General features: G+C 38.1%; 3 protein-coding genes and 1 long non-coding RNA gene across 7 annotated transcripts in view; 2 read left to right on the plus strand and 2 right to left on the minus strand.

Moving 5' to 3' along the window:
- The window catches only part of LOC120528075 (NACHT, LRR and PYD domains-containing protein 3-like), a 47,149-nt gene extending 32,833 nt beyond the window's left edge, over window positions 1-14,316 (minus strand). Inside the window, exons 1-3 of one of the 3 annotated variants that reach the window (XM_039752072.1) lie at window positions 14,034-14,309; window positions 8,604-8,864; window positions 2,124-2,159 (exon numbers count right to left, since the gene is read on the minus strand). The gene's annotated coding sequence lies outside the window, so the exon portion shown is untranslated. Of the gene's footprint in view, window positions 1-2,123; window positions 2,160-8,603; window positions 8,865-13,951 lie in introns of all 3 variants that reach the window. The other 2 variants (XM_039752071.1, XM_039752073.1) reach the window with 2 other exon arrangements.
- Window positions 14,317-36,588: 22,272 nt separating this feature from the next.
- Window positions 36,589-47,061, plus strand: LOC120528693. Its single transcript, XR_005633592.1, has 3 exons — window positions 36,589-36,675; window positions 45,644-45,793; window positions 46,989-47,061. It is a non-coding gene; the product is annotated as an uncharacterized LOC120528693 (long non-coding RNA).
- A 6,055-nt stretch (window positions 47,062-53,116) lies between these two features.
- LOC120528862 lies at window positions 53,117-63,418 on the plus strand. Its single transcript, XM_039752939.1, has 7 exons — window positions 53,117-53,128; window positions 54,368-54,390; window positions 54,783-54,950; window positions 57,585-57,734; window positions 61,080-61,241; window positions 61,438-61,590; window positions 63,195-63,418. Exons 1-7 carry the CDS (start codon window positions 53,117-53,119, stop codon window positions 63,232-63,234), a joined length of 708 nt encoding a protein of 235 aa, XP_039608873.1. The 3' UTR covers window positions 63,235-63,418.
- An 8,903-nt stretch (window positions 63,419-72,321) lies between these two features.
- Window positions 72,322-115,597, minus strand: LOC120528077 (NACHT, LRR and PYD domains-containing protein 3-like). Of its 2 annotated transcripts, XM_039752075.1 has the most exons (10): window positions 115,220-115,597; window positions 108,142-108,405; window positions 102,130-102,165; window positions 98,906-100,571; window positions 86,978-87,133; window positions 84,051-84,218; window positions 81,310-81,459; window positions 78,732-78,887; window positions 78,423-78,563; window positions 72,322-72,983 (listed from the first exon to the last, which is right to left on the minus strand). In XM_039752075.1, the coding sequence occupies exons 2-10, from the start codon at window positions 108,401-108,403 to the stop codon at window positions 72,905-72,907; spliced, it is 2,814 nt and encodes a 937-aa protein (XP_039608009.1). In that variant the 5' UTR covers window positions 108,404-108,405; window positions 115,220-115,597; the 3' UTR covers window positions 72,322-72,904. The 2 variants fall into 2 exon arrangements, with proteins under 2 accessions (XP_039608009.1, XP_039608010.1); XM_039752076.1 differs by lacking the exon at window positions 78,732-78,887.
- Between the last annotated feature and the right edge of the window lie 28,582 nt (window positions 115,598-144,179).

The following is a 144,179-nucleotide window of genomic DNA, read 5'->3' on the forward strand; positions in this document are numbered from 1 at the left end:
GATGACTGGCAAAAGAAACATTATTTGTAGCACATTAAGAAAATGCTGAAGTATTACACACATAACTTTATTTAGATGAAAATAAAAGCACAATAATATGCATTATTGGACTTTATACATTGTGCAGTACACAATCTAAAGCAGGATTTTCACAACACTCAATTTCATAAAGGTTGCTCTTCATTGTTGAGTATCTATGCCAAAAAATGTCAATCTGCTCAAAGGAGGACAAGCCCATGTAAGGAAAGATTAAAAGACCTAAACCTTTTTAGTTTAAGCAAACAGAGATTAACAGATGACATGACTGTAGTTTTTAAAATTATAAAAGGCATTAGTACAGTAGATCCAGGCCCTTATTTTAAAATGAGTTCAACAGGAACATGGTGGCACATTTATTCACATTTAAAGCGTAAAGTGTGTACAAATGCTAAAACTTTTTTCTTCACACATAGAACCTTAGACACATGGAATGAATTTCCAAATAATGTGGTAGAGAGTAGGACTTTAGGGACATTCTAAAAATGACTTGATGTTACTTTGGAGAAATTAGACACACAGGATTAGTGAGCTATGTTGGGCTGTAAGTATAACTACCCAAAGTGTTTCTTTAACTGTTGCTTACAATAAAAATAACAATCAAGAATAATTTGGATTTCTTCCAAACATTCCATTTTGAAGTGATCCAAAAAGTCTTAAAAATCAAAATGCTATTACATACATGATATTCTATGCCAATATCACAGTTCCACCACCACCTTCTATCCAACACCACTTTTATCCTTGTTTTTGAAATACCAGAATTCTTAAAATTTTGATAGCTCAATTTAATAAGATCTTGTTAAATAAACTTCTTTGAAGCTAAAATGTCATAGAACAAAGCAGATACAGTAACTACAATGCCACCCACCAGGTTGATCATATCCACTGTGGATGCTAGAGGGCACTGTTGCTCCACAAACCCAACAGATAGTCACTGAGGACACAAGTCAAATGCACCAAGACTCTTTTATTAAATTCTTCACAGTGCTCTCCATCACCACAGCCACAGGTAAACAGGCAATAAAGCACACAAATGATTTTTTTTCTCTCCCCCTCTCTCTCTGTCTGTCTTTCTTTCTTTTCTCCTGAGCACCTTCCAGCAAGCCTTGACCACCTTCCACCCGAATCTGGTTCGCTGTCTAAGTTCAAAGTGGTCCTTTTAATATTGGCTAACATGGATGTACTTCTACTCTTACGCTCACATGGCCTGCCAGCACTTCCGGGTCAGGCGGATAACTCATGTCTCCTGGTTCATTCACAGCACCCCCTGGCAGCGCCCACCAGTGCTGAGATACCAAACTACAAGTCCCATGGTGCCCTGTGGGAATCTGAGGCACCGTTGTAAAGCAGGGAAGCTGCCATCTAGAGTCTTGGGGGAGGCAGTGCCCTAAAAAAGCTGCCTTCCTCCATCCTTCCCCTGCCAGGCCATCCCAGCCGTCAGTTACACTACATTAGGCATGAGTTCAACAGACAATAACAAACAAGACATTGCTCAAAGAATCATTGATCACTGATGGCAGACATGCCCTGCTAGTTTACAACATTTGTTCTGGTACTCTCTCCCTCTTTCAGTTTCTCCAAAGTACTGCTGTATTGAAAATGATTGGAAGCTGCACCCTCACCTGCAGAGTTGCCTGCAATGAATTTGCAGAGAAAGGTTTCAAATAGCGGCACGGTGGCGCAGTGGTAGCGCTGCTGCCTCGCAGTTAGGGGACTTGGGTTCGCTTCGCGGGTCCTCCCTGCGTGGAGTTTGCATGTTCTCCCCGTGTCTGCGTGGGTTTCCTCCGGGAACTCCGGTTTCCTCCCACAATCCAAAAAGTTAGGTGGATTGGCGATTCTGAATTGGCCCTAGTGTGTGATTGGTGTGTGGGTGTGTTTGTGTGTGTCCTGCGGTAGGTTGGCACCCTGCCCAGGATTGGTTCCTGCCTTGTGCCCTGTGTTGGCTGGGATTGGCTCCGGCAGACCCCCGTGACCCTATTCGGATTCAGCGGGTTAGAAAATGGATGGATGGATGGTTTCAAATACTGCATGCAAACTTACAAAGCATTTCATATTTCTGAACATGGATGAAATGGACTACATACCAACTGTCGCTCTTCCTACAGACTTTGCACATGGCCCTAAAAGAAAAAGTAAACTTATCATATTGATAAATAATGAATAACTGACAAAGATAGACAAATTAGAAGAAATACTGAAAAAGGTTAGTAGTTTCTCTAAACAGCATCTAAAGCCGTTACAAGTTGATGTTCAATAGAAGCACACGTTGCAGAAACATATGCAACATGAGAATAATGTTTTGTCATAAATTAATACACGCAGTAACATAACACAACGTAGATTCTCCACCCCGTTTAATCCTTCACTGCATCTAAGTGGGGCCTACATCAGCAACATTTTTGCAAGGCAGTAACCAGCCCTAGATGGGATGCCAGTCCATCGTAGGCCCCACTTGTAGATGCTCCCCCATTCACACTTACAGTATACAAGGCCAGTTTGGAATTGTCAAGTCATCTAACCTGTATGCCTCTGTGGATGGAAAAATGGACAACCTGGTGAAAAACCTGGACCTGGTGTGTCATTTAAATTCAGGGTGCTGGATTCATGTGCCAACAAAAGTAACCGTGGGCCCACTATGCTGCACTAAAAATGCATACAATACCCTTCATAATTAGCAAGACAATTAGGCTTAAAATTACTGTTTTGTGAATTCTAAAGCAACTTGAAATTCAAGTTAAGTTCATTGCCATGTGTACATAGTGCATAATATATACAGTAGAATTAAATTCTTGCTTGTATATCTCCTCAAAACAGTTGACAGCAGGGTCACTCCAAGTGGAATTAACAGAAGCCTCCTCACTAACCATCTATGATTTGTTTAATACTTGCTGAAAATATTGTCATTGTACCCAATAACTAGTGTGTAAAATTTTAGACTTATATTTGTATTGGTTTCTGAGATTTAAAAAGGGTGTGAGGCCCTTATGTTAATAAAAAAAATGAGTGCTACTAAAAAAGGCAATGTTCCATAACTCATAACTTTTAAACTGTTACTGTTGGATGCATGAAATTACCAGGGTTTGTTGTTTATATTAGATGTCTTTAACAGTTGGACTACAGTGGCCTATTTGCCAATTTATGCCTTACTGAAAATTATTTTGTGCTATCGAGCAACTTTGGACCTCTATATCTCCAAATAAAATCACATCAGATCCTTCATATTCTGATAATTCTTACTCATGTTATTACTTGATTTTTAAGCAACTAAGTGTCTGTCCTCAAAGAAATCAAGCCTTCTAAAGTAAAGAGGCATTCAAAATCGAAAAAAAAAACATTTTATGCCTATATCTGTGCTACATTTTTGACTATATGATATTGTACAATACTGTCAAAAGCATGTATTTAATGTAGTCCATTAACGCATGGAATTGCATTCCATCACAGCTGGGACACTTGGAAGGACCGGGAGAGGGACAATACCTCCCCTGGACCACGAGAGGGCAGTTGCCCTGGTCTGCATGGGGGCCACGGGATCAGAGGTGTTGCCTGAATTGTGGAGCCCTGGGGCCTCATGTATAACGCCGTGTGTAGAATTTGCACTATAACATGGCGTAAGCACAAAAGCCGAAATGTGTTTACGCACAGAAAAATCCAGATGCAGGAATCTGTGCGTACTCCAATTTATGCGTTCTTCCGCTACATAAATCCAGATCAGCGTGAAAACTAACGCTCGTGCACGCGCATTATGTAACACCCCAAATCCTCCCAGAATTACGCCTATTTGAATATGCAAATCAATATAAATCGCCCTTAAGCTCAGCCTTCTGTGAAAAGACAATGGGAAAAGCACGGGGGAAAATATAACAATTTCAGCGAATACCAAGTGGAGGCAAAGGAAAAATATACTATTTGTTTAATTAAACCGTGGTATAATCAACAAAAGGAAGTTGATCGAGTGCCATAGTGTGTTGGAGAAACTTGAAAGCTCAGATATCAGTCACCGTGAAAAGGCGAGTCGTAGCCTACCGTCTGAGTGTCATATGAAAGCTTTTTAGGGTACAGAGAAAAAAAAGGCACACAGTGGGGAAAAAAGCACGAAATGTCAACTTCAATCTCGAAATTTCCACTTTAATCACATAGTTTATTTTGTCATTAAAGTAGAACATCATAAACGTCATCTTAAAATCATTTAATTAACCAGTTTCTCAAATCACATTGTAATTAAAGTAGCACGTTAAATGCTTTGTTTTGTATTTGATCTTCTATGTGCTCTATGTGTGTGAATCACTACTTGCTTCTTAAACCGGCTCTCTTCCTCCGACTGTACACAGAATCCATTACATTCGTGATATTACAGCTCTCTGAATAACTAAAATACTGAGATGTATACGTGATATTATTTTCATAATGATAAGAGTTAAAGCACGTTATTAAACATGGGTTTTACAGCGCAGCGATTGTGCACGATCATTGATGAAATTATTTATTGCAGCAGTACTCAGGGGCGGCTCTAGGCTTGTGGTGGCACTGGGCAGAAAAAGAATCGGTGGCTCCTTCGCCTGCCAATGTCCGTGAGGTAGCTTATGCACGGTGGATGGCCAGGTCAGTTGCGGACACTGCATAGCCGCCTCGTGCTTATGACACAAGCATTTAACTTTTGTCGAAATTTGCCGCTGCGTTTTTATTTTCTCTTTCTGTTTTATATTCAACTAGCAAAATACCCGCGCTTCGCAGCGGAGAAATAGTGTGTTAAAGATGTAATGAAAAAGAAAAGGAAACATTTTGAAAATAACGTAACATGATTGTCAATGTAATTGTTTTGTCACTGTTGTGAGTGATGAGTGTTGCTGTCATATATATATATATATATATATATATATATATATATATATATATATATATATACACACACACATATAAACATATATATATAGATATCCATACATATATACATATATCTGTACATATACATATAAAAACATACATACATACATACAGGTATATACGTATATATATATATATATCTACATATACACACATATATAAACATACATATCTACATATATACATATACACACACACACACACAAAATTCTTTTTTTGTTCTTCAAAGTCACCAAAGCGCCGTGCGAACTCAGTGCGCAGTGCGCTCAGTTTATCAGCAAAGTGCGATTTGGGAACACCGTTGTGCCGATTTGGTTCAACATTACTTGGCAACAGGGAAAGTGGGGCAAGTTGCACTGGTGCATTTGTGTCTCCCATAAAAGCAGCTTCACTTGAAATCACTTTGTGATTTTGCACGGGTAAAAACGTCTGCTGAAGTGTCAGATTCTTCTTTAACTCTTCTGCTTTCTGTATCTTCTGCATTGCATTCAGGTCTTTCAGGTTATCCTGATGTTTTGTCTCATAGTGCCGTCTTAGATTAAATTCTGTAATTACAGCCACATTAGCTCCACAAATGAGACACACGGGTTTACCGGCAATGTCAGTAAACATATACTCAGCCTCCCATCGGTTTTTAAAGGCTCTATTTTCAGAATCAACTTTTCTCTTCAGCATCGTGTGAGCTAGCTTCGCAATAACTTGCAGCATCATAAGCTAGACTTGTTTAACGCGTAAGTGTTCGGCAAGGCAGCTGAAGCGCTGCATTATGGGATCTGTAGTTTATTGTGTTACTAGCGCTTCTATTGCGCCACGGCGTGTGGTTTGTCTATTTGAGCGTATGTAGATCGGGGTAAATATATACATATATATATATACTCGCGCTTCGCAGCGGAGAAGTAGTGTGTTGAAGAAGTTATGAAAAAGAAAGGGGGAACATTTTAAAAATAACGTAACATGATTGTCAATATACAGTAACAGAGTGTTATGAGTGTTGCTGTCATCAAGGATTTGATTATCATTATTTCTTTCAATCAGGTTCATATTTGTAGGATGTGTTGTGTTCAAGTTACATTCCGTGTTTGTCAATCGTTGTAAAGATAACAGGTTTCATTCATCGATTCGTTTCTTACTGCATCAATAAACAGCTCGTCTTCTTCTTTATCTGAGACCTGACACACTGCATGCACGGGTTTTTTTTACACTGTCTTCCTTTACTGGTACATTGACTTTTTCCACCATGTGCTTTGTTTCCGCAGTAGCTGCACTTATGAATATGCTTGTATGTATCAGACGCTTCATATTTTTTTGCTGCCTTCTCAATTGTGTAATTCGGTTTTTGTTCAGCACTCTTTGGAACTGTTACTTTTTGACTGCGCACTGCGTCAGTTCACGTGAGCCACTGAATATGGTTGTATATGTCACTCGCTCGCTTCTAATTGTATAATGCATGTTTTCATCAGCGGTTTTTGGAGCTCTTCCTGGTTTTCTACGTACTGCGTGATTACGTGGGAGGCGTGATGATGTCACACGAAACTCCGCCCCCACGGCTTTCAAGCTCAACTCCATTACAGTAAATGTAGAAAAATAGCTTCCAGTTATGACCATTATGCGCAGAATTTCGAAATGAAACATGCCCAACTTTTGTAAGGAAGCTGTAAGGAATGTACCTGCCAAATTTCAGCCTTCTACCTACACGGCAAGTTGGATAATTAGTGATGAGTGAGTGAGTGAGTGAGTGAGTGAGTGAGTGAGTGAGTGAGTGAGTGAGTTTGTGAGGGCTTTGCCTTTTATTAGTATAGATATATATTGGCGTGGCCGCCCATGCAGTTCTTGCTTTTCTTTCTCCAAGTAACCGATTGTCACACAATCAGCTCTGTAATAGATGTTAAGCATTCTGTAAACTTAGAGCGCTGATTCTTTAACAAGTTTAAGGAACATTGAACTATCTTTGTAATATATGTTTAATTATTCTATCCTTCATGTCACTCCCAGTGAAGAATATAGATTATTTAAATGAAGTTAAAGTTTTACCTGTATAATATAATAAAGATATTTTGCTGCATTTCATCTTAAAAATGATATTGTCATCATATGTAAATACGCTTTATAAAGTGACTCAGGTTGTGCAATATTATAACTGTAGTGCAAGTTTACAGTGAGGTGATTGTACTTATAAGTACACACAGTTCTACAAGGAGCAATGATTGAGTGTGTTTATAGTTCTTGGGATGAAACGGTTTCTGAACCGCGAGGTCCATACAGGAAAGGCTTTAAAATGTTTTGCCGTGGCTGAGACAGCGTGTGCCTGATGCTGTATACCGATAATTCTCTTTCCGATCAGCTGCTGCTGTGATTCACACTCAGATACAGTGATATAAATACTCCGAGTGCTGCAGTGAGAGTAATATGGAAAAAGATGATCCGCTGTGGCAACTCCTAATGGGAGCAGCTGAAAGAAGAAGAAGGTGCAGTGAGAGTAACAACGCTAAAGCAGTTATGGTATTTGGAATACTTTGGCTATTCCCTGGACCATTATATTGTTACAAGTTAATTACAATCAGATGCATTACACTAATAAACAATATGCGGTTAGTTTCAGTGTACTGTATTTATAAAGTCGCGTCAGGAAAATAAGAAGTAACCACACAGGAACAGTAGCATTGTTTTGACGCTGGGTGCCGCCAGTCTGCAAAACCGAACGGAGAACTTGCGTACGACAAGGTATGAGGTACCGTGGAAAAGTGTGTGGCTTTACGCCAAGGGTAGGTTTTATACATCGCGATTTGAACGTGGAAAAGTTCTTACGCAACATTTCTGTGCTTACGCACCGTTTATACATGAGGCCCCTGGACTGCAGCACATCCGCCACACTCTGAAGTGCTGCCAGTAGGAAGGAGAGCTTCTGGGGGCTCATGTGGCACTTCCACCACATCAGGAAGTGCCGCTGGACTCCATTAGAGGAGCCGGAGTTGGGTGGAAGAGGACAGAGCTTGTGTGTGGAGGAGTGAGGGTGGCAGAAACACAAGAAGAGAGGGACAAAGAAGGAAAGGACTGAGGGCAATAGTGCTGGTGGGTTGTGCACTGTGTGAGGTGCAAAGGACTGCATAGTGATAGAAGCAGGATTAAATCTGTGTGTTTGAAAACATAGGGTGTCGTGTCTGACTTTGTCCAGGCATCTTTCACATACTCTTGTTACAAAAATAATAAATTTTAAAAAATCTGACAAATGACTCTCCAGTGAAGTACCTAAAAATGTATAATATTCCAGCTTTCAAATCAATTACCTAAGCCTCCTAAAGCATCTGATGACTTCATGAATTCATGCATATATTTGCTAACTTGATAAATAGTATGTGTCACATAATTTGACTTGCATTTTTATGAAATTGTATTATGCTAACCTACAAACCAGGTAGAAGGATGGCATTATCTCACAGCTCTAAGGATTTTGATATACTGTAACTTCTGACCCAAATACCCTGTGTGGATGTGATTCTTAATCCTGGTTTCTTACACATTCCAAAGATATGAATTTTAGGTTAAGAAGACTGAGTTAGACTGAGTTTACTCTTTAATGGCATTTATTTCATGGATGGCTCTTATTTTGTTCCTGAAGATGCTAGTAATGGCTACAATATCTCTCACTTGTACTCCACCTTTCCCCTAGAATTGATGCTTACCTTCAAAGGGTATGAGATCCTTCCTACCAATTTGGTTGAAGATATCCACAGTCATATCTTTAGCTTGTCCCCCATAATGACCAATCATGAGTCTGGCAATCTCCCAAGCTTCATTTTGAGCATTCTCCAGTAGGCCTAATGGGATTTTATTACATTTATATTTCTTCGCTGCTGACTCCAGGTTAAATACAAAACGCTTCAAATCATCTGATGTCAGATTTTCCAATAATCGCTTAAGGTCAGCTTTCTCTTCTTCCATTTCTACAACAGAATAAATCAAGTAGCATTAATTAATAAGCTTGATATGTCAACAATCTACAATACAGCACTGTTCTCTATGTTTCTTCTAAAGGATTCTTCTCAGTTTAAGTTGGTGCCCACACAGTAAAGTCAATTCACTCCTATACTGTTAGCTTTTCTACCCTGCATTGGGCCCATGAGCAAGGCCCCTAACCTGCAATTTCTCCATACTGGGTATGAGGTTAATCTGCAAGCAGGTCCTCCAACTTGCAGGGAAAACTGGGGGTTGGTGGCAGGATTGACATTCCAGACAATGTAAAAAAAACCACACACTGTGGTGTGGTGTTGAGGTGTCACCCGCTGCACGGCTGCACTTGGATTTCAATCTGTGTGGTGGATCGGCAACACGTAATCAGCGCATGCTCCCAGCCTCCTCCTCCTTCTGCTTTGACTAGTCTTTTAGTCCCAGCTTCCTTGGAAAGTAAGACTACGCTGTTTGTGCTATCACTCAGATTAACATTCCACCTAATAAAGTTTACTAAATAATCACAGGCACCTGGTCTATTTTTTACTAATTATATTTCTTAATAACATATGTTTTTATCCTTTTTAGTTGAAGGGTTTGTGTTTTGTTTGTAAAATAATATTTTGTACTGCTTGCATTTACCTGTTGAAATATTTCATATACCCAACAGTGCAACCAGTCAAATCAATCGATGTGACAAAATAACACTCCAATCAACGTGCCACTCACCACTGGCCAAATCCCCATGGGTCCTTGTTTATAGCTGGCACCGTGAGGAGGTGGTGATGGGATTTTCGCCATCCAAATAAAGAAGCAAATAAGAATAGTTATCCCGTTGGCCCATCTGACCTTTGGAAATGAGGATCCAACATTTTAGATCTGGGTCCTCTAAGGCAGAAACAAGCAGTCTCAATCGGACCCCCCGTAATAATGAAAAGCTAGCAGACATGCAATAGTAAAGTTACGACTTCCTAATGAGTTAAAAAAGTACAGCTAGAATACAAGAATATAATAATATTCCAATATTCTAATATTATGAACACTCTTAGCATACTGTGTCCAGCCAACGGTGGTACTTATGCATTAATGTAAAATATTGCTAAAAATAATAACATATGAACTATGTAATAATACTACTGACCAAAGAGTTAGATTAAAACTTAATGAGTAATATATAGTGGTAATATTGAGAGCAGGTAAATGTATTAAATTTAAAATGGATTTCTTTATTTGAATTAAAAATTATATTAACTCTTTGAGGGCTGAAAATATTTCCAAAAAACTCAGTTTTCTGAAAAGCACACGATGCACAGGTTTCACATATAAATCAACATAAAACATCTGTTGCTACGTGCTGTGGCTGCTGTTGGCGCCTGTTCGGCATCTCTGGTGGCAGTGGCTGTGCGGGGGTGGCTTGAAGGCCAGCAGGAATGCACGGTGGGCTTGCTACCTCGCTGTCTTCGCACAGCAGGTATTTGACACAATATGGTTTGTACCTCTTGTCATTGTAAGTGGTGGTCCGCCTAGGCGAACGCTGCTGGAAGTGTATCATCTACAAGAATGTGTTCAGCACCACAATCAGCTGGGGACCAATAGGCTGATGCTGGTACCTCACTTTCGTTTTCGATATCCATTTTAGAGGCTGTCTGCTCTTCGCTACTCATGCACGCGCAGGGAATTGTGGTCAAATCAACAAAGCTACAAAACCTTCCTCCAAGCAAAGACAGTCAAACTAAAAAGTAAGGGCGGGTTTTGTCATAGTTTACAGCCGACTGCCATCATCTACCCCTCAATTTCTACAAAAGTCAACATCCGCCTTGAAAGAGTTAAGTAAGTTGCATTTTATGGTGCAGTGATGTTAGTTTCTTTATTTTTACAGAATTCAGCATTAAATTGTATTCTCCATGAACTAATGCTCTATCTAGAAATGGCAGAGTGATGTTTTTGCATTAGAAGGTATTGCACAAGCAATGCACATCAAGTTCATTTCTGATTTTAAATTGACCTCAGGTAAATAAATGTGGCCTGTGCTTCAGGGTTGATTCCTGCTTTGTTTTCAGTTCTACCAGGAATGCCCCCAGAAAAACATGACATCGATTTTGATTATGTTTATTTAAATATAAGTGCATAATAATTACATATGTTAGACAGTGGCTGCAATAGAAATAACCAAATTAGGTAGTTATGGTTTTAATGTAAAGGATGGATATGTTTATATAAATGAATCAAAATATACTTCAAATAAGTATACAAAGTATACATTTGCTTCTACATGTCAAGAAATTTGTGGGATTAGCAGATTAACTGTCTTTCTTGAAATCTTACACTGATTATTAAGATTCATTTTCATGTTTGCTGGTCTTCAAGTCAGGAATGTGTCATGAAAAAGATCTTCTTATGAAAATAAATAAGTAAACTGCATGGTAGCTGTCCTGCTGCCTCGACATAAGTAGACCACAATTTCTGTACAGGGTGCTCTCTGTATGGAGTTTGCATGTTCTCCCCATGTCCGCCTGGGTCTCCTCACACAGCCAAAGACAGGCAGATTAGGTGGACTGGAGTTGATAAATTGAAGCTAATGTTTGTGTGTGTGTGTGTGTGCGTGTGGGTTTGCCCTGTGATGGACAGGCGACCTGTCCAAGTGGTATTCCTATCCCAAAACTAACAATTACTAGGATGGGCTCCAGCTACCCCGTGACCCTACCCTTGATAACCACATGAACAGATGCATGGTAACTATTCTGACTGATGACAAGGTTACACAAAGCACATAAAGGAATTTAGAGCAATGGAAGGTAATAAATGCCAAATGAACAGTGAAGTGCTTGACTAACGAGCACCTCCGTAGCTACAGTATGACAGTGAAGTAGCTGCACTCTTTTAACATTTGTTTATCCTGCAGTCACTAACACTTCAGTTCAGGTACTCCAGAAATTTATCTAGTAATCATCTATTGTACTGTAACAAGACCTTAACAAAGGCTTCTTTTGGTGTTAATAACACCTGAAATTAATCAGTAAAGTGGTCATTCATCCCAATGCAATGTGGCACATTAGGAGTCTTTGATTTGCTGGTAAAATTATTTGTCAATATGGAGGATTCACAGGTCTTACACTGAAGTATGCAACACCAAAAGTAATCTGTCTCACTTGAGCAACTTCTAATCATTCCAGAGTGAAGTTACATTAGCAGGCCACATTGCACATATGAAAAAACAGTTTATTTATCAAAAGAAGAATTTGTTAAGGGCTTGTTATTTGTTAAGGGCTTGTTATGTAATAGGATAAGAGTCAGAAATTTGATTTTACAGTATCTAATCTAAAGTGTTACCCTGGTGTCATCTCCACTCTTCTTTAGTTGTCATTGGCTGGATGCAATTAAGGAACAAAATTCCATAGAAAATTGTACATTAGCAGGAAAATGACAAAATACAGTTATGCATTTAAAGCTAAGGAAAGAATATGGATATTTCTAGATTTCTCACAAATGTCAATCTCACATGACTACCTTTTTTAATGCAAAGTAGTAGAAGAATAGAAAGACAAAACAGTCAATTAGAAGTAAAGCTGTTTGTAACAAATAAATTACAGCCACAGGAGGTGCTCCAGGAATGAACTTGAAAAGCACTTTATTTAAATGTTATTACAAGAAGTAGTAGTAGTTTATTTATATAGCGCCCTTCACAGACAAAAGGTCACAGAGCGCTGAACAGCAAATACAGTACAAATACAACAGTTAAAACAAAACATAAAAAACAATAAAATTAAACAAAACTGGAACTATTCAACACTGATTAAAACATTGTTTAAAAATAAATGTTTTCGGTTGTTTTTTAAAAGAAGCAACAGACTCGTCCCGCTTGATCGATATTTGATCTCCCACATGCTAAAGACATTCGCGTTATACTAAGGGCTCCTCTAAAACCGAGTCTGTATGTTTGGCAAAGCTTGGAAGGGTACGAACCCTGACTGCTCATATAATTCAATTAATAGATGTGCTGCAATCCCATCGAGACAATGTTTCTGAAGAGTTTTCATTGATTTTCAAAAAAGCACAATCGATTTGTGAAGAATTAGACATTGAATTAAAACAGCCACGGTTAAATAAAAGGCAAGTTCACAGATCGAATTTACTTTCTGAAAACGCAGAAGAATATTTTAGGAGGTCCATTTTCATCCCTTATTTGGATTCTATAATATCTTCTCTACAAATTCGGTATTCTTTTACACAAGAGAAAGCATTTTCACTTTTACAACTTCACCCAAAAGAAATGAGTAAATTGGATAAATCATCGTTTTTAATAGTTCTGGAAGACATTAACAGTCTGTATGGTGATATTCTTCCAAACTTTATATCTGATGCTACCACATGGTATGAGATGTGGAAAAATAAAAACATTGCAAACGAAATTACCGATTGCATGAGTTTAATTGAAGAGGCTACGAAGTTTTATCCGGCTGTTTCCGAGGCACTCAAGATTGGCATGACACTGCAACAACCTGCAGTATTGAAAGATCTTTTAGCACATTACGGCGCGTCAAAACTTGGAACCGATCTACAATGAGTGACGATAGATTAAGTGGATTATGTATGCTTAGTGTACACAAAAAAAGAATAAATAATTGTCCAAAATTTATCGACAAAGTTGTAGACAAGTTTGGACAACAAAAAAGAAGGCTTGAGATGCTCTTTTAGAAACAAAGTGAATGATTGTTTATGTATAGTTGTAAAATGTAAACGTCTAATTGTAATTTAAAAATTTAAAATAAAAACTATTTTTTCGCGTTTTTCCTTATTATTGAAAGATTTTTTTTTTCTCCATTTCCTTTTTCAAAAGCTAGGGGTGCACGTGCACCAACTTGCACCCTGCCGGCGCCCATGACCCTGATCGATCGTGCAAGTTGTTAAAGGTGGACGGATATTACTTCAAAACTTCCATATATACTTAAATAACACATTTGTCGATCTAGAATGGTTAAAAACCAGTCTGAATGCCCGTTTGCAGGTAAACTCGCGCTACGATTTCGACTGCTCTATACCTGATAGGTATAAATACGGAAATGGCGAAACTGTCAAACCGTACCTCCGAGGTATAGCCACCAAGAAGTGCACAGCAACAAAACAGCAGTTCATTGAAGGGACCGGCAGAAATCTGTGGGGCTTACCTAGAGCCGCAGTTGAAAATCACCATTTATTAAGATGGAAAACAACAAAACATGTCGGCGCCGAGGATAACACGGAAGTCTGGCTGCAGAAACTTTTCCGTCAGTATTCACTCACTTTGAAATTGTCACTCGGTACACAACAGTTTCCCCCATGCTTTCTTTTTCATGGCCACATTAGAACAGACCCTTAAACAATCATATGCATAATATGACGAATTATATATGGTTTTAATAATAAATTATGCAACGTGTTCATTTTAGACACGTTAAACCCAGACTACAAAATTTTACGGACTTGGAACAAGGGTGGTGGCTATGGAGGAATATTTCGGACAAAATTAAATAAATAAATGCGTAAATAAATAAAAGTACTGTGAAATGTGAGCATAAATAAATAAATGTGTCATGAAATGAGAGCATAAATAAATGTGTCACGAAATATGTTTTTGTTGCTTATTTATTTCATTTTGTCCGTAACATTCCTCCAAACCGTCATGAAATACGACTTGAAATAAAACTGTCACTTTCACTCGTCAAAGTTGAGAGGGTGGGCTCTAACACGCCCTCTAGTTACTGATTGGTGAATCGACAGCACAGGAGTTAATTAGAAAAATGCTTACTACTGCCAATGAAATATATTCTGCCAAAGATATTACGTATTGCAGAGAGAGAATTGACGATTTATCGGAAGAAATTACAATGTTGGCGGCCCTTTTAGACTCCGATATAGATTAAACTATTTTTGAAATTATCGAAGAACCGGTGGAAGGGACTCGACTGCCAGTTTGATATACGGTAAGCTGCAACGAAGTAGCTGCGAGAACAAGGGTCAAATACTCAGTTCAAAATATTAGTTGGCGCTGCTTTGGGCATTCCATGTCAAAGTACCTAAACTAATACAGCCGTTGCAGCTTACCGTATATCAAACTGGCTCATTCGCCTTGTGATCGTCTTCTCCGATACACCATATAGATCTGCAATCTGTCGTACTTTTAAACCGCATAACAGAAGGTGTTCTATTGACTCAGCTGGAATGTCAAAGGATGGACGTCCAGAGCAGGGAACTGCGTCACCTGAACTGGAGTGTAGTAGAGTCCGTTTCACCTGTTCTTTGCTAATTTCAAAAATAGTTTAATCTATATCAGAGTCTAAAAGGGCCGCCAACATTGTAATTTCTTCCGATAAATCTTCAATTCTCTCTCTGAAATACGTAATATCTTCGGCAGAATCCATTTCATCGGCAGTAGTAAGCATTATTCCAATTAATTCTTGTGCTAGCGATTCACCAATCAGTAACTAGAGGGCGTGTTAGAGCCCACCCTCTCAACTTTGATGAGTAGTACTAGAGTGTTGTACCGTGTTAACCATTATGAATGTAGAGTGTTAGCAGAAACTAATGCCAGAGCAGTTCTGGCGTGTAAAGTAATAATACTAGACCGAATATATATATATATAATTCTGGAGGAATGAAACACACACGGGAAGCGTTCAGTCTCAGGCATACAAAAACAATCTTTATTAACAATCTTGGCTCACGACTGCCACCCTTTGGTCACCACCAAAAAGTCATTTACATATATTTATACAAAGTCTATAAATGAGAGCATATTTACATTCATGTCAACATAGAGGCCAAAGACACCTTTTATTGGCTAACTAAAAAAGAGTTGCCTCGAAAGCTTGCATGTTGTAATCTTTTTAGTTAGCCAATAAAAGGTCTCATTTTGCTTGGCTTTCCTCTACAACTTTGACGAGTGAAAGTGACAGTTTTATTTCAAGTCGTATTTCATGACGGTTTGCAGGAATGTTACGAACAAAATGAAATAAATAAATAAGCAACAAAAACATATTTCGTGACACATGTATTTATTTATGCTCTCATTTCATGACATTTATTTATTTAGGCACTCATTTCATGACACATTTAGTTATTTATGCTCACATTTCACAGTACTTTTATTTATTTACGCATTTATTTATTTATTTATTTTTTATTTATTTCATTTTGTCCCTAAAAATCCCTCCATAGGTAGCCTTTTACTTTTCCTTCTTCTTAAAAGTTGTATTGCAGGACTCGGCTCTCTTGGTGCGGCGCAGTTTTTGAGTCCGTGTGTGCTGCGCGAGTCCGGCGGCCCGACCAGAGTTGGCTCTTGTGCTGTCCCGGTGTTCTGACATTTCGGAATACTTTGTCAGAATAGCATACCGGTTGTGCAAACTGATAGCTACATCTATCAGTTCAAAATACCTTATCAGAATAACATACCTACCTGTTGTTTTATAAGCGGTATGCTGTGTTGATGGCTACATTTATACTGTCAGAATAGCATACCTGTCCTGTTATAAGTGGTATGATGTTCCTACATTTACTCCTACAGCCCAAATTTGTCTTAGGTAAATTTATATTTTATGTAGAACTACCTAACAGCAGTGTTAGATACTGTCAGTCAGTATATTTTCAAAAACTATAACAAAATATAAAAAAACTTAGTTATGAACAAAAAAATCCAAGTTTTAATAAATGTAAATTTCAAATGGGAAGTATGGTACAATATGTACAAGTAAAAACATCAAATACAAATTACAAATTAATTAAATTAATGAAATATTTATCTTGCACTTTTTACAACAAAAAATGTCAAATGTGAACTGTGTTGCAGAGTTACACTCCATGTGGGTCCACCTCAAGCTGAAGTCACACTGTACCTTGAAAGTAAGAAAAACAACACATTAATAAAGCAGATATATGAATATGCATAATGTCATCTCCATGTTTTAAGATATTATCTAGAACTGCTCTCAACCTGTAGCTATATAACAAATGGACAGTAAAAATGGTACTTATAATGCGTAGTTACTTACCTTTAGTCGGTGGTATCCTGAAATGATAGACAAGAGCAAAACAAAGTTTAGCGTATGCGCAAATAGCGTGTTAAAGTTCTGCGCATGTGCATTAGCCCACAGTATGCCATTCTAATAGGTATGCTGAAATGTCAGAACACTGGCTCCACTCCAACTCTCCCGATCTTTGACTAAAGTGAATTTAACGTATGGATGGATGTTAAACTCAATAAATACTGAAAACAATTAAAAAAAATCTTGAAATAACGGAAATATGTAAGTGTGCTGTACATATTAAAATAATTACACGCCTCTGCAAAATGACACAAATTAGCACATTGAGCATGGGAAAGGCGCTATATACATAACTTGTATTATTATTATTAATAATAATAATCAATATAATTGTGAGTAGTTTTATTTCCATTCATGAACACAATAAAATTATAATTTGAATATTTCCATCGCGTCACAATTAATCACTAAATTGAAAAGAAATGCATTTAAAATTTAACAAATTGCACAATTTATTCATGCTTGCAATACTGTTCTAAATCAATTTACCATGAAAATATTAAATTCGTCTAATGTTTGAAACACATATGTAAAGAAGAGGTGGCACAGTGGCACAATGCTAGTGCTGCTGCTTCACACTGAGGAAGCCAAGGTTCGCACCTCAGGCTTTCCCGGGTGGAGTTCGCATGCTATCCCCATGTCTGTGTGTCCCCCAGTCCGTAGACATGCAGGTAAGATGGATTGGTGACACTAATTTGGCCTGAGTGTGTGTGTATGAGTGAATGTGTTCACTCTGTAGTGGACTGGCACCCTATGCTTTCTGGAATAGGCTACAGTCCCCCATGGCTTTTCTCAGGATTGAGTTGGCTTAGAAAATGGTATGATGTTTGCAAGGAAAACCATTCATGTTCATTGACTAATGTAGAACTTCTGTAGTTTTTATCCCTTTTTAATTTTGTCGTTTGTTGGGCCATCATTTGTCCACTTTTTCTGGCATGTCCCAATGAAACAACCATCAGCAGTGCACCATCATACTGACATCCCAATGTCCCTGGCACCTTCTTTCCATGTCCTTGATATCCTGTTTTCATCTTTCACACTTCTCTTCACTCACCACTCAAGATTCTCAGGGAATAATTCCAAATGCAAATCCAAAAATTGAACTAATGTCTATTAAACATGACAAATACTTTTTTCACAATTTTGTTTTATAATTTGGAGTTTTTTTTTTTTTTTTTTTGTTACATAAAATCTTAGAAATTAGTTCTTGGAATGATAACTAAGCTTCTTGTTACAGAATGTTCTTTACACCATCAAATTCTGCACCAGAAAACCAGTTTTCTAATATCAGGTCTGGCAAAAATGCCCTCTTTCAATTTAGCAACAGACACATATATAAAACCGGCTCCATCTTTTGACAGTACTTTTATAAACTGTCTCTATCACACTGAACTTTCACATCTTTGAGAATGTGGATAAAAATGCTTACAAGCACAGGGAGAACATTCAAAACCTGACAGTAAAGTCAGACCCAGTATCCTGGATCAATGAAACAGGAACGTTGAGTCTCAGAATTACTGCACATGCATTTATTGAGGTGTCGCACAGTGGCGCAGTGGGTAGCACTGCTGCCTGGCAGTTAGACCCGGGTTTGCTTCCCAGGTCCTCCCTGCATGCAGTTTGCATGTTCTCCCTGTGTCTTTTGGGTTTCCTTCGGGTGCTGCGGTTTTCTCCCACAGTCCAAAGACATGCAGGTTAGGTGCATTGGTGATTCTAAATTGTCCCTATTGTGTGCTTGGTGTGTGTGTTTGTGCACCCTGCAATGGGCTGGCGCCCTGCCCGGGGTTTGTGTCCTGCCTTGTGCCCTGCAGTGGCTGGGATTGGCTCCAGCAGTCCTCCGTGACCCTGTAGTTAGGATATAGTGGGACGGATAATGGATGGATGGATGGATGGATGGACATTTATTGAGGAGAAAAGTACACACCACCATAGTAATAAGCAGATTGGCTGAATGAAGGCCTTGATTAGCTGCTACAATTAGACTACAGTGTTTAAGACCAGAGTATTGGGTTTTGGCCTGAATTTAAATGCTGAGACTAATGGGGCACACTAGAAAGCTGTTCACTCCTCAGTTTGGACTTGTCATACCTAATGACTTGCTCTCCCCCAGTAAGTTTAATTGTGTCATTTTTAGAAAGTCTGCTTATTTGTAGCAAGCAGTGCATTTTCTGGAGTACACACAAAAATTAACTCCAGGTACCATGCTTCATCCAGGGTTCCTCCCTGGCTTATATCCAGATTCCTCGTTTATGTTTTTTTTGTTCATGTTTGATTCCTTTGTTTATCTAAGTCAGTCGGTTAGTCAATCATTGTCTAACCTGCTTAGTCCTGAACAGGGTTGCAGGGTGTGGGGTACTGGGGCATATCCCAGCTTGCATAGGGCTTTAGGTAGAAACAAACCCTGGACAGGGCGACAGTCCATCACAGGGTGAACGCACACACACACACACACACACACACACACACACACACATCAACCACACATTTAATCTGCATGTCTTTGGACTGTGAGAGAAAACTCACCCAGACATGAGGAAAACATGGAGGTAAACTCCACACAGAGAGGACCAGGAACACAAACTCTGGCCTCCTTGCTGCAAGACGACGGTGCTACCACTGCACCACTGTGCCATCCCTTTGTTTAAGTTAATATTGTTAATTATTTTAAAATTTTGTATTATTATGAATTTATTATTAGTGTTATGTATTTTTTACTTTCTGTGCATCCAGTGCTTGTTCTACCATTCTCTTTGTACATTTTGGATGGTTCCACAAAGGGCAGGCCACCTATCCATCTCCATCGATGGACTGCATCCTGGGCCTTATAACGGCTGAGTGAACACACGGTCCCTCACATTATGTTGTATCCACTAGGTGTTGGTAAGTTCTCTTTTATTATTGCTGTGCTTTTTGATTTACTGAATTTTTAAATCGTTGCTGTATTTTTGACCTCTGTGTCTTGGGACTTGTTTGCCTTTTCATTGCCTACTTTTTCAGGCAATTCATGTTGTGCCTTTTGTACTCTGTAACAATTTCTTGTTTGCTCTTTCTGTTATATAAGTTGCAGGTTAACAGTAACCCCCCATGTTTAAAGGGTTTTTTTCCAGATCATGACAAGATCGAAGAAAATATTACATTAAAACCATTTTGAAAGCCTACTCAGTCAACATTTGATGCAAGGTTCATCCTTGGACTGATTGCCAGTTTATTACAGCACCCACGCACACACACCTTCATGTTCATTTAAGGCCAGTTTGAAACCATCCATCAAGATGAGAAGCATGTCTTTTTGGATGTTTGAAATACTCAGGCATTGTACCGTGTTAACCACTTTGAATGTAGTGAGAAGTCAAGCAAAATGGCAACTTTTATTCAAGTCAAGTCAAGTTGGGGAGCATGCACTGGTACAGTGCGTTGCCGCACCCACTACATGGCAGAACAACTTGGTATCACGGTTTGCAACCCCCCAGGCAGATGCACGGTCCAGTCCCACCCTCTATCTATGACCCTCTATCTGCCAAAGCCAATTGTTACGTGGGCAACCCCTTGGCCTGGTCCTGCCTCCACTCTGCACAGCACTCACAGTACCAGTGTACAGGCCAGCCATGATATCCAGCAACCTCGAGGGGATCCCGTGACCCCTCAGGATACTCCACAGTGCAGTCCATGGGGATATTATGAGCCGGATCACCCTCGGGGAAACGCGCCACATGGCCGTAACTGACGCTCCCTCACAATGCAGGTAATGTGCCTCATTCGGGACTCCTTGAGCAACACAAAGTCAAACCAACGGTACCCAAGGATTTTCCGGAGAGACACAGTACCAAAGGAGTCTAGTCTTCGTCTCAGGTCACTAGATAGCTTCCACGTCTCGCAACCATATAGCAAGACAGGAAGCACCAGGACCATAAAGACTTGGTCCTTCGTCCTTTTGCATAGATATCGGGAGTACCACACACCCATTTCCAGCGACCTCATGACCCCCCATACTCTCCTAATCCGTCTACAGACTTCACAGGAAGAGTCACCAGAGACATGAATGTCACTGCCAAGGTAAGTAAACCTCTCAACAAGGTTAACACTCTCTTTGCAAACAGACACACTTCTGATGGATTTGCCCAAGTGGTTATTAAATGGTGCGTACGCACAGAAATGTTGCGTAAGAACTTTTCCACGTTCAAATCGCGATGTATAAAACCTACACTTGGTGTAAAGCCACGCACTTTTCCACTGTACCTCATACCTTGTCGTACGCAAGTTTTCTGCTCGGTTTTGCAGACTGGCGGCACCCAGCGTCAAAGCAATGGTACTGTTCCTGTGTGGTTACACCTTATTTTCCTGACGCGGCTTTATAAATACACTGAAACTAACTGCATATTGTTTATTAGTGTAACGCATCTGATTGTAATTAACTTGTAACAATATAATGGTCCAGGGAACAGCCATAGTATTCCAAATACCATAACTGCTTTAACGTTGTTACTCTCACTTCTTCTTCTTCTTCTTTACTCTTCTTCTTCTTTCAGCTCCTCCCATTAGGAATTGCCATAGCGGATCATCTTTTTCCATATTACTCTCACTGCACCACTCGGAGTATTTATATCACTGTATCTGAGTGTGAATCACAGCAGCAGCTGATTAGAAAGAGAGTTATCGGTATACAGCTTCAAGGACACGCTGTCTCAGCCACTGCAAAACGTTTTAAAGTCTTTCCTGTACGGACCTCGCGGTTCAGAAACAGTTTTATCCCAAGAACTTTAAACGCACTCAATCAATTGCACCTTGTAGAACTGTTTGTACTTATAAGTACAATCACCTCACTGTAAACTTGCACTACAGTTATAATATCTCACAACCTGAGCCACTTTATAAAGCGAGTATTTACATATGATGACGATATCATTTTTAAGGTGAAATGCAGCAAAATATGTTTATTAAATTATACAGATAAAACTTTAACTTCATTTAAATAATCTATATTCTTCACTGGGAGTGTCGTGAAGGATAGAATAATTAAACATGTACTACGAAGATATTTCAATGTTCTTTAAGAATCGCTTAACTTCTATTACAGAGCTGATTGTGTGGCGATCGGTTACTTGGGAAAGAAAAGCACTGACTGCAGTGACGGCTACGCCAATATATATTGAATATAAAAAAGAAAGAGAAAATAACAACACAGCTAAAACGCAGCAACAAATTTCGACAAAAGTTAAATGCTTGTGTCATGAGCACAAGGCGGCTATGCAGTGTCTGCAACGGACGAGGGCATCCACCATGTATAAGCTACCTTACTGACGGGCGGGCGAAGATTCTTCCTCTGCCCAGTGCCACCACAAGCTTAGAGCCGCCCCTGAGTACTGCTGCAATAAATTATTTCATCGAAGTGAAACCCATGTTTAATAACGTGCTTTAACTCCTATCATCATAAAAATGATATCACGTATACATCTCAGTATTTTAGTTATTCAGAGAGCTGTAATATCATGAATGTAATGGATTCTGTGTCCAGTTGGAGGAAGAGAGCCGGTTTAAGAAGCAAGTAGTGATTCACACACATAGAGCACATAGAAGATCAAATACAAAACAAAGCATTTAACGTGCTACTTTAATTACGATGTGATTTGAGAAACTGGTTAATTAAACTATTTTAAAATGAAGTTTATGATGTTCTACTTTAATGACAAAATAAACTACGTGATTAAAGTGGAAATGTCGAGATTGAAGTTGACATTTCGTGCTTTTTCCCCACTGTGTGCCTTTTTTTCTCTGTACCCTAATAAGCTTTCATATGACACTCAGACAGTGGGCTACAACTTGACTTTTCACGGCGACTTTGATATGTGACTTCTTTTTTATTTCCGGCACTGTGCGATTTTGTGAACGTGATCTTTTAAGTTTCTCCAACACACTATGTCACTCGATCAACTTCCTTTTGTTGATTATACCACGGTTTATTTGAACAAATAGTATGTTTTCCCTTTGCCTCCACTTGCTATTCGCTGAAATTCTTATATTTCCCCCCGTGCTTTTCCCATTGTCTTTTCACAGAAGGCTGAGATTAAGGGTGATTTATATTGATTTGCATATTCAAAGAGGTGTAATTCTGGGAGGAATTGGGGTGTTACATAAAGCACGTGCACGAGCGTTACTTTTCACGCTGATCGGGATTTATGTAGCGGAAAACGTGGACGTTGGAGTACGCACAGATTCCTGCATCTGGATTTTTCTGTGCGTAAGCACATTTCGGCTTTTGTGCTGACGCCATGTTATAGTGCGAGTTCTACGCACGGCGTTATACATGCGGCCCCTGGATCTTGGTTTTTACCCAGGACACGCACAAGCCCAGACACTCAGACTCCTCACTCAGTCTCTCGAGCGTCTGGATCAGAGCCTCCATTGACTCCACGAAGATCACAGCATTGTCAGCAAAATCAAGATCTGTGAATCTTTCTTCACCAACAGATGCCCCACAGTCAATCGACCCCATGACCTCGCCCAACACCCAGTTCATACAAGCACTGAACAGAGTAGAAGCAAAAACACATCCATGACGAACCCCAGAATCAACTGGGAAAAACGCAGAGGTCCTGCCTCCATTCTGCACACCACTCACAGTACCAGTATATAGGCCAGCCATGATATCCAGCAGCCTCAAAGAGATCCTGCGAACCCTCAGGATGCTCCACAGGGCAACTCGATCAACTGAGTCAAACGCTTTGCGAAAATCAACAAAGGCTGCAAAGAAACTCTGCCAATATTTGCGTTTGTGCTCCATGAGACCCCTCAGTGCCAGGATACGGTTAATGGTAGTCTTCTTAGGCATAAAACCAGACTGTCCTGGTCACTGGTAGGTGAACAAGTGATCACGGATCCTATTGAGGGCGACCCTAGCAAGGCCCTTACCTGGTACCGAAAGCAGTGTTATTTCCCTGTAGTTGCTGCAATCCAGGTGATCACCCCTCCCTTTACAGATAGGGACGACAAGTCCCATTTTCCAGTCAGTTGGGATGAGGCCAGTCTCCCAAATGTAAGCAAAGATTGCTTGCAATGCCAAGAGGACCGCCTTACCACCAGCCTGGAGAAGTTCACTCTGGATACCACAGATCCCTACAGCCTTTCCCCTCCTTCAGCTGGTTCACCACCTGTGCAATCTCAGTGAGACTGGGAGGTTCACAACTAATTGGAGGATCAGCCTCAAGAACCGTGGACCCAGAGATATCCAACGTCTTAGCCAGAGGATCAGCTTTGAACAACTGCTTAAAGTAGCCAGCCCAGCGGGTCACAACTGAAATGTCATCCGTAAGGACTGTTCCATCAGCCGCCCTGACTGCGACTCTCTGAGGAAGAAATTCAGATGTGCGTAATGCTTTGATTCCTTTGTAAGCAGGATGTGTGGATGTGCTAGACCACAGATGGTGTGTCACTTGCTCACAGATTCCTCTAACAAACACCTCTTTTTCTGCCCTCAGAGCCCTCACAGCTGTCCTTCTCAGTTCCCAGTGCAGACCGACTCCTCTCGATGATATCCAGGGTGCCCTGCGAGATGAAACATCTCCTTCTGGGAACACGGGTAACACCAACACAACCCTCAGCAACCTTCCGGGTCTTGTCACAGAAGGTTTCCCATATCACATTAGGATCAGCAGTCGTACCCAAATCTGAAAGTTCCTCACACAAACTGCATGCAAACTCATTAAAGTTTTTATTGGCTAACTAAAAATATTACAATATGCAAAGACAACTCAGGCCTCTTCTTCAAGCGAGATGTTTGAAAAAAAAAAACAGGAAAGACCAGAGAAAAAACCTACACAGACACGGGGAAAACAAGAAACTCCATCCAAGCAATGACAGACCAAGGTTAATTCAGTTTCATTTTTTAAATAGTTTTTTTATTCCTATGCTACTTTCACTAATCATTTCAATTTTATTTTAGTTTCAGCCTGTGTTCACCTGACTGAATTGACCAAATATCAGTTTTTCACAGAGACAAAGTTAAAGTTTGTTGATTAACCTACCCTGATATTTTATGTTCAAACACACCTTGATCAGAACACAGGTACTCGCTATCGCCCACCCTCTCAACTTTAATAGATGAAAAAGGACTGTTTTCATTTCAAGGCATTTTTCATGCTGCGTGCAGTGTCGCTGAAATGAATAAATTAAGAAATATTTTGAGAAATATTGAAATATTGAAATTCTGCCCGGCCATGATGACGCAATTTCCTGTACTGGCTCCTTTGATGACGTCACTTCCCTTCCTGAACCTATGGACAAAGACCCTTCTGGCTCCAGCTCCTTTGATGACGTCATGTCCAGGTCCAAGTCTATGGATGAAGACCCTTCCGGTTCCGGCCCTTTGGGTGACGTCACTTCCTATACTGGCCTTTAAAGGCCACCATCTTTTCTCTATCAAGTCAGTTCTCTTTTGGACTCTGATCTGTACACATCTATTACGATTTTGCAGACAGGATATAATATACGGGTGGCTGCCCCAAACCTTTTTTGGTCTCTGTTGTAGTTCTTGTGACAATATATAAAGAAATAACAAAAACAAATTTCATGACACATTTTATTTTTGATGCTTACATATCATTATGTTTTTATTACATTTAGTTTCCTTATTTATTTGCATGTTCTATTTATTTATTTTATTTGATTTTGTCTGGAATATTACTCCATAGAGGTACCTGTCTCAGTCTTGGGCACATCCACCCTTACCCATACTGGGCCAGTTTATTGTGGCAATTTACCTAAACTGTAAATATTTGAGGTGTGAGAGGAAAAGTAGAGTAACCAGACAGAAACTTATAGATGCACATAGAGAATGTGGAAACATCACATAGACAGTGAGCAGGCCAAACGTTAAACCCAATTGACTTGGAGCTTTAACAAAACAGCAGTGACTTTCTGTGCCACTGTGTCAATGGAAAGAAAAACTATATATATGCAAAAAATAATTACACAGTGAAACAAATTGTAAACTCTGAATTTCCAAATATCTCCAAGAAACTGAACCATTCAGTTGCCTCAATGATGTAGAGCCTTAAGGAAAAATACAAAACGGATTCTAAAAAAGTTGGGACACTATACAAATCGTGAATAAAAACTGAATGCAATGATGTGGAGGTGCCAACTTCTAATATTTTATTCAGAATAGAACATAAATCACGGAACAAAAGTTTAAACTGAGAAAATGTATCATTTTAAGGGAAAAATATGTTGATTCAGAATTTCATGGTGTCAACAAATCCCAAAATAGTTGGGACAAGGCCATTTTCACCACTGTGTGGCATCTCCCCTTCTTCTTACAACACTCAACAGACGTCTGGGGACCGAGGAGACCAGTTTCTCAAGTTTAGAAATAGGAATGCTCTCCCATTCTTGTCTAATACAGGCCTCTAACTGTTCAATCGTCTTGGGCCTTCTTTGTCGCACCTTCCTCTTTATGATGCGCCAAATGTTCTCTATACGTGAAAGATCTGGACTGCAGACTGGCCATTTCAGTACCCGGATCCTTCTCCTACGCAGCCATGATGTTGTGATTGATGCAGAATGTGGTCTGGCATTATCTTGTTGAAAAATGCAGGGTCTTCCCTGAAAGAGATGACGTCTGGATGGGAGCATATGTTGTTCTAGAACCTGAATATATTTTTCTGCATTGATGGTGCCTTTCCAGACATGCAAGCTGCCCATGCCACACGCACTCATGCAACCCCATACCATCAGAGATGCAGGCTTCTGAACTGAGCGTTGATAACAACTTGGGTTGTCCTTGTCCTCTTTGGTCCGGATGACATGGCGTCCCAGATTTCCAAAAGAACTTGAATCGTGACTCGTCTGACCACAGAACAGTCTTCCATTTTGCCACACTCCATTTTAAATGATCCCTGGCCCAGTGACAACGCCTGAGCTTGTGGATCTTGCTTAGAAATGGCTTCTTCTTTGCACTGTAGAGTTTCAGCTGGCAACGGCGGATGGCACGGTGGATTGTGTTCACTGACAATGGTTTCTGGAAGTATTCCTGAGCCCATTCTGTGATTTCCTTTACAGTAGCATTCCTGTTTGTGGTGCAGTGTCGTTTAAGGGCCCGGAGATCACGGGCATCCAGTATGGTTTTACGGCCTTGACCCTTACGCACAGAGATTGTTCCAGATTCTCTGAATCTTCGGATGATGTTATGCACAGTTGATGATGATAGATGCAAAGTCTTTGCAATTTTTCGCTGGGTAACACCTTTCTGATATTGCTCCACTATCTTTCTGCAAACATTGTGGGAATTGGTGATCCTCTACCCATCTTGGCTTCTGAGAGACACTGCCACTCTGAGAAGCTCTTTTTATACCCAATCATGTTGCAAATTGACCTAATTAGTGTTTATTGGTCTTCCAGCTCTTCGTTATGCTCAAATTTACTTTTTCCAGCCTCTTATTGCTACTTGTCCCAACTTTTTTGGGATTTGTTGACACCGTGAAATTTTGAATCAACATATTTTTCCTTTAAAATGATACATTTACTCGGATTAAACGTTTGATCTGTCATCTACGTTCTATTACAAATAAAATATTGACATTTGCCATCTCCACATCATTACTTTCAGTTTTTATTCACAATTTGTTTAGTGTCCCAACTTTTTTGGAATCCGGTTTGTATATATATTAGCAGAAAAATAGATTAATTGGCTTCCAAATGAGGTATGATCTCAAGAAGTGAAAGGGGATGGTATGAATGGCCAATTACACTAATTTGTGTCAGACAATAATAAAAGTGAAGCAGTAGAAAGGAAACTTATACTGGGAGATAAGAGAATGCAAACCGACTATCCTGAAACACAAAACTTCATAGTGGAAAAAGCAGACAGTATCCTATCACTAAAGTCTTCTTGGCAGTGCTTTTAGCTTTGGCTTTATGCTCTATCAGGCTAAATCAAAATCTAATTAGCTTCAAAGGACTATATTTGGAACTCAGATATCACGTTTCATCAAAATCCATCAATAAATGTACGCATCAAACTTCACTACATATAGTTATATGTGTTGTGGAGTGGTGGGGGAAGGGCAAAAGCAAAATTGTTTATTAACATAAAAAAATGAACAATAATTTCAAAAAAAGGCAGAAACACACTGAGAGCATAGAGATACAAGTAGATATAGCATCATTATGAGAGCATAATGACTGGTTGTGCATCGCGGTTCTGGCAGTAAAGTTGTGCTTTTACGTAATAGTGGCATGGCAGTTTTCAAACAGTGCATCATTCTCATTGTTATTTTACTTAGAACTGCACTTTTATTTCAAATAATTTGGCTGTGATAGTAAAAGACAATATAAACACATTTCAATGTGTAAGTTGTTTGCAAAATCATAAAAAGTAAAGGGAAACATCTATAAAAGTTTTACTAATTTTTAGTGATATTAATGTTTTTACTAATTTTTTTTCTTCTTCTTAACCCAAAACAACCGCGTCATCAATCAGCACCCTTCAAAGATCACCACTGATAGTACTCCAGATGTTGATGGGGTCTCCCTTGGAGAATCGCCAACGATTGTCATATGGGGGGATTATTTTTCCCTTGTAAGCAAACGTTTGTGACCCCTTTCTCATTTGATACTGTTGCAATTCACGACTCAGTGTGACCGAAGTTCAGACATCACAGGATCATGACCCACAGTTTAAGAAACATGGCTCTAGATAATCTACAGTCTATTTAAGTGACTTGAGCATGGGAAAGGTGCTATATAAATAAAATGTATTATTATTATTATTATTATTATTATTATTACAAAGAAGTCTGTTTTGTTTTACTAAGAAAATACAAGCACCACATTCCTTTTAAGGACTGTGTTGATGTCATAAGTTAGCAATCAGCATTGTTGGCAAGTAACTTGAACAACAGCAATCCCAAGAAAGAAAATATTCTAAATACACATAAAATAGTATAAATAATAATATTATCCTCCATGAATCATTAAAGATTTTGGATGACAAGTCAATTCACCTGCTGGTCTTGAGGAGTGTCAGCCACCAGGTACAAAGTAACATAACTCTCAAGAGCCCACAGACCTCTGGAAGAGCACCTGAAGCAGTTCTGAACTGTGTGTTTTAGGAGAATTATAAAAACATGTTGTGCCTTTCACTTCATCAGTGGAAGTGAATGATGTTGAACTCTGAAGCGGCAGTGGGGCTATCTGCAAATACTCTTATCTAATTTTACTTATTCATAAATCTTCACCTGTACTGGTCATGGCCTGTTATTGCTGTAAAGTGTGCTGAAATTGCAGAAGTCCAAAGGTCACCCTTTCTGTTTGCCAACTGTGCACTTGCCTATCAGAAGAGTCTTCAGGACTGACTGATTGTACTGAACAATGCATTTCTGGCTGCAAAGAGACAGACTTTTTTATACAGTGGTAATTTTCCTTCCTAATAACACCAAGGATTTACTCTAAATAGAGTATGCAGCACTGTTCATGTTTATATGGAGTGAGGTGATATGGGCACAGCTTAAGGAGTTGATTCTGCATGTTCTGTTTTTTTCTGCATTGGAGTGTCTCTGCTGCATCAGCTGTATCAGATGGATTTACTTGTTTTTGAATTTTGGAAGAGAGATTGAAGACATCTGATAGGCTAATACTGTACTTTTTGATAATACATCTCTAAAAATGGAGAGGCTTAGAGAGGACCTTTCAAGTGTGTTAGAGGAGCTGAGGACACAAGAGCTGAAGCGCTTTGTGTTTAGAGTAGAGTCAGCAGAGTGGAGACACCAGTGTGCACACATCCCAAAAGGCCTATTTGAGAAAGCAGGGAATGAGATTTGGGAAATTGTACACCTCATGATTGGTTATTATGGAGAAAAAACTAAAGATGTGGCTTTGGATGCGTTAGAGGCAATTGGAAGGAGGGATCTGGTGAAGAGCTTTGAAGGTAAGTCACAATTTCAGCAGAGTGGAAATGTGAACATTTACACAAAACAGCAGACATAGCTTAATTAACTTTTGAAACATGTAGCAAATCAAAAAAAGAAAAGTTTTCTTTATTATAATTTTTGAAAAAAAAAAGGGTTATTGTCCATTTGAAACATTGTGTGTCACAGGGTACCCATGTGTTAAAGGGGGTGATACCGCTTTTCCACCAGCTGAGCCTAGATGGAACCTTCCTGAACTGCCATGGTCTCATACTACAAAACATCCTACTTCAAAGATTTGCACTTTGGTGAACTGCTAGGGGTTAGCCACAAGCCCACAAGATCTGACTCGGAGACAATCTCTAAGTAGCATGAGCTATACGTAAGTAACTCCATTAGTCAGCTGCACAAATAGTTTCTGAACACTGTAAGTGGACTGCTTCCAGGTGATGTCTCTCTCTCTGTGTCAGCCCCATCTTTTCTGCACAGCATCACCACTAAACTCCACCACAGTGCAAATTCTACCCTCATCACCAAGTTAATTCCTGTGGACTCTCACCATAAAACATAACAATTCAAAAATATTTCACTATGATGAACAGCTGGTGGTCATTTGCAAACAAGCAAGATCTGGCTCAGAAGTAATCTTCTTGTAGTATGAGAGGAGGACAACAGCTGATCTCTCTTTGTTTGTTCACTGTCACCATGATGTAGCCTTAAAGTAAACAACAAGCTGGAGTAAACCAGTCCCATCTAGGAGTATCAAAAGTACTAGTTAAAAAACAGACTGCAAAAATCCAAAACATTAGACACAAATACATTAAAACCAAACAGTTAGGCAATCACTAGACTAACGAGGCATAATGCTAAAACACAACTAATAATTAGTGCTGCTCCTCCAATCACAGGTCTGTTGCTTGATTCTTATATTAAGCCAATTATCATGAAAAAGAGTAAGAGAGATATTCATATTTGTGTTTGTGCATGATCACAAGACAAAGGTGACTTTTTCACTTTTCCATCCTCTTTAACATAATATAATCAAGACAGGGTTACTCAAGTGACCAGCAGCATTGTGTTCTGAGTCAGTAAAGTAGCAGCAAATGAAAAGATCACTTACTAAACTGAGACATTCACAGAATTACTGGAAGGTTTTTATAGAAATGTATTAATTCATTAAAGTAGGTTCAAATTGGATGACAGCTTAGACATATTCTGAATTATGTACAGCATCTCACTGTTTAAATGTAGTTATCTTTACTGTGTAGGACAAAGTGGCCATTGCCCATTCTGCTAGGCTTTAGTACCACTCCAGGCCTGTTAAGAAAGCAGATTTAATAGGGATGCTGGCCTGTCACTGGACTTCATCTTAAAACAATGGTGTAAAACAAAATTACACAGGTATCTCCTCAAAGGCCTCTCTAAAGACCTCTTGACCCAGAACACATGAGATGAACTCAACTAAGATCAAAGGGCTATAATTAAATGGATGACAACTAGGATGGGCAGAATAACTCACCTGTTAGAACAACAACAATATTTATTTCTATAGCACATTTTCATACAAGTGATGTAGCTCAAAGTGCTTTACAGGATGAAGAAAGAGAAAAAAGACAAAATATTAGAATAAAACCAGGCAATACTAATTAACATAAATCAAAGAAAGGTTCGATGGCCAGGGAGGACAGAAAAAAAGAAAAAAAAAATCTGCAGGCGTTCCGAGGCCAAGAGACCCCCCAGCCCCATCTAGGCATTCTACCTAACATACATGACCTCACAATCAGTCCTCATTGTATTCAGGGTTCACATGGAAGAACTTGATGATGATGGTCATGTGAACTTCTGGCCTTTAATCCATCAATGTACGGACTGCATGGTGCCCTGATTAGGTGATGGTGGCACAGATCACTACCACAGAAAACCAAAAGAGAAAGAGAACAGCAGAGAAAGTAGGGATTAGTATGGATTGTGGAGCCACGAAGAAAAAAAAAAGATAATTATACAGAGTATCAGGGTTAAACTATAATGAAGTTATGAGAAAGCCATGTTAAAATAATGGGTTTTTAGCAGTTTTTTAAAGTGCTTCACCATATTAGTCTGATGAATTTCTATTGGCAAGCTATTCCAGATTTTAGGTGCATAACAGCAGAAGGCCGCTTCATCACTTCTTTTAAGTTTAGCTCTTGGAAATATAAGCACATTTGGAGATCTAAGGTTACAATTTGGAGTGTAAGGTGAAAGACATTCTGAAATATAGGATGGAGCGAGATTGTTTAAGGCTTTGTAAACCATAAGCAAAATTTTAAGGTCGATTCTAAATGGCGCAGGTAACCAGTGTAGTGACATCAAAACTGAAGAGATGTGCTTGAATTTTCTTTTTATTAGTTAAGATTCTAGCAGCTGTATTCTGCAATCGATTGATGTCTTTTCTGGGAAGTCCTGAGAGGACTGCGTTACAGTAATCTAGTCAACTAAAAACAAAACCGTGAACTAATTTCTCAGCATCTTACAAAGTTATAAGAGATCTAACTTTTGCTATATTTCTTAAGTGAAAAAATGCTGTTAGAAGACACTGATTTTGTTATTGGAAGTGATTTTAATCTAATCATGAGAAGTTAGACATTCCCTTAAAACTCTTTGCACCATCCTGAAGAAGCTCTCTGGAATATTTGCTGAACTCTCTCGGGTTACCATCTCTGGGAATCTCTCAGGGAGGGGGAAATATGCAAAAATTACTTCCTGAAACCTGCTCTCTAAAACTAGACTTATGAACCACTCTCTTTGACAGCTGAATCTGATAAACTGTTCTCTTTGTGAACCTGAGAGTTGAGATCCAGTTTGCCAAGCTAAATAGTAAACCAGTCTGATGGCTGAGAAGCAGAAATCATTTCAAGAAGGAAACTTCAGCATCTAAAATGTTATACCAGAAAGAGTAATGCTTTTCCAGATGGAAAGCAAAGAGCCAAATACCAGAAAGCAAGCTGAGAAAGTAGCATCACACAACACCAAAAGTAAAGGATCATGCAGTAAAGAGAAGGAGTGCACTCCAATGAAAGAATCCTCCGGTTGAACCCGGAGAAACAACAAAGCAACAGCTCCACACAACATTGGACATCATCCATAAAGGCTTGGTATTGTAAAACTAGTTATCTGTTCCAAGATAAAGTAGAACTCTAAATACCAGTAAACATTTAGCCTGTGTTATATGTTTGTCTGTTTAGTCTGTCTGGGTACAGTCTTATATGTCAATATACTGTGTATATATCTATATATAGGGGGCAGTATCGCTCCCTTGAACCCTTGTCCATGATTCCAGACACCAGGTAAAAGTCCACAAGTTGACTTTATTAATCTTCCACAGTGCACAAAGCACCCTCTCCTCTACTACACTCATATACACAATAATAATCACTAATAAACCAATCCACCACTCCCAGACGTGTTGCCACCCTTCAACCCAGCTCAGCTCAACGCTCTGGTGTTTCACTGTCCTTTTTGTAGTCCTTGACCTGGAAGTGTTTAACCCTCTCTGTCCATGTGACCAGGAACACTTCCGGGTCAGATAAAAATCTTTCTTTTCTTCACTCAGGAAGCACATCGTTCCTTTTGTCCACATGACTCTGACGTACTTCCTGGGCGTAGGCAAATAACCATTGTTCCTCCCTGCAGTATCTCCTAGTGGTCCCCATGGCATCCAACAGGGCTGTGTATAAAAACTGCACTGTCCATGATGCCCTACTGGTCTTCGGGGAACCTCCATACTGCAGGGAGGGCTCTACCTGGTGGCTTGGGGGTATTGGCCTGGATTAACGGCCTGCCATACACCACAATATATATATATATATATATATATATATATATATATATATATATATATATATATATATATGTATTTATCATACTTCTATAATCGTTGTGCTTATTAATAAATTGTATTACTCTATTCCTTAAAACAACTGAGTCTCAGTTACCTTGAAATAATTAATTAATCAATATAAAATGCACTTGCTTCCCACATGTAAATAGACTGTCCTTGGGTGGGCAAGTCCAAATTTCTTTTTCAATTCCTACAATGTGTAACTTTGATGTTTTCATCTTTCTTTTAGATGCATGCACTACCACTAAAACTACGGAAAGGAGAGGTGGTACGTAATTCATTCAATTCTAATAAAGTAGTGTGAGGGTTATTGATCACTTTTAGCGAAGGCCAGAAGACATACTGGAATAAAATGAGAAAAAGCTGTATTTTGTTTATCAATACATTATGTGATTCCTGGATTTATGGTATTTCTATTTTGTTGAATTGTTTAATTATAAAATAATTTTCATTACAATCCAATTTTAATTTTCATAATATTCCTTAAATATGTGTTATTTATTTAGATAGCATGACAAATGTACACATGACAAAAATGTGCCAATAGAAGTGCAAGGTGACAAATACGAGGGAGGACCCAAAAATAACCAGAATTTTGTTGTTGTTAGGTTGGTACTTGTAGTACGTGGTTGGACTGCTAGGGTGATCTAGTTACACTCCTCACAAGTCAGTCTGCCAAGTGCCATCAGTCTGGAAGATTGTGCTTGTGTTCAGTGAATTTTGTAAAAGTAGTTTTGTGCAAGCGTTTTTTAACGATGGCCGATTATCGTGAGCAACGCGCAGCAGTGAAATTTTGTTTTCTTCTTGAAAAAAGTGTTGCAGAAACTATTGTTATTGAAATGGTATGACAACCCTGAACCACCCACCCTACTCACTGGATTTAGCTCCGTGTGATTTCTTTTTGTTCCCTCGGATGAAAAAAGACTTGAAAGGAAGGTGTTTTGCTGACATCGAAGAGGTAGAACAAGAAACGACCAGAGCATTAATGGGCATTACTTCAGACAAATTTAAAAAATGTTTCGAACAATGGAACAAATGCTTAGAGAAGTGTATTTCCGCCAATGGAGAGTACTTTGAAGGAGACTAATTGTAGTTTGTACAGAAAATTAAATTAAACACGTTTTAAAAATATTTCCGGTTATTTTTGGGTCCCCCCCTCGTATATGTAGCTAGTAACACCAATTCCACCAAATGAATTCAGTGCATTCTGAAACATTTAAGAGAATATAGCCCATGATGGTTATTGTGTGGACTAGTTCACTAACTGGTATCTGTACTTTAATTTTACAGATTACATAAAAGAGTATAGAGAAGAAATAAAAAGAAAATATGAACACATTCACAAGGATACTTTCCTACCAGAAGAAAGAGTCGCGTTTAACTCTCAATACACCAACCTAACTTTTATCAAAAAACGTCAAAAGTTAGATGAAAAGGAAGAGGAACTCAAAGCAAGAGGAGATGACTTGGTGAGTCTAATGAAAAAGCACAGAAAATACAATATTACTATTAATGAAATCTTTTCTATATTTGAAAATGATGATGATAAAAGGGAACCAAGAACTGTGGTCATTCAAGGACCAGCAGGTATCGGAAAGACGTTCACAGTTCATAAAATCATGCTCGACTGGGCCTCAGGTGAACTTTTCCAAGACAGATTTGATTTTGTGTTCCACCTCTGCTGCAGAGAATTGAGAATAAGTGATCATGAAAGTCTCCAAGAACTGATAATCAAGTGTTCTCCAATTTTGGAAGAAGCTTTGGAAGAAATATTGTTGAATCCAGAACGTATTTTATTCATTTTTGATGGACTTGATGAACTTGCTTTCAGTGAAGTTACTGCAAGAGATGAAAGTGCAGTGAAATTCTTATTAACAAGAAAAATCCTGCCCCAGGCTTCTGTGCTGATCACTACACGGCCTACTGCTTTATCAGTGCTTAAAGGCAAAATCGATCGCTATATCGAAATTGTTGGATTTCTAGAGGATGGAATAATGGATTACTTTTTAAAAAGTTTTAAAGACCAAGAGAAAGCTCTTACTGCATTTAACGTTATTAAAGGAAACACTGTAGTTCTCTCCATGTGCTTTGTGCCAATGGTCTGCTGGATTATCTGTTCAATGATGAAAGAAAATGAAGAAGACAGAGAAGATCTTCTGAAAAACGTGACAAATGCTTCACAGATTTTGCTTCATTTTATAAATACATTGCTGGAACATCACCTCAGTGTTTCGGGAAATTCAGACTTTCTTCAGAATGTCTGCAGACTGGCTTATCATGGGATCTGTGAGAAGAAAACTATGTTCAAAGAAGATGAGCTCAGTAAGTTTTTTATCACAACTACTGGTAGTGAATCCACATTTTTCAGCAAAACACTTTTTAAGAGACACTTGCATGTGAAAGCTATGTACCATTTCCTGCATTTAAGTATTCAGGAGCTGCTTGCTGCACTTTATTGTGCTTCCAAAGCATCCAACGAAGAGACTGAGAAACTGCTAAATGACTCTCTCAGCCTTGAGCAAGGGAATCTTATACACGTGGTGCGCTTTCTTTTTGGCCTGGCTAATGAAACATCACAGGAAATCATCGAAGACTTGGACATTATATCATTAAGCATTGAGAAAACAACTTTACAAAGCTGGTTCTCAAGAGCTATAACACAGTACAAAGAAAAGTACTCAAAGACTTCTGACCAAGCAAGCAATCATTTTTTACTGCAACTCTTGTACTGCTTATTTGAGATGCAGGATGCAGAATTCGCTACTCAAGCAATGAAGGAGATTCCTTGGATTGACCTTTCTGGATGTCTTTTGAATAGAGTTGACTGCACCGTGATTAAATACTGTATCGAATGCAGTGAACATATACAAAACCTTGATGTGTATCGATGCAATCTAGATGATGTGACAGTTAAGATTCTCTGCGAGATTCTTCCTAAATGTCTATCTATCAAGTAAGTTTTTTTCTTTTTAAACCTATTCCAGTGAATACCATTATCTTAAACATTACATTAATTCTGCATAGCCACTGTGGTTAACACCTTTCCTTCAAGGATCCTGCAGCTTGGGTTCAAACTCCATGCTCAGTTATTGTCAGTTATTGCTTAGTTTTTCCAAGAACTCCAGGATGTGGCTGTTATATTGATTAATCTTTTTAATTAAGAGAGCAAAATACAAACAGTAAACACAGGAAAAAATTATATAGTTAATAATGTCTTTTCAAATGTGTCATTTCCTATCGGTCTGTAGGTGGCTAATAAGTCCTATCTTAAAGCCACACAATAGGTGTACAGGAAGGGCGATATTGTGGTATAGCTACTACTGATGCTGCTTTCCTGCATTCTGTGGCAGTTTAAACATTTTTATCTCACTTGTTCTCAAAGATAGAGTAGACATTTTTGTCGAGGTGGAACAGCCAGTCTCGTCTTGTGCACAAGTCTCCAGTTCTCATCCCAGGGCATCCCAGTCTGCTTTAGGTAGTCTTTAGTCTGATCTTTTGAGGTCCGTACAAGTTCTACATATAAGATTTTACATGGCATGAGAGAGTTGTCCATCCTTATGATATGACCTGTTCACCTTATGGTCTCAATGCTGACTATGGCTGTTCTGTTCATGAATTTCAGGTTTGTTTCCCTGTCCTGCCATTTGATGCCCATGATCATAGCTAGTCCAAGGCATAAGTGAAAAAATAAAAATGCATAGGGCTCCTCAGCCAATGGAAGATATGGAAGTGAAAGTGGACAAATGATGATCAGGCTCTGCAGAAGGAAAGTGCACCCTGCTTCTTCTCTCTGCATACTTTAAGTAGGACTCTCCCCCCACCTTTTCGATCACAGTGGTTACTCCAAGGGACCACAGCCTTTGTGAAACATTTTAGTGTAACTTGTTAGTAAGGGCCGTCCAACCTTTATTTGGTTTAGGGCCTCAACAAGATAAAACAGGCACTGCACATGGTTGACCACTGGAACCTTATGTGAAAACATTCAAGCTGTTTCACATGCTTTTTCTAGTGTGTCCTGGTCTCACAGCTATAAAAAAACTAGTTAGTACAACTGCTTTGTACACTTTTATCTTTGTAATGAGTCTGATATTTTTGTTGTTCGTATTGTTTCTATCTTGCTTGTATTCCACGTTAAGTTGCATGCTATTTAAAATGCATACAGACTTCTTCATTTTGGGCACCATACACCATCAGCATGACACTGCCTGATCTAAATACTAGCGTGGTGAATTGCTCGCATACTGAAGTGACTTTAGCTGCAAGTGTAAGTCCCATTTTACTTTATGGTGCCAAGCAGAGTTGTGGTGCGGTGCAACAGTCTATTAGCCAGCGAAAGCGCAGTGAAGAATCTGTCTGTTGTTATGATCCTACTTTTGTCCAGTCTGATAGCAGTCATAGACATTGTATCTTTGATTGCTGGTACAACACATAGTTCTGAGCAGTCATCAACCACAGTACCAACTGTGGTCATCACTGTTGTGAAAAGAATGGAGTTAAACGCCATCAGAGAGGGAGAGGCAAGTTTGTTGTACCACGTGAAAGTCACTGAGAGAATATAACTGAATGATAAAATAAAAAAGCACTTTTACAAGTAGCCAAAATTTACATCGGGTGTTACAGACTCTAATCAAATGTGTTTTTATTATATTATAGTAATAATAATAATAGCAGCTAACTACTCAAAATGCAGAGCGCTGGGTTTCGAACCAGTAACCTTTTGGTTATAAGACAGCAGTTCTTACCTCTGCACCATCCAAGAATACATATCAACTTTCTGTCGAATGAGCTTGGGTTTATTCATTGACAGCAGCATGTAAATCGAATGTTTTTTTTTCTTTGTTTATACAGTATTCTTGAATAGAAATGCATGTGTTAATTTGATATTTGGACTAAAGTCATTATTAGTATAACATGGAAAAAGTTTCTGCTTCAGGTATGTACAGTATCCCCTCGCTATATCGCGCTTCGACTTTCGCGGCTTCACTCTATCGCGGATTTTAAATGTAAGCACATCTAAATATATATCACGGATTTTTCGCTGGTTTGCCGCTTTCTGCGGACAATGGGTCTTTTAATTTAGGTTACATGCTTCCTCAGTTTGATTGCCCAATTGATTTCATACAAGGGACGCTATTGGCGGATGGCTTAGAAGCTACCCAATCAGAGCATGTATTACATATTAACTAAAACTCCTCAATGCTATAAGATATGCTTCCCGCATGGCGCTTGTTTTGTTTGCTTCTCTCTGTCTCTCTCACTCCTTCTGCCTGACGGAGGGGGTGTGAGCAGAGGGGCTGTTTGCACAGTGGCTGTTTGCCTAGAAGATAGGACGCTCCTCTACAAAATGCCGCTTTATCGAGGTGCTTCTGTATACTTAAAAGCACGTATTGATTTTTTGATTGTTTGCTTTTCTTAGCGAGCGCTCTCTCTGACATTATCTGCTCTTCACGGTGGTCCTTTGAAGATAAGATATGTTTGCATTCTTTTAATTGTGAGAAAGAACTTCCATCTCTGTCTTGTAATGAAGCACAGTTTAAACGTTTGACTAAAGGGTGTTATTTCATGTCTAGAGGGCTCTAATAATGTTAACAGTGTGGGAGAGTTTATAAGGGCTTAAATATATAAAAATAACCATACAAACATATGGTTTCTACTTCGCGGATTTTCACCTATCGCGGGGGGTTCTGGAACGCAACCCCCGCGATCGAGGAGGGATTACTGTATTCAGCATTTCTTGCATTTTTCACATTTCCTTTCATCTTATACTTAACCAGATCTTTATAGACACGGAACACACATGAACATATGAATATGAATATGAACTGCATGTATTCCAAATAACAGAATACTGGATTATTTACCCTATACAAGTCCAGGCCCCTCACACGCAGATAAGGAGCCTTCAGCTGGGAGAACTTTTTGCCTGAGTTGAGCTTCATCAAGGTGGGGGATTGGATAGCAGGCTGCTTGCTGCTTGTGCTTATCGACACATCTACAAAACAAAATACGCTGGTGGAGAGGTGTGAAGGAAAAAGTGGGTCGGAATTACAAGTTTTTTCATAGGCTTTACGGATTCTAGTGTTAAAGTGTTTGCTTTGTACTTCAATTAAAAATTTCTCCACAAAAAAAAACCAATAAAAGCAGTAGGCAAGGATTTTTGTGGGATGAAGGACATACAAGTGCAGGCTGGAGAAGAGAGACAAGAATTTACATCTGGTGACCATTGTTCAATTGCATTGCTTGCAGCGGTAATGGAGGGTTCTTTTATACAAAACAAAAAAAATCCTCAATTTCATAGATACTTTATTTCTTTAAAAACTTTATAAGTTTTCAGTTGTACTTAAAAATTTATTGAATATAGTATGACTCCAGTAGGGACTAAATTAGATCAGTTATGAAACTATTTTTTTAAATAGTTACAATACAAATTAAATGGAATAGACCTGCTTTATAAGCCAGGTACATGCATACATACAAGGAATTTGACTTGGAGCTGGATAACATATCCATTCCAAGAAAATTTAAAAAGAAAATAAATACCAACATTGGGCTATTAGAAATGCAGCAGTGGTTAATATGATTCATTTGGGGAACACTTTTTTGTTATGATATTATATATGTTGTTAGAACAAAGGACAAAAAAGCCACAAAACGGTTTGGGGTATATTGTAGATTGGTCGCTGGAAAAGCAAAGAAAACGAATTTCAAAACTGAGTTCCAGTCAGAACTCAGTCAGGCAGAGGAAATGAGGTCATTGGGGCCAGAACCGGAAGTAAGGTCTTTCGGACCTGAGCCGGCTGAACCGGAAGTGACGTCAACAGGGTCGGAACTGGAAAGTGACATCATCGGGACAGTCAGAATTTCCCGTGACTGGTCTGCAGGAGAAAAAGAGAAAGAGTTAGTGCACTGTGCCACCCCTGGTCTGGCATGGAATTACCCTTATTCGAGCCCTTTGACTGCTTGCCTTGTGCACGTGGGTGGCAATGTTTATTTTTTCATGAACATTCCTGTTGGCCACCTAGTAACTTTTCCTGGGGTTTCAGAATATGTAGATGGCAGTTTCTTTTCATTTCACAGTTCTGTTTTGATTCTAAATTATTTGTTTTATCACTGTGAATTTATATTAGGTTCCCCAATTCTCTTGTTACTACACATTACTATGCTTGTTACAGGCTGTGACATCATCGTACTTTCTGGTGTAAATATATGGTGGCTATCAGCATGTTTAATATCCCTTGGTATATAAAACTGTTGTATTGTTGTGGAATTTTGCCTTAATATAGCTGCTTTATAGCATCCCACATGTGCAATCTTACCTGTATGTGGAAAAGCTGCATCAGCTAAAGAGACATGCTAGCTCTACACGAGCAGACCAAACGATTGTCTTCAGACCTGATCTGCACCTGTGCCAGTCACCAAAGCAGTTGCCCGCATACCGCGCTGCTTTCTTTTGAAGAAGTCTCTTGTTACCTGCTAACTCATGTGGGAATGTTGCAATCACCCACACCAGATGCTCTTAACAATAAACCTTGACCCAATCAAACACTATAAAATGAATTCTATTATAAAGTGACTAGTGCTGCGAATCAATTAATTACATCTAACATTAAAACATCATGAAGTAAATGCACACTGAATTTCAAAATTAATGTAGAATCAACATAAAGGACTTATAAACAATGACCTTGAACCTACTACTTGAGCAAGTATAGCCTGAGCCTGAATGCCTTCCAAAAAGGCAAGTTGAAAAGAAGGCAATAAGAAAATGAAGCCAATGTATTAATTCTCAAATTGGCATAGCATATCAGACACAGACATGTCAAAATAAAAAAAAGCAGTCTAAACAGCTGTTGACTTTGAATGCACTATTAAGGACTGATTTAATTGAAAGAATAAGAATCTCTTAAATGGGCATACTTTGAAACTCCACAAATTACTATCCTTAATTTATCACCAATGATTGAAAGTGCTGTGTCTGCGAACGCCAACCTCCAAGCTGCTTTTTTTTCTGCCTAATCCCTCCACAGTGCCCTCCCCATGGGCAGTTTAGCAAGTGTATAGATTAAATATATTTGTGGCTGGTAGAATCGTTTTGTGCCTTGGGAGTTTTTGGATTACAAAAATGTGCCACTGCAGAAAAATGGTTAGAAAACACTGCTCTACCAACACCTTTGCTCCTGGCACACAAAAAAAGATCCCACTAGCTACTATCTTGCTTAAAAACTAACAATATCTATTACTTGGATGGTTATGTTGAATTTTTTGCATAAATTAGTGAAGATACTGCAAACTTGAGTCATGGGTAGAGATAATCATCATACTTCTGTTTCATAGAATTATATGATCATATTTGGGCAGTCATCATCACTGTAAGCAACCTGGAAACTGGCGGTTTAAATACTGAGGTAATAGAGACTTATTGTGGTTTTAGTGCCACTCAAAGTTAGCACTTATGTGATATGACAATCTTCTTACAGAAACATGAAATGAATAAAAAAGAGAGAGGGCTTAATTTTTACTTTTGCAACTTTTCTCTTTCATTCCACCAGGTCTGCCATAAACCCGATCCCCACTCCTTTTCCTACCACTCCCCAGCATTTACATCAGTATGTATAAATGAAGAAAATAAACACCAGTGCTAAGTACTGACATGTGGAGTATTGCTGTAAACTGTGTAATATGAAATGTTAAACCAGTCAGTCAGTCATTTTCCAACCCACTATATCCTAACACAGGGTCATGGGGGTCAACACAGGGTGCCAGCCCACCTCAGGGTACACACACCCCCACCAAGCACACACTAGGGACAATTTAGGATCACCAATGCACCTAACCTGCATGTCTTTGGACTGTGGGAGGAAACTGGAGCACCCGGAGAAAACCCACGCAGACACGGGGAGAACGTGCAAACTCCACGCAGGGAGGACCCTGGAAGCGAACCCAAATCTCCTTACTGCGAGGCAGCAGCGCTACCATTGTGCCACAGTGCTGCCCATGTTAAACCATTAAATGAAAATTTTATTTCATAAAATTGTAAAGTAAGAATTTAAATAGAGTACAGGATGTGTATGTAATTGTTTAGGTACACACTTCACTTTTTTATATTATTGTCACTGCCTAACACGCTTACCCCCGTTGCCGGCCCTTGATGCGACAACATTTTTTAACTCATTACACAGGAGACATTAATCACAAAAGTTAATGAGTTAACTTCCCCAGGCCTAAAGGCAAAATTAATAAAAACAGTAAAACCAATGGTAGCAAAAGTAGGAAATATATTTGAAAAGAGTCTTAAAAGGATAGGAAATTGATTTGAAAAAGAATCCTACTAAAATATTTATCTAGAAAATAAAGGTGATGAAGGATGAGTCTTTTAAAGTCTGGGTGCTGATCTGCTTCAGATTGTTCTTCAGTCCTTGTCAGTTTCTTTAAGTTTTTATCCTTCTCTGTTCTCCATGCTTTTCCCTCTATCCTGCTCTTCTCTGCCTTCTGTTGTGCCCAGCATGCACCCAAACTTAAAGGCATAATTTAATGTTGAATTACAAGAGTAAACAATCAGTTTTCCTTTATCAGGCTGTTTTCCATTCCAATACTAATTACCCCAGATCTAATAAATTAACAATTTGTTTAAGAGTCTAAAATAATGATCTAAAAGATACAAAGTTCAAGTTAGTAAATATAGAATTTGAAATCAATCTATAGCAGTTGTTTAAAAAATATACACAGTGCGTTTAACAAAGGATTAAAGATTCCATAGTTAAAATATTTAAAGAGGCTCTGTTCAAAATAAAGTGAAGAGGTGCAGGTTTTCTTATTGTTGGCTGTCTACTTAGGTGTCCTTATTCCATCCATCTATTATTCAACCCGCTATATCCTAACTAAAGGGTCACAGGGGCCTGCTGGAGCCAATCCCAGCCAACACAGGGCACAAGGCAGGAAACAAACCCCGGGCAGGGTGCCAGCCTACTGCAGGGCACACACAAACACACACACCAAGCACAATTCAGGATTGCCAATGCACCTAACCTGCATGTCTTTGGATTGTGGGAGAAAACCCATGCAGACACGAGGACAACATGCAGGGAGGACCCGGGAAGCGAACCCAGGTCTCCTTACTGTGATGCAGCAGCGCTACAACTGCGCCACCATGCCACCTGGAGTCCTTATTGCTGGCAAGTTAATCAGTTCACACAGGGCGCATTTTAACTTGTATTTGAAATCCATTTTCTTATTTTATATATATATTGTTTAAAAGGCAGTTCAGTATTATGAGTTTTGAACGTTAAAATATTCATAGGGTTTATTTTTATACCAATACAACTCTGTTAATATATTCTAGCATTAGTTAGCAATTTAAGAGCTTTTCAAAGTTTAGAACGTGGTCTCAGCTTTTGACCTTTTCATCTTTCCATCTAAATGTATGCTTTGCCCCTTTGAATCACCTCATAGTCTTTTTTTATCATTTATAATCATTCTGGGATTCTCCTTAGTGTCTATAACATTTTATTCAGTGTTACTTTAAGTGTCAATGTCCTGTAACATTTCCGAGAAGAAAGAGCTTGAAAGATGTGATGGCCAGGATGAGAAGGGTCAGCAGTAATCCTCACATGAAATGGAGAATTGAGTTCTTTTAGTTTTTGGAGTTACTAGGTCTTTCCCGATGTTATGAGGTAGTGGTAATGGCCAAAAATAACAACAACAACAACAACATTTATTTATATAGCACATTTTCATACAAACAGTAGCTCAAAGTGCTTTACATAATAAAGAATAGAAAAATAAAAGATACAATAAGAAAACAAAATAAATCAACATTAATTAACATCGAATAAGAGTAAGGTCCAATGGCCAGGGTGGACAGAAAAAACGAAAAAAAACTCTAGATGGCTGGAGAAAAAAATAAAATCTGTAGGGATTCCAGACCATTAGACTGCCCAGTCCCCTCTGGGCAATCTACCTAACATAAATGAAACTGTCCTCTTTGGATTTAGGGTTCTCACGGAAGGACTTGAAGATGATGGTCACGTAGACGTCTGCCTTTTAATCCAGCCATCATTGTTGGAGCATCATGGTACTTTGAGTAGGTGGAGGTGGCACAGGCCATCACCACAAAGAAACCGGAAAAAGAAACAGAAGAGAGAGTAGGGGTCAGTACGGAAAATGTCTTCATTCCGGTCATAGTACAACGGACAAAGCTAGTATGTACACGGTATTTTACATACTATAAGAAAAAAATTGAGCAAATCCACTGACCAATGAGGAAAGACCACCACGTCAGATTACAATCACATGATTTAAATGCTGTGACTGCGTGATTTAAATTGCAGATGTTGTTGATTCATTGCAAAAGCAATATTGTGTACATGAAGCTCAGGAAAAATGAAATCTAGCGATCATTAATTATATGGGGGACATCATTTTCACAATTTGCTGAAAACTTCAAAGGTTCAACATACTAGGTTTTTCCATAGTTGATGAGCATCATGCTGGCTCTCTTCCTTCACCTGAAGTTATATAGATTTGGTATTGTGGACAACTCTCAGCCCAATATCATCTCTGTTGTCCAAATGTTTCCATGATATCTGGCCTTGCTATCAACAGTGGTTGTGCCAAACCAAAAACTTACAGAGGTTGTAAAGATGGAATGGTTATTGCAGTTTGGAATTGAACTAGCAATAGCTTTGGCAAATTAAAATTCAGCAGTGAGATAAGGTTATCACGATAATGGTATGTTTGCTGAAAGTTTACAGGTGTGTTGTTTACAGAATTTCACAATTCTAATCTAAAGTACTAATTTTGAAGTTTTTTTTTGGCATGCAGTTGTTTGGGGAAGTGGTTAATGGTTACATATTTAATAGTAAGGTGTGAGAGTAGTGTGTTTTACCCCTTAATGTTATAATTTTCATTTTTTTTTGTCCCAGGTTGCATTCAGAAAAGCTTACTGAGGAGACACTGGAATACCTTTGTGAAAATCTTACTTCACAGCATCAGGACATACAACTAAGCATATGGGAATTAAAAAACCTGTTCTTTGTTTCACTTGAATCGTCAGTAGAAGCTCCAGAGTCCAGGTGAATTCCAATTTATTTTCTCTAATATTTTCATGAATAGCAATCTGTACTTCTTAAATTTAAAGTTTTGTCAGTTTCAATCAAAAACACGTACTACCCATCTTTCATGTTTACATTGTGTACTGAAAGGCCTGGGTGTGGAGTGGCTGCCCACACAAAACAGCATGAGAGATAAAAGACAAAGAGAATTTTTTCAGCAAAAAGATGAATCCAAAGAAAAATTGTACCACTAAATGGTGATATACATCCTCATGAAAATGGTAAATATTCCACAGGGACTAACATTGATTGCTGGGTTATGGGGAACAGGCAGAATCCTAACTGGCTGTAAAACGTTTTCCATAACAGATGATGGAGGTTTGCTGCATATTGTGGAAAGTGAGCTTTCAATTCAAAAGATCGCTCTCATTTGAGCATGCTGCCTAGCTGTTCATGAGAGAATTTAAAAAATATTCTGGCAAAAATACACGTGTTTGACATGTGAACATGCGATAGAATATCTAATGTATGGTTAGTAAATTAAGATTTTTTTCATGGGATATTTGATATTTTTTTGCTGTTTGTTCAACATTGGCCCCCACAGAAGCCTTCATTATTTCCATTTTCTAGAAAAACATGACATCAGCTATCACTACAAACAACATGGAGTAAATAGTAGATAAAAAAAGTAAATAAACATTTTTGGGTTGAGTATTCATTTAAGTAGTTTTTTTATGTTTTACTTTGTTATTTTTAAAAACAGATATTACAATTACAGTTTGCATCTATCTCAGTGATTCCCTATATAATTAAAAAAATAAGCATTACTTTCTTGTAACTAAATTAATTTTATTTAATTTTATTTAAGACCTTACTTTTTATATTAAACATAACTAGCCATATATCTGCCTAAATCACAATTTTGTTTATGTCCTACTGTAATGCTTCAATACATTTTTTAATATATCGCATAGAAATACTTTATGTCTTCGTTTACCATAATGTCAGAAGGCTCCACAAAAAGTGAGGACTTTGAGTGGTTAATACCATGCAGCAAAAAAAAAAAAACACAACCTTATTCTTCTAAGATTTTTTTAACATTCTGCCAGTACTTAGTTAACCTTCTATTATTTCTTAACCCTTTCTACATTCTGTATTAATTATCATCCTTACTTTACTCATACACTTAATTTTAACAATTGTTTTCACTTCCCAGGGTACTTTATGAGAGTCTTTCTGAAGAATCGATTGAATGTTTCAGTGAAAGCCTTACTCCACATGAGAAGAACTATGGACAACCAGGCATGACAGAATGTACTGAAGAATCGATTGAGTATTTCAGTGAAAATCTTACTCCACAGGAGTGCAACTATGGACAGCTGGATGTGAAGGAATTTACTGAAGAATCAATTGAATATCTCAGTGAAAGCCTTATTTCACAGGAATACTGCTATGGAGAACAGGATGTGAAGAAAAGAGAAAATGAGTCTGACTTTTCTGTTGATGATGAATTGAATGACACTGAAACAAGGTTGGATTTTACAATTTATATGATTTATTATGAGGAAATGTAAATCCAATGTGTAGTAAACAATTAAGGGAAAAAATAACACAGATTAAGAGTTATATTTTTTACATACCTTGTTACCAATGTAGCTGTATGTTACTTGATTGGTGACTGATTCGGACATTGAGAAATTAAAATCCCCCCAAATTTGGAAGTCACGAGTCCTTTAAAAAAGAGGAATTATTTAACAACCTCTTTAAGTTCTCAATGTTGACTAAACATTTCCTAATTATATAATATTGCAGAGTCTGTCTACAGGATATATGGCACAACCTCCCTGCATGATTGTGCTCTTAAACTCTGGTTAAAAACACCACCTGCGTAGTCATCTAAAGTAGGATACTTAACCACCTCAGAACCTATTGATGATAATACAACACTGCCTGCTTTAACCTAAACCTGACTCTGCTCAGTTCTCTGTTTTCTAATGACACTTGAAATCAGTATAACTTCTGTCAACATCATATATGTGACCTGAGATGGCTGAAGAGTCCAATTCATGACCTTGGGGCAAAGGAAGTTGTAGATTATGTTAGGGAGTAGCTTCCTCTAATCTTTTTTGTGTTTCCTCTATAGCCATTGCCACCCTTTGTCCGTACTATTACAGAGATTGTCTGTTTCAAAGCGATATATGATGTAATGAATTATATTTTGTCACGGGTAAAGTTCTTTATCTAGTGAATTTTATATGAGACAACACTCAGATGTTCTGACACAAATGCCGAAAGACTGCAATGCAGGTAATCTGTCGCTAAACAAGGATGGTGAAATTGTTGTGATAGAGGCATGGGTGATGGAAGATCTCAAATTTTCTTAGGTGACAACAGTTAACAGCCTAGAACTGTAGTATTAACTTTTGTTTATACATGTATATTTGTCTATTTTGGGGGCTTTAATCAAAATAATTCAATTTCTGTTATTATTTTAATGTTTTGCTTTGTAATAATTTAAAAGTTAGCATCTGAGTAATTTTTATTTTATTCAACACCATTTTGAAGGTCACATGACTGTGATTATCACTCTGATGACATACTGGTAGCTTTAATATAAATATGGCAGTTTTTGCACTTATCTCTCGATAAATGGAAAACCTGATCTTCACAGCGACAGTTAGCTTTGTTTCCAAGTAGACCTTAGTGGCAGTATATTTTGTTTTGGTAATGACTTTTGTTTTGCTCTTTGATTCTGGTCATCACATCTTTTTCATTTTAACTTCTCTCATATTCTGACCCTTGATCATCTGTTTGACCATGATTTCTCAGTCACCTCATGGTTGTCTACTGCTCATAATAATCCTTGGCACTCTGCATATCATAATAATACAGAAGGATCATGAGCAACCCTGAAGTAATTCATTTTATTGAGATCACTTGTCACCATGAGGAGCAGGAGACATTTTAAAGGAGTGGGTGAATAATTTTACGGCTACTGTGCAGCACCTGCTGAATAAAGTCAATGTACTAAAACAAGCTCCCAATACTAATATTATTGAGCCATACAATCTATACACAGAATGTTATTTTAGAGACCTGAATATATTTTGAGGCTTCAGTAATCAGCACCAGCCGATATTTGTTCAGAAGCCTTGCACTTATGCAACTAATCGTGCTAAAATAGCCTTTTTTTTGCTGCTTTGAATATGCATATGCTGTTTGTGGCACTAAATATTCATCCTATTCAACTTAGAAAATTTCTTCAAAGATTTTATCCTAGTATTTGGTCAACCTGACAGAACGTGCACATTAGGAAATACGGATAAGGAAGACAGTAGTTGATGATTTTATAATTACATCTAAGATTCTGGCTGCCTAATTTGCATTTGGATAATGCTCCTTTAGCTACCTTTGTTTTGTAGTGGTTCTGAGGAGATTAAAGATGAGCTGGTAAAGTATTACTTTGGGAAAACTCTTGACAAAGTGCTAGTTTATTGGAAAAAATTGCAACCAAATGTAAGGAGATGAGTTTAGAAAGGAAAAGTACACGGCCTTTTCCATTTTAATTAGTTAAAAAGTCAAATCATCCTGGATAATAAATGACAAGACCCAATAGAAATTAAGAAAACGAGCATCAGCTCACAAGAACAACACCATACACCATCTGGTCTTTGTTTCAGCTATGCACAATCAGCCATCTAATTGCAAAATGTCTGCAGGAAAATTAAAAGCATCCTCCTCATGAAAGGGGTTATAGGTCAAGTATTTAATAAATTTAGATGTGAGGCACTGTCTCTGTTCTGTAGAAAACTGGGCAATAATAACTGAAAAAGTCTCACTTATTTTTTTCATTTTACAGAAACTTATTTAATTATTTCACAAATATTCTTCCGCCTGCTACTGTAGGATTTGATAATGCATATGTCTGCTTCAGTGGTCTACCTAGAGAAATATTGAGCACATACATAGTATGCAATCAAGTAACAAGAACCGAGACAGTATAGGCCTACATTTAGTTCTAATCAGGTTGAAGATTAGTAAATTTAGAACAGATAATTTAGCATCGGCAGAATAGCGCAGAGCTGTCATTCCTGCCTCACATGAAGTTTGCATATTCTTCCTGTGTATTTACAGATTGACTGGCATCAATGAGTTTACTCACTCAGAAACTTAACTTAGTTATTTTACTATCATATTCTCAGCATGTGTTATAAAAGTCAGTCATTAGTTTGTGGTGCTTCAATCTTTCACCATCGTTGTGCTCTATCACACACACTGCTTTTTTAGTGTCTGAGTGTGTTTTCATTATTATTCACTTTTTGTGAAATGCACTTCAAAAATCTAAGGCTTTTATTAAAAAAATCAGTGTAATCAGTTTAATTCAAATTTGTTATTATTTCTACAAAATACAATGAAGCTTTTATGTGCTCTTTTCAGTACGTTGGCACTTGTTATGAATCTCCATAAGCTGCGTAAATTAACAACATTGAATTTAATGGGTGAAAAGTATGTGTCGTTTAAGAAGAAAATAATCATATGATGTGAGCACATACCTGTTGTTCTTATAAGACATAGCATAACATAACTGCTGAAGAAACAGAACTGTAGAAACAAAAGTAGCATCATAAGCAGAATATAGTATGACAAAGGTGAGCTTGTCATAATTCCACACAAAACATCCACTGCAAGCAGACGAGCGTACAAAAATGCATCCTTACCTTGAGAAAATAGTGCCAAGAATCTGTGATAAAGTGTGTTACTTTCAGTTTACTGTTGTTGTCACAATAATGCATCAGAAATGCGGAAGACGCGTTTTCTTAAATTGAAACTTTTGCTATTTAAAAAAGGATGTATCTGGTAAATGTTAAGGTGTGTTTTACATTGCAAACAGGTACACATTAGCTCAATTACAAAATGCAAGAGCAGACTAGTTATTTTTAAAAATTTAGAACAAATGCTGCACTGTAGAACTGAATTTCATGTGGAAAATTACCTTAATGCATATCAAAATTGTGAGTACAGTATATAACTTTGACTTGGAAAAAATATCAGATCTATCCTTTAATACCACCTTGGCCTAACCAGATTGTCATTTAAAACCAGTACAGATAAGCAATAATTTTACACTAATTTTAGACATATAAATTTATAAAAATATGCTTTTGCTGTATGAATGTATGTAACTAGTTTCTTGCATTTTTCTCTTTGACTTCAAGTATTTGTTCTTGTTTCTTTTCAGGCTACCTACTGAGACCTACTTTGAAAAGGCGGTGAAAGTTGTTTATTGCACAGAATTGCGTATGCCTACAATGGAAATCATCTTTGAACATCCTAATAAGAGAGTTGAATTTCTCACTGAAACACATAAGATTGAACACACATATCTGAACAACAGAAACAGAGAATACGAGTCATTTGGCTTTTCTGAAGATGTACCAAAGAATAACCGTGAATCCAGGTTTAGTTCACATTTTTCACTATTTTATATCCTGAAGATTTATTTGAATTTTGGTCAAAATAAAAAAAAATAAGTTTATAGGCCTGGCAGAAATACTAAGACAGTGAAACATTTAGGCTACCTTCATTATTAAAGGCTTTAATTCAGTCATCTGATATTTTTTATACGCTTGTTTATATCATAACATTGACTGGGAGAAAGTTTTCCTCCATTTCCTCCATACCGAACTTTTTTAGCTGTGTGATGCTTGACTTGGTATTGTGTGCACAGCCCATTTCAAGTCCCCCATTTTATTTTGATGGGATTCAGATGCAGGCTTTGACGTATTCATTCCAGAACCCTCCATTTTTTTCTTTCTTTTCAGCCATTCCTTGGTGGATTTACTGGAATGTTTAGGGTCAACGTCATGTTCCAGTTCATTTATTTTAGTACATGGGGGCTAATCTAAGCACACTTACAAAATCAGCACCATACAATATAAGTGTGACATTCAAACCCAGAATGCTGAATTTATGAAGTAGTCACACAGCTTACTGCAACCACCATGCAACACACAAATGTTTAATTTATTGTTGTGTTTTGATAAAAGATTGTTGCAAAATACTTTATGTATAACAAATGATATGAAATATATTTGAGATCTGTTTTGCTTTAGAGTACTATTTTCTTGTAGTCTCCTATTGTTACTGGAATTCAAGGCAGCCATTCCTTCTTAACATGACATCACAAACATGCTTTGTCATGTGAGAGCTCACTATTCCTGGACTGTTTAAAGCCTGGAGATGTGCTTCAAATTTTCAGCTCTTCTGATCAATTTGGGAATTTCCAGACTCCATCATTTGGACATTTCTTGCAACTTTCTAGCTATTTTCCTTCTTTTTCAACTTTATTTTTGCAATATTTAACTTCCTTAGACATGTGTATTTCAGGGCCCTTTGTCTATTGTTTCTTTGTTTTGGTAATGTGGTGGTTTATTCTCTTAAGGGTTTAGTTAAAGTCGGCAGGTGATGTTCATTCAATGGTGACTCTGAGGCTAAGGATCTGCACTGGCAATCGGAAGGTTGCTGGTTCGAATCCAGTAAATGCCAATAGGGACTCTGCTCTGTTGGGCCGTTGAACAAGGTCCTTAACCTGCAATTGCTGAGCACTTTGAGTAGTGAGAAAAGTGCTATAGAAATGCAAAGTATTATTATTAAAGGATCAGCTGAGCAATGTAAGCTTTTTCAGGCTTAATGCAGAATATCTATTCTTAATCTCTCTTTCCCGGACGATTATAGAGCCTGTTAGATTTTTTTTCCATTTTCCCTGATTTAAATAAAACAATGCAGTACCATGTCTTCCTCTAATAAATAAATTTATCATTGCCATGTGTGTATGGTTATGATAGTGGACAGATATAGTCATAGATCAAATTATGGAAGGTAGTGCATGTAGGGACATACCTGACAATGAAAAGAGAGAAAAGGAAATAAGTGGGTGCCCACTTAATTTGTTTATTAAGAAAAGCAGGGTGCACAATGAATGACAAGTATTAACTCTTCTGTATTATGTCCATAATAATAACAAGTTATAACATTAAAAGATTAAAAACCCCACAGGCTCCAGGGTGTTATGCATATATTTACACACTATGAACATCACATATAAAAATAAAAGTAGCTGGGTCGTGGTCTCCTTCGCAGATTTAGGGCAGTAGTCACTCACACATTAGATTGAGGGGCAGCTATGTAATCTACGAGAAACTACAAAGTTTATTATGTGGAATAACATGAAGTACTGCTGAAACAAAAAAATGCTGGTACTATTGAGAGAGGATGAGATGTTAGAAATATCACAACTGTAGCTGCAACACAATTACTTTTAGTTAGGAGTGACATTTCTAGGGTATGATTCTACAGGTGAGTTGGTGATTCTGACCCTCCATTCTCTGTGGATCGTTTTGACAGAGGTGATATCAACATCATATCATCCTGTTGCAGCTGTAGTCAGTAATATTGGCTAATGTTCATACAATAACTTGCAAAATATAAATAAATGAGATCTTACAATCACTATAGACTCTACTAAAGGTATGACAGAATGAATGAATAACATTTACATATTTACTTGAAGAAAGTTAAAATAATACCTCTTGGCTTGGATGACGTACATGCTCGTAATGCTGAAGGGGTGATGTTTTTGGTACAACATTTGCTTTACATTTTACTCATATCTGTTAGGGCAGCGCCCAGGTCAATTTTAAGGTAGATCATCATCCACCCATGAGTTACATGAGACAATTAAGATTCACATACGATTGTACTAATGTATTCCTTTTGTCATCTTTGCTTTCAATATACTTTCTATAGATTTCATGACCTTTTCACATGGTTGACAATAGTGATAATAATTTAATGTAGCTTAACGAGTGTAATTATTTTTATTAAATTTATATGAGGATGTACTCTTTCCCTGTTCTTTGACTCTTTAAAGCGAGAGGAATGTGCAGCTGCAAGTCTTTAATTGTCGGTATGCCCGTTAACAGCCAATCAGATGGCTAGCTGAACAGAACAAGGAGAAACACGAAACAACAACACTAGCAATACTATTAATAGTTAAACTTGGTATTGATCTTCTTCCACTGTTCACTGCAACAGCACTTAGACCTGACCACCATCTCCTCTTAGTACCATACTACTTAGTCCGACCTTTATCCACAGCTAGTACTATACCATCTCCAACTGACCCTTTGTGACAATAATGCATTTCATTAGTGAAAACTTTGAGATGTTTGAAAAACAACTAATGGGAATTATTTATTGAAAAGCATCCTGTTATTCCAGTATTGTTCTGATGTCAAATATGAAACATGCACTAACTATAGCAATGTCCAGTCCAATTGTGTCGGTTGAATATTTGGTTAAATTCACCTAAAAGTAACATTACTGTTAGGAATATATAATTTAGTTAGCATTTTACTGCTGTTTTTCTGGGCTCTTATGGATGGAATGGGGAGTATTCCAGAAAAATAATATATCATTCTACTTTATTCAGAGGGGTGACTGACCACATTCTTTATTATAAAAGTTTTGAAATCAGGGAATTTCTATGCAGTTAAAGACAATTTTTAACTTGGGTGTCCTTTCTTTTTAATCTAGGTAGCTAAGGAGTTGGAGTATAAGTAAGGGATTTACAGTATTAGCTCCTTTCCTGCTATTTTGTGAAAATGAGCAAGTGCTCTTGATGTAGAAATATAAAAAAAAGAAAACATAATTTTCATTTATAAGTTATAATATACTAGCCACGGTACCTGTATGTGAACATCTCTTAACCAGCATCATTGCTAGAAGGGCACAACAACATTTTATAGTCAAAACACATTGAAAGTATTTGAAAAAAAATTAAGACAAATATAACCAATCATCATTATCACTCACACACCACTTTCATCATGTCAGCAAAGCCAAACTGACCAATCAGATTGCTGACATAGATTGGACACACAGACCTTAGCATTTTGTTATATGGTAGATAGATCTTATAAATAACACTTTCCTTTCCCATTTCTTTCAGGTTATGGTTTTGTGAAGTCTCGGACTCTCTGGTAATACAGACATGCAGGAGGCTCTTTCCAAAAGTCCGATTTGCAGATATTACACTCTGTAGTCCCTATTGTGAGGAGACAGTGAAACTCATCATTGGAATGCTGAATGATCAAGGTTTTTCTCTTAAAAGGTTGAGGTAAGGTGATTACTTTCTACAGGTATATTAGTCACTGTTTTATTCATTCCTTTTACTGAGTTTTTAAATTCAGCAGATTTTAGTCATAGTAATTAAATATGTAAAGAATGACATTAGCGGCAAAAATAAATTTAACAACAAATAATATTATGTGAATTTCCCCTTGGGATTAATAATGTATCTATCTATCTATCTATCTATCTATCTATCTATCTATCTATCTATCTATCTATCTATCTATCTATCTATCTATTCATTACACAATGAATAATACATTTCAGAATGTATATCAAGATTTAATTGAAGAACATTTGTTTTACTTAATATGTTGACTTACTGTCAGGATCTTATTAGAAAACATTCTGAGTTTATTTCAATCTTAAAAAAGTATTAGTTATTTGTTGTTAGTGTTTAACTTTTTTTTTTTTTTTCCCCCGTAATCATTTCCATCACAATGGTAACTGAATTGCTATCCAGCTAGCCACCTGAGCTGAGAGTTTAGTTTTGGGGCAAAACAATGCAGCAAAAATACCCAATTAAAGATCGAGTCTGATAACAACTTACTTTCAAATTGACAGTAATTTAAGAGTAATGCTATGGTTTGTGTTTATGGACTATCAGGGATAAACCAAAGACTTAAGGAATGGTTTATTCTGGTAATTACTGCTAAAACTGTGACTTTGATTTTTAGTTATTGTTATTGTAGCATCAGATTCAAGACAAAATTACTGAAGGAAGGGCGTGTTATGTGTTATGATCTGCTCCAAAAGAAACACCAAAGTCTTCAAAAAAAAGATTCCCAAACCGAACTTTTAATTATTTAGTTTTGTTAAATCAAATGAACAGTTTAAAGTGAACAAAACACACAAATACAAAATTCAAATTTTAAATGCCAAAATACAAGTTTCTGAAGGAAACAGGAAAACAGGATAGTAAATAATAAAAATATCAATAATGAACTATTAAATGAATGGCAAAATTAAAAATCTTAATGGCACACCCAAAATCAAAAACTAATATAACTCAAAAGATTACAGCCTAGTGAACAACAAAAATGCTATTTGTCTTTTTCATTTTATTTATTTGGGCTTGTCATCATCAAGTCCTTTCATGAGAACCCTGAATACCATGAAGACTGATTGAGGTCATTTATGTTAGGTAGACTGCCTAGAGGGGTCTGGGTGGTCTCATGGCCTGGAACCCCTGCAGATTTTGATTTTTTCTCCAGTGTTTTTTTTTTTTTTTCTTTTTTTCTGTCCTTCCTGGCCATCGGACCTTACTTTTATTCTATTTTAATTAGTGTTCTCTTATTTTAATTCTTACTTTGTCTTTTTTCTCTTTCTTCATCATGTAAAGCACTTTGAGCTACATTATTTGTATGAAAATGTGCTATATAAATAAATGTTGTTGTTGTTGTCAGGACACATCATCTTTTGGAATTAATGAAGTAAACATCCGTCAGATTTGTTTTAGTATATAATAAGAATAGGATTAAAATAAGAATTAATGTTAATGACTTCTTCAGTTGGTTTAAAGGAGTATTCTGGTAAAAGTAGAAGTGGTATATTGTGTCTTTGGATATCATGACTATAACGAAGAATGGATCAGAGTTACTAACTGCTGGTCAATGACGAATGGTGGAAAATAAAACTTTTAAATAAACGTTTACATACAGCAAAGAACAAAGTACCGAACATCTCTTGAAAGAAATAATGCTACTTAAGGCTTGTTTTAAATGCTGAGCTAGATGGGACATTCTTTAACCTGGTGGGCAAATTCCATTATTTATGGGTCATTTACTTAAATTAGCCTTATTTATTGTTGGAACTGGAAAGGGGTAAGTAGAAAATATAAAACTCACAAAAACAGTAAGCTAACTGAATTGGATTACAAAATGTTAAGAATAAATCTTGCACAAATGTTAGAAAGGTTCGTTTGCTTCACACAAATAACTCCAGCGTTTCCCATCCTGTGGGCTGAGTTGGCATTGCAGATGGGCTGTGGCCAACCTTGTACGAAACCCTGCCCCCCTACCTGCTCTGAAGACAATGCTTAATTCACAGTGGAAGAATTGCAAGAGGATTGTGGCTGACCGTGGATGACCGCCCTAACCTCAACTGTGCTCGATTCACCATGGAGGAAAAGCATTGATGATTATTCTTGATTCATATAACACTCTGACACACTGGTGATTCCATGGGACAAATCTTCAGTCAACCCCTCATCCCGCCCCCTACCTCCAATGTCGGTGTTTGTGCTCAATTTACTAAGGAGAACCTCCCCACTCCCCCCTCTCAGACGATTGCACTCCCCACTGTGGTTCGTGATACCATAAAGGTTTGGAAGCAGTTGACAACAGTATTTTAGGGTTCTTCAAAACATGACTTAATGTAATTTTGGAGAAAATACGATTTGCATACTCTGTTAGCCTCTGTTAGATTGTTCGAAGTCTTTTTTTTTTTTATGAAAATTATAGTTAAAAGGACAGCCAATGTCTGAGAGCTGTTTTCTTTAAATTTACAGAAACCCACACTCTTGCTCATCCTTCTAATAGCAACCATTTATTACATTGTGTTGAGAATTTGCAATTTTGTGGCATCTTTTCTTATTTAAATACTGTCTGTTTTATTTCAGTGTTGGGATGCATTCACTAGATTCAATAGAAAACACCTATAAAATGCTATCTGAAGACAAGAAAATGAAGAATGCTACCTGGGAATTAAAGGAAACAAGTTGCATCAACTTTAGTTACGTGAAGTACACAGCTGCTACAATGGAGACAAGGTAACATCTAAAAGTAAAAAACTGGAACCCTTTTCTTCAACAGAAAAGTTCAGAAGTGTTATGCTGCAGTACCTTTAATGTATTTGTTTTTCTTCCTGCCCCGAGAAACTATTTTAGATTTAAACATATTTCTTAAGACCATACTGTATTGAAAAAAAGAACATCTTTATTTGGTTCATCTGAATTGTTTGAGCTGAACAGTAGCTTTCCAACCAGGTTTAACTATACAGAGTAGACTATTTTTTAATCTTATCACTTAAAGTCAGCAGCTCAGTTACACGAGTCGGGTGTGACTTGTTTTATTGTGCAGGTCGCCTGTGACATGCACCTAAAATGAAAGGTACAAGCTAATGTCTTAGATTTTTTTCTAGAAGGAAGATAGAAGGAAATGTTAAAACCAACTATGTAATGGTTACCTGTAACTTCTAACCTATTGCAATGTCTAGGAGCCTCTAATGGGAGGCTGCTGGCTGGCAGGGGCTGTCTTTACTTTTACACCTTTATTTCAACAGTTTACCACCCATAGAAGACTTTGGAAAGACATTCCTTTGTGCACTTAAGGGTCTGTAGTTAGATCATGAATGAACAATTTATCCTCCCAGTCCACTATGAGCAGTTAAACAGATAGATTGTGTATTTATTCACAAAAAAAAATATTTGCATTGAAAACAATAACTGCAGGTACAAAGTGATACATTGGTTCATAAAGCCTAGGATGGTTACATCTTCATGCAGTCCTATTAGCAACAGAAAGATAGTGGTAAACCCCAGGTGGTTCCTTATTTTAGTTGCTCAAGGATCTCTTCTCTAAAAAGAGTGACACAGTTCTCTGAAAGTGTCATAATTAAAAAATAAAAGACAATAGCCCAACTAACCCCCAGTCCCCTAACGCTTATTGCCCAATAAGCATGTAAACATGACACCCTGGCTCACTGAGCAGCATGTTTTCATTATTAGGAAACAGTGTAGTTTCTCACAGCACCTTGGAACTTTGTGTTAAACCAAATGAAGGAAAATGTTACTATTAAACATTATCACTCAAGCTCATAAGCAGCAACTAACTCAACCCACACCCATGACATGGTTAATTCCCTGGGACTTGAAGTTCATAAAAATCTGACTATGCAAAATACTCCAAAATACTGCCTTGTGCTCCAGCTCTCCCAGCATATACTGGACTTCTGTTCAGCTTGACAATTTCAGGGCAAGTGCCTACCACCTGATATCTATCAGCTGAAAGCTAAAATCATCCCTGTGCTGGTCCGTGTTGGCTCCACATTTCCTGATTGTTTCTGAGAGCCTCTTCAACTCGAAACCATTGAGGACACAAACATTCAGCAAGGGGTTTATGCAAAAGTTGCAAGTGCTTAAAAACCAATCCAAAGCAAACAGAGTTCAAAAGTACAATGCACAGACATCTTCAATACATAAATAATCCATAAAACAGTGAGCAATCCTTGAGTTAAGAAAAACAAACAAATCCTAACATAAAACCATGATTAAACACAGTCATCAGGTCCTTGAACTTTATCCCCTTCTTTATCTGAGCCCAGCCCTACTTCCTCTCTGTCTCCACAAGTCACCAATATTTCACTCAGCCAGAGGAGACTCCAGGAGCTGCGGTCTTCCTTACTGACCCCTGACTTCCATCGGCGTCTGCTAGACCACTTGGGGTTGGCTGTCCTCCTGTCTTTCCTCTTGCACACTAGGTGTCGCCTGAGGTGTCCATAAGGTGGACTCCACTACCATCAAATCTGCTCCACCAATAAATCAGTGAGAGCACTGTTTGAGAGCTAATCTTAGAGAGCCAGTGTTAGAGAGCCAATCTTTCACTCTTCCGTGGGGCTACTAGCCACTCGGTCTCTCTCTCTCTCTGTCTCTTCCACTCACTCACTTGTTCTCGGGCACTGACTATGTGCTCACTCACTATCCTCCCATTGTTCTGATCTCATCTGATTCCCCTCTGTCTTTTATTCCCTCCTTCTACCATGCAGGCTCCTCTTATACAGCTCCACTGACTGGGTGCAGGTGCTCTCCTCCTGCCACTCTGAGGAGTGAATGAGGCACCTGGCTGACCCACTCGCATTTGCACGTGAATGCGCGATCAGCCAAACACCCCCATCAGCCCCAGAAAGGCACCTGCAAGTGCACATCAATCAATCAATCAACATTTATTTGTATAGCACATATTCATACAAAAAAAATGTAGCTCAAAGTGCTTTACAAAATGAATAGAAAAATAGAAGACACAATAAAAAATAAACATAAGTCAACATTAATTAACATAGAATAAGAGTAAGGTCCAATGGCCAGGGTGGACAGAAAAAACAAAAAAAAAACTCCAAAGGCTGGAGAAAAAAATAACATCTGTAGGGGTTCCAGACCACGAGACCGCCCAGTCCCCTCTGGGCAATCTACCTAACATAAGTCAAACAGTCCTCTTTGTATTTAGCGTTTTCATGGAAGGACCTGATGATGATGGTCACGTAGACTTCTGGCTTTCAGTCCATCAATGTTGGTGCATCATGATGCTTTGAGTAGGTGGTGGTGGCGCAGGCCGCCACCACAAAGAAACCGGAAAAAGAAACAGAAGAGAGAGTTGGGGTCAGTATGGAATTTGGAGCCACTGTGAATAGTTATTATGAAGAATTGAACATACAGAGTATCAGTATTAAGTTAAAGTGAAGTTATAAAAAGGCCATGTTAAAGTAATGTGTTTTCAGCAGTGTTTTAAAGTGCTCTACTGTATTTGCCTGGCGAATTCCTATTGGCAGGCTATTCCAGATTTTAGGTGCATAACAGCAGAAGGCCGCCTCACCACTTCTTTTAAGTTTAGCTTTTGGAATTATAAGGAGACACTCATTTGAAGATCTAAGGTTACGATTTGGAATATAACGTGTCAGGCATTCTATCTACATCTACACCCGTTTGGAGCCTGCACGCTCCAGGACCCAATTATTTATTTAAATATCACACTTCGTTAAGGACCTTTTATCACAAACCCTTATGCAATCTTTTTTACTTTAAGCTTTATTGTTGAACTGATTATCTGTAAACGTTTTGTGTTTGTCTTGTGATTATGACAAAAGGAGCTAGCCTGGCAGCAAAGTTTCATTCAATATTGAACTATTCAAAGGACTCGACTCTGTCCCTCTATTTACTCTCTCCAATTAAAAAAGAGAGCATTACATAAGTTAAAGGCCTGACAGCAAAGATATCAATGGCTTCCAAAGGGGAATTTCTTTTTTCATAATTTTTGCCTAAATCGCAAATGTAGCGATTATCTTAATTTATTTTACTTAAATCTATTGGGTGATCAATATTTTTTTGTTTTCTCTTCTTAAGCGTTTATGTAACTGGGTTTGATGAATATGCAAGACAAAGCTGCAGAAGACTAATCCAAAGATGCAAGCCAACATTAATCCATTTGTCAGATCTTGATGACATGAGGCTGAAGACAATAATTGACATCCTAGATATTGAAGATTACACTAATAAACACCTGAAGTGAGTATGTCTTTTCCCTTTCTTTCTTAGACTGCCAGCGCCCATGTTCAATCACTGTGTATTGCTTCACTTTTAAATTAAATAGTATATTGCAACTGAAAATAGATTCACAAAAATGTTGCCTTGTGTGTGTTCTCCAAGTCTAGACAATCTGCCAGAGTTTATTTGGTATCTAATGTTCTAATCTTCACTTCAGGATACAATCCAATTTCTACCCAGAATCTTCAGTGGAAAATATGCGCTGCATTCTCTTTGAAGAAGAAAAAATTAGAAACATAAAGTGGTCAGTGCTTCTCTGTTGGCGTACTGATATTCTTTTGACACATGAAGCTGGCTCTTCTGAAATAAGGTAATGCATGCCTTAAACACACTCCTGCAATCTCTGAAGTCTCTCTTTTATTATGATTTGCTTTATTTTTGATTTTTAGTTTTCAGTCTTGTGTCTTTTAGTTATGTGGGTTAAAATGAACACAGAATGAACTTATGTGATTTCAATTTGTATTCAAAATATATTGTGAAGTGTCTTGCTACTGCATGGGGTGTAGGGAATGGAAGCAGTGTTGGGGTTGAGTGACAAGGGTTAGGGTTAATTGACAGAAAAAGGGAGTGTGGGTAAGCGTTGGAGCAGTGGGAAGACAGCATCAGGGTGAGAAGGGAGCCAACAGTAAAAAGTCAGGCAAGAGACAGACAGGATGAAGGCGACTTGCTTTTATTATTTTGGAGGTGTCCTCATGACCCAGACAATGGACGACAGTAGAGCACCGTTTATATCATGGCATATCAAATAAAAAACCAGTTGGCACTTGGAAGACTCCCCCAGTCAAGTGGCTCCTATGCATGTCTTATTTGATGTCATGTGTTTTGTTTTTACATTCCCTATGCAGTTTTGCTACATTGAAATTGCATTGCTGGGTATGATGACCAGAAGCACATGGTGTTCAGTGTCACCATTGCAACAGCACAAAGGTTAACGCAATGCATTCCCTGGTCATTCGAGATAATATAGTAGATAAAAAAAAATCTGTTCTTTGGTGTCTCATTTATACTGTTTTGACTTCTACAGTTAAAAGTAGAGTTGTAGCGTTGTATGTTCTGGTCTGATTTCTGGTTATTGTTTTGGCTCAGAAGAAAGATAAGGCTTTGCTTTTTGGTGCACATTTCATTTTCCTGTTGTTACCATTTTTAAATCCTGCCCAATTTGATGGCACAATATCATGAATAGTCAGGATCTACAGAGTTAATGAAACCATATTACTAATAATAAACAAAAATAAGAGCTTTATTTGACAGCAAACCATGAACAGCTGACTAAACAAGACTGAGTAACTGTTTAGTTACATCATTGCTGTATTACTGTATGCCACAAGGAGAACAATGTTTTTTTTTCACACTTTCCATCCCTTCATTTATCTATCCATCTTTTGCCACCTATCCGCGTCCAGGTTGCAGAGGCAGCAGTGCAAGCAAAGATGCCCAGATGTTCCTTTACCCCGTCACCTCCTCCAACTCCTCCGTTTCAAGGCCAGCTGATAAATATAATCAGTCCAACGTGTCCTGAGAGGGATGGGTTAGATAAATGCCAGTCTAAAATGTGACTTCCCCAGAATCATTCCAACAAAAGCAATGAGAACATTGACCAGAACAAGGATACTGGGATACAATCCTAAAACAAGGTTTGTTAGTGGTGTTGCTCATTAAGTGGTTGATGACCAAGTGGCCTATATAGTCCACATAATCCAGTTGGGGTCAATAAAATGAAGCAACATGGAGCCACTATTAGCATTACCCACAAGGGGAAGGGCGTGAAATGCAATACTAAGAGTCATTTATAAATATATTTATTATTATTATTATACTCACATTTTAGTCTTAAAATGTCTGCAATCAGAAAACAAAACAAGCAAATGTTAAATCTGAAGCTAACCTGTTGTTTTTTATTTCACTTGTTTCCAGGGAGCAACATTTTCATCACCCTGTATCCCTAATTGGATAATAGGTATAATGGAAAAAGATGAAACAAGACCTGAAATCCACTGTGTGGGCACTTTCTCTGGACTTCAAAAGTGTTTAACTGAAATTACAAATTTGTTTTCCATGATCATGGAAGCATCTGCTAGATTTTCAAGTAGTACTAGGTTGTTGTACCGTGTTAGCCATTATGAATGTAGAGAAAAGCCAAGCAAAATGACACCTTTTATTTGCTAACTAAAAAGATTACAATATGCAAGCTTTCGAGGCAACTCAGGCCCCTTCTTCAGGCAAGATGTAATATTGTAATCTTTTTAGTTAGTCAATAAAAGGTGTCATTTTGCTTGGCATTTCTCTATATTTTCAAGAAATACTGTAAATGTAGTCAGAAAATAATTGTATAAAAACACCCATTTGTTCTAGAGAAGTTAAAATTAAGGGATAGCATTAAAACCCTTGGCACTCATGTGTGTCTGTGGATTACCTTCTTGACTCATCTTGGGTAAGCAGTCCCACCCTGGGATAAGAGGGGCACTGTTGTTGTAACCGGTATCGCCTCTTTCTCTTTTGTCAGCCAGGAGAAGATGCCCAGTGAGGGCAATTGACTTTGGCCGTTCTGTTCAGAGGAGTTTAAAAATGGGACGCCCACAGATAGTGGATTTCATTCTGGACCCCCTCTTCAAAGAAAAGAAAATCCAAACCAGACCAAACCAGACCAGGCCAGACCAAACATGATCTGGAAAAGATTTCTTGCAATGGGCATTTTAGTTTCGTTACTGTGCTGCCATGCTGTGTTTTTTATTTATTACAGCAATTGTTATTAAACGGGGTGATCCATTATTTCTTCACTTTAATTTTTGTTTCTTGCATGACCACATCCTTTATAAAATTTAAATACATCTATACTAATAAAAGGCAAAGCCCTCACTCACTCACTCACTCACTCATCACTAATTCTCCAACTTCCCGTGTGGGTGGAAGGCTGAAATTTGGCAGGTTCATTCCTTACAGCTTCCTTACAAAAGTTGGGCAGGTTTTATATCGAAATTCTACGCGTAATGGTCATAACTGGAAGCAGTTTTTCTCCATTTACTGTAATGGAGATGAGCTTCAACGCCGTGGGCGAGTTTCGTGTGACATCATCACGCCTCCCACGTAATCACGCAGTACATAGAAAACCAGGAAGACCTCAAAAAAGTGCTGAAGAAAACATGCATTATATAATTGAGAAGGCAGCGAAACAATAAGAAGCGAGCGAGTGACATATACAACCATATTCAAGATTTCTGCTACTGAAACAAAGCACGATGTAAACCTACACTTTAAATTAAGTTCATAGACAGGCTGCCGCTGGCGTTTGTAATTTAGTGCCTGCCCATATAAGGCCGTCCGTCAGCGGCAATCCAATAGCAAACTACCACTAAATATTCACGGGTGAAGGACTGTGTTTATGCAGAGGAAGATGAGATGGTCAGGGTGGTGTTTGGCACAAACTCAGCGAAACTGCGAAAGTTTTAAGTGCCAGGACTAAGGTAACATTAAATACAGCCATGGACATAGCACGAGATGGCACCAGCACAGCTGGGAACCTTCGATGCATGTACACCGAGTGGCTCACGTGAACTGACGCAGTGCACAGATAAAAGCAACAGTTCCAAAGAGCTGAACAAAACCGAATTACACAATTGAAAAGGCAGCAAAAATATGAAGCGCCTGATACATGCAAGCATATTCATAAATCCAGCTACTGCGGAAACAAAGCACACGGTGGAAAAAGTCAATGTCCCGCTAAAGGAAGACAGTGTAAAAAACCCGTGCATGCAGTGTGTCAGGTCTCAGATAAAGAAGAAGACGAGCTGTTTATTGATGCAGTAAGAAACGAATCGATGAATGAAACCTGTCATCTTTACAACGATTGACAAACACGGAATGTAACTTGAACACAACACATCCTACAAATACGAACCTGATTGAAAGAAATAATGATAATCAAATCCTTGATGACAGCAACACTCAGTAACACTCACAAAACAAATACTGTATATTGACAGTCATGTTACGTTATTTTTAAAATGTTCCCTTTTCTTTTCTAGCTTTTTAACACACTACTTCTCGCTGATACGCTGGTATATATATATGTATATATATATATCCCGATCTACATACTCGAATAATGGATACTTTATTCGCCATCAATGATTGTTTTGGTAAAGCCATACTCAGTGTATTCATTAGATGAACGGTAAAAAATAAGAGCGAGGGAGGATGACTTATTGAGGCATGCAGGCTGTAGTGCGTCAACTCTATCTGAATTGCGCGATCACATTTGAAAAATATATCTTTTCAAGTTCTATTTAGTCCATATGTGTCAAACTCAAGGGCATCCACATCCGCCCGGCGTAATTATATCCGCCCGCGAGATCATTTTATATACTGTATTATTGTTATTAATGGCCCAGGTATATGAAGCGCTGGTAACACAATAAACTACAGATCCCATAATGCAGCGCTTCAGCTGCCTTGCCAACACTTACGCGTTAATCAAGTCTAGCTTATGATGCTGCAAGTTATTGCGAAGCTAGCTCACACGATGCTGAAGAGAAAAGTTGATTCTGAAAATAGAGCCTTTAAAACCGATGGGAGGCTGAGTATATGTTTACTGAACCCGTGTGTCTCATTTGTGGAGCTAATGTGGCTGTAATTACAGAATTTAATCTAAGACGGCACTATGAGACAAAACATCAGGGTAACCTGAATGCAATGCAGAAGATACAGAAAGCAGCATAATTAAATAAGAATCTGACACTTCAGCGGACGTTTTAACCCGTGCACAATCACAAAGTGATTTCAAGTGAAGCTGCTTTTATGGGAGACACAAATGCACCAGTTCACCTTGCCCCACTTTCCCTGTTGCCAAGTAATGTTAAACCAAGTCGTCACTACGGTGTTCCCAAATACGCACTTTGCTGATAAACTGAGCGCACTGCGACTGAGTTTGCACGGCGCTTTGGTGACTTTGAAGAACAAAAAAAGTCCGTCTACATGCGGCTCGAACCTTGTGCATGTTTGGTAGCACATATCTGTGTGAGAAGCTCTTCTCAGTGATAAAGACTAACAAAACAGCACACAGGAGTCACCTCACTGATGAGCACCTGCAATCCATCCTGAGAATCTCCACAACACAGAACCTCACACCAAACATAAACGAACCTGTTGCCAAAAAGATGCCAGGCGTCCAGCTCTAAAATGACATATGAGCAAAGACAACTGAATGATTTGATTTGTTATTGCTGAAAGGAACACATTTTATTTATATTTCCAGGTTTTGTTATGCAGCATGTTCATATTTGAATTTGTATAATTTTGACAGGATATATTTTTATGGAGAGCAAAATCTTTTGGGATATTTAAAATCTAAGTTTATTTTTTATATAAAATTACATAAGAGTAAAGAAATTTGAATGTTTGTTCTTTTAACGTTTACTTTATTTCTAACTTGTATAATTTAGACAGGATATATTTTTATGGAGAGCAAAATATTATAAGTTGTTTAAGGTTTGAGTTGATTTATTCAGGAATAATATTCCTGTCTGTTTTTACCATTCCTACCAAAGATATTTCTGTCGACTAAATAAAAATTCCTTCTATTTAAAATTTAAATAGAACTTGAACAAATACGATAGTTCATAATATCCACGCAGACTTGCACGTAAGAGCGAGGTTCGTATTTGTAGGATGTGTTGTGTTCAAGTTACATTCCGTGTTTGTCAATCGTTGTAAAGATGACAGGTTTCATTCATCGATTCGTTTCTTACTGCATCAATAAACAGCTCGTCTTCTTCTTTATCTGAGACCTGACACACTGCATGCACGGGTTTTTTTACACTGTCTTCCTTTAGCGGGACATTGACTTTTTCCACCGTGTGCTTTGTTTCCACAGTAGCTGCATTTATGAATATGTTTGTATGTATCAGACGCTTCATATTTTTTGCTGCCTTTTCAATTGTGTAATTCGGTTTTTGTTCAGGCTCTTTGGAACTGTTGCTTTTTATCTGTGCACTGCGTCAGTTCACGTGAGCCACTCGGTGTACATGCATCGAAGGTTCCCAGCTCATCTTCCTCTGCATAAACACAGTCCTTCACCCGTGAATATTTAGTGGGAGTTTGCTATTGGATTGCCGCTGACGGACGGCCTTATATGGGCAGGCACTAAATTACAAACGCCAGCGGCAGCCTGTCTATGAACTTAATTTAAAGTGTAGGTTTACATCGTGCTTTGTTTCCAAGTAGCAGAACTCATGAATATGGTTGTATATGTCACTCGCTCGCTTCTTATTGTTTCGCTGCCTTCTCAATTATATAATGCATGTTTTCTTCAGCGCTTTTTTGAGGTCTTCCTGGTTTTCTATGTACTGCGTGATTACGTGGAGGCGTGATGATGTCACACGAAACTCCGCCCCCACGGCGTTGAAGCTCATCTCCATTACAGTAAGTGGAGAAAAACTGCTTCCAGTTATGACCATTACGCGTAGAATTTCGATATAAAACCTGCCCAACTTTTGTAAGGAAGCTGTAAGGAATGAACCTGCCAAATTTCAGCCTTCCACCCACACGGGAAGTTGGAGAATTAGTGATGAGTGAGTGAGTGAGTGAGTGAGTGAGTGAGTGAGTGAGTGAGTGAGTGAGTGAGTGAGGGCTTTGCCTTTTATTAGTATAGATTATGCTTTCATATAAAATCCGCGATAGAGTGAAGCCTCGAAAGTCGAAGCGCGATATAGTGAGGGATTACTGTATTTTAAAAGTGTAGTAACCTGTCTTTGACAGTTTCATCCAATAGAGGTCTCATAGTTTTTTCTTATATTTTGGTATGTTCTAGACCAAATTGCACCGGGACAGTTACAATTATAAACTTATTATTAATCGAGTATATGTAAGTGCTGGTGGAGCAACCTTCTTAAATTACTTTTCCTGAGCTACTAGGAGTCTAAAATAAATTGGAATTATTGAGAAGTCAGTGTGAAGCTTTTTCAAGATAATAAGATAAATCATGAATACTCTTTCTTAAAATTATATATTTGAACAACATGTACCACGAAGTACTTTCAGTAGATACTTTCATTACAACAAAGTGCCCTAAAAACCTTGAAATGCCTGAATGAATCATCCACAGAGCAGTTAGTTCTGTGGCCACAGCTCAGTTGTGCACAACGATCCCTCAAACAGAAACACTATAAAAAAATTTCTTTCTTCAAACTTTCCTCTTTACTGTTTTTTTTGCTAATTTTATTTTCTTTTATTTTCAGTGAAACCTTTTGCTTATTGCTCGCCAACATTTGAAAAACAGCCATTGGAATTTAACTCATTATCACCCTCCTATAGAAATGGCAGACACGAAAAAACGATAACAGTTCATATTAGGGAAAAAAAGCTTTACATTTTTGCACCTCTTGATTGCGACAAAAAGAAAAAAGACATTGCCAGTGAATTCGGAATTTTGCCATTGACACTGTCAACTTTCTTGAAAGACCGAGGAAAAAAAGAAGAAAAATCTCAGGTTGCAAATGTATGCAAACTGCTGCATTTGAAGACATTGAAAAAGCAGTTTTTATGTGGTTCAGTGATGCTCGTTCAAGAAACATTCCTATTAATGCAGCACTCATTCAAGGAAATGTGAGGTTGCTAAACTCTCTTGGGACCTCCCCTTGGGTGGCAGTGGTGCCTCGGATTCCTGCAGTGTTCCATGGGAGATGGAGTTCTCTACAACCCTGTTGGGATCCGGGGGTGCTGCAATTGTTCGTGAGCCAGTGTGGACAGTGTGGACATTCTTACACATAGCATTAGCTATGTGTAAGAATATACTGCAAGATATTGGGTGTGTGGTTGGTATTCCACAGTCTGGGGGGGGGGTATTCCCAGACTGAACAAGGACAGCTGAATGACCTATTTATGTGCTTGATGGCTTGTGGTAAGGAACTGTTCTCATACCTGTTTGTTTTGGCGTTGTTTAATCTATAAAGCCTGGCAGATAAGAGAGTTTCAAAGAGGTTGTGGCCTGGATATTAGAGGCTGGGGATGATTTTCCCTGCCTGGTTCTTGACTTTCTGCTGACTTACTTGCAGACCTGACTATTCATTGTAGCCTGTTCTTGTCAAGTTTAGTTGCTGATCCAAACCACACTCTGATTGATGTGCTAAGAACAGAACTCAATGATTGCTGTGTAGAACTGAATCAGCAGCTCCTGTGGCAAATTGGAAGGCCTCAGTTGTTGAAGAAGGCACATCCACTGCTTTGCCCTTTTTATTATGGAATCTATGTTGGTCTTCCTTGTCAAGTCCTGGGTTATTACAGATCCCAGAAATGTAAAGGTTTCCACAACTGACACATTATTGTTAAGTATGGAGAGGGGAGGTAATATTGGAGGCCTCTTGTAGAGTTCACTGTCATCGCCATTCCAATAGATGAGGCATCACAAACATTAGCACTGCTTTTACGAATTCCATACCAAATGGCATATACAGTGGGTACGGAAAGTATTCAGACCCCCTTCGATTTTTCACTCTTTGTTATATTGCAGCCATTTGCTAAAATCATTTAAATTAATTTTTCCCTCATTAATGTACACACAGCACCCCATATTGACATACAAAAAAAAGAATTTTTGAAATTGTTGCAGATTTATTAAAAAAGAAGCACCCTTTTGAGCTAATACAGCTATGAGTCTTCTTGGGAAAGATGCAACAAGTTTTTCACACCAGGATTTGGGGATCCTCTGCAATTCCTCCTTGCAGATCCTCTCTAGTTCTGGCAGGTTGGATGGTAAATGTTGGTGGACAGCCATTTTTAGGTCTCTCCAGAGATGCTCAATTGGGCCATTCAAGAACAGTCACAGAGTTGTTGTGAAGCCACTCCTTCGTTATTTTAGCTGTGTGCTTAGGGTCATTGTCTTGTTGGACGGTAAACCTTCGGCCCAGTCTGAGGTCCTTAGCACTCTGGAAAAAGTTTTTGTCCAGGATATCCCTGTACTTGGCCGCATTCATCTTTCCCTCGATTGCAACCAGTCGTCCTGTCCCTGCAGCTGAAAAACACCCCCACAGCATGATGCTGCCACCGCCATGCTTCACTGTGGGGACTGTATTGGACAAGTGATGAGCAGTGCCTGGTTGTCTCCACACATACCGCTTAGAATTAAGGCCAAAAAGTTCTATCTTGGTCTCATCATACCAGTGAATCTTATTTCTCACCATCTCAGAGTCCTTTAGGTGTCTTTTAGCAAACTCCAAGATAGAACTTTTTCTGGAGAGACCTAAAAATGGCTGTCCACCAACGTTTACCATCCAACCTGACAGAACTGGAGAGGATCTGCAAGGATGAATGGCAGAGGATCCCCAAATCCTGGTGTGAAAAACTTGTTGCATCTTTCCCAAGAAGACTCATGGCTATATTAGCTGAAAAGAGTGCTTCTTTTTTAATAAATCAGCAACAATTTCAAAAATTCTTTTTTGTATGTCAATATGGGGTGCTGTGTGTACATTAAAGAGAGAAAAAATTAATTTAAATGATTTTAGCAAATGGCTGCAATATAACAAAGAGTAAAAAATTGAAGGGGGTCTGAATACTTTCCGTACCCACTGTAAAAGAGACAATGTCCCAAAATACATACAGACACTTGTCCTTTTACTAAGGTGTATGCAAATTTTGTATTTGGAAAAGTAAGACCACCCCTCCATTTATCACTACATCAAATATCTCAAACTAGAATAAGGTGCAGATGATTACAAAATCACTTGGAGAGGATTTTGTCTGAACCTGCCTTATTTAAAATAACTCAGACATTTAGTTTGGTTTGCTCTTTGTTGTTGAAGCATGTTTTACCACAATGGCTAAGCAGAAAGAGCTCTCTGGGGCCTTCAGAAAGAAGGTTAAAGATGCCTAGGAGTTAGGGAAGGTATTTTAAAAGATCTCTATAAACAATTGTAACTCAAGACATTCTACTGTTCAAAAAATCATCTAGAAATGGAGAAGATTTCAAACAATTGGCCTGGCTTCCCCAACAAGTGCAGCCTGAGAGCAGAAAGCAAGACGCTGAAAGAAGTCTCCAAGAACCCCAGAATTCCATTATGGGACCTATAAGTAGTTCTTGCCACTGATGAATTCAAAGTGCATGATTCTACCATTAGAAAGAAACTGCATAAATTAGATTAGCATGTAATGTTTGACAGGAAGAAACCTTTGTTGTCCAAGAAAGAAAATCGTGGCAAGACTAAAGCTTGCCCATGAACACTTAGGCAAACCTTAAAATGGCCAAATCAAACTCTGCATCGGAATCCCTCTGAGATGCTGTGGGAGGATTTGAGTATACAAGACACCCCTCAAACATCACACAGCTGATAGAATTCTTCATGGAGCAGTGGGAAAAATTTTCTGCCAGTTGATGTCAGGGACAGACAGACAGATAGATAGATAGATAGATAGATAGATAGATAGATAGATAGATAGATAGATAGATAGATAGAAAAAACTATACTAACTAGGAACTATCTAAATGAAAAGGTTTCCAGAGTACAAACCTTAATTATTTCTATAAGTATGTCTATATAAATATTGAATGCAGAAATCATAACGATGATTTGAATATTAGATTGACATTTTTCTGCATAAAATACACAGTCTTTTCACATACATTTAACCATATTTCCTGTGTGACAGGAAACCATATTTCCTGTGCTCTAATAAAATCAATCATATATCTAAAAATAAACTTGACAAAATATTACGAGCAATGAATTTTACATACCAATGGATTCATTTTTTAATTCATTTTAATTAACATTCATTATTAAGTATATGTTATTATAGTAGGCGCAGTGGTAGCGCTGCTGCCTTGCAGTAAGAAGATCTGGGTTCGCTTCTAGGGTCCTCCCTGCATGGAGTTTGCATGTTTTCCCAGTGTCTGTGTGGGTTTCCTCTGGGTGCTCCGATTTCCTCCCACATTCCAAAGACATGCAGGTTCGGTGCATTGGTGATCCTAAATTGTCCCTAGCGTGGGTGTGTGTGTCCTGCGGTGGGCTGGCGCCCTGCCCAAGTATTTGTTTCATGCCTTGCGCCCTGTGTTGGCCGGGATTGGCTCCAGCAGACCCCCGTGACCCTGTAGTTAGGATGTAGCGGGTTGGATGGATGGATGTTATTATAGTAATATAAACATCAATATTTCTGTAGTATAAATAATAAGTACATCTTTAGTTATAATGTTTTAACATTCCAAATATTTAATTGTGTAATGAAATGTTACAGGACTTAAAATATTAACATGGTCCATCTTCTATGAGCATGCATCATATTACAGTAATTCATCTTCTCTTTTTGAAACATTTTGACCTCTGAAGTTGTTGGTATCCAAGCATGGAGTTCCAAATGCCAAAGAGGATACATAAAAGCAACACATCATGTTGTGTTTGCCTCATTGCAGCAGTCTGATCAATTTTCCATTATTTTTTGGCATTGTATAACTTAGAAATCTCAGCCACCTGGTTTGTCATCTTTTCATGGTGATTCAATCAGCAGGTCTTCTTTCTCTTGGCTCAGTTTGTTCTGATCTCGAAGACTCTGCTGACCAGATTGAAATAAATGTGTCTATGTGATATCAGGTGCACAACATAGTCAGCACTCCACGCTTCCAGCATGGAGCTTCTCTTTATTTATGAGATTTTGCATCGATTCTTTATCCTTTGTTGACTGGAGGGCTCATTGATATTATGAGGACAAGTAGATTGCTCCCTGGAAAATAAATGAAACCAGCATGTCAATTAACTTCAGCGTCATTCTTTATCTTTTAGACCATCAGGTCATACAGATACTTAAATTAAAAATGAGATAATCCATCATTCAATTCTGCATTCCTTTTCATACATTAGTTTACCTGTCAGCCATTAATTTGGTTTTTGGCAGAAGCGCTACAAATAAAAAAAAATACAAAAACAGATAAATAAACATGTATTACACAAACATACTATGATCTAAACACACACCAGAATGACTAATTTAGGCTTAGACTTAGATCCTCCCTGCAGTGGGCTGGCACCCTTAAAGGGGGAATTGTTCCTGCCTTGTGCCCTTTGTTGGCTGGGATTGGCCCCAGCAGACCCCCGTGACTTAGTGTTAGGATATAGCGGGTTTGGAGAATGACTGACTTAGATCCTTCCATGCTACACAGCATATAAGGAAACAAGTATTCTCCAACATTTCGGGTCTTTGGTAAAGGCCTCGGCTTCATCCCGATTGATGTTCAGCACCTTCAGGTCTTGTACCAATGTTCTTCTCCAAGTGTTCCACAGGTGTCCTTTTGGTTGTTTGGTGTTGGGATGTATCCATGTCATTGCCATCTTTGGAATCTGATGGTTTTCCATCTAACAGTGTGGTCGGCCTGTTGGAGTCTTTTGTGGGTGAAGATGATGTGGAGTTTGCATAGTGGTTCATAGAACCACTTTGTTGGTGATGTGATCGTAGTATTTGATAGGCAGCTCTGCTGGAGGCTTCTTGTTAATACTTGCTGATGCATTCCAGGTTTCACTGGCATAAATGGCTGTAGGAATCACAATAGTGGTAAGCAGGTAAAGCTTGATCTTCAGGGAGATGGATTGCGAGGACTGGATTTTTTCATCCTCTGGAGGACAACCTTCCCAATGCAGCACTTGACATCTGCTTCTGCGTCGTCATGTTTGGTGATCAAATTTCCCAAATAGGAGAATCTGTCCATTTCCTTTAGCTACTTTGGTCCGATCAACACTCCCTTTGTTTGGGCTGCAGCATGTATCTTCATGATCTTTGACTTATTGGCACTGATCCTGAGGCCGATTTGGTTCCCAGTTGAGGATGGTCATCATTTCCTGCAGTTTCATTTCATCTTCTTTGAGCAAGATGACTCATCAGCGAAGTCCATCTTGATCACTTACTGACTGACTGATCAAGAATAATTAAAAATGAAGAAAATTAAAAAGAAAGAAAATGTCTGACTTGGTAGTCCCGGGCAAACTGACGCAATAAAGAAAATGTGTCTCTTGAGGAAAACAGTCTGCTCTGCACTTTCTTCTATAAAGTCATATGAAAAAGTCTGGGAACCCCACTCAGCCTGCATAATAATCTACTCTACTCTAATCTAAAGATAACAGTGGTATGTCTTTCATTTCCTAGTACTGTGGTGTTTTCTGAACAAAGATTTTTAGTGAAGCAGTATTTAGTTGTACGAAATTAAATCAAATCAAATATGAAACACTGGCTGTGCAAAAATTCTGGTTGTAATTTTGTTGATTTGAATGCATGTAACTGCTCAATACTGATTACTTGCAACACGAAATTGGTTGGATTAGTTTGTTAAGCCTTGAACTTCATAGACAGGGGTGTCCAATCATGAGTGGTAAAAGGTATTTAAGGTGGTCAATTGCAAGTTTTGCTTTCCTTTGACTCTCCCCTGAAAAGTGACAGACAGCATGGGATCCTCAAAGCAACTCTCAAAAGATCTGAAAACAAAGATTGTTCAGTCTCATGGTTGAGCTATCTCAGAGGTTTAAACTGTCAGTTTCAACTGTAAGGAATGGAATCAGGAAATGGAAGGCCACAGGCACAGTTGCTGTTAAATTCAGGTCTGGCAGGCCAAGAAAAAAACAGGAGCAGCATATGGGCAGGATTGTCAGAATGGTTACAGACAACCCACAGATCACTTTCAAAGACCTGCAAGAACATTTTGCTGCAGATGGTGTATCTGTACATCGTTCTACAATTCAGTGCAATTTGTACAAAGAACATATGTAAAGTGATGAGAAATAAGCCCTTTCTGCACTCACGCCACAAACAGTCACTTGCTGTATGCAAATGCCCATTTAGACAGGCAAGGTTAATTTTGAACAAAGTACTTTCTACTGATGAGACAAAAATTGAGTTATTTGGTCATAACAAAAGCTCTTTGCATGGCAGAAGAAGAATACCACATTCCAAGCAAAACACCTGCTACCTACTGTCAAATGTGGTGGAGGTTCCATCATGCTGTGGGGCTGTGTGGCTAGTTCAGGGACTGGGGCCCTTGTTAACGTCGAGGGTCAGATGAATTCAATCCAATATCAACAAATGCTTCAGGATAATGTTCAAGCATCAGTCACAAAGCTGAAGTTACGCAGGGGTTGGATATTCCAACAAGACAAGTGGACCACCTCTGCATCCACTCCTTGACTATTGACTAGACATAGCACCTCTTTGGTTGGTGAAAGTCAATAACTAGTTCATTGGTTTTGATGATGTGAAGATGCAGACAATACTCTTTGCACCAAGGAACAAAGTTCTCCATCTGACTCCTCTTCTCAGTCTCATGTTCTTAATCAGTTCACCCCAAAGTGAAGAATCAAATGAGAATTTCTGCAAGTGACACAATCTGGTCTTATATTTATAGTCTGAGAGTGAAGAGAAAAGGAGACAGAACTGTTCCTTGTGGTGCTCCAGTGTTGTTCACATCTGTATCAGAAACAGTCCTTTGGTCTCACAAACTGGACAGTATGGAAAGCAATGGAAAAATCAAAAAACATAATCCTCACAGTGGTGCCAGCTTTGTCCTGGTGAGAATAAGCATTGAGGAGCAGACATCGTCCACTGCAATATTTGTTCGACAGGCAAACTGCAGTGCATGCAGGTGATCTATTACCCAAGCAACTTTTGGGAACACTAGTTTAGTGCTAGTATTAGCAAATATTTACTAAAGTGTAGTTATTACAAAAATGCCATCAGAAATCTGAAATCCACTTGGTTGAACACAATTCTACATTTTAACAGTACAGTACCATTGACCTTAATGCTGTTGCAACACAGATCCATTGTCTTGTTCTTGAGTCCCACAGATGGTTTTTCTCTGTGTAGTAATGGAACACTCTTCCCTTGTCTGTCTTCCTCAATTTGCCAATTTTCCCTATCTATCTATCTATCTATCTATCTATCTATCTATCTATCTATCTATCTATCTATCTATCTATCTATCTATCTATCTATCTATCTATTCAAACACATTCAAGGAAGGTTTATATCTAACAGTAAATGATACAGTGTTTGTATGTGTGTGTGTGTCAGTGGATGCTAAGATGGACTGGTGCCTTGTCCAGTGTTTCATGCCCTTGTCCAGGATAGACTCCAGCCCCAATGACAACGTATTGTGTTTAGGAATTTCATAATAGCCTAAATTTTGTTATAGGACCTAGAGTGAATCGTCATCATTGTACTCCAGAAAAAGGAAACAAAAACTGCTTTGGTGCTGAACACATCCCTCATTGCCCATTTCATAAGAATGTTACTTTACAATGGTGTATGCCACAGTGAGGGATGAGGAGGGATGTGGGAATAATTTTATGTTTGATGAAGTGATGAACAGTGTACCCAAGGGACAGAAAGTGTTGATTGGAGCAGATTTTAATGGACATGTTGGTGAAGGGAACAGTGGAGACGAGGAGGTGATGGGTAGGTATGGTGTCAAAGAGAGGAATGAAGAAGGTCAGAGGATAGTCGATTTTGCCAAAAGGATGTACATGGCTGTGGTGAGTATGTATTTTAAGAAGAGGGAGGAACATAGGGTTACGTACAAGAGTGGAGGAAGATGCACACAGGTAGGTTACATCCTATGCAGAAGAGTTGATCTGAAGGAGATTGAAGACTGTGGTGGCAGGGGAAAGTGGAGTTAAGCAGCATAGGATGGTGGTTTGTAGGATGACTTTGGAGATCAAGAAGAGGAAGAGAGTGAGGGCAAAGCCAAGGATCAAATGGTGAAAGTTGAAAAAGGAAGACTGCAAGGTTTAGTTTAGGGAGAAGGTGAGACAGGCACTGGGTGGCATTGAAGAGTTACCAGACAGCTGGGAAACTACAGCAGATGTAGTAATGGGTGAGAGCAAGAAGGGTGCTTGGCGGGACATCTGGAAAGAGGAAGGAGGAAAAGGAAACCTGGTGGTGAAATGAAGAAATACAGGAGAGTATACAGAGGAAGAGGATGGCAAAGAAGAAGTGGGATAGTCAGAGAGATGCAGAAAGTAGACAAGAGTACAAGGAGATAAGGTGCAAGGTGAAGAGAGAGGTAGCAAAGGCTAAAGAAAAGGCGTATGATGAGTTGTACGAGAGGTTGGGCACTAAGGAGGGAGAAAAGGACCTGTAGCGATTGGCTAGACAGAGGGACCGAGCTGGGAAAGATGTGCAGCAGGTTAGGGCAATAAAGGATAAAGATGGAAACGTACTCACAAGCGAGGAGAGTGTGTTGAACAGATGGAAAGAGTACTTTGAGAGGCTGATGAATGAAGAGAACGAGAGAGAAGAGGTTGGATGATGTGGAGATAGTAAATCAGGAAGTGTAACAGATTAGCAAGGAGGAAGTAAGGACAGCTATGAAGAGGATGAAAATTGGAAAGGCCGTTGGTCCAGATGACATACCTATGGATACTGACGTTCTTAGGCATGGGCGAGCAGGGCAGTCGCCTGGGGCCCCAAGACAAAAGGGGCCCCATCATTCGAGGGTTTTTTTTTTTTAAGATTGACGCAAGCTATATATCTGTACTACAAAGTTTAATGCTAAGCTTACTGTTCTTTCCTGGGGCAGAGACTAATTGGAAATGAATCCACAAGAAATGAGGTTTCCTGCACCAGAAAGCTTGCGCAGAAGAGGAGTGCGCAGACAATTTGAGTCAAATTTTGACTACGAAGCGCAAGATTAACCAATACTTGATCCAAAAAAGTTTTTCAATGTATTGCTTGACCAAGCGATATTGTCAATGACTGAGTGCTTTGACCAAATGAAAGCTCATTATGATTACTTTGTTTTTTTTTTTTATAATTATGAGAGAATAAAATGTCTAAGTGATTTGATTAAATCCTGTCAGGATCTCAATGCGATATTAACAGATGAAACGACTGATTTCCGAATAGTGATGCTCAGGACTTGTAATCTGAATGGCGTATTTTGGCAAATCTGGTACCTCCTAATGCTTCTGCTCTTGAAACATTGCAGTTTATATACCAGAACAGCTTGCAAGATTCTGTTCCAAATGTAGCAATAGCGCTACGTATCGCCTTGACCATACCAGTTACTGTCGCTGCTGGGGAACGTAGCTTTTCTAAGCTAGAGATAATCAAGAATTATTGGCATAATATGAAGAAGAAGAAGACAATTTAGGAAAGTATGTTATAGTGTATGTCACATACCTTACAGTAGGAGATCCAGGATCATGGACCAGAATGGTACCAGGATATCCACTCTGAGATATTTCCCACCTCATGCTCCTCATTTTCTCATCCCCAGACAGAATGCAACAAATGCTTTCAACTGAAGATTTAGTGTGTATTCTGCAATGAGAATGTCAGAGGATAAATTGGTCAAGAGAGGTACTGTTACCTAACAGGGACCTCAAAAGAACACAACATTATGGAAGTCTTTCTTTATTTCAAGTACTTTACAAGGGTTGGAAGTGTTTAAGAAAATGAAAGGCACAAAATGGAAAATGTCACACTCACTTCAAGCATGTAAGAATGAAGTCTTCATTGTTCAAGGCCTTAATGACTGTCTGAAGAGCCTCATCGTGAATATTTTCCAAATAGATTTCTGTTGGCTTAAACCTCACAATTAACTGTAGACAGTTTTTTATTATATCAGCATCAGTAAAATGTACCCTAAAAGAGACCATTTGACAGTAACAATGAGCTGGCAAAACTAATTTTATTTAAAATAGTATCATTTTAGCCCCTCTCCTTGATGAATATTTTAACCTTTATAAAAATGAGGGGCAGCCAAAGTAATGAGTGCTGTTGCTTTGCAGCTTTAACAAATTCAGTTTGACTGCCAACTGTGTCATGGTGTTGTGTTTGACATGTTCTCAATGTGTCTGCTTAGGTTTTCTGTGGGCACTTTGATTTTCATCGTATATGTTAATGTGCTGATAAGATGGATTGGTTAATCTAAATTAGCCTGATATAAGTGAGTGTGCTTTGCATTGGATGGATAGCCAGTCAGGTTGATTCCTACCTTTATGTCAAAGCTTCTAGGAAAATATTCTGGGGCCTTTTACAAATGGAAGAAGCAGGTTCAGCAAATGAATGGTTGACTGTAGAGCTTGTCCATGGAAAGTGCAACAAATAAAAATAAATAGAATTTTATATTTTTCACATATATCATCTCTATATATATAAAATCCAAAATCTGTCTGTCTGTCCATTTTTCACGAGAGAACTGCTTAGATCTGTTTGTTTCTATAATTTGCTTGAACATTCCAATTGATTTTGAGACTTCTGTCATTGTGCTATGTTTCATACTTCACTTGTGGTACTGATTTATTTGCGCGAATCCAAGAGATACGCAGCGGGCTGAGGGGAGTGCCCTTCTCACTAACATGCCAGCATTCCATAGTTCCACTTAGCTAGTGAACAAGCAAACTACTTAACAGATTTAGATGGATTTTTTCATCTATAATTTGCTTGAACATTCTGGTTGATTTTGCAACTTCTCGCATCGTGGTAAGAATCATAATTCACTTGCGGACCAAGGTGAAGGGGAACCGTGACGTCAGGAATGGGGAGCGAGTCAGGGCCCTCCTCACTGTCCTGTTTCACTACTACACGGGTGGAGCCACAGGGAACGGCTAGCAAGAGATAACTAATTTTCATTTTAATGAAATGCTCCATCCAAAAATTTTTACATGTAACTTACCCCATGCAATTCGTACTGATGGCTGAAAAAAAATTAATTCAGAACAAAGATAAAAAAAAGTTTCTGAAACCATATAAGTTTATGGTGACCAACATTGGAGAACAGCACACAGTATCAAAATGTTCATGAAAAAATCTCACGCTACTTGTGTCGCATAATCCATCATCAGGTCATCCAGATGTATGCTCGCAATGTCCCAAACATGTTTTTTATTGAGATATTATCAAATAAGTGACATCCTGGTAATCCTTCATGAGCTAAAACGGAACATCCATAGGCACAAACAAGCATCTGAATTGAAGAGCATTAGTCACAGGTTCAGCCCATTAGAAGCTTATTCATTGACAAACATTATGTTTCACATGATATTGTCAATGCAAAGTTCACTAAAAGACATGCACAACTAAAGATTAAAAGTAAAAACAAAAAATTACAGAATTACCAGGAAAAGAATCTGTCTGAGACTTGTGTATAAACGAGATGTTTTAACAAGCAGAAGGTCAATTCACCAGTGTAATTTCACAGACCACAGATAAATAATCCTGAGGCACTCCTGTTGTAGATAGCAATAAAAATGTAATAATGAGACACAGGTCTACAATTTAAATGCTCGTTCACATCTGAGTATATTCCATTTCAGTTTATTAGAGATTTTTTTCTGAAACCATTGACAGTAGTAAGATGGCATGATGTCACTGTTAGCTACATCTGTGAGGAAGCATCAAGTCTTTTTGGGAATACCTGTGATTTTGGTCATGTTCAGATTGGAAATTTAAATGGGGCATTTCATGTGGGTAATGCAGTTTTGATTCAAGACCTTGTTAACAAGTGTTAATGGGTATGGTTTTTAAACTTAAACTTGAACAGGGGAGAAGATGAAAAAAGGAAAACCACACATTAATATACTGTAAGTAGAATAATCTTTCAATGTACCAGCATCACAAAGCATGTGAAATTAACTTCAGTTAAGTGCAGGCAATTGAACCAAAAAAAAGGGTCCTACGATTCGAGCTACAGTTTAACGAGTCCTCTTTTATGTGACAGAGCAACTTTTTAAGTATTGGCAAACATGTAGCAATTCTGATATATGACTCGTGTCTCGTAGCTAATCAGACTGTAGCATCCAAACTGGTTTATTCCAATTCAGGGTTAGCATCAAGCACAGAACACAGGATAAAAACTAACCAACTGTCTCAGGAAGCAATCCCTCACCTGGCCCAGTCACACATGCACACATCCTTACTTTAAATCACCAGTAAACCTTACAGGTTTTGTGGATGTGGGAGGAAAACCGATGCAGAAAAAGGGTGAACATGAACACTGCACCATACACTGTATCTTTGTTTTGCATTATGTTTAACAAGAGTCATAGTGAAATCCTGACATTACCTTGTTTTGGATGTCATAGCTTCCTGGTCCACTTCATACAAGATATTCACACCTCTGTACATTAGTTCCCAACTGATGTTTCTCATTTTCTGCTCTTCAGACAAAATGCTGTGGACATTTTCTAATGATTCTAGTGAACAGGTCTCTAGTCTGACATGAAAGACATAGAAAGTAAATGAGAAGAGACGTGGGACTTAAGCAGAAGGTCAAAAAATAAAAAGATAGACAGGTTTTCTGCTTTTTCTTATTATATTGTTACTACAGGGAGAGGCTAATGGACGTGGCCCCAAGTTATGTGTTTACTCACATAATAATGAAGCAATCCGAAAAAAATAAATACAGTGCAAACCTTGATAGATGTGTAAATGATCTAATCACATTCGGTGCTGGAAATGGCTGCCTTCTTCTTGCAAACACAGATCGACATGACGCTCCATATTGGCAAAAGTATCTGCAAGCCTTGTAGGGGTGATGGCAGCAATATCCTGTTCAATGTTGCGCTGCAATTGTTCCAATATACGAGGCTTATTCTTATACACTTCTCCTTTCAGTGCCCCCAATAGAAAGAAATCTGAAGGTGACAAGTCCGGGGAAGGAAGTGGCCATTGTTCCTTTGAAATGACCTGATTGTCCAAAAATGACCGAGTTTGTGCCATGCTGTGAGCTGACGTGTGACAAGTTGCCCCATCTTGCTGGAAATAACCTTCACTGATCTCATGGTCATCCAATTTATTCACAAATAAGTCAAAAAGAGCAGCATGCCTCACTCGTTCATACATTGATCCAGGAATACTGTAATCTTTATTTCGATTGGATTGCTTCATTTTTAAGACAGGGGTACATCATAACTCGAGGCCCCGCCCCTTAGAATCACCCTGTAGAAAGTTTAGTCCATGCCTTTCCATCACTTAGATCCTCTCACCCTAACACATCACTTATGACATTTTCCAAACCTCTGTCTTCTTGAGATGATTTTATTATTCAGAGGAGTACATGAAATAAATAAAACACACACATGAAGTTTCTTTAGCATCATAAAGAAGTTAAAATGTACAAATGGAGTAATATTTAAGTGTGCTTGCTTTTTTTCAAACTTGGGGCATTTTTTTTATTTTTACTTCACGAACAACTAAGAATCTCAATTTGTATGGTTGGAAGAACTGAGTCTGGAATGATTTTTAAATGTACGCCACTGCAGATTGCTGAACTGAGCGTAGGTGGAAGTTTGGAATGGGGCAAGATGTAGGTGTTGAGAATTTCATTCTAATTTTAAATAATCTGAGTTTATGCTGTTAATATGGATTGGTTTTATGAGTGGGAGTCAAGCTAAAGTTAGGAAATGGGATTTATTAGAAGGTGGCATGAACCTTAACAGAACTGATAAGGTAATTTCTCAATTTAGATTCAACACTTCTCAATGCACTTGCGCCACCTGCCTGGAAGTGCGAGGATACCAGCAGAATAAAAGGTTTTGTCTTGTCCTCGTAACCACCAATCTGTCTTGAATCGACAACGACCCAGATGTTTTTTTAGCGCTCCAAAAAGGTAGAAATCACACAGTGACAAATCTGGCAAATAAGAAGGATGTGGCAATCCCACAAACTTCAGTTTCTCCAGACAAGCCTTGGATATTCTTAGCAGTGTGCCATTGTCTGGCAGCAAAAGGACTCCTTGAGACAGCAGTCCTCGCCGTTTGGATCGAATAGAAGGCTTCACATTGGTCTCCAGCAAGTCATAGTAACTGGCACTAGTGACTGGAGTACCACTTGACATGTAGTTTTCGACAATGACTCACTCGGGTGCAATGACAATGACTCTGTTGGAATCCCGTCACTTCAAGGCAGGTGGCGCAAGTGCATTGGGAAGGGTGGAGACCACATTGAGAAGAGACCTTATCAGTTTTGTTAAGGTTCATTCCATTTTCAAATAAATCCCATTTTCTAACTTTAGCTTGACTCCCCCTCAAATAATAAGTAACTATATAATATATTTAGTTACTTTATTCTGGGGGCAACATGGTAGCGCAGTGGGTAGCACTGCTGCCTCGCATTAAGGAGACCTGCGTTCACTTCCCAGGTCCTCCCTGCATGGAGTTTGCATGTTCTCCCCGTGTCTGTGTGGGTTTCCTCCAGGTGCTCCGGTTTCCTCTCACAGTCCAAAGACATGCCGGTTAGGTGCATTGGCGATCCCAAATTGTCCCTAGTGTGTGCTTGGTGTGTGTGTGAGCCCTGCGGTGAGCTGGCATCCTGCCCGGTGTTTGTTTCCCGCCTTGAGCCCTGTGTTGGCTAGGATTGGCTCCAGCAGACCCCCCGTGACCCTGTAGTTAAGATATAGCGGGTTGGATAATGGAAGGATGGATACTTTATTCTGTAAGTAATGAGTAATGTAATTAAGTTACTTTTAAAAGTAAAGTCCTCCAACACTGCTTGAGACATTGGATAAAGTCTTTCCACGTGAAAATCTGGAATTCATCAGCAGTTATTGTCAATGAAAAGCATGTTGCTTAAAACATGGATTGTCAGTTGTTGGGATGTGGGAGAGAAACTGAACACCTGATAACAACCATACATGTACATTCTCCCTAAATAAAGTGAATGGATCGGTAATTGAACCCAGGTCACTGGTGCCGTATTGCTGTAGTTATAATTATTTGCATCAGAAATTCATTTATGATGCATTGCTTTGCTATCAATAAACATATCGGTAAGTAAATACTATGTAAAAGAACATGAAAACATTACCTTAGGAAACTAGGGGAGTAATTTTCATTTCTCAGTATATCAACAATGGATTTTACTTGTTCCTCACCAGTTGCACAACAAAGGCGAATATTTGTGGGTTTATATTTCGGAATGATGCTCTTGCATATCTGCTCCATGACAGCGTTAGAGACATTAGAGAAAAACAAACTGTGAAAGAGAAGAAACGGACAAGGATTAACTGATGGGCATAGAAAGCAGTTGGCTTTGGTAATAAAGACCACAAATACAACATCTGATATAAAAGTGAGGAAAAAAAGAAATCAGTAGATATCACTATTTGTCCATTCTGGCCAATCAGCCAAATAAAAAATGCATAGTTATCTTTGCAAGTTTTATTTAGTTTTATTTGAATAATTTATATGTTGAAAGTTTTTAAAGATCTCAATAATCCCTCTGAGTAGAACATCTTTCCCTTACGAAAAATGGTAAAATTAGAAAAAAATATTTTGAAACTTCTACCTATATGCATTTGTAATAATGAATAAGGTGTATGACAATTAAAAAAAATAATGTTGCAAAAATTCTACATTTCAAATAACATATGCCAAAATTAAGAAAAATATGATCTAAAATGATTTGTAAATAGGATTATAGAGTGCACATTATACTCTTAAGAATGGTATCAGTGTGGCAGCCACTTGGTGAAATTCGTAATCATTTCTGTAGCACAACATCTTTCAAATGTCATTTAATGCAGACTTTGTTGTTTCATTTAAACAATAATTGAATGCTCACAAACAGACAACCAAACATAAATATCTACTTATTATAATTATGCTGAGCCCTTGTGTAGCTTCTGTGTTTTTTTACTGTATTTGTCAGTGACACCGCCATCTGTGTATATATAAAATGCTAAGGCCTTTCTGACTATCATACGATTACTCAATTGATCTTGGCCTTCATCAAAACCTTATGACTTGGTATGTTTTGGAAATTCAAAGAAGTTTGAAGTAGTGGCAAGCTTGGCAAACTAATCTGTTACTGATTCATTAAGGCGAGGTAATTGGCAAGTGGAGTGACATGATGGAAAGAAAAATAAGACCAGCAACATCTGTTGAGTGTAAAGAAAAGTACAGAGTCCGATGGTGTAATGAAGAACACCATAATAAGAAGAAGAAGCATCTGAATTATCTGAAGACATCCCTGTTAGGGGTGATGAATTAAAGTTGAATCTATATATATATAAAAGCCAAATACCACTGACTCACTCATCACAAAATCTCCCGAACCATGGGGACTTGGGACTTGAAATTTGGAATGTAGGTTACCCTTGGCCCATAGGTGCTCAATAAGAAATGGTTTTAAAAATTGAAAATCAACAACGCTCTGTTGGAGAAGCTGCCAACTGAGATGGTTAGGTACGAGTCAGTGGACTCCGTGGTGGAGATTGAGAATACAGTGCAGTATCTTGTGGAGTTCCTCCACACTCTCAACCCACCTGTAGTGTCTCCCCATGTTCTCTGCCTCAAGGTTCGCACTCCCATAATGCTCCTGCACAACTTCAATCCTCCTAAGTTGTGCAATGGAACCAGGCTGCAGGTGATGGCTCTACACAAACATGTCATTGAAGCCATAATATTTACAGGCATACAGGGAGAAAGAGTCTTCATTCCCTGCATTCCCTTTCAGTTTAAAAGGCTGCAGTTTCCGGTGAAAGTCTGCAACACCATGACCATAAACAAAGCTCAGGGGTAAAGTTTGAAAATGGTTGGGACTGATTTGAGGAATGACTGTTTCTCCCATGGCCAGTTGTACATGGCCTGTATTAGAGTAAGCTCCTCTGGCAGGCTGGTCATCCTCCAGCCTGAGTGGAAAGCTAAGAATGTGGTGTACAATGAAGTACTACGTTCTTAAAACATAGGCTGTTTACTCCAAGGATTTTTTTCAGAGGCGGTCATAAGATCCCTGGGCTTATCTTAATCTACTACAGTCTACATAAATAACAATGTTATTTTTGATTTTTGTTTTCAGGTTTGGTAGATTGCTTAGGATTTGTAATTTTTTTATGATCTTAAAAACCTCTTGAAAATCTATTTTTAATATAATTAATATTATAACATTCCCCTTCATCTATTTTTATTAACAAATAAATTTAGCACTTAAAACTTACGCAGTCTGGTTACTAAATAATACCAAGCGTGGTGATGGGATCACTGGGGGTTTAGTCCAAAACAAGTTTTGATCATCACTGTTTATGTCTTCTGTACTTAAAACAGCTTATATTTGAGTAAACTATTTCAAGAAATAATTATTAACCTATTTTGTTTTGTTTATGTGCTAAATCTTGCGTTATGGCCTTTACAGGCTGTACTGTATACTGTCACTCTGTATATTTTAGAACACACTTTTCCTGCTGCTGTCCCATAGCGAAGCACGGGTATTCAGCTAGTATACGTATGAAGTTAAAAGTGTATAGCAAGAAGTCCACAAATGGGGAAAATAACTTTCTCCCTTTGTGGACTTGTTACTATAAATTTGCAAATTGCATCCCAGACCTTAGCTTCTAAAGTTATAAATGTATGTAATTTCTGTAAATTCTATTCAATCAGTGCAATTGTCTGAGGGGAAACTCAGCTCTCTTACAGGGCAGGAAAGGAACATGGTGTGACCCATTAGTCTGCTAAGCAACAGCACACTTAATCTTACTTTCTTTACTTAAACACTAAAGATTTCCTTTACACAAATTATTTAACAAACAATATGATAACCCTTTGCCCCAACTGTAAAGCAAGACTTTATTCCTTTTCACACAAGCAACACTTTTTGAGGAGAAATAAAAACAAAATGAAAGTAACATGATGACGACTAAAGGAATTATTTACATCAGCTTAAAGGAAGTACAAATAAAGGAAACCTAATAAACACAGACGCCTTACCAATGAAACACGATCTTGGAGGTGGATTACCTGGATTTATACACACGTGCTGTGGCTTCAAGTAAAAAACTGAGCATGTCTTCTTTTTCACTTATGATTAAATTTAGGTACTGATCCCTTTTCTTCAATGCAAGATTTTCACAGAAGAGTTCCATTGTCCTTTTAGAAAGCGTCTCAACCCCTAACCTGGAACAAGGAAACATGTTAAAATGAAGTGTTTAACTCAAAACTAGGCATACTGAGCCAAAATGGGAGAAAAACCAGAAATGCAGAACTTCCCTAAACTAGAATAGTTTGAAATATTAGCTGATTAATCACATGTAAGCAGCAGTTCATAATATAGTATTTATAAAGTTTTACTGATTATTAAAAAGGAAGAAGGAGCAACTAGTGAGGGCAGGACAAAAAGCATCACATTTGTCTAATTACATAGAGTTAGCAACTGGCCAACATATTGGAATAACTGTCTCTGTGTTCTTCACTACAGTATATGTGAAGGACACTCAAAACCCAAGAAAGAACTGAGGCCTGACTGGTGATAAGGTGAAATTAGCAGGCTACCTTCATCTGCCCTTAACAGCACCACATCTTTAATAAATACAATTTTTATATATACAAAGCATTTCAAATTCAGTGTAGTTAGTCGTAAGTATTGTCAGTGGAAAACCCAAATCATTCTATTCTACTCATTGTAATCAGAAAACATCCACATAGTCAGATTTTATGTTAGAAAAATTCCTTTAAAAATGCTCTAGACAAAAAAAAAAAGCTATATCATAAAAATTACAAATATAAATCTGAACTCATGAAGCTGAAATACTACAAATGGATAACGTAAAAAGTGATTCTAGCTTTTAGTATTAAATATTGGTCAAAATGTCAAGTCAACAAACAAAAATGCTCAAATACTATTGCAAATAATTAAAGAAGTGAGTTATTAAATCCCCAGCACAAGGCTCGTGAGAATATAGTTAGTGTTTTTAACCTTCACTGAAAAATATGTGGAGGAAAGGCTGCTGCCTAAATCTAAAATGAAAGCTAACATTCATCCATCCATTTGCCTAACTTGTTTTGAAGCATATATGAAGGTAACCTGTCTCATCCAAGGGAAGGGATATACTGTTTTTAGCATATACAGCATTCACTTGATTGACCTAAAGATCTGGCAATTAAATGTGGATTTATTTATTTTTTTTTTGAATCCTCAATCTTTCATAAAAATAATTTTTAAATATATATCATCAAATCCTTTTCAAATTGAATACAATTGTGTTTGTGGAATGACATTACCTAAATTTCAGTTATATTATTGAGTTGTGTATATATTATGCCTCTAAAAAGCATTCACCTTTTGGCAGTTTTCATGTTTTATCATTACATGACATTGAATCAAGGTGGATTTGATTTGGCTGTAATAATAATAATAATAATAATAATAATAATAATAATAATAATAATAATAATACATTTGATTGAAATTGCATCTTTTCTATGCTGAAAGTCCTTCACACAAATTCAGAATGAACAATAGGGCATCTGCACCATTGGATACAAATAACATTGATATTAGACACTTAATAAATATAAATACCATCCATCCATCCATCCATCCATTCTCTTCCGCTTATCCGAGGTCGGGTCGCGGGGGCAGCAGCTTAAGCAGAGAGGCCCAGACTTCCCTCTCCCGGCCACTTCTTCCAGCTCTTCGGGAGAATCCCAAAGGCGTTCCCAGGCCAGCCGGGAGACATAGTCCCTCCAGCGTGTCCTGGGTCTTCCCGGGCCTCCTCCCGGTTGGGCGTGCCGGAACACCTCACCAGGGAGGCGTCCAGGAGGCATCCTGATCAGATGCCGAGCCACCTCATCTGACTCCTCTCGATGCGGAGGAGCAGCGGCTCTACTCTGAGCCCCTCCCGGATGACTGAGCTTCTCACCCTATCTTTAAGGGAAAGCCCAGACACCCTGCGGAGGAAACTCATTTCAGCCGCTTGTATTCGCGATCTCGTTCTTTCGGTCACTACCCATAGCTCATGACCATAGGTGAGGGTAGGAGGTAGATCGACTGGTAAATTGAGAGCTTTGCCTTACGGCTCAGCTCCTTTTCACCACGACAGACCGATGCAGAGCCCGCATCACTGCGGATGCCGCACCGTTCCGCCTGTCGATCTCACGCTCCATTCTTCCCTCACTCGTGAACAAGACCCCGAGATACTTGAACTCCTCCACTTGGGGCAGGATCTCTCCCCAACCCTGAGAGGGCACTCCCCCCTTTTCCGGCTGAGGACCATGCTCTCGGATTTGGAGGTGCTGATTCTCATCCCTGCCGCTTCACACTCAGCTGCGAACCGATCCAGAGAGCTGAAGATCACGGCCTGATGAAGCAAACAGGACAACATCATCTGCAAAAGCAGTGACCCAATCCTGAGTCCACCAAACCGACCCCTTCAACACCCTGGCTGCGCCTAGAAATTCTGTCCATAAAAGTTATGAACAGAATCGGTGACAAAGGGCAGCCCTGGCGGAGTCCAACTCTCACTGGAAGCGGGCTCGACTTACTGCGGCAATGCGGACCAAGCTCTGACACGGTTGTACAGAGACCAACAGCTCTTATCAGGGGTCCGGTACCCCATACTCCCGAGCACCCCACAGGATTCCCGAGGGACACGGTCGAATGCCTTTTCCAAGTCCACAAAACACATGTAGACCGGTCGGGCAAACTCCCATGCACCCTCCAGGACTCTGCTAAGGGTGAAGAGCTGGTCCACTGTTCCGCGACCAGGACGAAAACCACACTGTTCCTCCTGAATCCGAGGTTCACTATCCGGCGGACCCTCCTCTCCAGAACCCCGAATAGACTTTTCCAGGGAGGCTGAGGAGTGTGATCCCTCTATAGTTGGAACACACCCTCCGGTCCCCTTTTAAAGAGGGGACCACCACCCCGGTCTGCCAATCCAGAGGCACTGTCCCGATGTCCATGCGATGTTGCAGAGGCGTGTCAACCAAGACAGTCCTACAACATCCAGAGCCTTAAGGAACTCGGTATCTCATCCACCCCGGGCCCTGCCACCAAGGAGTTTTTGACCACCTCGGTGACTTCAGTCCCAGAGATGGGAGAGCCCACCTCAGAGTCCCCAGGCTCTGCTTCCTCATGGAAGGCATGTTAGTGGGATTGAGGAGGTCTTGAAGTACTCCTCCCACCGACCCACAACGTCCGAGTGAGGTCAGCAGCGCACCATCCCCACTATATACGGTGTTGACACTGCACTGCTTCCCCTCCTGAGGCGCCGGACGGTGGACCAGAATCTCCTCGAAGCCGTCCAAAGTCGTTCTCCATGGCCTCTCAAACTCCTCCCATGCCCGAGTTTTGCCTCAGCAACAACCGAAGCCGTTCGCTTGGCCTGCGGTACCTATCAGCTGCCTCCAGAGACCCACAGGACAAAAAGTCCTATAGGACTCCTTCTTCAGCTTGACGGCATCCCTCACGCGGTGTCCACCAACGGGTTCGGGATTGCCGCCACGACAGGCACCGACCACCTTGCGGCCACAGCTCCGGTCAGCCGCCTCAACAATAGAGGCACGGAACATGGCCCATTCGACTCAATGTCCCCACCTCCCTCGGGGCGTGGTTGAAGTTCTGCGGAGGTGGGAGTTGAAGCTACTTCTGACAGGGGACTCTGCCAGCCGTTCCCAGCAGACCCTCACAACACGTTTGGGCCTACCAGGTCTGACCGGCATCTTCCCCCACCATCGAAGCCAACTCACCACCAGGTGGTGATCAGTTGACAGCTCCGCCCCTCTCTTCACCCGAGTGTCCAAGACATATGGCCGCAAGTCCGACGACACGACCACAAAGTCGATCATCGACCTGAGGCCTAGGGTGTCCTGGTGCCAAGTGCACATATGAACACCCTTATGCTTGAACATGGTGTTCGTTATGGACAATCCGTGGCGAGCACAGAAGTCCAATAACAAAACACCGCTCGGGTTCAGATCGGGGGGGCCATTCCTCCCAATCACGCCCTTCCAGGTCTCACTGTCATTGCCCACGTGAGCATTGAAGTCTCCCAGCAAAACGAGGGAATCCCAGAAGGTATGCCCTCTAGCAACCCTCCAGAGACTCCAAAAGGGTGGATACTCCAAACTGCTGTTCGGCGCATACGCACAAACAACAGTCAGGACCCTTCCCCCCACCCGAAGGCGGAGGGAGGCCACCCTCTCGTCCACCGGGGTAAACCCCAATGCACAGGCTCCAGTGGGGGCAATAAGTATGCCCACACCTGCTCGGCGCCTCTCACCGGGGCAACTCCAGAGTGGTAGAGAGTCCAGCCCCTCTCAAGGAGATTGGTTCCAGAGTCCAAGCTGTGCGTCGAGGTGAGTCCGACTATATCTAGCTGGAACCTCTCGACCTAGCTCAGGCTCCTTCCCCTTCAGAGAGGTGACATTCCACGTCCCAAGAGCCAGTTTCTGTAGCCGAGGATCAGACCGCCAAGGTCCCGCCTTCGCCACCACCCAACTCACACTGCACCCAACCTCCTTGGCCCCTCCCATAGGTGGTGAGCCCATGGGGAGGAGGACCCACGTTACCTCTTGGGCTGTGCCCGGCGAGCCCCATGGGTGCAGGCCCGGCCACCAGGCGCCGCCATCGAGCCCCGCCTCCAGGCCTGGCTCCAGAGGGGGGCCCCGGTGACCCACATCCGGGCAAGGGAAAACGTCGTCCAGAGTTTTTATTTTTCATTGGAGGTTTATTGAACCGCTCTTTGTCTCATCCCTCACCCAGGACCAGTTTGCCTTGGGTGGCCCTACCAGGGGCATAAAGCCCCGGACAAAATATAAATACAGGATAAACAAAATATTGAAACAGAACAAGAGACTATAAACCAGAATAAAATAGAAAAACTACAAGAAAACTCCAAATTAACATAATTTTGTGGTAAAAACACAAACATTCATGAACATCTGGACAAACAAGTTAAACTCAATATCAGGGTAAGGTAAAAGCCTCCGTGAGCAATTGAGTTTTCAGTTGTTTTTTTTAAAGAATGACTAGAGTCTGCTGATCTCAATAATTTCGGGAGGTCATTCCAAAGTCTGGGCGCTACACAGCTGAAGGCGCTTTCACACATAGAGTGCAGGTTAGTGTGGGGCACAACAAGATGGCCAGAATCAGAGGATCTTAGTGGGCAAACAGGAGCAGAGTGATGGAGAAGGTCACTGATGTAGTCCGGTGTGAGGCCATTTAAAGCTTTGTACGCCATTAATAGAATTTAAAATTCAATTCTGTACGAAACAGGGAGCCAGTGAAGGTAAAACATGATGGGTGTGATGTGCTCACTGTTGCTGGTTCATGTTAGGAGTCTTGCAGCAGAGTTTTGAATCAACTGGAGATGTGATAATATATTAGAAGTGTGAGAAAGAGCCAAAAACATTCTCAAGGACAAAACTCATCCTGGAAATTCTTTGTTTGAGCTCCTGTCAATAGGAAGATGCTTTAGGTCAATTCATGTAAGCACAAAAAGACTAAAAAATAACTTTTTCCCATCTGACATAAACTTTATGAACTCTGAATCTCCTCAGTCTGAGATCATTTTTAATTGAACATGTGCAATATACTAATGTAATACAATATATAATATGTAATGTACTATTCATTAACAGGTGGCAATAACAATTTATGCTGCTGTACTTTGAGCAATAATAATTTGCTCTGGTTACTTGATCACTTAACATTGTATATGACATATTCGGAACTTTTCTTTAAATGCACCTTGGGGCTGTCACAAAACATAATTTTGTTGTGTTACACAATGACAATAAAGTGTTTGAACTTGAACTAGAATAGACACCTGCCATTACAGAGTTACATTAGTTGATGCAGGATGTAATATAAACAAGGGCAAGTGTCTCAACATTAGAAAAGAAGAGGGGTGATCAACAGAATAAGTTGCATTTATGCTAAAAAGAGCACAGATCTCTGAAAAGCGGTCTAAATTAATTACATTGGGGGTGAAAACCTTTTATAAGTCCTGTATATGTACTCTGAAACTATGGAAGCAAGGAGAAGGTAATGAAACTCTGCTGATCGGTGAGCAATGGAAACCAACCACTGCTCAAATTCTTCTCCGTATGTGTTGCTCTGTGCTCCTGCTAATTTCATTATCAGTTATCACTCATTTACCAATAATCTCTACAATGATGTTATTAATGTTTGAGACACCTTAAAAATAGCATGTTACTGTTACTTGTCCCCATACACTGTAAAAAATGTCAGTAAATGTAATGGTAAAAATACTGTAAATGATGAAAGTAAAAAAGAAAAATTACCTTATGTTCTACTGAAAATTATCTGTTTATCTTAAACAATACATTTCATTATTTTTTATAACCAAGTTCTGTAAAATCGATATTTTTCTACCTTCAAAGTATGCTACATACCATTTACTGATTACACTGAAAAAAAATCAGTTAATTTTACAGTGTAAAACTGTTAAATAGTGAAGGTAAACAACTGTAAAATGTAAAACGATAAAGCTGTTTTAGTAACACCGAACTTATGATATTTGGATAAGGACACGCCCCTTTTTCCTTCATTATTTCTAGTGAACTGAATACCTTTAAACAGTAGGGAAAAACTTTAACAATGTTAGCAGACTTGCTTTTCACTGCATGCTGAAGGTTTTTTGAGGTTATGGAAGCTGATTTAAGCAAACTTTACTTCCCCACCAGACAATGTGCCGTAACTTCCTTAAACACTGAATTGTTTCCAATGAGTATAATTAAAAGGTACATGTTTGCAATTGGTTGTTGTTACTTTACTGATGCAAACTGCGTACTGGGGTTTGACCCCAAAAATACTTTCTAATGGTTTATTTATTAGCATATTTATTACTGTGCATGGATTTCTGGTTATGGTTAAACATTTCCTTCTGTTGGAATGTGTTGTAAAGAAAAAAAAGTTATACCGTAGAACTAAAAATATTGTCACCTTATTTATTACGGTAAAATTCTGGCAACCCAGCTGCTAGTTTTTTATCGTAAAAATAACATTTTTTAGACCTAAAAATGCTGTGACTATTTTTTTACGGTAAGATTCTGACAACTCATCTGCCAGTACTTTACTGTTAATTTAACATTATTTATTTACAGTGTAGCAATCCTTAACCTATGCAACATTTAGTTCATGGAGCTCTCTATACTGATAATATAAATACATACTTTAATGAACTGGGTATTAAGTAATTCATTTGTTTTGTTATATGCCGGTTACAGACCTGTCTAAGACAAACCTGCCCAGGTTTCTGATTTAACGCTACTTTCTAGGAGTAACTTTCTACATTATCTAGCTATAATGATAATACAGACATTATCTCCAGGTTAGCAATTGTTTTGAAAGAGTGTACCGCTAGATTATTTAATACCATCATTGACTATGGGAAGTTTCCACTAGAATTTTATATCATCAATGAAAGTCAGCTGTTGACAAGGTACATTCCTTATCAGTCTAGCATTGAATAATTCAGCTAAAATTATGCATTACAAACATTTATATTGAGGAAAATTACAAAAACTATATCCATCTTCAAACACGTTCTTCACTAGGTCATATTTTGGGAGTTTCCTTCATTGAGGTCACACTGAGGAAAAATACCTGTGCTTATCTTTTAGATAATGTAGTACTTAAAATTTCTTGAAATCTCCCAAGTTAAGCAATATTATTGCAAGAAAAATCTATTGTGATATTTAACATTACTGTGCTTACGTATCTTCTTTTTCTACTCAGCTTATAAATTTGCGTTGTTTTTTTACCTAAAGTTAAAAAAAAATAAAATAGTCCAAAGTTTTTTTTTTTACAATCTAGCAAAAATGTATTAATGCTGATCTAAAATAAACAAGCAGGGCTTCTGATCAGTTGGGGCTGGATGGTCTTAAAGCCTTGAACTCCTGCAGGTTAATTTTTGTTGAGCATCTTGCCAGCTGGAGTTTTTGTTTTCCTTTCCTCCATTGTCATCTGATCATAACATTTGTCATAAGAATGAGTCATAGACATCATAAAGGTTTGGGACAGCCACCTGTATATTGTTTTCCTGGCTGCAAAAAGTTGATTTAAAATAAGCACAATGTGCATAGAACAGAGTCCAAAACAGACCTAACTGGCCTTGAGACAAAATGGCTGTTTTTAAGCAAGAGTAGGGGAAGTGAAGTCACTGGCACCAGAACCGGAAGTGACATCATCGTTGGCACTGGGAGCAGAAGTGACCGCTTCATGACCGGAAGTGACATCATTGTTGGCAGCAGAACTGGAAGTGATGTTATTTGTGGTGTTGGAATCAAGGGGGATTTCCCGGGAGTGGTCTGCAAGAGACTGAGAAAGACAGTCAGCACACTCACCGCCCCCTGGTCTGATGTAGAATTACTATTATTTAGGCCCTTTAGCTGTTTCCCATGCACACGTGTGTGACACATTATACTTATCATTAGAATCTTAAGAGATTTAGAAAAAATGAGTTTAGGTGAAATTAGATTAAAATGTTGCCGAAGCTCAAAAAAAAATGCAATGCTTATGTTTCTCTTATGTGCCATTTGTCATGGGATTCATAAAAGCTGTGTTAATGTTTGTGAGGCACCATCATTTGGAATGACAGAGACACCAACCGGATGGACACTCAGACAGACACAAAGACTCTTATCTTTTTTTTAAGGTGGATTTATTTTTGACATTTACTGATTTCTTACATCTCATTAACATGATAAATTCCATATAAATATACAACCTGGGTGAAGCTTTAATTCACAATAAAGCCTTGGCAACAATAGTGGAAGTCTTTGTGCTCAAGTAAACATTTTTTTTTAAATTGAAGTTGGGTAATTGACCATCTCCATCATCTTTTAAGTAAGAACATGGAGGGATTTAATGTAAATGCCTTCAGTATTTGCTCTATATGTTTTTTGGGATTTTGAGTTCTCATTTATTTAGGATATTCTATGATGCTCCTCAGACACCTAGTAGTGTTAAGAAACCTCTAATAAGTTAATCAATATATTGATTGAGGTTATATGCATGCTAGAACTTGTTTTTAATTTAGTGTGTTTTGAATATGACTAAGTATTCTTTCAAGTAAAAGTGAATCCTTTATTTTTGGTACAGCTTTTTGTTTTAAAATTGGAGGTAGCGCAATTTAATGTTTAATAACATGAATAAAGATTTTTGAAAAATGGCCGTGCTATTCTTTGTTTTGTAACTGTCTATTTTGCACATAATTTCAGTTAGTTTGGTATACTCAATTTTTTATTTTTTAGATAAACTTACACCATTTTTAACACACTTATCTCTCCAATTCATAGAACCCATGTGTGCACTGACAGAGTGTTACTGAAGAAATAATTATACATTTAGCAGGCTGAAATGAATTTCCGTTTGTGGTGACAGTGTAAGTAAACCTCTCGACAAGGTTGACACTCTCTCCGCAAACAGACACACTGCTGATGGCCGTGCCCAAGAGATCATTAAAGGCCTGGATCTTGGTTTTTATCCAGGACACTTGCAAGCCCAGACACTCAAACTCCTCGCTCAGTCTCTCGAGCGCCCAGATCAGAGCATCCATTGACTCCACAAAGATCACAGCATTTTTAGCAAAGTCAAGATCTGTGAATCTTTCTTCACCAACAGATGCCCCACAGCCACTGGACCCCACAACCTTGCCCAACATCCAGTCCATACAAGCACAGAGTAGGAGCAAGAACACACCTATGACAAACCCCAGAATCAACTGGGGAAAAACACAGCATAACACTTACAATACCAGTGTATAGACTGGCCATGACATCCAGCAACCTCGAGGAGGTCCCACGAACCTTCAGGATGTCCCACAGGGCAGCTCGATCAACTGAGTCGAACGCTTTACGAAAAGGCTACAAAGAAACTCTGGCGATATTCGTGTTTGCGCTCCATGAGAACCATCAGTGCCAGGATGCAATCGATGGTAGACAATGGTAGACAATTACAACCACCCTTAAACTAACATCTAATTAACTAATAAATCCTAACTGTCCAATTGGAGAGTAACTCAATAGAAAGACTAAATTACAATTAAAACACTTTAACTCTGACCTCAAATTTTATATTCTCCTTTGGTCTTTGACACTTTATAGTGTACTTCCTTGTAAATAAACTCCACTTTATTTTTTTAACAAATAAACTCCACTTTTATCTATAATAGTTGACTTTGTTATTTATATCCTAATCCACTAAACTTCTTAGTAACTACCTGCTCTCTCCTAGGAGCAGAGCAACAGCGCTACAGAAAAGAAACAGCAGTTCAGAAATGTGTAACCAAGCATGTACATTAAGTGGACTAGATGGCATTGCCTACTCTAACATGCTAAGGTAATTGTATCATTTTTATATGAAACAGAGACCATTACAAGGGAACCTAATGCAACTCTCCAAAATTGTGAAAGGTATTGATCAAGTCAATATTTAAGTAAATTTCAGTTGGAATCCTAGAAACATTTCCTTGCAAGTTATGGGTATCGGTGACAAACTTATAAGTAACATAATTTAATATACAAATCTCAGATCTGCTTGATTCAAATTAGGGTGATGGGGAGCTTCCTTTGCGCCCTATGTTGGCTGTGTTTGGCTCCAGCAGACCCCCGTGACCCTGTAGTTAGGATATAACGGGTTGGATAATGGATGGATGGATGTACAGTATGGGAGCTTGGACTGGCAACAATCAGTGCAAGAACAGCAATCTATTGCAGGGCTCCGTCACTCATATCTGATTCCTGCACTTGAAGCAGATGCCTTGAAATCTCTTCGAACATACAATATATGGATGAGTTAGTGTGGTATAGCGGGTCCACAGCTCACTGAGTAAAGGTCATTTTTAAATAAATAATCGACGCGCTCGCGGCTTAGCGAGGGGACGTTGGGCCATAGCGAGCCGTGGGGCGATCCGTAGGGTGTGGGCATTTCTCACCTAGTGCACAGGTGAGGAACTGCCCACATTCGTGATTGTCCCATGGCTAATGGTGCAGCTGCTGTGGCCCTCGTCATTTAAAAAGAAGGGTGAGTCGGTTTTGGGAGGATGAAAAAAGAACAAGATAAGGAAAGAAAGGAAAGGAGAGGACAGAGGTTACAGGGAGCGAGGAAGCATGCGGTGCAGGAGAGACAGACACGCGGTGCGTGCGTGTGGTGAGCGCGCGATCGTGCGCTCGAGGGCAGCTGTGAGGAAGCTGGGTGTTAGGCCAACACCCAGGCGTTTGAGTTGATGTTGCTCCCGCTGAGCGACCATGTAGCGGGAGTGCCCAGGGGAAAGCGACGAGCTGCAGAAGGCAGCGGTAGTCGGGAGGCTTGGTGGTGGAGTCCCCAATGTGTGCGTTCTGGTCATTGGTGGACAAGTCTCGGGGACTGGGATGAGTGCCAGACCGAAGCCAGGGATTGGGAGGTCTCCAGTCTCGTGAAAGTGTGTAAGAGGAGGGCAGCTGCAGAGAGCAGGTCAGATGCTAATAGAAACGATGCACCGGATTTGTTGTTGTTTTAAAGACTGCTTCCATGAGAAGATTTTAACCTCTGGTTTTTAAGGATTGTGTTTTTCTATTGATTTTAACCTCCACCTTTTATTGGATTATTTATTGAAGAGAGAACTGCACTATTTATTTGAACACTTGTTTTGTTGGATTTTAAATAAAAGCACTATTGCACTTTTTGCACCACCCCTTGCTCAATTGTTTATTTGCCTCCATTGACTAGCTCACTCGATTACGTTATCAACGGTGTTGGGTTCAAGTGCTTCCAAACATCAAAGGTAGTGTGGAGCCAGAACCCACATCGTCACAGTTAGTAGGTCAACTTAGCTATTAGGTAATCAAACAAGCTTGATGGACTCAATGACCTATCTTGTTTCTCAAGCTTCTTATTAGGCTGATCATCCTTATTTTACAAATCATCTTTAAGGTACTTACCTGACAAATTGACATTTAGGAAGAACCTCCCAAAGAATCTTTAGTTTCTCATCATCCAGATTACAGTTCCACACATCAAGATATTGCACAGAATCACTGTACTCAATGCAGTATTTCACTACCAGGCAGTCAATTCTATTTAAATTACACCATGAGAGATGAATCTGATGAAACCATTTCATTGCACGTGTAACAAATTCTGCATCTTGCATTTCATACAAGCAGTGCATAAGCTGAAGGAGGAATTGTGATTTCCCACAGTATGAAGCCATTGGGTATTTCTCCTTATACCACTTCACTGCTGTTGAAAACCAGCTCTGCAGTGTTACTTTCATGTGATTAAAAGAAAACATTTTCAAGTCTTTGAGGATTTCCTGTGATGTCTCATTGATAAGGCCAAACTGGAAGCGCACCACATGGAGAAGATTTCTATGCTCAGGTTTCAAGGAATCATAGAGAAGTTTTTCAGTCTCCTCACTGGATGCTTGAGAAGCACAATGCATTGCAGCAAAAAATTCCTGGACACTTAAATGCAGGAAATGGTAGACAGCTTTAGCGTTTGGACCTCTCTTAAAAAAAGTTTTGTTTAAAAAGGTGGATTCTTTCCCAGTTGCGCTGATTGAAACCTCCCAGAGTTCCTCCTCTGTAAATATTTTCTTCCCCTCTTTAATTCCCTGGAAGGCCAATCTACTAATATTCTGAAGAAAATCAACTTTTTCAGAAGTGCCACAGTGGTGCTGCAATAATGTATGAATGAAATGTAGCAAAATCTGTGAAGAAGTTGATACACGTGTCAGAAAATCTTCGCCATCTTCAGCATTTTCTTTCATCAATAAGCAAATAATCCAGCAGACCATTGGCACAAAGCACATAGAGAGAATGACAGAGTTTCCCTTAATGATCTGAAACACGCGGAGACCTTTTTCTTGGTCTTGAAAGCTTTTTAAAAAATATTTTTGTATATCATCTTCCAAAAACCCAACAATTTCATTGTAATGGTCAATTTTGACAACCATATCCAGCACTTCTAAGGCAGTGGGCCGTGTTGTGATGAGCATGGAGGCTTCAGGTATAATTTTCCTCTTTAGTAACAGTGTCACTGCACTACTTTCTCTCGCCATGGCTTCACTAGATGGGAAACTGAGCTCGTCAAAGCCATCAAAAATGAACAGGAGACGTTCAGGCTTAGACAACACCTCCTTTACTGCATCTTGTAAATGAGTGGAACATCTACTGATCAAGTTATCCAGGTTCTCATGGTCACTTATTTTCAGTTCTCTACAACGCAGGTGAAACACATAGTCAAATCTGTCTTGGAATATTTCATCTGACGACCAGTCAAGCATAATTTTATGTATGGTAAATGTTTTACCTATTCCTGCTGGCCCTTGAATCACCACTGTCTTTGGCTCTTCTTTATTTTCAGTATCAGAAAAGATATGTTTAATTGTAATTTTGGAATCTTTGTGCTTTTTCATCAGACATACATGATCATGACCTGTAGCTTCAAGCTCACTTTGTTTTTCTTGTAACTGCTGCCGTTTGTTAATGATGGTTAGCTTGATGTACCGAGAGTTAAATGCAACTCTTTCAAATGGAAGGCAATTGTACTCTTTTATTTGTTTATAGAGATGTTTTATTTCTTCTTTGTATAGCTTCTTGTAATCTGTAAAGAAAGAGATAGCAGTTAATAATTAAAAGATTGAAAACTGTTAGTGCATATACTATAGATAATCAGTCTTCTAAAATGTGAAATATTACATAAACATACAACAATTAAGCAAAATTTTATATAATATTATCTTATCTGCCTAAATGAAAATTCCAATATCAGATGTGTTTTTCGTGTTCCTTTTCGTGCAAAAGAATATTTATTTTATAATTTCTATAATTTTCTACGTACAGAGAAAAGGACTAAGGGCAGTTTTTCACTTTTAGTGGTGGAGTTTTAGTATCTCGAGAAGAAGGGTATATGGATTGGGGCAGCGATGGCTGTTCAGTAGGCACTGTACTGGTTTCATTTTTTGAAGAAGAGAGTAAACTCTCTGATTACCCTTCAGTCTTAATCCCTGTCCTCAAATTATGGCCATGAGTTGTAGGTAATAACTGAAAGAATGAGATCACAAGTAGATGCAGTAGAAATTAGGATTCTTCGCAGTGCCGCTGGGCATCACATCATGTTCCTTTCTGCCTCTCTTTCTCTCTATTTCTGTTTTAACGTCAAGCAGGGATCCAGCAACTTGATCCAACTTTTGGTTTTCTTTTACCCAGATCAGTCCCCACTTTGAAACGTATAACTGGTCAAGAAATTGGCTAATTTCCTATTTCCTATCAAGGGACTATTTTTCCTGATTTTGTGAGGTCAAAATATTTAGTTAAATTAATGATTATGATGATAATGTATGGCAAGGCTTCCCAAAGTGGTCGATATTGACCCCCTGGGGTCGATTTGAACTATCTAGGGGTCGGTAGTTTCAATAAAAAAATTTGGGGGTCGATGACAGCAAAAATAGCCGCCCTTACTACTGCTATTTGTTTGTTACTTCAAAATATCTATGACTCCAATAGGTACCCAATTAAGAAGTAAAATAATTCAAAAAAACACTTTTTTGATAAAAAACACATTACATGCCAAACTTATGAACGAAAAGGTAAAATATGTCATTAAAAGAGTCACATGTAAGAATGCATGAAAATACATGTAGCACAAACACGTCTGTGCATTGTCTTATCGAAATTATCAAAGCAAGTGTGGACATGAAAAACCGTTGCATGTGACTAGGGGGTCAATGGTTTTAAAAGTTTTTGGTAAAGGGGTCTGCGGCAAAAAAAAGTTTGGGAACTCCTGATGTATGGTCTGTACCTGCTTGTACGTCTTAGCTTATCATAGAGAAGATGGCCATGGCCAGAATTAGCAAAGCTGGAAAGTTAAATATCGTATGTTTTTACGTAGAGAGCGAGAAAAGTGTTCCTTTTAGTTTTTTGAAGTACAGATGGACAAATGACAACTTCTTGTTCCCAAATAACTTGATATCCAATACATCACCAATTGTCCCAAGTGACTAGAGTGATGCCAGTATTGAATGATATTATAAGTGTAGCGATGAAAAATGAGAAAAACCAAAATAAACACGAAAAAAACAAGAGATCACAATGTTCAAAACATGTTCAAATAAATTTAAAAAACTGCACATCCTTACAGTTTCCATTAATTGACTACATACCAGTTTCCTGTCTTCCTTCAGGCACTCTACATGCATCTATAAGAAAGAATTAAATTATCACTGTAACAGCAAACTGATCATTTATTTTTGAAAAATTAATAAATGAAATTTTACATAATGAGGGTGTTATTTACTCCTAATGATGCATAATTTTTACTTCAGTCATTTAGCCATTTGAATCTTGAGTTGTGTAAGCAGTACGATTGATGTTTTTCTTTTTCACTACATCTCTCAAATATTTCCCACAATTACACAATAAACATGTGGTCCAGAGCATTATTGCTGATGACAAGAGTCACTGGCTCCAAAATGAGCCTTGTCTTCCAATTTAATTTTTAAATCACCCTTTGATTTTTTGTTAGTTTTAGACCTGAAGAATGAGGTGTAGATTTTCTTCAAGATTCTGGCATAAAGCTTTTGTAACAGAGTTGACACAAAGCAAGTGATTTTAGATAAAATACCAATGTTTTCATCTTGTTATTTTTGAGGCAATAAGTTCTTGGAACCAACTTATTTAAAGTATCTATCTATCTATCTATCTATCTATCTATCTATCTATCTATCTATCTATCTATCTATCTATCTATCTATCTATCTATCTATCTATCTATCTATCTCCAACAACGTGAGAACAACTTACAGTGAATAATTAACATAACACACAGATGTGTGGAGTGCAGGTATGAAAACCAGAGTAACTGTAGACAAAAACAACAACACACACACAATATAGCAGAGAATATGCAAACTCAACAAAGAGTTTGACCACATAGGCATTCAGACCTAATCCAGTGTCAGAATTACATATTGTGCTGCCACGTTTTTCGTTTTGTGTACAAACAAATAAAATAAATGCAAAAAAGGCACTGAGCAATATTTCCACTTGGAAACATCATTTGCTAGTTCATCTAATTTGTTCATGAAAAGACAGACTGTATTATTTTGTCATTTCATTTCTTTATTATTTCTAAGCATATTTCCATATGTACCTATGCTTTTCTGCATTATTTTTTCGTTATATTATTACACAGTGTTTTTGCTCCCATTCTTCTATTTTTATTTAAGGCTGTCATTTTCCTTTCTGGAATTCTAATGATCATTTAGGAGCTATTTAAATTAGGCAGATGCCCATGAATGTGTTAGTTTGCTTACTGGAGAAAGTCAGTTAAAGTTTTTAAAGAGAAAAGACCAGGAGAAAGGATGTAGTACAAGAAACGATGTACAAGTTAAAAAACAAAGTCACAAAGTCAATCAACAGAGCCCAAAAAGCTAACCAGAAATCAAAGTCAAAAAGGAATATGCTAGAGGTAAGGAAGCAAAAGTAACATCAAGATCAGATGTTTTTAAGTGTGGAGACAGTCGAGAAGCAGTGGAACAAGTTTAAAAATGTTTTACATGTAATGCAGGACAGATACATACCTAAATTTGGAATTAATAGGAAAAAAAACTCCACAGTGGATTAATAAAGATTTAAAAAAGAAGTTGCAAAGGAAAAAACTGCTTTATAAGGCATATAAGACTAATGACTGCAAAGTGAATCGCAGAGCATATAAGAACATGTGGGCAACTATTAAGAAAGATATCAGGGAGGCTAAAAGACAGTTGGAGAGGAATATAGCAGATAAGGCGAAAGAAGACCCTAAGAGATTCTTTCAGTATTTTAGTAGTAAAAGAACAGTTAAGGAGCAGGTGAAGTGCATCAGGAACAGTAAAGGGGATTTAAAAGATACAGACAGTGAAAAGCGGATGCCCTAAACTTAATATTTTAAGGTGTTTACAAGTGAGCAAATGGATAACCTCCCAGAGGTAAACACGACTACTAAGGAGGTACTGAGGGATTTGGAAATTGCAGAGGGAGAAGTGCTGATCAGATTAAATAAGATGAAATCAAACAAATCACCAGGCCCAGATAATATTTATCCTCGTGTTCTTAAGGAGGCTAGTGAGTACATATATAAACCCATGTCACATATTTTTAGGAAGTCACTGTGCACTGGAGAGATTCCGAAGGACTGGAAAATGGCAAATATCATCCCATTATATAAAAAGGGTGACAGGGCAGGTCCAAGCAACTATAGGCCAATAAGCTTAACATGCATCACAGGAAAATTAATGGAAGGAATTATTAAGTATAAGATTGAGCAAGAACAGGAGTTATTCTGAACAGTCAGCATGGGTTCAGAAGAGGGAGGTCTTGTTTTACTAACATGCTGGAATTCTATGAGGAGGCAACAAAAGGATACATTCAAAGTGGAGCTTATGATATTATTTACCTGGACTTTCAGAAAGCATTTGATAAGGTGCCACATGAGAGGTTGGGCATCAAATTAAAAGAAGTGGGAGTTCAGGGTGTTTTTTAGATGAGTGCAGAATTGGCTCAGACACAGGAAGCAGGGGTGATGATGTGAGGAACCTCATCAGAACTGGCCGATGTTAAGAGTGGTGTTCCACAGGGGTCAGTGCTAGGGCCATTGATATTTTTAATATATATAAATGATTTAGATAGGAATATAAGTAACAAGCTGGTTAAGTTTGCAGATGATACCAAGATAGGTGGATTAGCATATAATTTAGAATCTGTTATATCATCACAGAAGGACTTGGATAGCATACAGGCTTGGGTTGATTTGTGGCAGATGAAATTTAATGTCAGTAAATCTAAAGTATTACACATAGGAAGTAAAAATATTAGGTTTGAATACACAATGGGCAGTCAGAAAATCGAGAGTACACCTTATGAGAAGGATTTAGGAGTCATAGTGGACTCTAAGCTATTGACTTCCCGACAGTGTTCAGAAGCCATTAACACTACAATTATAAGAGCCTACGAGAAAACTTGTAAATCCGGCCCACCTTAAATCTGTTTGCACCTCTCCATCAGCATCTTTTGTCCTATAAATATAATGCAATAGAATACAATTTATTTTTGTATAGCCCAAAATCACACAAGGAGTGCCGCAATGGGCTTTAACAGGTCCTGCCTCTTGACAGCCCCCCAGCCTTGACTCTCTAAGAAGACAAGGAACACCTCCCAAAAAAAACCCCAGTAGGTAAAAAATGGAAGAAACCTGGGGAAAGGCACTTCAAAGAGAGACCCCTTTTTCAGGTAGGTTGGGCGTGCAGTGGGTGTCAAAAAGAAGGGGGGTCAATACAATACAAATGTGTCGATAACAGCAAGCAGCCTGCTATCCCATCCCCCCACCCACTGCCGCAGTACAATTTGCAAAGAAGTTTCTCAGTGCTCAGTGTTTATCTTTGAGGGAAGTACTGGAGCTTTATAGGGTAAAAAAGTACATCATCATTTGGAATACATACATTTCATGTGTGTTCAGTGTCATCAACAATCTCTGTAAAAACGTTGTTAACACACAAACGTTTTTCATGTTTTAGTAATAACTGACAAAATGTAGACATGAAATGTATAATGTGTGAAGCCTGAAATTCAAATATGAAATAAACATTTTCACAAAAGGTACAAGTATAACAAAAGAAGTGCACTTTTATTCAAGAATTTCACCGAAGAAAAATTAAAACAGGTTACGGTAGGCGGTTGATACGACAGCTTGCGCGGTGCAATGCTAAGAACTGCTGCCTTTCAATCAAGAGGTCGCGGTTTCGATATAAGCTGCTTCCCAAATTTACCATTTTGAGTAGTGAGCTGCTCTTATTGTTTATATCATGCAATAAAAACATACATTGATTTGCGTCTGTAAATTTATAGTACTTGTTAAAGTTTTTTTTTCAGCTTTATTTTCTCACTCGCGTTCAAGCTTACACAAACCCCAAATCCCCCAACTGATCTGGCGCTGTTTTCAGAGAAAGATATGGTACAAACTTGTTTTGTTACACCCCATCTTTATTTGAACACCGTGTCAGATCTTGTGCGCGGACAAGACTGGTAAAACTGTGGATGTGGATGTGAGTGTTGTACGTGATTGAGAAAAACTGTGGATGTGAATTTTATTTATTCAGTTTTATCTCGCCACATCAGAGAATTCCCTGTAATTTGCTGCTCTATTCATTATCTCAAAACACCACACACATATACAGGACAAAAGACGCTGACGGAGAGGTGCAAACGGATTTAAGGTGGGCTGGATTTTCTCGTAAGCTCTGGTAATTCTAGTGTTAAGAAGGCTAACAGAACGTTAGGATATATAGCACGATGTGTGGAGTACAAGTCCAAGGAGGTTATGCTCAACCTTTATAATGCACTGGTGAGGCCTCATCTTGAGTACTGTGTGCAGTTTTGTTCTCCAGGCTACGAAAAGGACATAGCAGCACTAGAAAAGGTCCAGAGAAGAGCGACTAGGCTGATTCCAGGGCTACAGGGGTTGAATTATGAGGAAAGATTAAAAGAGCTGAGCCTTTACAGTTTAAGCAAAAGAAGATTAAGAGGTGACATGATTGAAGTATTTAAAATTATGAAGGGAATTAGTCCAGTGGATCGAGACTTGTATTTTAAAATGAGTTCATCGAGAACACGGGGACACAGTTGGAAACTTGTTAAGGGTAAATTTTGCACAAACATTAGGAAGTTCTTCTTTAAACAAAGAATGATAGACACTTGGAATAAGCTACCAAGTAGTGTGGTAGACAGTAAAACGTTACAGACTTTCAAAACTTGACTTAATGTTTTCTTGGAAGAAATAAGTGGATATAACTGGCAAGTTTTGTTGTGCTGAATGGCCTGTTCTCGTCTAGAGTGTTCTAATGTAGCTGTTATGAGTTAAGAGTGACAATATGTTTCTAACTCAAAAAGTAACTCCTTTATGCCTTTATGCTGGCACAGCGATGACTTCATTCCAGTATGTTATGAGATTGTGTCATAGAAACATGTGACGCAAGCACTCCAAACAGCAGCGCCAATTGACAAAACAAATCAAAACTGACACTAAAAATTCACAAATAACATTTCTATTTGAGAAGCTAATGATAGAAGTGGATTTTCTGAATATGAAATCACCCAAAAACATTACAAACAGAGACATCAGGAAAAATAATATAAAATCATGACATTTAGAGTCAGGGGGTGAAGGAAAGACTTGCAAACACCATATAGTCCTGCTGGTGGCTAGTTTTTTCAGGTTAGTCTAACAGCTAATCAGCCTGATAAAAGTGATTGCAGATGAAAGGACAAGGACCAGGAGATGATGGGAGAATGAAAAGTCAAAAAATAAGTAAAAACTAAAAATGCTATATAGAAGTCCTCTTCAGAAAACATACAAACTCCTGATTCCTTAAATTATTTTGAACTAATTGCAACACAAACCTTGCCAACACATATTCAAGATCTTAGATATCAAGCATAGCAGGATAAAATCTTTAATAGCTTCATAGTGATGACATCATATGTCAATACATCAGAAGTCACATGAATTGTGACCCAAGAGGAATGTAACATGTTCCATTGGGATACTAAATAGCAGGAAATCATAAGAAGTGCAAAAGAAAGACGGCCCATATTCTCAGGATCTAAGTGAGGCCATTTTGGCCTTACAAATTTAAGCTCCAATAGAACTTGTTACAGGTTTGCACATCAGCCTGTTAGTTGGCACTATGTAGACCCTGAATGGAAAAAATTCAGGAGCCCATCAATATTTGCAAACAGTTTAGAGGTTTGCTGCTTTCATGGGATTCAGCAAACAACTAGAGATTAGCAGCCTCAAGGATTGATTGACCCTCCTTTATCTAGAAGGTAATTCCAGGACTGGCCAAATCCATAAGTGATCTAAAGAAGGGTCTTAAAGGTCCCTCATGCCAGAATCCTGTAGGTGAGTTGGTGCAAGGGTTAAACTGTTGGTAGAAACAGTGGAGAGCTGAATGAGAGAGAGAGTTTTCTTCCACAATGCAAAGAAGGGCCTAATGTGAGTGTGTGTTTGTGTGTGCTCAAGTATGCCCAATGTTTTTTTCAGCATTCACGACTGATACTAAATACTGGAACCAATGTTTCCAGTAGTTTTGCTCTTGTAGCTGTTCTCACTATTTTCTGATATTTTTGTGTGGCCTTACCTCCAAATCTCTTCAAAAGGTCTTTCCTTCCAATTTCCTCTAGGCTATCCAATGTTACATTTATAGCTTTGTGTCCATAGTGACCAACCATGAGATGTGCAATATCCCCAATGTCATTCCCTGTACGCTCCAGTCTGCCCAAAGGGATGTGCTGACATTGGTGTCTCCTTTCTGCGGCGTCAAGCTTATTTATAAAGCGCTTCAGCTCTTCTTTTGTCAGCTCTTCCATCACTCTTAAAAGGCAATCTTTGAGGTCCTCCATTTCTAGAAAAGATTTAATGGGTTAAAATGAGTTTATTGTGCCAACAATCTGGTAGGAGCCAATCTACTCCTAACCCAGCATGTGTTATTCCACCACACTGATGTATGATGCACATCACTCTAGAGCTGATCTTAATTCCCTTTAATTGTTGCTTCTAGGCAATCTTGATCCTGCTATCTTAGGACTCCTTCAAAACTCAAAGTCAGCTTCTCTGCATTGTGATTTAGTTAATCTGATGAGGTCTATTCAGTGAGAAACGTCATGGCTTTATAGAGTCATAGACAAAAAGCTTCACCTCAAATAGAGGAAAGAAGAAAAGTTTGTATTTAGATTATTAACAACAGTTAGCACTCCTTGCATCTTCTACTCACCCTGGCTGATTGCTTTCAGTATGTAGTTTTTATGTTTCTCCCATTTCTGCATATACTCATGGATGCTCCCACATTTCAAAGACATACAGTACATATTAAGATCATATTAACGTCATGACTGTTTACATGTCTTGAGCAGGACTAAACATACTGGACCAATGAAAAAGGTTGTGAGGGAAAGCAGGGGAGCAGGAACTCCATCCACTGAGCCAACTCTGCAATGTAACTAATGGCATGGATCCAAATTAAGATGATCAAGTTGGGTTCACTAGACAATCTATACTAATAAAAGGCAAAGCCCTCACTCACTCACTCACTCACTCACTCACTCACTGACTCATCACTAATTCTCCAACTTCCCGTGTGGGTGGAAGGCTGAAATTTGGCAGGTTCATTCCTTACAGCTTCCTTACAAAAGTTGGGCAGGTTTTATATCGAAATTCTACGCGTAATGGTCATAACTGGAAGCAGTTTTTCTCCATTTACTGTAATGGAGATGAGCTTCAACGCCGTGGGGGCGGAGTTTCGTGTGACATCATCACGCCTCCCACGTAATCACGCAGTACATAGAAAACCAGGAAGACCTCAAAAAAGCGCTGAAGAAAACATGCATTATATAATTGAGAAGGCAGCGAAACAATAAGAAGCGGCGAAAGTGACATATACAACCATATTCATGAGTTCTGCTACTTCGGAAACAAAGCACCATGTAAACCTACACTTTAAATTAAGTTCATAGACAGGCTGCCGCTGGCGTTTGTAATTTAGTGCCTGCCCATATAAGGCCGTCCGTCAGCGGCAATCCAATAGCAAACTCCCACTAAATATTCACGGGTGAAGGACTGTGCTTATGGAGAGGAAGATGAGATGGTCAGGGTGGTGTTTGACACAAACTCAGCGAAACTGCGAGAGAAAGTTTTAAGTGCCAGGACTAAGGTAACATTAAATACAGCCATGGACATCACACGACATGGCACCAGCACAGCTGGGAACCTTCGATTCATGTACACCGAGCGGCTCACGTGAACTGGATGCAGTGCACAGATAAAAAGCAACAGTTCCAAAGAGCTGAACAAAACCGAATTACACAATTGAAAAGGCAGCAAAAAATATGAAGCGTCTGATAAGCATATTCATAAATCCAGCTACTGCGGAAACAAAGCACATGGTGGAAAAAGTCAATGTCCCGCTAAAGGAAGACAGTGTTAAAAAACCCGTGCATGCAGTGTGTCAGGTCTCAGATAAAGAAGAAGACGAGCTGTTTATTGATGCAGTAAGAAACGAATCGATGAATGAAACCTGTCATCTTTACAACGATTGACAAACACGGAATGTAACTTGAACACAACACATCCTACAAATACGAACCTGATTGAAAGAAATAATGATAATCAAATCCTTGATGACAGCAACACTCAGTAACACTCACAAAACAAATACTGTATATTGACAGTCATGTTACGTTATTTTTAAAATGTTCCCTTTTCTTTTCTAGCTTTTTAACACACTACTTCTCCGCTGCGATACGGGTATATATATATGTATATATACTCTACATACGAATAATGGATACTTTATTCGCCATCAATGATTGTTTTGGTAAAGCCATACTCAGTGTATTCATTAGATGAGCGGTAAAAAGTAAGAGCGAGGGAGGATGACTTATTGAGGCATGCAGGCTGTAGTGCGTCAACTCTATCTGAATTGCGCGATCACATTTGAAAAATATATCTTTTCAAGTTCTATTTAGTCCATATGTGTCAAACTCAAGGGCGCGGGCCACATCCGCCCGGCGTAATTATATCCGCCCGAGATCATTTTATATACTGTATTATTGTTATTAAAGCCGGGTATATGAAGGCTGGTAACACAATAAACTACAGATCCCATAATGCAGCGCTTCAGCTGCCTTGCCAACACTTACGCGTTAATCAAGTCTAGCTTATGATGCTGCAAGTTATTGCGAAGCTAGCTCACACGATGCTGAAGAGAAAAGTTGATTCTGAAAATAGAGCCTTTAAAACCGATGGGAGGCTGAGTATATGTTTACTGAACCCGTGTGTCTCATTTGTGGAGCTAATGTGGCTGTAATTACAGAATTTAATCTAAGACGGCACTATGAGACAAAACATCAGGGTAACCTGAATGCAATGCAGAAGATACAGAAAGCAGATAATTAAATAAGAATCTGACACTTCAGCGGACGTTTTACCCGTGCACAATCACAAAGTGATTTCAAGTGAAGCTGCTTTTATGGGAGACACAAATGCACCAGTGCAATTTGCCCCACTTTCCCTGTTGCCAAGTAATGTTAAACCAAGTCGTCACTACGGTGTTCCCAAATATGCACTTTGCTGATAAACTGAGCGCACTGAGTTTGCACGGCGCTTTGGTGACTTTGAAGAACAAAAAAAGTCCGTCTACATGCGGCTCGAACCTTGTGCATGTTTGGTAGCACATATCTGTGTGAGAAGCTCTTCTCAGTGATAAAGACTAACAAAACAGCACACAGGAGTCGCCTCACTGATGAGCACCTGCAATCCATCCTGAGAATCTCCACAACACAGAACCTCACACCAAACAGAAACGAACCTGTTGCCAAAAAAAGATGCCAGGTGTCCAGCTCTAAAATGACATATGAGCAAAGACAACTGAATGATTTGATTTGTTATTGCTGAAAGGAACACATTTTATTTATATTTCCAGGTTTTGTTATGCAGCATGTTCATATTTGAATTTGTATAATTTTGACAGGATATATTTTTATGGAGAGCAAAATATTATAAGTTGTTTAAGGTTTGAGTTGATTTATTCACGAATAATATTCCTGTCTGTTTTTACCATTCCTACCAAAGATATTTCTGTCGACTAAATAAAAATTCCTTCTATTTAAAATTTAAATAGAACTTGAACAAATACGATAGTTCATAATATCCACGCAGACTTGCACGTAAGAGCGGGAGTTATCCATTTTAACAAGCAGCGTATTGCACTGATACGAAATAGCTGTGTGTGTATATATGTAGATATGTATGTATATGTATATATGTTTATATATGTGTGTGTGTATGTATATATATATATATATATATATATATATATATATGTATTTGTGTGTATATATGTAGATATATATATATGTATGTATATATGTGTGTGTGTATATTTATGTGTATATGTATAGATATGTATATATATATGTTTATGTGTGTGTGTGTGTAAATATATATATATATATATATGACAGCAACACTCATCACTCACAACAGTGACAAAACAATTACATTGACAATCATGTTACATTATTTTCAAAATGTTTCCTTTTCTTTTTCATTGCTTCTTTAACACACTACTTCTCCGCTGCGAAGCGCGGGTATTTTGCTAGTACCTTATATAAGAACACAATTCAGCTACTAAAGTAGTTTATATGAACCGTTTGAATCACAAAAATCAATAAATGGGGTTTTCCCAGAAACCCTAATTCTTTCTCTGGATTTTTTGGGCTCTTATTTTACAATATTTACTCGCTATACTTTGGTGTAGTATGTGTTAGTGTGTCTTAGAATAGCCAGGATTAACTGAAACCTTCAGTTAGGAGTAGCACAAAGTGGGCATTGCCCATTCTGCTAGGCTTTAATGGCACAATAGGCCTGCTAAGAAAGTAACAGGGATGGAGCCATGCAGTTGCACAAAATCCCCACCTGCATTCTAAACTAAGTGACTGAACTTCTTCCTGGACTTCATCTGATAACAAAGGTGTAAATCAGAGATGAAAAGACATCTTTCCACAGGCCCCTCTGTAGACTTCTTGATCCAGAAGGTGCAAAATGGACTCACGCAAGGACAAATGAGGTCCAAATCAATGAATGACAACTCACCTATGAGGATATACTCCAACCAGGAGAAATTATACATTCCCTTAACACTCTCTGTATCATCCTGGAGATTCAGGAGGACTTTCTTTGGCTCTCTCAAGGGAAATCCAAGAGAACTCCCACAGGAAGTCTGCTTTCACCCTCTAAAAATACTGAAAACCTCTGAAACCTGCTCTCTGAAACTAAAAGCTAAACAGCTGGTCTCTGCTTGGGGAGCTGAGACCTATAAACCTCTTTCTCCTTGTGGATCAGTAATTGACAATCTCTCTGTCAAGCCAAGATGTGGACTGAAAAGGCTGAGAAACAGCCATTATTCAAGAAGGGAACTTCAGCATCTAAACTGTTATTCCAGATAGAGTAATGCTTTTACCTATGAAGTTATAGAAGACAAAGTGGAAAGTGAGCTGAGAAAACCACTGCACACCACAAACAAGGGATCATGCAGCAAAGAGAAAGAGTGCACTCGAGCATAAGAAGAATTCTCCTCTTGAATCCAGAGCAGCAACAAAGCAATAACATCGGACATCATCTTTATGACTGTGCTTTGTTAAACTATTTATGTGTGCCAAGATAAAGTAGAACTCTAACTAACTAGTAAACAGCCAGTAACTCTGTGTTATATGTTTGTCTATCTAGTGCCTCTATGTCCTGTCTTATATGTTAATATACAGTAGATTAATGCATTTTTTGTACTTATATAATCCATGTGTATTATTATGTTTCTTAAAACAACTGTGCATCAGTTACCTTGACATAAGTCTAAGGGCTGGAGACCCTTTCCTACAACAGAGAAAGGTAAGGTAAATAAGGCAGGAGCCTTGCCAAATTATTTGATTAATTACCGGTACTGCCAAAGGCAAAACTATTAATTAATCAAATTCATATTTCCATTCCTACATTTATTGGCCTCCCTCTGAGTGTGCAGATTTAGTCACACTCATTCAAACACAGGTAATGGCGCAAGCTGGATTTATGAGGCAGAAGCATTAACCTCTGCACCATCAAGGTGCCCTTTGCATGAAATAGTAAAAAATTGAATTGGACAATAGAAAGATACTTTTTCAAGATTGCTGGGGAAAATGGCTACCTGCCTTAACAAAATGATTCCAATAATGTACTCCATATAAAGGTGATGGCAGTGGGGATGGATTGGTAAAAGTACTTTCGTGCATTAGTTAATGGGATAATTTAAATTGTCCCTGTGTATGTGTGATTGGACTGGTGTGGGAATATTATGTTATAAGCAACTGCAATTAAAAAATAAATGTAGCCTTTTTATGTGTTCATCTAAACTGCAGGTTTGAATTTTCTACCACACTGTGACCTTTTGGATGAGATTCTGACAGCATCTTCTGCCTTGACACAGTGGTACTTGTAAACTCCAGCCAGTAATTAATTTAAATGTTTGGTAACATGTTCATAAAGATAAAGAATATAAAGTAGTGTTATATTCAAAAGCAACAAAAGCAGTGTCTAGTGTGCTTTTATTTGGGTTTATACCCAAATATTCCTCACTCCTTGTCCCATGTCACTTAGTCATGCTCACTACATGAATATGCTATCTTTGTTGTGTAAAGAAAGACTATGTTCTTCAAATAATTTGTTTTCATATAATTTTAAGAATAATATTATGATTTGATGAGCCATTAATTGTAGATGAAGTGTCTAGAAGATCTAAACTTGGCCTCAAACTTTATACGGAATCTACAGTGGGCTAATGTTAACAGTTTATGTATCAAAATCTTTATCAGAAACAATTCACCCAGTTTGATCAGTAGAAATCTGTACACCCGATTACCCAGTATGATCACCAACAGCACTGTGAAATGCTAGATCCCACTGGAGTAAACACCTTCAGTATTTCAGACAAGAGCTCAATGAAGCAGCACTTTAGACATCGGTGCAATCACTAAAATGTCATCAACACAAACAATGCAGCAGAGAGGTAAACACCTATGTGTTCACCCAGTGTACAGGTAGCCTTCTTTACAGTAGGTCATTACTGGGGCAGCTTAGCTATTTACTAAACAAATAAACTTGATCGACTGAATGGTCTCCTCCCAATTGTCAAATATTATATGTTCTTATCGCTTCTATATTCAGCACAGTTTCGATACACAATTCAGCCACTGTTTGACCAAAAATAAATCCCTCAGCAGTTCTAACACCAAATTGTAAACACCAAAGGCACTCCACATGACAGCCTGTGACAATCATACCAAAGAGCATGTCTGACATTACTTTATGCAGCATTAACACAGTCAACACATTGGCCACTATGAACATCAATATTTAAGAAGCCAGTTCATTTAGTGCAGATACTAACACTTCATACATCAGTTCACCCATTAGTTCCACCAGTATAAACCTCAGCTAAAGTTTATATAACCTTCAGCAGCAGTACCTGCAGTACCTTGACCTAGGATAAGCCCAAGGACCATTTCAGACAACAGCTCCCTGAGCTTTAACTGAAGTAGCTCTCCAGAGACTAACCTGTGATTATAGTATTAAGTAGTACTTAGGACACAAGTTAACCAGCATGAACACTAGCAACACTTTTGCTTACTCACCGAGTTTACTGAGCTGTAGAAATTAGTTCCCGCAATAAACACCTTGGCAGTTTTTGCAGTCTTCAGCTAAGCTTGTACAAGAATCCTCTGCGAGTAATTCGCCATTTAACTTCAAATTGGCTCCAGCGAAGTGTCAGATACCAGAAGCATTCCCGACAAAAGGCCATCTCATTATGGAGTATGAAGAGTGAACTTCTGTTTCTGTCTCAGATTTCAAGTCTATCTTGCAATTCAGTGCTCCACAAAACTTGGTGAGAGAGGCAAATGGACCTTGGACTTTTTATTGTCTGTGTAACTTTCAGCTCACATGACAGAAGTGAATACAAGCAGCCAGTGGTGTTACAGATTTAAGAGCAATTTAAAGCAAATGTTAATATGAGCAACGTGCACTGATAGACAGTAGCTTTAGTCTGTCACTTTCTAGAGGAAGTAAAAGTCACTTCCTTAAATTTATAAAACTGAAAACAAGTAAAGTTCCAAAATAAGTGTTTTATGTCTTGAAGAAATGCAGGCTGTTTGACATAAATTACTGTTTCAAAGCCACGTCCCTGCTGAATTGACTGCTGTGATTTTTTTTTAGTATTACATTTTAACGGACTGCACAGAACGCTTAAAGGGAAATTTAGCCGCTTTCTAAAAAGAAAATTAAATTGGCACTTAGATTAGAATTTATTTGATTAAATATTTAATTTGAATAAATGTTTTAAATGAATAATCAAAAAAGATCATTGTAAGGTTATTTTTTAGTTCCATTTGGCTCAGTTAAACAGTCGAGCAAACAATGAATATGCCAATGGAAGAAAAAAAAATCAGGCTACCAGTAATCCCAGTTTGATCATCTGGGCACACATTAATGCAAAGATGAAAATGAGTGCCGTTTCTCAAATTAATGAACTTGTTGCAAATTAAGGCTCTAACTTGAATTCAGTTGTCTTCAGTTGGCTTCGATTAGATATGAAAGATTAGATGTCAAAAAAACTAATGTAAAATCTAGTTTGTTAAATGATGAGAACAGTTCAAAGTGTCAGCACATCCAGTTTATTTCAGTACTTAAATGGAACTAATGTGAGAAAGTGCTGAATAAAGATAAAGCCTGTCCACAGACTACAACCTTGGCATATTCTTCTCCCTGCTTCAGCAAGCACCACTCAAAGCATGCTCACTATTATACACCCTGTTAGACCACGCAATTATTTTTTGAAGCAAGCATTCTTTGACCAGTGGCCAGGGGAAGAATAAACTGGAGCCGTCCATCATGCCTTCCAAAGCCTAGTTTATACTTGACAAGTTTGCGCCGGGCATAGGGCAGTGTGGTGAAAATGACGTCAGATTTGGAGATGCCACCACAAGAGGCAGCAAATGGTCTACTCAACTCTTATTTGTGTAAATGCTTTTGTTAGACTCAGTTCCTGCGCTGTCATGTCTTATACATTTTTATGTTTTCCTCATTTAAAGTTGTTTATGAAGAGTCCTCAGTTTCATCCTTTAAAGAAGCTTTTCTGGACAATATTTTAAGACAATGTATTAATTTCTTTTGATGTAGTCCTTTTCTGGACAATAATTGTATATGTTCTACATGACGTATCAATGACTAAGCGAAGAAGAAAGTGCAGCGCCCAATACGTTGCAGAGAAAAAATAATAATCTAAGTGCAAATTCGGAAAATAAGGAAAGTAATAATCAGCCAGGACCAAGTGGAATTTAAAACCTAGCCGGTCCAAGTGGGGTCAGAAATAAAAGACAAAGAGTAGAAGACAAAGTAGAACGTTGTAAAGAGGTGGTGATACAGATGCAGAGCAGGTTAGTGATTATGAAAGTACTAAAAAGTCTCAAAAAACTGATAGTAAAGATCGCATTGGTGCTATCAAATGGAAATAATTACTCAGTGAAATAACAGAACAGCGATAAGAGATCAAATATATGGACATAGGCGATATGTCAGAAGTATGTAGATATTGCTTGGCTTTAAAGTTTCAGTTGGAGACTTGTAGATCATCTAATTCATGTTGCCATCAGGAAAAAGTAGTGTTTCTTCATAATGAAGATGCGTATCCGCAAGAATTAAAAGATTTGTCGTTTGGTGAAAGTGAAATCCATAAACACTACAGGCAAAATATCCAAATCTAAAATAATCTGTTCGCGTTCAAAACATTCATTGCTCAAAACATAGATTTACACAATTCAGGACTATATGCTATACGTCTCTATGGTCCTGCAACAATTAAAGCTACTACAAATTTCATTTGGAAGAAACCATAATTCGGTCAGTTTTATATTTATGATCATGGAGAAGCGATGCAACATAAAATTGAAAGAGTTAAACTATCGGACACAAATCCATACATCCAAAAGTATTGCGTGTATACATGTACACAAAATGTATCTGCAAAACACAGACAAAGAAGTTTTCTTGAATTTCTATATGAATCCAAAAGATCACAGTGGCATTTATAATAACCAACATGTGACGAATTGTCAGCGATAATAGTTTCAAAAGACGGAGATATCAGAAGTTTAAAAAGTACTTGTGTGTTAATTTCAAAGCCAAACAGAACGAAAACATATAACTCAACGAATACCTCTAACGCAACATGAAAGATTGTTTTATTTCAATTTATTACATTTTACTATTTTTAACTATAGTTAATTACTCACTGTAATGTAAAATAGTTAGTTCTATTATGCCTATGTATCAGTTCCCATGAAAATAACAATCTGATTAAAGTGTACATCTGCTAACCCATACGCGAGTGGCAGAGACGGGAAATGGCTGGCGCATGGCGTCCACACGGGTGTTGGTGAGCAAAGCAAGCAGGGGACTGAGCCTCCTAGTCTTTTATAGAAAGACCATCATAATGTCACAACTAGCTACTAAGTTTCAGAGCAAGCAGATGCACAAAGGAGTGTTGATCATGAAAACTACAGAGAAAACATGGCAATGCCCTTACAAATAAATACACAAAATGACAGAATCCATAAAAACTTACTAATTGGTGACAAAATGACTGCCACAAAAAATGGTAAAATAATAAATATATTTCAAAACAACACTAGAAACTTATCTGCCTAATCCTCCTGCGATCCTGCATCACTGCCACCAATATACAAAGCAGTGAAATAATGAAATCAACAAAATGCCATATGTACAGTATAAGAGATACTCGAAACTGTTCAGGTAAGAGGCCTTTTTGCTTCTAATCTGAGATCTTGTCAAGCTGAAAAGTAGTGCAGTGCATGCTGCAGAACATGGAACATGAAGTAGAACTTTTGAGTCTTTTTAATTATTTCATACTTCTGTTTATTTATCTAGGAATCTCAGAGGGCTGACATTAAGCCTTCTGATTAACAATGTCTGATTCTGTGAGAAACTGGAAAACATGTTGCCAGAATGTTCTGGTTTGTGTGTGTGTCACCTGTCCAAGTAAAAAGGGAAAGCTGATAATGATGGAGAGCCCTCCTTCCTACCCCATTCCTCAGCTGCTGTTTTAAAACTGCAGGAGCAATATATCCCTGCTAATATGAGAGAAAGGCTGTGAGTTGAGGGGAAGGGGAAGCGTGACATCAGGAGTGGGGAGCCAAGCAGGGTACTCCTCACTGTCCTGCTTCACTATTACGCGGGTGGAGCCACGGGGGATGGCTAATTTATAGATAAAAAGAAGAGAAAAGAGACTGGTTTGTCATTGCTTACTTGAAATGGGCTGAGTGTGGGCTTTTTGAGCAGCCTAAACATCATTGGGAATGTTTCTGGAAACCCCTAGGATCAGACTTCTACATAGACTTAAACTCACAGCAGTGAATTTGTGATGCCCATGTTGCTCATGTTTAATTTGTAATTATGCACAGATCTTGTAAACAGAAGTGTGTTGTCTGAAAACAACTTTTAATTGGTCTGATCATTTTGTTCCTATTCTGGATCCATCCACAATATAGTTATTGTTAAAACCTTAACGGTTTTCTGATTATTTGTCAAGAAGCTTATTGAAGTATAATAGTTTCCTCCTGTGAAAAACTACTCACCTAGTAGCCATATTCAGCAAATATTACTTTATTTAAACAACGAGCATTTCAGCTTGACACTTGGGTCTTCAGAGAATTCCATTTATCCACACCTACATAAGAACATAACAATTTAAGAATCTGGCAAGCAAGAGGAGACCATTCAGTCCATCAAACCCATTTGTTTAGCTAATAGCTAAGATGTCCCCGTACCTCATCTAGATACAGGTACTTCTTAAAGGTTGTCAAGGTTTCTGTTTCATGTCTCAGTAGTTTGTTCCAGGTTCCCACAAAACTTTATGTAAAGAAGTGCTTTCTGGCTTCAGTCCTAAATACATTTCCTTTTAATTTCCACTGATGTCTTTCAGTATGTGATGCATTTTTAAGCCAAAAGCATTCTGCTTGATCTACTTTATCAGTACCTTTGAGGATTTCAAATACATTCCCACACAGTTTCCTCTGCTTGAGACTAAGCAGGTTTAATTCTCTGAATCTGTCACAGTGTCCTTAAGTTCTGGGATGGACTTGGTTGCCCTCCTCTACACAGCTTCAAGTGCTGCTATGTCTTTCTTGTACTGTGGTGACCAGAACTGCACACAGGACTCCAGATATGGTCTCACTAGCGAGTTATATATTCTAGGTATAATGTCCCTTGATTTATATTTAACAATTTTTACAATATAACCTAACATTTTGTTTGCCTTTTTAATCGCTTATGTGTATTGTTTAGATGATGAAATGCTGTGTCAACATAAACCTCTAAATCATTTTCAGGGGTTGTTTCTTATTGGTCAATGTCTCCCATCTTCTTTTTGATGTTCCATTTGTCATTGTGTAGAACATTAAACTGCATTTATTAACTACACCAGAATTAAAGTTATTATTACAAATTAGGAATGGTAGCAGTCCCAGGCCAGACCTCTGATGGGGCTGCACTGCTGACCTACACACTCTACAATGAGCACTCACCTCTTATCTGTACACTTTATCTCCAGTTGGTTAACCTGCACATCAATTTATTTCCCATTTATTTACTCTAAACAATACAAAAAAGCAATTGACCAACTGATAAAAGCAGCAAACCACTTTGTATCTGAGGAAACGCATATCTAAAGCAAAAATGTCCAACCACAAGCGTAAATTTGAAGACCAGAGTACAAAAGTAGAGCAAACAAAATGACATAATAATGATCACTAAGCCAAGTTAAGGCTCAGACTCAGATAAACTAAAAGTCCATTGGGGTGTCGTACCTCAGACATTAAGTTAAAGGGTGCAGACTTGGTAAAGGTAAAAAAGAAAGAAGGTTAAAGACATGATATTTCATCAGGTATGTGAGTGAAAAAGAAAGAACAGGTCACATACAGTGTATTGAGACACTATACATATTTTCAAATTAATTTATTATGAAAAACATTTATTCAGTATACTAAGATGGAAATCATTTTGACATGTACAAAATAATGTAACGTATAATAATGTTTTAGCTGTGTATTTTATGATGTTGGTTCTAATAAAATACCATACCATATCATTTTCCAAGCCTTCTTAACCCTGAGCAGGGTCATAGTGGGCTGGTGCCTATCCCAGCAATTATGGGGTGCAAGGCAGACACAATCCCTAGCCAGGGTGCCAGTCCATTGCAGGTTGAACACGCTCACACACACACAGCACACACACAGCACACACACACAGAGGCTAATTTAGTGTCACCAGTCCAACTAACCTGCATGTCTATGAACTGTGGGAGCAAACCTGAGCATCCGTAAGAAACCCACACAGACATGGGGAGAACATGCAAGCTCCATGCATGGAGTACCAGGGATCAATTCTAATATAACAGTCAAGAAACAAATTTTCCAGTAGTTTTTTTTTTTTTGCAAATGGAATAAGGCAAACTCTATAATCACTTTTTATGCCGCCGTGTTAACACTGACACACGAAAAAAAAAAAAGTTTTGAAGATTTTAGATCATGTAACCTCAAGCCAGCCTACTGTACAGCAAAGCAAAAGCTACAGCCTCACATCCTGTTCAGTTTGTTCAGAGTACAGCAGGCCTAAGAATGGACAAAAATCACCAGGCAGGCTAGGATCCCCCTGAAAACACCTATGTAAATCTAAAATACCAGAAGAAGAAAAATAATAAAGGACCAGACAAGGGTAAGAACCCTTTAAGAATGATACTTTATTTTGTGTTTGATACAAATATTTGTTTGTGTATACCTTGATGGGATTTGGCTAAGCCTGAGTGAATTGAGAGCATTGAAGGTATGTAGCTTTGGCTTGTCTCAGTTCTTGCTCATCACAGTTTATCCTGATATTAAGGAAAATCTGCTTGGAAAAATATCAGATGACTCATATGGAAGTTAAGAATGACACAGCATCACAAACATTTAATGTATGTTAAATATATTTTCTCCCTAATATATTTTCTTAAATGTACAGACACAGTCAAAAGTATTGGTACCTTTCCACTATTAAAAAAAAAATCTTCCATAAAACTGACAAACGTAATTGGCATCCACCATTCTTTATATCATATTCCATACAGCAGATGCTTTCTCTTTAATTTAGGATGTAACATGTTATTTAAAAAAAAATAAAACAAATGAAAATGGCATGGTAGTTATAATAAAGAATACATTTACAAGAAAATATTCAGTATAGTCTGCAAAGAAACATGAACACATTTAAATTGTGGGCATTAGCCATTTGAATGCTGAAATATAAAATGCAAGAACTAAATTCCGTGTTTAATTACATTAAAAGCCAACATCCCTTGTTGCCTGCTTTTACGAAAAACTTATACTTTGACGAAACCTTTTTCTTTTCTCATCCATTATCAAAAGTAATTTAGATGTGTACTTCTACTATATAAATGATAATTTAATGATATTTCTTTAGACAATTGTGAAATTAAAAAAAGAGAATTACTTTTTGAAACATTTTAAATATATTTGGCTACAAGGTCCTACTTGATTTGCCTCATTTGGAGTCTTTTTAACAGCCATTGTACATAAAAAATATTTAGGTTATTTTCACATGCCATATTAAAAAATAATATTGCCCAGTAGTTGGAATTGTCCAAGTTAGTGGTGAAGATGTAAGAAGGACTACCACTTTTCAATATTTAGGTTTTCACCTGCTAAGCAATGGTAGTGACAGCAATTAGGCACAAGAAAGTGAACATGCAGCCTAACGGCAGTGCAGAGTGGTTACTGGAGTACCCCTTACAAAAAATAAATATGTTTAAAATATATTTTTTAAACTAAATATATCAGTGAACAATTTGAAAATGTTTTCTAAATAAGTGAATGGTAATTGGGTGTTCGTATTTTGAAAGTTCACTTCACAGAGGGGTTTTCAATTGGATTAGCTCCTTCTTAAAGCAAACATGAAGATTTCCATCTTGCTCTGAATGTCACTGCTTCAAATTGCATTCATACTTTTATGAATTGATGCAAAAAAAATGTATGTATATTGACTATATATAAAATAAGAATACACAGAGCAAGTATTTCAGTATACTTTATATGCTTTTCAGCATATAGTGCATGTACTGTTATCATTCGGGGTCATTTTTGCTAAATCGCTTGTAATTCGACCTCTCCAAATTAGAATCATTGCTGTTATTGAACTATCTGGAGTATAAACACATGTTTGGTCTCTTTGTAAAGGTAACATTCTCTAGTTTCACCCTTAGTAGTCAGAATCACTGTAGGTGTGACCGATCAAAAGTTATGCACATTAGAACTCACAGAAAAAATGAATTTTTTTGTTCTCGCCTAAGTTTTTTTGTGAAAATAAAGGCCTCTATAGCTGCAGTAGGTAGGTGGGGACAGAAACACACTATGTACCAACAGAATAACTTGTTGACTACTCACATTTCAAATTTGAAAAGAATACCTTCAAAAATGACATTTTTACACCAGTTTTTATGTGGGCATGTCCAGGTGCTTTTTAGAGGGACCTCTGGTTTATCCATTATCCACATTTTGAAACGTATGGAAAAAGTGCAATAACTTTTGAATGCTTCAACCCACAGATATCAATGAGGGCTCTACTGAAAGCTTGCACCTAAAGGAATCTATATCTACATACAGTGTCACTCTATTAGTTATGGAAATTCATATTCCATAATAAAAACAATAAAAAATACACATTTCAATATAAAAATAGTCAAAACAAGTCTTATGGGCTAAAAATATATATATATTTTATTTTTTACTTTTTTTTTAATAAAATGCACACAAACTATATACATTTTTTTACAAACTGTTACAATACAGCTCAGCGTTTTTCCACGTGCCACTGATTGTAGCAATCGTTAGCAGGCAGAAAGCACAAGGGCGTGTCAAATGTCGCTCTCTGCCATTAGACGTCTCCTGGTACGATAGATCACTGTCACGCCGCATACATGTATCTATTACTTAATCAAGAGTGTATTTACATATATCTATACTTTTATCCATATTTAAAATGCGAAAAAACTTGGTGAAATCACAATAAACAACCACGCACCAAGTCTGCAGACTGGCACAAATGCCAGCTTCGCGCAGCTCCGATCGGTTTTGTTTACAAGTTAGCATGGCAAGTTACATATTGACGTGCTCAGCTGCTCATTGGCTGTAAGTTTGGAGTGTCACTCACAGCGTCCAATCAAACTGGTAGATTCTACCAGGGTTTGGAGTTGTGCGTCATCGTTCAGCTGTCTGTGACACTCGTTGGCTATACCCCTCGTAATTGGCCAAATTAGGTGTCAATCAGAAGCTAACACTTTCGTGTAACATGCTTTAGCATGGTTATTGTCGACAGAAACAAATTACGTCTGATATGACCAATAGAAATGTAAAAAAAATGTCGGAGCTAGTCTCAAGTTAAGAAACATTTTCTGGAGTTTTTGTTCCTTTGAGGATCTATCGTGTGTTTTGGACCTAATCGTTTTACTGGATTATATTCCCTGGAGCCTTACGGACAGAATGAGATCAATATTACTCGGAAATATTGATGTTTGACTTGCAGAGAGCCTTCAAAGGTAGGAAAAGTCAACTCTTAAAAGTATTTTTATTTATTTACCTCTCTGTAAAAAAGGATTTAGTGTCAGTGCTGTGGTTGTTGTGTGTCAAAATGGTTTATATCATCGGAAAGACAAGACTCTGAATTTTCATTTGATGTGTAGCATGTCGAGGTGCATGACAGAGGGGCATGCACACATGGCTGTGACATGATTGTGACGTCGTCAAATCGTCATTATGTACCGGGACCGGTACGTGTGCATGTTATTAAGAATGTATTAAGTCTGAAATGGTACAGATTGCATATTTATATGTATTTCTGACGCTTAAGCACATATAATATTAAATACATTAACATTTCTACTTGAGCAGTTTACTTACATGCAGATTTTACTTTAGCTTGAGTTACTTTGCAGAAAGGAATTGTACTTTTACTCAGGTATGACTGTTTGGTACTTTATGCAATACCAATGGCTGGTGAGGTGAACCAAGTTTAGGGATGTGAAATGAGAGGTAGACGACAAGTGGATATTAACTTTATAATAAATATGTAAGAATGATTTTTATTAAAACTGACCATTCAGCTCAATATAGCCTATCAATACATCATTTAACAATCATCTAACATTTATACAATATCAACCAGCCAACTATGGAAGGTCCTTGGAGTACTACTGTCTGCTGCCCTACTCTGTAATTTACTCCACAGATGTATGGTTCTTATGTGAAGAAAAACTTTGTAACAATTTTCTGAAACTAACCCTTAACCAGCTCCAGTCTGTGCCCCAAACAAATGACTGAATTCCGAATTAGTGAATTAATTTTGAACAATTCAATAATGTCTCTTCTTAACCTCTGTGTACTTCTGCTCTTTAAATATTTTATTATAGCGTATACAGAATCAGTCTGGTTGCTCTTCTGTGGCCTTTCTCTAGTGCTGCTATGTGTTTTTTTTGCACTATGGAGACCAGTCCTCTGATGAGGCCTAACTACACTCTTAAAAATAAAGGTGCCAGAGTGGTACTTCAGGGCGATTCAATAGGGGAAGTATTTTTGGTTCTTAAAGATCCATCCACATGATGGTGCCAAAAAGAACCTTTATTTATTTAGGTCCATATCAGATTCCATACAATGAAAGACCATTAATGCATGATAACAGATTTGTCAAATATGAAGTGTTCCTGCTTTAAAAAGGACTTTAGTTGCATACAATAACATAAGTCCAGTTTTTCTTAATCTGTTAGTGGCCTGCTAGGTAGCCTACCATACATCATTTTTTCTACATATTAGAAAGTTTTCCAAAGCAGAGAGAACCAACTTCATATGCAAATAACCCATCCCAGAATGAAATGGTGCTTTGTCAAGCAAAGGTTTTGTGAAGAATCACACAACCCGGTAAAGAACCATAAATTGGCATTAAAGAACCAGAATTGTTAAGAGTGTAGTCTGTTACATAACTGAAGCGTAGCCTCCTTGTAGGGGGTACTATAAGACTTTACAAAGTAATAGCCTTCTTAATATTTTCTGCAAACTGTCTGGATGTAGAAAGTGAAGAGTCCGCTAATACTGTTAAGTCTTCCTAAGTGTGGCTAATTAACGAGTTCCTAAATGAGGGTTTGAACTTTTACAATACTGAAAAGAAAATAGAAGAGACCTCACCCTTAACCAAAAAAAAACCTCCAAAAAAAAAAACATTAAATAGCAAAATATGCTCATAAGTATATGGAGAACTTATTTGCGAAGGTACAGGTACAAATGAAAAAAAAGGTCTTAGAAATAATCAGGAAATTGCATATTAAAATGACAGTGTAGCTGCTCCAGAAAGATCAAAAGACTCACCAATCTGAACATGTCCTGAGGTCAGCTGATGGTTGTGTCCCAAAATGCCTTACAAGATCATTTGACTACACCCCTGTGAAATCACATGTCCACTATGTCGTCATGTCAATCAGAACATGCTATCATACTCTACAATGTCATATCCTGCCTTCCTTTTTGTTTCCCCAAAAACAATGGTAGATCATCCGCAGGCAAAGTAAAATAAGTAAATTATGTAATTGGAAGAAAGGGCAACTTACACCATCAGACCATTGAAGAACTTGACTGCTTCTCCCACAGTACTTCTGGGGAATGCTCTGGAACCCTTGCACTCTGTACTGGAATCCATACATTCAGAAAATTGTTGTATTTACTGTATGTATTGTTGAGGGTGAAGATGGTAAGTAAGGACCAGGAGAACCAATGAAAATGTGGGATGCCAACCGGCCATCCAGTTTAATGCAAAAAATGTCCAAAAATTTGAACATAAATATGCATGCGATGGTGCAACTGAAAGCAGGAGTAATATCTCTCCTTTTAGCCTCAATGGCTTTTTTAAATAAACTGCTGCCTCAAGTGGGTCAGCGTCAGGAAGCTTTGTTTATGTGGGTTCTGTAAACTGACACACCATCCTACATGAACCCTCAGCTTTATACCGTCTCGACCTTAAGGGCAGTTTCTTTGTTCTAGAGGTGAGAAAAGAGAAGATACGGTTAGCTTTGGTGCCCCCTTCTGTCCTGGTGGCTTACTGCATACCTTGTCCAAGCCTAGAAGATGATCCTCAGGTGCTCACAGATGATGTTATGTATGTAATTTAATTCAGAATTTGAGCATGTTTACTGCTTATTTGTAAAAAAAAAATAGAAAATTAAGCAAATAAATCAAATAATTGAAAACAAATGAATAGATATACATGAAAATGACGTGGGAGACCTGTATTAAAGAAATAACTAATCATTGACAAATGTAGAGTTCTGATTGCAGTCTGTGATCCTATTCTTGATAAGTGACAGAAGTCCTCTTGATGAGGTTTGTGTCACCACTTTATCTTTTTAAAAGGTGACTAAACTCTAAAATTCATTTGAGAGCTTTTGGGTTGTGGTTTCCTGTCTCTTTATCTCTTTTTTTCTGTTTTTCCCTTATATTCTCTTCAGCTTTCATATTTGCCTTTTATTGTCAACCCTTATATCTGACTGCATGTTCTCTTTATTTTTTACAATTCTAAGTCATTCTTATTCAGCTGCCTCATTCATTATAACAACCAGAAACGTTACATACCCAGTACCACAGGAATGTCAATGCTTGATGAATGGGAAAACAGCAAAGGAAAGGAGCTTCACAACCAGAAATTTGAGTGACTGACTTTGAAAGCCTCTTGTAACTCCAGCTTGAGTGACCATGATTGTGTGGTTATTTGTGTGCATACATGCAGCATCTACTGCTAATAAACCAAACCATTAGGTGTCAAAAAAAAAAGAAAAGCACGGGTCCTGACAGGAAAACGCCAGCTGCTCGACCTTGTTGTTAGCTGCCTGCTGTTGGTCTATCTGCTCTTCACACAAATATAGTATTTGATTCTTAAGTTTAAAAACTGAGACAGACAGCACACACTGCTATATTTTTTTTTACTATTAAATAAATATGCATCTGTGAATGTGAGTCATATTCAAATAGATAAAAACTGTATTTCAATTTATACACCTCAACTTACCATTTACAATTCTAGAGCATGGCATATAAATATTAATTATATTAAAATATAATGCATTAGATAAAAACAAAACACCATGCAGTATGCACATGCAAATATTCAAGTATATGTAAAGCATTTAACCCTTCACTGATTTATACAGGTTTGATAACAGCTAGAATGGATTTCCCAGTTTTGGTTAGCAAATTCTGTTGATTCTGTAGGACAAACTGGGCACTGCCGTTCTGTTAGGTTTTAGTGGCACTCCAAGTCTGTTAAGAAAGCAGAGTTAACAGCTGCACAAAACCCCCACTAAGTCACTGAAATCCATCTTGTACCAGGATCTGCCTGGACTTCATCTGATAAAAGGGGTGTAAATCAGACTTGATTTGAGTTATTTACAAGTTTCTGACCACTTATAAAATGTGTTCAATGTGCTGCCCAGTGTGTTGGATTGTCAATGCAACCCTCTTCTCCCACTCTTTACACACTGATAGCAACGCCGCAGGAGAAATGCTAGCACAGGCTTCCAGTATCTGTAGTTTCAGGTGCTGCACATCTTGTATCTTCACAGCATAGACAATGGCCTTCAGATGACCCCAAAGATAAAAGTCTAAGGGGGTCAGATCGGGAGACCTTGGGGGCCATTCAACTGGCCCACAACGACCAATCCACTTTCTAGGAAACTGTTTATCTAGGAATGCTCGGACCTGACACCCATAATGTGGTGGTGCACCATCTTGCTGGAAAAACTCAGGGAACGTGCCAGCTTCAGTGCATAAAGAAGGAAACACATCATCATTTAGCAATTTTGCATATCCAGTTGCCTTGAGGTTTCCATTGATGAAGAATGGCCGTACTATCTTTGTACCCCATATACCACACCATACCATCAATTTTTTTGTTCCAACAGTCTTGGAGGGATCTATCCAATGTGGGTTAGTGTCAGAACAATAGCGGTGGTTTTGTTTGTTAACTTCACCTTTTACATAAAAGTTTGCCTCATCACTAAACAAAATCTTCTGCGTAAACTGAGGGTCCTGTTCCAATTTTTGTTTTGCCCATTCTGCAAATTCAGTGCGCCTATCTGGGTCATCCTCGTTGAGATGCTGCAGTAGCTGGAGTTTGTAAGGGTGCCATTTGTGAATAACTAATATCCGCCGAAGGGATGTTCGACTAATGCCACTCTCCAATGAAATGCGGTGAGTGCTACGCTGTGGGCTCTTGCTGAATGAAGCTAGGACAGCCACTGATGTTTCTTCATTAGTGACAGTTTTCATGCGTCCACATTTTGGCAAATCCAACACTGAACCAGTTTCAAGCAGTTTGCTAACTGTAGCATGGGAGATGGTTGGTCTCGTAGGGTGTCTTGCATTGAAATCTGCTGCAATGACCCGGTTACTGCGTTCACCAGACATCAACACAATTTCTATCCGCTCCTCACGTGTTAACCTCTGCGACATGTCAATGGCTGTAAACAAAGAGAAACTTGTAAATAACTCATGAAAGAATAAAGTTACGTTAAAACCAAGCACACCATTGTTTTTCTTGTGAAATTCCCAATAAGTGTCAAAAGACCCTCTTCCTATTGAAAAAACAAAAGTTGGATCCAAAATGGCCGACTTCCAAATAGCCACCATGGTCACCACCCATCTTAAAAAGTTTCCCCCCTCACATATACTAATGTGCCGCAAACAGGAAGTTAATATCACCAACCATTCCCATTTTATTAAGGTGTATCCATATAAATGGCCCACCCTGTATATAAATTCAGCCAAGTGACGTCTACATAATATTTTTTAGTATAATCTACCTTATTACTAAGTTTTTAATAATTGTTAGCATTTTGTACCTAATTATCTGTTTTAATGCTTTAAGATTAAAATCACTCAGAGGCTATGAAATTAATGATGCACTTTTTTGTTTTTATTGAGAAACAAATTTCTTTTTCAGTGAAACCCCCAATGCATTTTAAAGTAAACAGTTATGTTTCTTACATGGTTGAGAATATTAACACAGAAGTTCACTTATTTGTCAGCCTTGCCACCAACTCAAAAATTCAAATAAAGATGAATGTTAAAGAAGTCAAATTCAAACCACTTATGAAACCACTGACCTCGAAACTATAAATGTGTAGCACTTTACCTGTGGCGCATCAAAAACGATCAATATACACTAAAAAGCAAATTGTTGTTATAACTACTATCCGTATCATACAACAGCAATAAAACTTTGATTTACAGAATATGTAGATATTAGAAAAAGCAAAATGCAGATTTCTAAATTATAATTGAGGTAGGCTTTGGCTTAAAAAAATGAATTTGACCTAGTGTTTTTTTTTTAGGACACAACAAAGTTTTAACAAAGAATAACAATAACCCACAATCCATTATAAACATAAGTAGGTACATTCAAGCTAACAATTTGTTTTTTTAGTGGCTGAACTTTTCTCTGCAGCTTTATTCCATCAAACTCAAGGAAAATCTCATACACATACTTTAGCTTTTCTGGGTAGACTAGATTTAAGACATAAATGAACCCCATCAGTAGCATGCAAGCCTTGGCTCAGCTTCCATATTAAGTCAGCACTTTACAGCCCTCGATAATAATGGCAAAATCCACTGGGTACTCTGTAGTGGCCCTCTTTAAGATGTGCTCAGTGTTTCTATCTTGATTATCCTCCTTGAAAAAAAAAAGTGACAGAATAATACTAATATGATGTGTATTGTTTAGTTGGATTGTAAAGTCATATTCTATATACATAATTATACTCTTAAGGTTTTACTGTGCAACCTTGCAAATTCCTTCAACAGCCAAATGAAAGGCCATACTTGGCAGTCTTGGAAAAGGTCCTCATTATGTTTCCTGAGGTATTCTCTTAAAACACTGGATGACTCCATCTCTTCTCCTTTCAATACAAGGTTCTGACAAGAGATGTATTTAGAGTGAATATGGCTTAATTGATTTACAGTACAATTAATGAAAATTAATTTTACATTTACTACACTAAACTCTGTTTCTGTTATATTTTCAATTCAAAGCACTAAAACACAAAATTTAACGTGACAATATTCTCTCATGAACTGAAATATGCAATTTATTAAAGTATTTATCTGATACGCTTCCAATATTTTTCTAGACCCACCCTTTGTAGCAATGACATCTTCACACACTGTTTGGGAGACTTTTTGAGCAATTTGTTAGTTGTGGCTACAGAGACTGTGCATTTTTCAAAAAAGCAGCAAGATCCAGCAGGGAAACCATAACAACCAGTGCCTTCTATGCCAGAACAAACTGCTCAGTGCCTTTTTTTCTAATTGCAAAAAGCTCATTTAGAACTACAGAAAAAAAACTAATAAAAATAAAATTTGTTTTAAGAAATAACCTTGCACAATAAGTAAATGCAGATCTAATAAGTACTTCACCCAGTTGAAAACTGTATGCAGTTTGATCTACAATTATAAAAATACTTTTTTGAATCCTTTGGAATGGCCTGGATTTCTATACTAATTACTGATACAATATTATCTGATCTTAAAGAATATCAAAATAGGAGTCACAAATAATTTCAAGTACAATTGCAAGGAGTCCTCAGATTCTCTTGAAAACGGACAGAGTGCCGCAATATCAGAAACGGACATACATTAGGAATGATGAAACCACTCCACCTGAGCCAGCAGTCTGTTGGTGACAATGTACGGTGTTCCAGACAACCAAGGAAATAAACATTTTTATAGATATGCATATTATAACAAACCATAGATTTTTATTTATGTTGTTCACATTGTTTGCAAAAATGTATTACACATGGTGAGGGATCTGTTGAAGAAGGATTTATTTATGAATTAATCTCATGTAGACATTTAACTGGATATGAAAATGCTTTGAACCTCATAATGCTTCTTAAGCATACAAAAATACATAATTATTTTTCAGCTATGTTATTTAGTATTCATTGACTTTTCCCTGCTATGACTCATTTTTAATATCTAATAACGATGGTCAAACAAAGTTTTTCACCCTCAAAATAATATATCTGTTAAGAACCTGTGTATAGTGAAAGTGAGATTAGTGGCATGTAGAAAGTGGTGTAAAAATTATTAATAATAACTCAAACTTTTGTCCTAATTATTGTGAAATATGCATTCACTAATTAAATTGGTGGGTTTAGAGTATACATTTAAAAATAAAAAAATAATCCATTGATGGCGGCTCTTCAAAGTCACATTCAAACACTATGTGAGAAATGCACTGCTCCCAAAACACCGTCGAACTTCATTACACCTCACCTTTTTGTGTCTTACCAGGTTCACCTTTTTCCATTTTGCCTCACAGTATTGACATGTTTCAAATCAACTACCCTACTTATCAATAATTTGAATACAATCGGTATCATCTACTGTGATTTAAAAAGTATGCTTAGCTGTGAGGCAACATCACCCCGCCATGGTACATACTGTATGAACTCACAACTCCAAAACATCAATGCATTTATTTAAGTGTGCAGTGTTTATTTTTCTATGCATGCAATGTGCTTAAATTTGTAAAATTATGATAAGTAACTACATTTTGTGATACAGTGGTATTTTATACCACACATCACTATTTTAAACAATGCAGGATTAGGATACAAGCCAGAATTCACAAGTGCATCTCTTTTAACCCCATAAATGTTTAATGAAAATCCAGCAACATTTCATTTTTCACATACATTTGACAACAGCTCTGGTCAAGTATTAATAATGTTGTGCTAACAAGTACTGTGATTTGGGGACTCGAACTTCATTTACAATAAAGCCAAAGTTTTGACTTCACAGTTAAATGAACTAATATACATTATTAACTTTTCCCAAAACTTAATTCATAACGTTGGGAGAAACTGCTTCAGATGAATGCAGTTAGCATTTGCTCGCTTATAAATTGTCAACTGTGAATGAACTGAAACCTATATTCTTTTATGCATGCAAATAAATCTTACCTTTAATTCAAACAGGTGAATGCCACTTCGTGTAAAAAGTCCACTTTATTCAAGACGTTTCATTAACACAACCTTCTGCATCTTCGAAGTACTATCGTAACTGAGGCGCATGTAATTATTACGTTTCCAAGTAACTTTAATTTGACTTTTGCATGATGAAGTCAGTCAGTATCCAACCCGCTATATCATAACACAGGGTCACAGGGGTCTGCTGGAGCAAATCAGGAACAAACCCCGGGCAGGGTGCCAGCCCACCGCAGAGCACACACACATACCAGGGACAATTTAGGATCGCCAATGCACCTAACCTGCATGTCTTTGGACTGTGGGAGGAAACCCACGCAGACACGGGGAGAAGATGCAAACTCCTCGCAGGGAGGACCCAGGAAGTGAACCCGGGTCTCCTAACTGCGAGGCAGCCACGCTACCACTGCGCCACCATGCCGTCCCTTGCATGATGTAGTTTTTACTTAAATTGTTCTACTAAACTTTAAGAACTACTTTAAATAACATTTCATATAAACTTATAAACTGCATTTTGGAATGTTAAAAAATGGGTACCAGTTTGAGTTTTATCCAAAATTGCACATTTCACATTAACAGTAAATTACAGAAAGTTTTACTCATTTTATACATATATTTAGCACACCAAAAATCTTTTTTATCAGTGAACCAGGAGAAGTTATATGTTCCCTTAAAACTCTCTCTGGTTCTCTTAGGTGGCTCTTTCAAGGAAACTCTGAGTGAACTCCCTGTGTCTCAGTTAAGCCCCTCAGACCACTCCAAAGTAAAGTTCTGTTAGTAGGTCATATTGCAGAGCTGAATAAACACTTTGCTGATTCTTTGTAAGTGTTGTAAAGACCCAAAGAAGTCTGTATGTTAAGTTATTGTTACATAATAGTAAAAGATGCATTTTTGCATACCTAAACTAAAGTGAGTTTCTGCTGTTGTGCCATTTCTCATTTTGCTGAGCACAAGGGAGCGGAGCCTCCTAAGTCCTAACAGAGGTGAGCTGTTCTGGACCACCATCTGGGATTCTGTTTATTTCATTTTTATGCCTCAGTCTAACTGCTGCCGTATTGGGTCCCACACTTTGTCTTTGGTTCTCTTCTCTGAGGTGTTTCTCTTTTTTTCTGAACATACTATATGTAAAAGTAAAGCTTTAGGTCATTTAATTGTAATTTTGGCAATTTAACTAATAATTTTTTTGTCTTGTTTTGAAATTGGCCTTATGTTCAGAGTAATTACTGTTTATTTTGTGACCTGGCTTTGGAATTGCTTCCTTTTTTATAAATATTTTAATTATTGTTAATAGCATTTGTGTTTAAGATGGTGAGTTTTTTCTTTGCTTCTATTTATGTGGTGATTAAGAAACTAATTTCAAGTCTTAAAGTTTTATTTTCATAAATAATGGAAATTAAAGTGATTTATATAAGAAAATTATACAAAAAAATCATTTTTGATTAATTATGTAGTTTGCTTGGTACCCACCCCTTGAGAGCTACCTGTATCAGTATTTTTGAGGAAACCACTAATGACGTGCAATGTGAACAGCATCTTTAACTATGTTTTGTAAAGCTAAACTAAATAATCTGCAGACCAAAGGGGCACCTCTTACAGAAGCAGGGGGTCAATCAACATGAGGCCCTGTAGCTAAAGTCTGTATCTACCAGTTGTAGCAGACAACATTAATCACATTTATCTCCAAATGAAACATACAGATGGAGCTGAAACAAACATCACAAACCTCCAAAATGTTATATTATGTTTTTCTATAATGAACACTATGGAAAACTGTCATAGTAATGCACAGCATTAGTAATTGCTTGTATACTGCTTTGTGTTTGCATTTGGTGTCATGGGAGTGAGTGTTGCATGTGATGGAATGATGCCCTGTCCAGGGTTGGTTTCATCTAAGTGGTGGGTGGAAGATTTGTCAACCTATACAGAAGTCAATTTGCATAAGGTGCATTGGTTATACTACAGGTTGTTCTCCACCACAATCTTCACAGGGGCCTCAATGCTTGCTGGAGAACTGGCCAGTATCGTTACTTGTGCACACAGTAGAGGCACACTTAATCTGGCCTGCTCCAAAGCCTGACCTGATGGCTTCAAGGGGAGTAGAACCTCAAAATGGAAAACTGGCCAACAAACTATAACTTCAAAAATACATTAGGAAATGCTCTGATAGGGAGAGGATAACTGTAAACCTCTGGCTGTACAATAAAGGGCAGATGAAGAATCTTTAAAGAAAATAAAGGTTTATTTTCAAGAGGCTCAGAAACTCAAGACAATCCAATTCGAAACAAAGTCTCAATGCAGAAGTCAGATGGTGGTCCAAAACAAGGCAGAGGTCAGAAATCCAGTAATGGAAAACTAAAAATAATAAACATAAATAAATAAATACACACATACATACATACATACATACATACATACATACATACATACATACATACATACATACATAAAGCACAAGAGAACTCATCAACACAAATTTGACCAGTTAGTTTTGGAGGTTCAATTTAGAGACTGAATGGCAACAAAGTACAAGGAACACAGGGGAACTTATGTAAATACATAAAACCTAAATTGCATAACAATAAAACAATATAAATTGAACATAAATATACAGGAGAGACATATGAAAAATACTTTAAATTACAAAAAGAAGAGAAAAAAAAGAACTTAAACTGATAATAAAGAATGCAATCAGACCAAACCAGGACAGCATTACTTCCTGCTATTTTACCTATTAAGTCTGTTTTTGAATATTATTGATATATACCTTCTGTCCAGCACAAAGACAGTGGATTCCAAAAGTATCAGAGACCTTCACTTTCAGCACACTTTATTGCATTATAGGTTTAATTTTAAATGGATACATTTGTCATTCTTGCCCATCAATCTACACTCCACAATCCATAATGACAAAGTGAAAACATACTTTCTGAAAAGATTACAAAATTATTAAAAATCAAAAATGGAAATCTCTCCTTCATATAAGTTTTCCCCTTCTAAAGCCATCTTAACCCACTCCCAATAATTAAAACTTAACACATTAGGCCCTTTTGCAAAATTCAGGAAATGATACATAAACAAGTAAGCCAATTTCCTGCTAGCCAGGAATGAAGCACGTTTGTTCCACTTTCCCCTTTCTCTTCAAAAACTCAATTTTGTATTTTTGAAAATTATTCTGCATCGACCACAACAAAACTGGACAAAGGCTGTACATTTGTTATATAATTATCAATGTAAGTTTTATAAGTTTCTTTTGCTAGCAAGCCAATTGTTTCTACTAACCAACTTTTTATATTTAATGTTAGTTTGCTTAGGGTAGACAAATGTTAGTGTCTTGCAATATAGAATAAAGTAAATTAGTTGTTATCATTTGAATTAACCATATTTTATCTACTGTGTATGTTTTCTTAGAAACCGTTTGATGATCTTTGTATCATTTCAGAAGGTTTTTCATCTTTGTTGTATATGCTATTCTGTGTTAAATGTAGTCTATTGCAAGGTGGTGAGAAAGGGTTGAGGCTACAGATGAATGTGGACGAGTAGCCACATATACTGTGCTTCAGGTTCTCTTTAAAAAATTTGCTTTAGCTATCTATTTGTGAAAGGGGAAATTTACAGTGAACGAAATTCAGGATGCATGGAAACATAATTACTATAACCTGAAAAGAGTTATTAACTTCCTGCCATGTTGTTTTAAACTTAATGATTCCTACTGATGGAAAAAATAAATAAAAAAAAAAACATGAAAAATGCAAAAAAAGTAATCATAATAATAACCTGCTTACGAAGAATACAATAACACAAAAAGGTAAGCAGAACCTAACTGTAGCTGCAGGAGTGTAAGGCGAGATCAAGCACGGGTATACAGTGTCCATTTTCTCTCAGTCCAAAAAGTTTGTTTTAAAATATTTAGTAAAGATTCAAAGCAAGTAATCCACACAAGAATAAAGAAAAAAGTTGTTAAACATGTAGAATAAAATGTAAAAAAAGGACAAATGTATCTTCTCTAAACTTAGCTTTTCTTGTAAATCTTTAGTTGTTTCTATACTTAAAAATTCTTAACTTCTTCTTCTGTACGCTTTAAATGTACGGAGCAGCAATTTCAATTAAGTGCTTTGTCTTACATGTTACTTGACAAAGCCCGTCGCTCTTCCTATGATGAACTTCCGGGTCATAGGGCACGAAGAAGTCCTCGGTCCTCCCTGCAGCTCCCTCTTGTGGCCCCAATGGCATCCAGCAGGGCTGTGCATAAAAACCACATTGTCCATGATGCCCTGCTGGTCTTCTGGGGACGTCTATGCTACAAGGAGGGCTCCACCTAGCGGCTTGGGGGTATTGGCCGGGATAAACGGCTGGCAATCCTTCACAATATATATATATATATATATATATATATATATATATATATATATATATTTCATTCTCTTCTATAGAAAAGATACATTTCTGCCCTGATAGGTTGCTGAAGTCATGACAAGCTGTAGTCTGGGATCAACGCATTTCTCATATACTGTATGCTGAAAAATTCTGTAGCTAATTTTCCATACTGCACTTTGTTTTTTTTTTTTATTTTCTTTTAGCATTATTGGTAGAAATATGTATATCTGCAAACCACTCCTTAAATCATTGCCTTCTGGGGCTTATGTTGACTTTAGCTAATGTTTGCCTAATTCAGAGCTGTTGCTGATAATTTTTTTTTATTATAATCTGAGTGTCGATGATTTTTTTAAAAGTACATTGTTTTTATCGTCTGTCTTAAATGACATGCTCTGTTGTAAACCTCCTGATATACCTGTACATGGTTTAATATTTGACATGTAAATATAAATAAATCTCCTTGTAATGTGTTCCTTGCTGAAATGGATATTCTTTGAAAGGAAATTCAGCACTATAATGACATGAATTTCAAGTCTTTTATCAAATATGTTGTCACAATTTCTTGTATATGTTGGTTTGGAAACTAGTGCATTTAGAACATAAACTGTCTTATTGTCAAAATGAATAGTAAAATTATTGGTTTGCAGCAGGTCTCGCTCATTGAGTTGTATCTAAAAAATAAAAAAGTATGAATGAGGGCCGACTCAGTTCAGTCAGACGCTAGGCAGTCAACCTTTCCTACAGCAGATTGCATTTTATGTCATCGGGCTGCAGATTTAGGTTCTTAACGGACAAGAGAAATAGATTTAAAACATATTTTAACCTCAAAGCTATAACAGTGTCAATTCTAGCAGTCCTGATGATGTCTAAATTACACTGAGTACCATTAATGAGTTATTCCCATTTGATGAAATCCCATGGATATGTGTGTACTCACTGATCATTGTTGTCTCATGCCTTAGTTTCTTGTATCTATGTAACAATACCTTATAGTTGCACCAACTTTGCTTCATATTAAATGAAATGAAGTTTTGTATTTTAATACATTCCTGTTTAGCATAGTGATAGACAGACTTGTTACATTTTTGATAGACATGCAAGTAAGAATTTCACTATACATGTGACCAAACTAACTACTACTGCCACTACAGTATTACTACAAAAAGTCTCCATAACCTAACTCACAAATAATAAACATTCCTAAATTCAAAAGTGCTTTTATGGTCAATTTTTAAAGAAAGGAAAAATACCAGCAGTGCACTTATTTTAATTTGCCACCACACTATACCTTTTACGATGTTACACCCATGTCAAGTAAAATAACTGAAACTGTAAAAGTGAAGACTATTTGAATAAAGACAATGCTTTCATTGATAGTCTACAAGGGCTCATTACAAAAAGATCCTGCTAAGCAAATCAGACTAAATAGAAACCTGAAATAGCAGGAAAAAGCCAAGCATATGCCACAGCGTTCTCAGTTTACCAAATGGCCTACATGCCTTTATACAGATGATTAATCCTGAAATTAGAAGCCATTAATCCACCAAAGTGGGTGACGGAGCCATTCACTGTCTTACTCGCGTGGTCAAATATAACTCTGAAATCTGCAAAGTGCTACAAGTTTTATGAAGATTTCATGAAGATGTGGGACTATTCAGCAATGCTGGGCTCAATCCTATAATACAGGGGGTTTTCAAACTCCCCGTGACTGTTTGTTCCAACCAACTTCCATTTTTAATTGGACTCCTGAGATAATTAAGTGAACTGTTATTTCCAAGATTCTATATAGAAATTAGAAAATTAAGTCTGGTAAAAAAAAAAAAAATTATTAAAAAGTACTAAGCAGCTATATGGGAATAATGTATTTATTTTTCTTTTTAACAATTTTTTCATCTTGATTTTCATTCTGCTTTTCCAGGGTTTCTAATTGTTTAATTAATCCATTATTTACTAACTAGTGGGTCTGATGGTAAAGTAGTTACAGCCTTTCACAATTCAGTGTTGTTTGCCTGATTATGAATCTGGTTGAAACAAAAACCTGACGCCACAGTAGGCCACCAGGACCGAGTCTGAGAACCCCTGCCTTAGTATTTGTACACATTTATTGTAGTACTAGGGTGTTGTACCGTGTTAGCCGTTATGAATGTAGTGAAAAGTCAAGCAAAATAACACCTTTTATTGGCTAACTAAAAAGATTACAATATGCAAGCTTTCGAAACAACTCAGGCCCCTTCTTCAGGCAAGATGTAATATCTATTTTTTATCCTCCCCATCTTCACTATCGGATGTTTTATTCCCTTTCAGTTGTTGTTTAACATCACTGGTGGCAAATTATGCATATCCTCAAACCATTGCACCCCTCCTATAATACTTTCAAGTATATTCCTAAACTTTCTATATACTGTACATGCCCTGCCCAACCCAGTGGTTTGTAGATAAAGTCTTTTGCTTGGTGGCTTTGCAGATCCTTCTGAACAAACATGTGGCTGGTACAGGACTTAGTCTTTGCCATTACTGGAACAGAAAGTAAACAGTCTGATTGCCATTAGAGAGGTCATGAGATGCACCCATGATGACTGTCCTTTTAGCAGAGGAACACTTCACTTGTCCTGCACTGGATACAGCAGTCAATCAAGGGAGCCCTTCACATTCAACAGCTGTCATCTAACTTCAGTGGCATTTCACAGTCTGTGTTAAAGTCCATAAAACTTTGTTTCTGCAGCAAATGTCTGCACAACCATATCATGGCTTCAGATTTACTTAGCTGGACTTACAATCATTCTTTGATTCCGCACTCCTTCCACTCTGGACAAGCAAGTCGTTTCTTCACCAGCTTTATCAGGTATGTGCAGCAGACCAAGAGTCATTAGTGCAGTACAGTTCGTAGAACACCACCTTTTCTTCATTGATAAAACTCTACCACTAAGTTGGAGAGGTCTTAACAACCACTAAATTGAGTGGCCAAACTAAAATACTTGCTAGGCTATTATAAAGAAGGGTAAAGGGTAGAGCAAATACATAACATAAAACAATGCTTTATCAATTTTATATGTATAATGCAATACAGCACTATTAATGAAAATCCTAGACTCTCAGTTCTCTGTCTCATATTATAAATAACAGTTAGAGATAAATTAATATGGCAAATTATTACATTTAAACCAGGCTAGTGAAAATGTTTCTTCAGTAGGGTAATATATTAAACAAAATTAACACATTGGATCAGTTATACAGTTGGTGTGAAAAACTATTTGCCCCCTTCCTGATTTCTTATTCTTTTGCATGTTTGTCACACAAAATGTTTCTGATCATCAAACACATTTAACCATTAGTGAAATATAACACAAGTGAACACAAAATGCAGTTTTTAAATGATGGTTTTTATTATTTAGGGAGAAAAAAAATCCAAACCTACATGGCCCTGTGTGAAAAAGTTATTGCCTCCTTGTTAAAAAATAACCTAACTGTGGTGTATCACACCTGAGTTCAATTTCCGTAGCCACTGCCACACCTGTTTCAATCAAGAAATCACTTAAATAGGAGCTGCCTGACACAGAGAAGTAGACCAAAAGCACCTCAAAAGCTAGACATCATGCCAAGATCCAAAGAAATTCAGGAACAAATGAGAACAGAAGTAATTGAGATCTATCAGTCTGGTAAAGGTTATAAAGCCATTTCTAAAGCTTTGGGACTCCAGCGAACCACAGTGAGAGCCATTATCCACAAATGGCAAAAACATGGAACAGTGGTGAACCTTCCCAGGAGTGGCCGGCCAACCAAAATTACCCAAAGAGCGCAGAGACGGCTCATCCGAGAGGTCACAAAAGACCCCAACGTCTAAAGAACTGCAGGCCTCACTTGCCTCAATTAAGGTCAGTGTTCACGACTCCACCATAAGAAAGAGACTGGGCAAAAACGGCCTGCATGACAGATTTCCAAGACGCAAACCACTGTTAAGCAAAAAACACATTAGGGCTCGTCTCAATTTTGCTAAGAAACATCTCAATGATTGCCAAGACTTTTGGGAAAATACCTTGTGGACTGATGAGACAAAAGTTGAACTTTTGGAAGGCAAATGTCCCGTTACATCTGGCGTAAAAGGAACACAGCATTTCAGAAAAAGAACATCATACCAACAGTAAAATATGGTGGTGGTAGTGTGATGGTCTGGGGTTGTTTTGCTGCTTCAGGACCTGGAAGGCTTGCTGTGATAGATGGAACCATGAATTCTACTGTCTACCAAAAAATCCAGAAGGAGAATGTCCGGCCATCTGTTTGTCAACTCAAGCTGAAGCGATCTTGGGTGCTGCAACAGGACAATGACCCAAAACACACCAGCAAATCCACCTCTGAATGGCTGAAGAAAAACAAAATGAAGACTTTGGAGTGGCCTAGTCAAAGTCCTGACCTGAATCCAATTGAGATGCTATGGCATGACCTTAAAAAGGCGGTTCATGCTAGAAAACCCTCAAATAAAGCTGAATTACAACAATTCTGCAAAGATGAGTGGGCCAAAATTCCTCCAGAGCGCTGTAAAAGACTCATTGCAAGTTATCGCAAACGCTTGATTGCAGTTATAGCTGCTAAGGGTGGCCCAACCAGTTATTAGCTTCAGGGGGCAATTACTTTTTCACACAGGGCCATGTAGGTTTGGATTTTTTTTCTCCCTAAATAATAAAAACCATCATTTAAAAACTGCATTTTGTGTTTACTTGTGTTATATTTGACTAATGGTTAAATGTGTTTGATGATCAGAAACATTTTGTGTGACAAATATGCAAAAGAATAAGAAATCAGGAAGAGGGCAAATAGTTTTTCACACCACTGTACATCACAGATGTCTTAAATTATAACAAGATTTTACATATTTGAATTTAAGAGTTTTAAAATCTTATAACATCTATACCATATAACAAACTGTAGCTTATTTTATCAAGAGACAAATCTCTTAAATGTCTTTAAGATGTTACAACAGCACATTTAATATAGACTAATGCTAAACATTTGAATTATTTTCTTATAATATAAATTTCCTAATGTATAACTGACATAACAATCCATTCAGCTATGTGCATTATCGCCGAGCACTAACCTTAATACATTGATGTAACAACAACTCCTCATAAAATCAATCACTAACAGATATAAATGCATACATGTATTCAGTTCTAATACATTTCCTTATTACTGAAGTGTTAATAATAATAATCATTTGACACACATCAAAACATGTAAACCCTCTATACTGTATTTTATATGAAATCTAGAAAATGAAATTAGTCTAGTTTTAATATAGCAACATTTAGCCTGTTTGTACTTTACAATTATTTGTATTTAAACATTATACAGGATGTCATACCCTTACACTTGCACAACTAATCAGCATGCAAGGAAATAATTCCAATAATTGCTGTTCATTAATCTATGCTTGATAATCAAACATTCACCACCCTTTGATTAGATTATATCTGTTTTCTCAGCCCAAACTTGCTATTTCTTGCAGCTTTTATAGAAAAATAGTTTGTGTGTTTCATCAATTGGTCAGAGGGGTTGCTGAATCTGGAGAAAAGGAGCATCTATAGTTTTGAAGTTACATATCTTTCATGCTTATAACACTTTTATTGAAATTCAGATTTTTTCATTCTTACCTCTTTAATTGACCACGCTACAGGCTGTCCTGCCTTGCAAGGTCATAGGTCAGTTTTATTTAACACTGCATCTGTTTGTAGGCTTCATCAAGGACATTCCATGCTCACTGACTAGGCACAGGATGCATTACCAATACCAATTATTATTATTATGATCCTTTTTTATTTTACTTGCTATAGCATTTTTAGATATTCACATGTTTTACTAGCACAATTAAATTTGGATATGATCCCTTATTACTATGTTATTGTGTTATTATGTTGGACATCTCCCATCTTTTAGGATTTTGCTTCACATTATTAATTAGTCAGCTGACTGACAAAGCACAGACTGTTAATAGACACAGACTTACAAATAATGACATATAAGAGCATCTGTCACCCCAGACTCTGAATAACAGTAATTAATCTTCTTTTATTTTCCTTTACTAGATTTTATCCTACTTCATGCCCAAGTAGTTTACTTGGCTAAGGCAGAAGTTCTTTAAACACATTCAGCACACTGTAGAAAGCAGCTGTTCACAAACAAACAGCCTCCACTCTTTGCAGTAATTTGTACACACTTAGCAATTGCTTCATTCTTTCACATATCTTCACATATTCTCATACTTACTGAATTTTTCTGAATTTGACTTTTGTTAAGACTTAAGAAAGATGCTACAAACACGTTGTGCTACTTCTCGGAATGCCTTTTGTGGTTACAGTTTTTTCAGTCACTTTGTTATGAGTAACAATGTGATTTAGTTACTGTACATGTTGTTTTTACAATATGAGTTACCTATGAGACATGTAGGAAATGTTTTGGTGGTTTAAGTGAATTATGGAGGCAAAATTAACTGGTGTGCTAAGCAGCATGCTGGCAGGAAAACTGTGTGAACAATTTGGAAAAGGTGAACCCTGTATTGAGAAATGTGTGCAACCAATTATTAAAAACTATAAAAAATACAATAAAGAAATTGCCAAAAGTTACAAAGGTTCAAAATACCAGAAAGTTACAAATCACACAAAGGATTAATTACAAAAAGCCCTGAATTGCAAAATGCCAAAAAGGAAAAGACCAAGGACAACAAAAGGCCAAAACACTATAAACCAAAAGGTCTGAACCTCTATAATATATATGGACCAAGAGATGAAAAAGTCTAAATTGCAATGAGTCATGAAATTCAAAGGCCAATTTACAAACAAGCAAGGATTACAGAATGCCTGTATACAAAAGATCAAGGTATCAAAAAAGCCAAAAAGAACATAAAATAGAAAAGCCAAAATTACTATGATTAGGCAAAAATATTGAAAGTAAAGAATACAAAGTGACATGGGAGCCAACCTTACTCAGTTCCTCAGCAGTTTACCTGGAGCTTTCAAATCCTTAAATGGCTGCTCACTTGCCCCCAGTCTTATGAACAGACAAACTCAAAAAGC

This window comes from Polypterus senegalus, chromosome 4 (genome assembly GCF_016835505.1).
Source record: "Polypterus senegalus isolate Bchr_013 chromosome 4, ASM1683550v1, whole genome shotgun sequence".
Taxonomy (NCBI): domain Eukaryota; kingdom Metazoa; phylum Chordata; class Cladistia; order Polypteriformes; family Polypteridae; genus Polypterus; species Polypterus senegalus.

Coding starts and splice junctions, on each gene's coding strand:
- LOC120528077 (XM_039752075.1), bottom strand. CDS start 108,403: ATGGAGGACCTCAAAGATTGCCTTTTAAGAGTGATGGAAGAGCTGACA. Junction 100,572..102,129: donor TGAAGGAAGACAGGAAACTG/GTATGTAGTCAA, acceptor CTTTCTTTACAG/ATTACAAGAAGCTATACAAA. Junction 81,460..84,050: donor TACTCCCCTAGTTTCCTAAG/GTAATGTTTTCA, acceptor CTTTCATGTCAG/ACTAGAGACCTGTTCACTAG.
- LOC120528862 (XM_039752939.1), top strand. Junction 57,735..61,079: donor GCTGCTACAATGGAGACAAG/GTAACATCTAAA, acceptor TCTCTTCTTAAG/CGTTTATGTAACTGGGTTTG. Junction 61,591..63,194: donor GCTGGCTCTTCTGAAATAAG/GTAATGCATGCC, acceptor ACTTGTTTCCAG/GGAGCAACATTTTCATCACC.